Below are 144179 nucleotides of genomic sequence, written 5' to 3'. Positions count from 1 at the left end.
TCCTTTGAATGCATTGTTGTTTCATAATATGGCTAGAAACTAATCATAAAAAATGGCTATCCTAGGCAAGAATCTAAGAAAGATGTGGGGGCGATCTTCACTCTTAATAAAGTTTCAATTATCATTCCCCTTCCCTTTCCTTTAAGGCCAAACTCACTCTTCCAAAAAAAATTCAGTAATCATTAGCTAATTTACCCATCGATAAGATGGTAGTTGGTTTTTATCATTCAGCATAGTCATAATTATGTAATTTCCTTTTCACAATTATCACAGAAAATTTTCAGGTTTCATAAATATAGATAAAGTAGCTTATTCAGTGGTCAGATTTGAAACAACACACCGAGTTGAATCCAGGGCCGGCTCTAGTATGAAAGCAACTGAGACGGTCGCCTAAGGCCCCAAGTAGAAAAAGGCCCCCAAATTTTGGCCAATACAGTAATTTTTTATATTAAAAACTTATTTATTAAGCCCAAAAATATTAGCCAATAAATAAAATAACATTTTTTATCAAATAAAAAACAAGAAAAAAAAGAGAAAAATGCTACGTCCACAACATTTTTCACAACAAATCCTAAGTGGAAGGTTGTTATTAGCTGTTATTGATGGGAAAAAAAGTAATTTCAATGATGGGTTTAAATTAGAACCAATAACAACTTAATATTTAGGATTTGTTGTGAAAATATTGTGAATATAACACTTTTCAAAAAAAAAAAAAAAAGAGCAATATACAAAGAATTTCACAACAGTTGAGCTGGCAAACTTTTACCAGTTTTCATCTAGGTCTACCACTAACATCACATTTTTACTTACCATTACCAATCTGCCACATCAACAACTGTGAAAAGTTTTGTCAATTTTTTTGTGTCTATAGATTTTCTAAAGAAAAAAATATTTTACATGGTTAATTAATAATTTTGCATCTAAAACAAGATAATAGAATTTAAGTAATATTAATTTTTTTATAAAAAAAAATCATATTTAAATATATGAAAAGTCTCAAGTCAATTTTCGCCTAAGGCCCCTAAATGCATCAAGCCGCCCCTGGTTGAATCCCACCCGTTCTTTTAGACTCCTCAGGACCTCAACTAGTGTTAATTCTCTCTCTCACCACCGAGTCACTGAGGTGAAAGGCCAACAATAATGGCTTTTGTGACTCACTAAGTTGTGACTTGCGATGCCAACAAGCCCGATTTCAAAGAGCTTGATTTGGGCTCACCCATTTCATGGCTTTCATCTCTTCGGAAGCACCGCCTAAGACCCACAAGTAGCAACGTGATTAGTTGTTGTCAACGTGGACTAGGCGGCACCATTGGAAGCAGAGAGATTAAAAGAGGGAGAGACATTGAATTTGAGAGTGACTTGAGAGAGGTCAAAATTGTGGTTTTACTGAGGGACATTTAGGTCATTTTAGGGGTTCCACAGTAATATCCGTCCAACTTAACAACTAATTAAATGCAAGAGCGGCTTGATGTATTTGGGAGCCTAAAACAAAAATTGATTATCTTGTTTTAGAAGCAAAATTACTACTAATTAACATGAATTATGTAGAATTTTTTTTTTTATAGAAATTTTATAGACAGAAAAAATTTGACAAAATTTTTCATACTTGTTGATATGGTAGATTGATAATGGTAAGTAAAAGAGTGATGTTAGTAGTAGACTTAGATGAGAACTTGTAAAAGTTTGCCAACTAAACTCTTATTATTATTCTTATTTTTTTTTAGAAGTGCAACATCCACAATATTTTTTTACAACAAATCTTAGGTTTTAAGTTGTTTTTTATTTTCTATTTGAAAATATCACTATAATTATTTTTTTGCCATCAATAACAAGTTGTAACAACCTGCTACTTAGTATTAGTTGTAAAAGTGTTGGGAAAAATATTGTGGACGTTGCATTTTTCTCTATTTTTTTTTTTCATCTAGTAAAAAAATATTATTTTATTTATTGATTATAAATAATTCTATTGGTTAAAATTTGGAGGCCTTTTTTTTACTTAGGGCCTTAGGCGACCGCATCTCTTACTCCACTATTCAGCCGGCCTTAATTAAACGGTGGGGTGCAAAGTGTTACATGGGCAATAGTTTAGGAGGTTAGTGCGCATTCTTAAAGTTTAGGGTGGTAAGTGTAAAATTTGGTATAATTTAGGGTGGTAAAATGTAATTTTTTTTCCCTCTTCTCTTTCTTCTACAAATTTGGACTAAACACTCGACACTTCACTTTCAAATTGACTAGGAAAAGATTATTAGCATCTCAATTGAAATCTACATTTCTCATGTGGTTGGATGACACTCATAATGTGATAAGTATTGTTTTAAAAACCTGCCCTAAACATCTATATACACACACACACAATGCAACATCATGATTCAGAATTTTTTTTTCATAGATTGCACTTTCCCGTTCATTGTTGTGTACACAAAATTGTTTTTGAAGGGTTTATTTAACTTTCAAGAGTAATAAAAAATGTTAAATAGTAGAATTATCATGATGTATGATAAACTAATTAGAAATCGAGATTCTATTGGATTAAAAGGAAACGAACACTAAATAAATTTTAATTGAATTATTTATGGTCTTCTATTAGAATATTCTTATTAAGTTAAATTTGATATTTTTCTATAAATTTTATTTTATTTACTAATACTTATTAATTGAATTTGTTTGGTGTATTATATGGATAAACAACTTATATAAACATATAAACATAGAAGTATAGTTTAAATTCATGAGGCTAACAGCGTATGTAATTGGGTTGTTGTATCTTGGGGGCTTCATGCTAATGTACCATTGTAGCATGAAATGCCTTAAAGAGAGTGAGGGTTTTGTCTTAGCCAAGCCATGTACCACGGTGATATCTATTTTATTATTCTTATTTATTATAATTTTATTTGCACATATTTGTGGTTATTTATTTGAATGATTAAATTAAAGTGAAACTACCAATTATTTGTTGTAAGCTTGTTACATGATTGTGATTCTCAAATTATTTTGTTATTTTTAAAACCACGGAACCAATACCCTTTAATGCAGTAGTCATGGTGTAATTGTCTTCATATGAATAATATGGATCTTCAATGGAGGCTAAAGATGCAACTTGGTACAATACCCTTAGTGCATAGTTGTTGCAACTCCTCTAACTTTCATAATGTTCTCTCTTAAATTATGATGATTAAAATAAAAAAAGAAAAAGATTAAAAAAAGGAAAGGTTTTTGGTACATCATAGAATTAGACATGGCAAAACAGGTTAGAATTTTCTGACCTGACCCCAAAAATACTCGACCTGAACTCGATTTTTTGACCCGAAGCAAAAATAGGTTGACCTAGGACCCGACCTGAACCATTTTTTTAAAACTTTTTTTTTTTTGGGATAATTACAGATTATCCACCTGTGGTTTAGTCCTAATTTAACTTATCCACCCGTGGTTTTAATTTTGACACTTTACCCACCTGTGGTTCATTTTGTCTATGCTCCATAACCCACCTCTAATTTTTCCGTTACTCTAACACATTTCATTAAAAAATCAAACAAGAAATCAGATCAAACACTCCTCTCCCACACGCTTTCTATGCTTGCTCAACCACTTGGGATCTTAGATGCTCCACAAACAGGACTGATCTCTTCACTTGTTACTTCTGTTCAGGCTGAAGAACTTGGATTTAGATGTGATGGTAAGCCACCTTTAATTTTTCTGTCTCTGTCTGTGTTTGTTTGAAGTGTGCGGTGATGAGGCTATTTGTGGACTAGAGTTTCTGATCTAGGTTCTTCTTCCCATATTCTGATTACAAACCCTTGGCTGTCTGAGCACATTACCTCCTCTATTTCTTTTTATTTTTTGGTTTTTAATTTTCTTTTTTTTTTTACTTTTTATATTTGTGTATAAAAGATGCATGATTTTTTGAATTGGGCTAATGATGATAACTTCATTATCTTAGCGGATTTCGGTAAGAGATTTATTTCAATGATCTGAATGTTACACACACTGAAGCCCCCTAATAATATGTATGTTGTCTTTTAAATATTATATAGTTTCACTTCTTCTTCTTCTTCTTTTTTTTTTCTTTTTTTTTTTTTTTTTTTTTTTTAATTTTTAAATTTGGTTTGTGGGACTTGGTTGCTAACTTGCTATGATGAGATTAAACACTTGGATAATGTTTTGGGCAATGGACGAGACCCCAAAGGCCTCACCGTGAGCTCATTTTATTAAAACGACTTCTCCCTCCACTGAGCTCTAGTCCCAACAAATTCATTGCTCAATTTATGCAATTGTGTACTATATATGTGTGTGTGTTTTTAATCGAATCTGTTTGGGTTTTTCCTGATTATGGGGGAAATATTTTGTTTGGGTTTTTCTTGATTATTTTTTTTAGGGTTTGATGTAAAAGTGTTTGTGTTTTTTCAGATTAGGAAATTCAGTTTCCTTTTCCGTTTGGGGTTTTTTGATTGTTGTGGGGTTTATTGCAAGGGGGTTTGTGATTTGGGAAATTCCACGTTGTTACTTCAATTTTGGTGTTTCTGGATTTTTTTTTTTTTTTTTTTTTTTTTTTTGAGCAGGTGCAATATTGGAATTGTCTGGAAAGGTTTCACTTTTAGATTAGGAAATTCAGTTTCCTTGCATGATCAAAACCCAGATGATTCTCTGTCTAATAAATTAAGTGGGTGGCATTGTAGCATCTAAGATCCCAAGTGGGTGAGCAAGCGTAGAGAGTGTGTGGGAGAAGAGTGTTTGATCTGATTTCTTGTTTGATTTTTTGATGAAATGTGTTAGAGTAACGGAAAAATTAGAGGGGGGTTACGAAGTATAGACGGAATGAACCACGACTGGATAAAGTGTCAAAAATAAAACCATAGGTGGGTAAGTTAAATTCGGGTTAAACCACAGGTGGGTAATCTGTAATTATCCTTTTTTTTTGTAAAAAAAATAGTAAAATTAAGTCAATATTGGTTTAATTTTTTATGGTGAGCTTTAAGAAAACAATTGATACATTTACAAGACTGCATGCAAATTAATTGAAAGATAATGCATGTGGTTGAGCATTCTGTAATAAGTAAAGATTTTTAGATATCAAATAGTAAAGTACATGTCAAGATAATTTGTAGAGTTAAAAACATAGATTTAAAATTGTAGACATGGGTGAAAAACATTCACAAGTGTGAAAATAGTGAAGCCAAAGTATCAAATTAGCATAAATTATGAATGCCTATACCTATTTTTTAACAATTTATGTCCAAAATAAATGGTTTTTCTAAATAAATTATGATATTTCCTAGAGTATATGTTGCTTAACAATGATATGATATTTATAAAAAAGACCATGTATAAATAAGTAAGCAATCAAACTTTAATATATATCTCAAATTGAAATAGAGTGTCAACCACAATTGATAATAGATTATAAAATTAATTTTCAAGATTGTAAATTTCTTATATGTTTTTATTCTTTATCAAATGAGTTATCCAATAAGTCATTTGTAATTTTGTTTTATGTTTTGGGATGTTGATATTGTTTAGAAATAAAATTTGTGTATTTGTTTTACTTATTTTTGTGTTATTTTGTTTTAGATAGCAATGTTATGATTTGTATAATTTTAAAATTATTGAATAAGTATTAATAAGTTTAACTGAGTTCATTTTTGATATAAGTAATGAATTCAAAATAATACATTTTACATCAAGTAATTTGTTGCATAACTTTTTAAATGGCAAATACCTGTTGTTTTCTTTTTATATATATATATATATATATATATATATATATATATATATATAATCATGTGAAAAATACGGGTCAACCTGACCTGACCTGACCCGCAACCCAATTGACCCGAACCCCTTTTTGACCCGCTTAAAATGATCCATTTTTAACCTGTAACCCATTTGACCCGCAACCCGATTGACCTGACCCGAACCTGACCTGCCCTGCCCATTTTGCCATGTCTACTTCGAATCTTGGTGCACAAATTTCTAAGTCACTTGATTATCATGGGCTGCATATTGAAAAGACTATGTAAGCAAATCTCGATTGATGGATTTCATTAAACCTAAATCGGTTCAAGTTATGGTCAAGGCCGCAGATTTAGCAGATTTTGTATAGTTTCTTGATCTATTTTCTTGTGTCTTCAATGTTAGTCTTTAAACACATTCTAAGACACTAAAACCTACAATTCAAATACATCAAAATACGATTTTAAAATGTGGTTACCAACACTTGATACAATTGACCCTAACAATCTCTCAAACCTCATTCAAGGGTTTTGGCCAAGCAAGAGAAGAGTCTCCGCCAACTAAGAAAATTTCTCTAAACAAAAATTTGGCCAAAGCAAGGATTTTCTCAAAGTAAAAGAATGCCCAGAGCAGTTGTTGATTAGGTTAAAGAAGAGTTACTGAGAAAGACTCAGAATGTTCACTGCCAGCAAATTACTGAATTACAAGTAGAACAAACCCTTTTTTCAGGTATGGATCATCGGCCAATCCACATGAGACAAACCCATTTTTTAAGGATGGGCCTGGCCTGTCTTGTCTTAAGGGAAAAAAATTAATGTTTGGGCTGGACCTAATGTAATTTCCTAAGTCCAATTTTTATTTATTTATTTATATATTATAGAAAAAACAATAAATAAATCAATCAATTTATCAAACAAAGCAGTCATGGTATTTTTTTTTCGTTAGTCTAGGCTGTCCCTAAGCCAAATATTAATTTATATTTATGTTGGGTCATATTTAATTGGTGTGATTAATTGTCAAAATTTTTATTTTCACACATTTAATTACACAAGTGAATTAACCTTGATTTTTCAGTTTTAATATGAACCTTTACAAGAAAGAAAAAATAGGCCGATTCAAGGTTTTAAAATTGGATTGGGTTCAAGAGGAGGTTCGACGGTGATAACCTCAAAATTAAATTAATAATTAATTAAAAATATGAATAAATGGAATGAATATTAAGAAATTGTAAAAAAAGAACAATTTTGATTAAAAAAATATCTAGGAAATTACAATAATTATCATATTCTCACAACTTATATAAGAAAAAAAAAAGGCATACAAAACTAAAATTAAAATTAAAATTTGAAATATAAAACATAATTATGTAAAAAATATATAATTTCATACTTTTACATTCAATCATTTTGTTCATTAGGCAAAAGCTTATCTGCTTCTTTTTTTTTTTTTTTTTTTTTTTTTTTTTTGTGTTGCATTTTGTCTCTTTTTTCTTGTGTGGAAATAATTTAATTTTTCTTTTTGGGAAATAAACTAAATTTTAGCTTTTTATCAGACTTTTAGTATAAAATTTACCGAAAATTATATATATATTTTTAGTAAGCATTATAACCACAATACACCTTTGGCATGTCCACAAGTATAAGTTCTTGCAGGTGGAGGGGGGCTCAAGTTCCTAAAAGTGAGTTTTACACATATATACACTTAAATTATACTGAGATTTCTATCTCAGATCAAAATAAACATCATGCAAATAAGCTACTCAAAATAAGTTGTTGCAAAATGGACTACAAGTACATATAGTCATAATGGATACATATGATATAACAATAATTGTGTTCATATATATATATATATATATATATATATATATATTTTTTTTTTTTTCCTTTTAAAGAGGAATAATTACTATAAAATGAAAGTTTTAAAAACAATAAATATAATAGTATAACTATCTCAAATCAAAATAAACATCATGCAAATAAGCTACTCAAAATAAGTTGTTGCAAAATGGACTACAAGTACATAAATCAAAATGGATATATATGATTTAAACAATAATTCTGTTCATATATATATATATATATATATATATTCCTTTTAAAGAGAAATAATTACTATTAAATGAAAATTTTAAAAACAATAAATATAATAGTATAACTATCTCATATTAAACACCATGCAAATAAGCTACTCAAAATAAGTTGTTGCAAAATGGACTACAAGTACATAAGTCACAATGGATATATATGATATAAACAATAATTGTGTTCATATATTTTTTTTCCTTTTAAAGAGAAATAATTACTATAAAATGAAAATTTAAAAAAAAAAATATAATAGTATAATAAGTAAAAATATGAAAATTTGTTTATTTTATTGGCATGTGCCATATATTTTTGTTTTTCAAAAAAAAAAAAATCAATTGAATTATATTAGTTTTGCATATAAGAGTATAAGCAAATTTGACTAATTCAGTGATTAACATGGAATTAAGCTAATAAATGGATCTTTTGTACAAGTATAACACAGAACATTTTAAACTCTTTATAATTTGGTCTCTTAAGGATGAGTGTTGAACATAGAACTGGGCATCAAAGTCATTGTGATGTGACTCTGTAACAAAATATCAAAACCAAAGTTTAAAAACAACAACGATAATAGTATAATAATTAAGTAATCAACAGATAGCGTAATTGAAATATCATTGAGGAAAATAAAAGAGAACATACAACAATGTCACATTTCTATCAGTGGATTTCACTATGGGGGGACAAAATTTCAATGTAACAGTGAAATTTCTAAATGATTTTTTTAAAAAAAAAAAAATTAACAAATCAATAAACCAAATACCATACACAAAAAACTATTTACTCACCTTTTCAAGTGAGAACATGTAATAATGCCCTTAAGACTAAATGTGATATTGCTTCATCAAGTCTGCTCATAAATCTCACATTTTGATCTTGAGAACATAAGGTTATTATTAGCAGTGGCTCATCAAACAAATTATATTTTATATTTGAATTGGTTTAGATTGATTTGGTCGAGTTTTGGATAGATTTATTGTTCTTTTATATTTTTTTGAGTTTATCTATTTCAGTTCATCAAAAAAAAAAAAAAAAAGAGTTTATCTATTTCTACTTGAGTAAAGATTTTTTTCCCTTAAATTTTATATTGATTTATAAATATGTTTCTAATTTGTAGACTCTATTATTTCATTATGCTTCCCTCTATTATTAGCAACTATAGATGAACCAAGATCTATTTCTAAAATTATATCTGCTAGGTGTTCGACAAAAGGTCTCTAAGAGCAACTGGTGTTACATGGCATTTTTGCACCTATGTTAGTTTACAAGCCTATATAGGTGTTGGATAATAGTGTAGATGAACTGTCATAAACTATTTAGTGATGACCTACTAAGTTGGTATTTATGTTTATTTCTTTTTATTTATCACAATAATCATTAATATCTTAGACATTGTTACCTGAGGTGTGCATTTTTGCTATATGATTTGCTCATTCCTACACCATTTGATTTTTGTTTGAATTGGGAATTCTTGGTTTTACGCTACATTCTAATGTAGAAATTTTCTTGCAATTGATATTTTTAAGATACTTTTTCTCAATTTGTGGCTTATTGATTTATAAATATTAAATTGATATAAATCATGTCAAATGTCAAAACTCATGTGCAAATGTCTAGAGAGTTATACCTGCTGCAATTTTGATAACTTACACATTTTTTATGTAGTAGATTTACAGAAAATCTAAACTATCAAGAAACATTATTATCCATGTTATGATGTAGATATTATTAATTGCTTTCCACCAAAAATTGTTTAATTCCATGAAAAAAATAAACTTGGTTAATTAATAGCATTTTTTTTTCTCTCCTTATATTAATTAAATTTCCAGCTATGTTAACCAAGAGAGAAAGAAAATAAAAAAGGGTAAAATCTGGGCAGCAGGAAGTTCAACATTTCTATTTTAAAGGAAATTAACCTCCCACAAGTAAATTAATATCCCCAGATACACCTCCACCGACAATATTCGTGCCTTCACAATTAATTAGCTGTGACTGCCTTAAATTCTACGGTTTCTACTTGAGGATCTTAACTTCTACAATTTTTTCCCTCTTTTTATGGTGAATATTTCTTATAGGCTAATTTTACAATTTTGATTTAAGTTGGTTTTCAATTTTTAATTTTGAAAAACTGTTAATAGTAATACTTCTTTTGAAACTAATTAGAATCCATTATCCTATTGGACTAAAGCAACCTAACAAAAATTGAATAAATTCTGATTATCTTACAGTTTGCCTTCTCAAAGCAATTTTTTCTTTAAGTACTCTTTATTCTTTTTTTTTTTTTTTCATAAATAAATTCTCAAATTTAAGTTTGACTATAACCAAGCTAATGGCAAACCATTGTCGTCATTAAAGGTCAGAATTCCTTGAATTCGATCCAGATTGATAATAGCTTCCACAAGAACAATTTAGGCATTTTTATTGTCATTGTCACCTCAACAATTGTGAAAATATTATTATTATTGTTATTGTGGGAGGGTAGGATCCGAACACAACATAGAGCTTGTGGACCCAGTCCGAGGATGGGCAAAGCCCATTTGTGCATCAATTCAGACTCAACATGTGAACAGTTTGAGGAGGGAAGATATAGAGACCATGCTAATCTAGACTTGACATGTGGACTAAGGTCCGAGTAGGGCTGTCCAAACAACCCGCAGATCCGACCCACCCGGTCAAACCGACCGGACCCGAACCGTCCTCCGTCCGATCCGACTCCTCCGGCGGTCGGCGGCGGGTCCTTACTTTCTAAAACCGATTCTGGCGGATCGGGTGCGGGTCTCTTCCCCCAATACCCGAGCCACCCGACCCGACCGCCATATCAATGGGTTTAAAGGTCTGAAGCTTGTTAACGTTTCTCATTCCAGTCCTTGCTTTCCAAAGTCATCCTCTCACTCTCAGTTCTTACCCTTCGCCGATCCAACCGCCGATGTTTACCCTTCGCCGATCGTCGTCGTCGATATATGCCTCTCCATTGTCGATCTCTGCCTCTTCGTCGTTGATCTGTGCTCTTCGTCCGCAACGTCCCAGCTCGTCTTCGCCTCCATCTCTCAGATTCAATCTTTCTATTTCATCTCTTAGGTTCGGTTATCTGTGGATTTGTGGATCTGTTATTTGGGTTTTTGTTCTTTGGATGTGTGGATCTGTTCTTTGGGTTTGTAGATCTTCTCTTTGGGTTTTGTATATCTGTTGATTTTGTTCTTCAGGAATCAAACCACTGAAGTTTGATTTTTGTTCTGTTGATTTTTGTTGATTTTGGTTCTTCAGTGTTTGTTACAATTTATTTCGGTCGAAATCAACTCCGACCGCCGCCCACCCGAGTCCGATCCGACTCGACCGGTGGCTTTTCGCGGTCGGCGGCGGGTCTGGAATTTCTCCACCCGATCTGATCGGGTCGGTTGCGGGTTGGGCACAAACCCGACCCGGACCGACCCGTGGACAGCCCTAGGTCCGAGAATGGAAAACGGATAGACCCATCATTCGAGGAGTCCAAGGAATGAATGCACCTTGGGAAGGCCTCAATTGGCCACCTGTAGCGAAAGGTGGGGCACCATAGAAGACATCAGAGACGTGCAAGTAAAGAAGAGAGGAAATATCTGGAAAATGTAGCCATCACCTCCACATTCAATACTTTGCACCAACTTAGCTAGCCACATTTATGAGGAAAAGACACCTGAATAGTAGTTTCACAACTCACAATACTCACTACCACCTCCAATAGGGTCCTGATAGGACAAGCATCCCAATTGCTACCCAGAGACGTACAGGTGGAAGGCTCAGATGCATTAGAAGGGACTATATATAGGAAAGGAATCCCTCTAGAAAGGGGGGTGGGAACAATAGAACTTGAACAAAAAGAGAAGAGAGTATCAATTTGTACCAAGATTTGAAAAAATAATATATGAACATTGCATCCTTGGACTTGCCCGAGGAAGAGTTTTATACCTGTTTTGTGTTTCTTTTCATCATATTAAGAGTCATGACTTCATTGATTTCATACTTTGATCATACAGAGCATTATAGTTGACTTAGAAAGCTCATTCTCTTATAAATTAATTGTGTTGGGCCAGAAACTCTAGAATCTATATTTAGATAAGTTTGTAATCACGATTTGTCAATTGTTCTAAACTTTTAGAACTTAACAGATAATTTGATATCTTTTCTTTCATGCTTCTATATTCGGTAAACTATTGTAAAATTTCATGAGATCCTAGGTTACCTACTTAAGATAAGAAAAATCAATCAGCAAAACTACTTTTTAGTTTCAAGTAATTAATATCTCCAATTTCAAAAAAAAAAAAAAAATTTCCTAGAATAATATAGATTTTTTGGGATACGATTACCTGTTTAAAAAACTAACTGTATTTATTATTTAAAAAAAAAAAAAAAAAATCTAGATTAGAGAGAGCTGTACTTGACTTTACTATTTTTAAATGCGTAGTCTTACCCAGCGGGAGGAAGACCTCTTGGGCCTTGAAGCTCAGTCCTCAATGTCCGTTTCATATGATTCTAGGCCATAGCCCAACCCACTAATTGTATCACCCAATCAAAGATTTTTTATTTTTTAAAATAAGATAGTTACATATGCTCGATAATGATAATTTCGATAACTTACATATACGTTTTGATTGCCAGGAAGGCTGGCTTAAACTGTTAAAATGTTAAATGCAACTTGAAGTCTACGGCTGTTTGGGCCAATGGGCTTTTTGTGAATACCAAAGCTTCCAACTTCAATTCCCATTTCCATACATGATACATAAAATTATTTGCTAGTAAATTTATGATGTATCACATACGTCACATGTCACATATATGCATATTATCTCTCCTAATATGTAAATTTTATATAAGTATGAGCCCCGATGGTTTCAAATTTTTTTTTTAGGAAGGTCATTAAGAAACTTAAATGAAATAAAATTTGATAAAAAAAGAATTTGAATCATTGAGTTATTGACCCACCAAAAAAAAAAAAAAAAAAAAAAAACCTCAAATACATGAAGTTTTACAATTTACTTCTAGTTCTACGAATTTGATATTTCAAAATTATTATATGATAATTCATTATTAGTTGTAATTATCTATTGCCAACGTGGATAAATGTGACCATTTTATTTTGTTAAATTTGTATAACATTTTTACTTTCATGCAATCGTCATTATCAGTTTGTCATTGTTTTTATAAAAATATTATAAACTAAATAACAAAACTCAATCCATTGTCACTATATTAATTATTGACCCACACAATCACACTCACTCATACATAAATAATACACTAAGTATCTACTTAACCAATCAAATGCTTAAACAATCATTAACTTTACTTTTTTTTTTTTCTCGACTCACTAACATTATTAAAAAAAAAAAGTTTTGATAATATGATAACGATACACACACATGTAACAAAATTTTTTTCCCTCTTCATATGTGTGTATGTGTGTGTGTTAAATACGTCGTATTCTCAAAAGAAAAAACAGTGGGTTAATCTCATATTGAAAAATGAGAGTGAATTAAAGAGGTTTAAAGCTTGTACTGTGTATCCAAGAGTTAAGACATTTTGGATATATACCACTATCAGTTTCTTTAAGATTTGCTCCTCTCTCCTTGTGTGTATGTGTTAAAATACTTAGTATTCTAAAAAAAATGAAACAAACCTTCCTTATTGCTTAATTATTATATTTATACTGCACACACACACATTCACACACAGCACAATTCACACAAATAACATAATAATAATAATAATAATGCACACAATTAATATTAGATATACACTTGCTCACATATAATGTAAATATAATATAAAAAGCGACACTCACAACTTATAAGCGTTCACTCTTTACTTTTAGAGTCAGAAATACCAAGATAGTCAAATAGATAAGAAAGATAGATAAGATTCCTGAGCATTGGATCAGAGATCATATCAGAGAGAGAGGGAGAGATATGTGATCAATGTTGTTGTTTGGTTTTGAGATTGGCTGATTTGTGTTGTTGTTAGATTTTAGGCCGAACTGATGGTGATCAAGGTGTGAAAATTAAATACTTTTAAAGGTAAATTGAACTAATAAAAAATATATTATATATCTATCTATACTATTAATAACAGGACCTGTTTGGTTTTCAACATTTTGCGTACTAAATACCCTCATATAAATTCTTAAACTCTTTAAAATACTCTTATCTTTTAGTTAAATATTTTTAAATTAAAAAACACAAACCAGTTAAAAGAGTAACTTATTATTTCTAAGTTTTAGGATTTTTCTTTTATCTTATCCGTTCGGCCTAAAATTTAGGACACTATCTCTAACTATTTTTAAATATTAATTCACGTTATCTTACCTCTTTCTTAAAAAGGAAAAAAAAATACACATAGTTATTTATATATTATTTATATATCACTTTTAACCATTATGACACTAAACCAATAAAACAAATAAAAAAAATAACATTATTGCACGGACAAAGCACATGTAATAAGTTTAGTATAATTTGATTTTTTTTACCATAAAGTTAGGGGGGGTTTTGAACACTATGTGCTGCTGCCCCCAAGTATAAGATCAATACACTATTAGAGAAATAATGCATATATTAAGTACGTGAGATAATTATTATATTCGATGACATAGTGGAAGTGCAAAGTTCTAAACCGTGGAATGAATTGTTGACATGAGATTGCATCTTTCAAAATGCAATTATGCCAAAATGGTCAGTCACAATGCAACTTGTGATTTGTGAAGTACAAAATATACAAATTGAATGCAACATTGCACCTCAAATGTCTTCATCCACTCCTTTGAATGCATTGTTGTGTCATAATATGGCTAGAAACTAATCATAAAAAATGGCTATCCTAGGCAAGAATCTAAGAAAGATGCGGGCCATCTTTACTGGTTAATTAGATGCAGATATTTGTTCACTCTTCATAAAGTTTCAATAATAATTCCCCTTCCCTTTCCTTTAAGGCCAAACTCACTCCTCCAAAAAAATATCAGTAATCATTAGCTAATTTACCCATCAATAAGATGGTAGTTGGTTTTTTATCATTCCGTATAGTCATAATTATGTGATTTCCTTTTAACTCACAATTATCACAGAAAATTTTCAGGTTTCATATATAGAGAAAGTAGCTTATGCTGGGAGAACTAGTCTACAGACTAGAGGCTTCACTTTTGCTGAACAGCTATGCTTATCACTATCACTAACTATTTGGTTTTGAAATGCTTTGAATCAAAGCAAAAGAATGATTAATGATGGATTACAGACTAAACCCACTGCTAAGTTGAAGCAATGTTTTTGCTTATTGCTTGACAAAGAGTTTACTGACTACTTGAATAGTTGGTGTAACTTCATGACTCCCTATCATTGAAATCTCAACCATTAAAAAGGAAAAGAAAATATACTAGGAGAATAAATATCCAACTCTTACTTGTTGATTTGATTTGAACTGTCAAGATACAAAAGAAAAGTATTTGTCTCTAGGTGATAAATGAACTACATCAATCTCTCAAACCTAAATAAATAGATAACATTATCAATGATTTCCGAAAATTGTGATTAGTACAAGATATAGTAGTGAATGCCATAACTCAAGGCCATTTCCATGTTTTTCTATTTTCCCTTTAAAGGTAACTTCTCCAAGATTTTCTCTCTTCAGGATTAGTGTCATCTCAAGATGGTCTATCTCCACTAATGCACCTAAAAGTGATAGTTAATCACAAACATAATAATAGTAATAAAGATAAAGATAATGATAACAATAATAATAATAACAATCATTATCATCATCCATCACGATTAGTTGATAATTCCTTATTCAATATCCAGATATAGCCTTAGGATATACTCTTTTAAGTTTTTGTAAATAAATAATTGAATCTACGAATTTTGTTAATTTTCATCCTCTTCATCTTTTATTGAATGTAAAATTACACTCCTGACTTTGATTATTTATTTTTTTTTGACAAAAACATTATACATGCTCAATCCAGATAATCTATAAGATAGCGGTTAAACCATACCTGTCTTCTTTTTTATACTGGATAATAGACTTATCAAAAAATAAAATAAAAGAGATAATAGAGTTTGTTAATATAATATTATAATTTGATGTGTGGCCAATGCTACTCATTTGGCCCAGGAAACCCAAAAGAAGAGACAGTGTCCTTTTAAATGTGCTACCAAAGGAAGGGTTGTCCCGTTGGGGGGGAGGGGGGGGGGGGGGGGGGGGGGGAGGATGGGGAGGGAGGGAGGGGGTGTGGGGTGGACAATTAAATTAAATACTACGATAGAATTCCAAAGTTTATCTCCTTGAATCCTTGTAATTAGCTTATTCTTGTACCTCCACAATTAAAATAAAATAAAATAAAAAATCACCAGGCAATAAACTACAACACAAAATTTCGGAATATTGAAGGTACTTTAGGGCAAGAATTATGCCGAGGCGACAAATCCCATCCTAGATTTCTTGCCCAATTTGGTACCAAGATATATAATGAGTGATGTTAACGATCCTACAAATTTTACTACATAAATCTTACAAATTAACATGTCACTAATCACACACAAAAAAGAAAAAAGGAAAAAAAGCAATTCAAACATTTATAGTAACACTAATTGTATTCTTATCAAATCAGCTCGTAGTTTTTTTGTAATAACATTTGCAGTAATTTTAGTATTTTCCAAATATAATTCTTTTATGACATAATCGGATGAGACAATTTTATAGAAACACATACAATTAGTCTTAAGAGATTTCGACATGTATCGTTGTTTTAGCTCAAAAAGGTAAGTAGTCAAACATATAAATTGTACCACCAACTAGGGCTTTCTTCACCAATGAAAAGACATTGTAGGTATCAATATACAAAAAAAAGTAAATAAGTGACACAATTAATTTTTATTTATGGGAAAGAAATTCACGATGGGAGAACTAGAAAGGAAACTAGATCATAAGACTAATATGAATGAAAAAGATAACAATGATCCTTATATCCTTTCTTTTGACCGATGAAGCTGGTTACAAATGAGGATTAACACTCAACACATTTCTATCTCTAATTTTTCTATCCCCCTCTAGTATGGGGGAAGGGTCCTATTCATACAAGTGAGTTATCTCTCTCTCTCTCTTTCTCTCTTTGATTTATTGTGTGGTGGAAGGGAGGGGAGGAAGATACTTGTTCCATCAGAGGTCTCCTCCTTCCTTCTAGGGAGTTAGTGAGTAGATAGGTGGAGAGCATTGTTTTGGCAGGTCATTCAATATTAAATGTGGCCTGATTGGTAGGTATAGTCATGTGATGCGGAGGTAAAGATTGTTGGATTTAGGTGCTACATTCCTTGGTTCGTCCATTGTACTTTTTCATTAGTTTTAAGTGCTTCTCTCCTCCTCCATGGCTTGCCCATCTCCTTGGTTCTAGGTTGAGGATAAGATTGTCATCGGTCATATGTAGAGCAGTGATGAGGCTCCTTGGCAAGTTGGGTCTTGTTATCAACAAGGTCCTTTCATTCTTTCCTGTGTTAGAGCATCCCCAATGAGGTTTCTAAATTGACTAATAAGTCAATTTAGTAACCAATTCCCTAAAACTGTTTCTAAAGCAAAGAAACTAAACTCAAAAAAAAAATTTGAGTTTGTACTACAGTTTGCTACTAGAGATAGTAGTTTACTGTAGCTTAAACTAAAAAAAAATAAAAATAAAAATAAATAAATAAATAAATGTAAAGTGTTAAAAAAATAGTATTTTAATCTGTTGATGATTATGATTATTGTTTATTGTATTGGATGTATTATTTTATTGTATTATTTATATTATTTTTTTTTATTCGGATAAAGTAGTATTTTAAATTGTTAAAAGCTATAATTTTTTTTTAGTAATCTTGCCGTTGAATGCTAGTACCTATCTCATTCCCTGTATAGCTAACCTTAGGCTGGACCCAAGATCCTTTCCTTCCTTGTTATGTTTTTATGGGCTTTGGGTCTGTGGCCTTTTGTATACTTCCCACTCCACCGAAAACACTATTCTGTTACAAAATTATCTAATTATAAAAATAGTATGTTTACCAGCTAAGTCAATAAAAAAGCAATTATGCTTCCAACATATTATTGTTAATATTATTTTTGGCCAACAAGATAACTAATTAATTATACTAATTGTAAATTGGACTTAGATTAGGATTATGTTCTTTAACTGAAGTACAAGCTAGAAGAAGTCTTTTTCTACCATGATGATAATACTAATGCTAATAATTATAATATGATAAAAATAAGAGTCAAATGACATAGTGGGGCACATGACTTAATCAGAAACCACCCAAGTAGATAAAGAATACAAAATATATATACATCTCTGCTATTACATGGATGCATATAAAAATTACTGATTTTATAATACTATATGACCGAGTTCAGTTCTTACATAGCCAATACCAAATAGCAATACATGTTCTTGATATTCATGAATCTAGATCGAAATATGGGTCATATTAGCATTCCACAAGAGTCTGTTTGTTAAACTTGACACTTCTATTAAAGAATCTTCAAATTTGATATATATTATATTTATGTTCTAACTTATACGTCTTAGTATATATGATATATCTTCATACTATTAAACCAACTAATGCAATGAAAAATTGGTTTAAGGATTATGGCAAACATGCAGAATTGCAGACATACACACCACTAAATATAATTTTAATACATTCTAAAACATATATATACACACACACAATAAAATTTTAATAGATTCAAAAGGACCCGATCATTAGGCCAATCTTACTGTACTAGATCCTAAGTTTTAGGGTAGTAGCTGGAGTTGCATCATGAACTTCAAGATAAATAAGGTTTTCTTGGTTGACTCAATTAACAATAACATAACTGATATATAGTTAGACTGAAACAAGATCCATTGAGTTTCAGTACCAAAAAAAGAAAAAAGAAAAAAGAAAAGGGCATAACTAAAAAAAAAATACTAACTTATTTTTAAATTATTTACATTGTTAGTCAATCTTATATGCACCTTCCTTAAATATTATCCCGTTTTAGTGTTTAATTATTTTTTTTATGGGATAATATATATAATTAGAGAAATGAAAGAAAGGTTAGCCCAGAATTGGTTAGTGATAACTATTATAAGAGTTATAATTAGCTTATAATATTTATATTTTGTGTGGAAAAACAACTTGAACCAACCGACAAATAAGGCGAAGCATGGGTTTAGTTTTCTTGGCTTGGAATTGAAGGGATATGAATAGGTACGGCAGTTAGAACCACTCCCTTTTCCTTTCACTCACTTCCTCACTCTGCCTCTCTCTCATAAAACAAAACACAACACACAAACACACGTACAGACACACTATACGTACGGACCCCCTTTACTCTCTCACACTCACACTGAGCGTACGGACCTCCTCTGGTTGCTTTGACCGGCGGCGCCACCACCACAAAATAAGAATAAGTCTTAGAAAAACTCTCTCACCCTCTCACCTTCCCACCACTTGTCACACCACACTCTCTCTAGCTATAAGCTCTTCAAGAACTCTCCATCTCTCTCTCTCATCCACAAATTAACCACAACCAATACTCCAACTAAAAACTAGGACTTAGAGACTCCCTTAATTTTCACCATACAACCCCCCAACAACTTCCACTACAAGAACAAACTCCACCCCTTTTCATCTCTTTCATTCTTATCCAACATTTTTTTTCTCTCTTTCTTTCTTTCTTTCTTTCTTTCTTTCTTACTCTCTCACAATTTTTTTTTTCTTTTTTTTAATTGTTGTATGGCTTTGATTGTGGATCAACAATCAAACTTCAAACACTTTTGTAAAATTTGCAAGAAAGGTTTTGGTTGTGGAAGAGCACTAGGAGGGCACATGAGGGCACATGGAATAGGCGACGAGAGTGTCCACATTGATGATGAAGACCCAGCTAGTGATTGGGAAGACAAGCTTGGTGGCAATGTTCCTGCTAGCAACAAGCGCATGTATGCATTGAGAACCAACCCGAATCGGCTAAAGAGTTGTAGAGTTTGTGAAAATTGTGGTAAGGAGTTCTTGTCATGGAAGTCTTTTCTTGAACATGGTAAATGTACCTCTGAAGATGCTGAGTCCTTAGTTTCATCCCCGGGCTCTGATGGTGATGATGGCAATGGAAAAAGAGGGTGTGGTTGGTCTAAAAGAAAAAGATCAATGAGAGCTAAAGTGGGCAATTTCAATAACTCCAATTGCCCTTCTAGCGAGGAAGAAGACCTTGCAAATTGCTTAATGATGTTATCAAACGCAAATGTTGATAACATGGTTGTTGAGGCTGAGGAGTCTTGTGCATCAGCTAGTAAAGAAGAAGAACGAAGAAACACCCCCATGAATTTCATTCCTCCAATTTCATATAAGGTTCCTCTAGATGACAACGATGACATCCTCGACATCAACATCATCAACGAAAACAACAACAACAACAACAACAAGAACAAAGGTGTGGCTAAAGGTTTGTTTGAGTGCAAAGCATGCAAGAAAGTTTTCAATTCCCACCAAGCATTAGGTGGTCATAGAGCTAGTCACAAAAAAGTTAAAGGTTGTTACGCTGCACGTCTCGACCACATTGAAGATAGTCTAGCCGATGATGATGTGATCTCACACGAAGAATTTTTCCCAACAAAATCGAACTCAACCTTTCAACAACTCGATCATCAAGGTTCTAGCACACCATTGGCATCGACATCCAAGAGAAAATCAAAGGTGCATGAATGTTCAATATGTCACCGTGTTTTCTCATCTGGGCAAGCACTAGGTGGACATAAGAGGTGCCATTGGATCACATCCAATGGACCTGACTCTTCTGCACTATCTAAGTTTCATCAATTTCCAGACCAGTTGGAGCCAATTATTCAAAAGCCCAAGTTCGATAATTCATCAGAGTTGCTCGATCTCAAGCTCGACCTTAACCTTCCTGCACCAGTTGATGATGTTACTGGAGTTCGACATGACCAAATCATTAACCCTACTAGCTTTGGAGTTTCTACAGATATTTTTTTACAGTCTTGGATAGCTGCAAAGGAAAATGAAGATAATAATCACCACCACCACCATCACCACCACCTCCCAAATGTCGACATTGACAACAACGATAACAATAGCATCATCATCATCAACAACAGCAGCAACAACAACAACAACAACAACATCAATAACAACAACAATAATAACAACAATAGTAGTTGTTCAATGCAAAATGTGGAGGATGAAGCAGACAGTAAGGTGAAATTAGCTAAGCTAAGTGAGTTAAAGGACATGAACATGAGTGGAGGTTCCTCACCATGGTTGCAAGTGGGGATTGGTTCAACTACTGATGATGTGGCTGCTAACCCATAAAATTTTTTGAAAGCAAAGTGACCATCATCTTCTCAGTAATTATTTCATTTCCCATTCCTTTTCTTTTTTTGGTTAGTTTTTGTATTTAAGATTTAAGAAACTGTAAGTATATAAACTCAAACAGGCCAGTAATTATTATTTTTTTTTGTTTTTTCCTGTTATTAATTTACTCTTTTCTCATTGTAAATTTTGGTGAGTCCACGGGAACTCACATTTATAATGCATACATTTATTGTCAATAAATTCAAATTTTATGATTCACTTTCTTTTCTCTTCTCCGACACTCTCATAGATATTGGATGGAAAAAGGTGAACAGTTTTTTCACTAGTGACTAGTGAGCTAGCCCTCCCCACTAGAAAACCAGTTTATCTAATTTTTATTTTTTTCTTAATAGAGACATGATGGAATTTGAAATCTGTGAGCATTGGGTTGTTATTATCACGTCAAAATATTAATAAACTTTTTTAATTGTGGGATTTGAATTCAAATCCCTTAATATAGAATATGTAATTTTATCAGTCCAGCTAATATTATTCATGACAAGAATTATGTAACTCAATCGTCACTTACTTCTTCTTTTTATAGTGAAAATGTCTAAGGTTAAAATTCTTCTGTTTCTATTATTAAAACTATCGAAAGTTTAAAAATGGCATCCAAATTAGCATCTAGAATCTAATAGTAGTAGTATGCTAAGTGTAAAAGCTAAGGCAGGTAGTTATGGCAGTTAAAACGTTGACTGACTAATAGTTAAGATGAGCTGTGGATGTGCATAGAAGAAGCCGTGCTTGACAATTGTCCAGTGAAGCTAAGTTGTCTACTCATGTTTCTCGCACAACCATGATTTGTTCTTTAATTAGTTCTTACCATTTGTTTTTTGCAGATTTGTTATTTCTTCGTACAAAACCTTAAGCACAAAACTTTCTAAAAAAAAAAACCTTAAGCACAAAAAGGTTGGCTAATCGTTGACCTAGTGAGAGATAAGAACAGTTTAACCGTACATGTACACACATGAGTATGAGAGAAAGCTAAAGCCAGCAATTTCTACGCTGTCCTTAGTCTCCATCTTGAAAAAATTTTTGTATCAGATTTTTTTGGTTAATTTCCGTCATTTATATCGTATATTAAGGACATGTTTTATGCAGATGTTTTTTATGAATGAATTAACGGTTCTTGTGCACTAAATCCGTTAAGATGCGGACAATTAAAAAATATCATTTTTCACTTTTTTTTTGGAGAATGTTTTTAACGTTCCGGGAAATTTGATTCAAACAGAATTAATAAATAATCAAATTGTAATTGTACTTTATTTCTTGTATCAGATTTTTTTTGGTTAATCTTCGCCATTTAAATCGCTGACAGGACATATTTCAAACGGATGTATCTGAATTTTGTAACGATTTTTGATTAGTTGTGTCATTTTTCCCTTAATTTGAGCGGATGTTTTTAATGTCCAGGAAATATAATTCAATTATAATTAATGAATAATCAAGTGGTTATTGTACTTTATTAATTTGAACCATTCTATTTCGGATTCAAATAGAGAGACCCTATTTTTCTAAGAACATGGGTGAAAGTTATTTGTGACTCTGTGTTCCTTAACACTTAAGAATTATGTAACGGATTCAAATTTTGTACTGAAAGCATGAGAACTCAAATAAAGGTACAGTAATTAGAAATCATTGATGCATGAAGCAAAAGTATTACGTGTAACTCTTTCTTTGGACCATTAAATTATTATTATTTTTTTGAATTGCATGAATATATTACATTATCAATGTAATAAACCTAGGATTTTTAGATGACATGTAAACACACAATATTTTAGTATCAAAACAAATTTGGTGTAATATTCACAATTTACATTGGTTGTATGTGTTTAGTATCTATTTATAACCTCAATCTACAACAACAAATGTTAGACTATTTTGTAGTTGTACTCTGATTATGTAATGTATTATAAACCCGGTTTAAAACACTATTATTATTATTATTATTATTTTTGTGTGTATTCTAATAAGTATTACTGTTTATTTAAAAAAAATATTGATAAATATATATATATATATATAAATAATACAATAAAAAAATTATTAGGCACTTTTTATATTACTCTTGTATAAGGATTGGTCTCACGAGGCTCAAATATGAGATCTATTTTTAAATGTGAGAGATGTATAATAGTGTAGGTGCATTGAATAAATGGGCGAGCACCAATTACTATTATTAGAGTTGTCCTTATAAATTTAGCTGTTATATATAACTCGAGTTAATTTATTGATTGACCAAAACAGTTTTCTTTTAATTAGTTATTATCAAACTATTTAAATCCAATTAATTTATAGATTGACTTTACAAAAATTCAAGGTCATTTTTAATAAATAGATAAGCCAAATTAAAAGAGCCAATACTTAATAATTAAGAATCCTTTTGTTTTAAATTTAATTTATTTAAAAGACCATCTCATCTCATCTCAATCTGAAATTTTAGTTTTCTATATATTCTAGTACAATTTAGGGTTCATGCACCTCGTACTAACAGATTTAGGGTCCGTTTGAATATAGTTGAAAACTGAAAAACACTGTAACAAAATAATTTTTAAATATGTGAATAGTACCGTGGGACCCATTTTAATAAAAAAGTTGCTGAAAAATAAAATTTGTGGGTCCATGAACAGTACACAATGTGCTATGATTGGCTGAAAAAAGTTAGAAAAGTCAAACTTTGCGACTACTGTTCATTGAACCGTACATGAACAGTAGCCGCAAGTCTAAAAAATGAGTGGAAAAAAAAAAAAAAAAAAAAAAAAAACACAGACGCAAACGCGCTGGTTTTCAGCCCAATCCAAACTAAGCCTTAGTCTAGTTTTCTTTGCCCCAAAAAAAAAAAAAAAAAAAAAAAAAATTTCATATCCCAAAAGGGCAGCTTTCTTGGTAATTGTAATGAGCCTATCCTCCACCAGTGCTTTTTATACAAGCACTCATTTAAGGTTGAAATTATCTTTCTCCAAACAGTGTTTGACCAAAGTTATTCATCAGTTATGTTTTAATTAATTTTTTTTATAAAGTTTCACCAAACTGATCCGTATGAAGAACATAAAAATCAATTTTCACAAAAACTAGTATGCTTATATATCTTATAGAAAATATTAAGTGTATAATCTTATTCCATTATTCTTTAATTTTAGTTTTGTAAAATGGATTATTTTATTTTACAAAATGGGAAATATTAACACATGCCCTTAGATTAATGGTTAACAATTCATTTAAAAAAAGTTTTAATTTATGGAAAAAGAACAAAAAAAATTAATATTTTGATAATTTTTTTCATTTTTCATAAAAGTTGTATCAAAATTTTCTTAAAATTAATTATTAACCATTGTACTAAAGGTACTAGTTTGCATTACCCTTACAAAATAGCACAAAATAGCACAACATGCATATTAAGGAAAAAATAATAATCTTACAATTGGTCAAAAAGTGAAAGAGCTCATCATGATGATGACGATGAGATTACTCTCAGTATAGGTTGACAAAAGACAATGAATAAACTACTTCAACTTTGCTTCGTATTGGATTAACCAATGTGGGTGGCTCTAAACAATTTAAGACATTTAAATTTAATTTAGATTTGACTTTATGAAAGTCTGAGACGATATCATTATAAAATGAATATGTCAAATTAATGAGCCAAATTGGAACCACAATCAATCCAGCTCAATTTAGGCAGGGGAGTAATAAATTTAAACTAAATTTAGAGCAATTTTTCATTATTTTAATCAATTTTATTATTCTAAGTGATGCACTTAATGTCCACCCGGTATCAGTAAGTTCAAACCAATTAAAGGAAATAATATGAACCACCAAACTTTGGATTCTTGAGAAAATAGTGAAAATATCCAAGAGTCTTATAACTCAATTGACACCGCATAATGCGTTCAATGGAAATGTCTTAAGTTTAAATATCTCATCTCTTATTGTAACTAATGAATTATCAAATGAATAAATAATATAAATGAGCCCTTAAGTAGGCAAAAAGCCTTTACGATGATAATTTCCTAATTTAAGTATGGTATTGTAAGCAATTTCCCCCCTAGGAGGTCCAATGTAATGGATCCTACTAATAGTCCTTTTGTTTAAAAGATGTGGGTAAGACTGTAAGTTCATTGCATTGCGAGTATACGACAAAATGGAAAAAAGTATCTATTTAAATACTATAAAGTTAAAAAAGTATTTAATGTTATATTATTTAAAATGTTAAATGATGTGTTATTTTGTATATTCTTAAATGTGCAAGATAAAATTTTGTCATGAAATTAAATGGACTTGTAATGCTACTCTTTCAGGGACTTGTACAATTTATAGCTAGTTTTTTTTTTTTTTTGGTACCAACAATTTATAGCTAGTTAATTTATATATCTAGGACTAACTTAATCTTCTTCCAATTGATAGTACTATAATCTTAGGTTTAGTTTAGGGCTAACTTGGGGGGTTATCCTTCATACACATAAACTCTATATTAGGTTTATTGTGATGAGTACAATTCAATTAATACAATATAAAGACATTCACATCTTAATTTGCAAGCAAAAAAAAATGTCCCCCAAAAAAACAATTTGCATAAAATATAAAATTTTATAAAAGAATATTCACCCGTAATATCGTTGACCTAGTTCGATTTGCAACACACACTATTTAAAAGTTTGCTACATTGCTTCCAATTTGCTAGTATCACCTTTTGACAAAGACCATACGTTCTATATCTGTGCACCGACTAAACTCATCGAATGCTTTTTCACCGACTAAACTCAAAATGCTTTGTAAATTAAAAGATCAGCCAACCAGTCTTAGCTATATGTATCATCTTGGATGATTCAACTTTCATTTCTTGGGCTTTATCATTTTTTTTTCAGAGAGAGAGAGAGAGAAGAGTCAAAGGATTCTTAATTAGTGCTTTACATATTCAAGAACATGCAAAGAAAATATCATGCACAATCCTTATCTTCAAGTGGAATCTTCCTATATGATTTGCCTGCCATTAGAACTATGACTTTAGAACCATATATGTACAAGAGTTTTCCACCTAACGTATAAAGTAAAAAACTTTAGGCATTTGGGTCTGTAAAGTAAGAACTTTAGGCTTTTGGATCTACCTCTGTTTCAGTAAATCCATATGGAAGACTTAAAAAGGTGCCATGCGCCTAAAGCTCAGTGCATGTTTCATGTTGGCACCAGACAATGAACATAATGGTTATAAGAAAGTACTTCTTTTTGGGTCATAATATGGAGATCATTTATTTTATATTATATATGTAGATTTTGTAATCATTTTTCTATTACCTAATTTATAAAAACATAGACTAAATTTGATTAAATTCTTTAGCTGCTCCGCCGTGTTCTTTAAATAAGTTGGGACTATCTATCACGATTATGTTAGGTTGAAAAATATAATGTAACATTAACCTAACTTTCACATGAACAATCTTTACATAGTCTCAAAGCAATGCTTCAGGACCGAGCTATCACTTAGTGAGTGGGCCCCATACATGGGATCCACTCTCTATGTGAGAGCCCATAACAATATGAATTTAGTGCCCTCATGAGTTGGGATACAATTATGGCTCTACCCGTTTCCCTGTTTGCAAAGCCCAGTCCGAACGGAAAAAGATGCAATTATGGTTATATTAAATTGAGAATTCTCTTTAGTGGCCCCTTCTTACCTTTTTCTTATTATCAGAAAGAAAAAAAAATTTAAAAATTCACAATACATGATATTGTTTCCACGTTGTGACACCAAAGATGGGATTTGCGGCCACTAATTGACCACATATTTCTTTTCCCGTTGAAAAACTCCACTTCTAAAGTGAAAATAATGGCCATAACACGTTTTCGAATATGGCCTAGCACTTGCTTGGTAAACTCCTACGCAATGAAATAAAAAAATAAAAAAAAATAAAAATAGTTTTCACATTTTTTACAACAAATTAAGTAAGTTTCAAATAATGAAAGCTTATGCTAATTACTATGTCATTGAAAATAAGACTTGACTTTGGCATTCTACATAGACATCTTACTTAGCATGAGAGCCAAAATAATACAGCGTATACTCTATGATTACAATTCTTAATTTTGTACATTAATTTTCCAGACAGCTGTTTATGATACCTCATGTTACATTTACCTTATAATTAGAAGAAAACCATTGAAATATATATACATATTTATTTAGAGAAATGATATGTCTACAACATTTTTACAATATTTTTACAACAAATCCTAAGTGGCAAGTTGTTACTAGTTATTATTGTTCGAGCAAAAAAGTAATCTTAGCGTTAGTTTGAAATTTGAACCAATAAAAACTAACCATCTATGATTTGTTGTAAAAATGTTATAAAAATGTTCTAAACGTAACATCTCTCATTTATTTATTTATTTACACACACGCATATATATATATATATATATATATATATATATATATTTCACATACTTCCAAATTCCAACCCTAGTATTTATTTGTCTTCAAAAATGGGTATAATAATATTCCATTTGTTTCAATCTAAAGTTCCTCATTATTAAAAAAAAATTTAAAAAAAAAATCTGTCAGTTTGGGGAAAAAATGATTTAATGATTAATTGTCATAAAGTGATTGTACACAATACAAACCATTTTTTCATCCAAGATTTCTTACAAGGTGGTAGACTAATTTGGTAATTAAAATTGTCGTGAATTTTTTTATTTTTTTTTATTTTATGTCCCTTAGAAGAACACTTTTACATTTTGATTGACCTAAATAGCTAATTCAATTTTATGGTTTCACTGTCGAAAATATGTCCTTTTAAGCTTCTTTCTAATAAATTGATTGTCCAAATCAAAATTAAAAAGTTAATAAAAATGTCAAAAAGCTTCATTAGAAAAAATGGGGTCTATAGCCACGTTTCAAAAACACGGCTATAGACCCCAAAAACACAACTATAATCCTTTGTCCTATCCATTTGAATATAACTTATTTAATTTGCTAAAACTAAAAACTAAAAACACTGTAGTAAAATAATTTTTAAATGTGTGAATAGTTCCGTGGGATCCATTTTTAATAAAAAAGTTGCTAAAAAATGAAGTTTATGGGACCCATGAACAGTACACGAGTGCATTGTTCGTTGCTGACTTGGTCAACAATTGCGGCTGAAGCAAAAAAAAAAAAAAAAAAAGGAAAATGCAAACTTAAGACGTAGACTTGGATCCAAACCCACACTAAATGGCAAAATCTAAGCTCAGGTCTTATCATGTAATCAAAATGTATTGGCCTAAACATGATTGATTAAAAGCATGGCCCCAAAACTCACTCAAGTTCTATAACTTGGATTGCAGAATTAAGACTATAATGGTTCGTTTGGATTGTGGGGAAGGGAGGAGAGTAAAGTAGATTTAGTACAAAATTAGTTTATTTTTAACCAACTCTATTGTACTTCCCTCCACTCCCCCTTCTTTCCCCCTCCATCCAAATCAAATCATAAATGTCTTACAGGTAATAAGTATACATTGAATGTGGTATCCTTTTAATCACTAAGTGTGAAAGTGGTTCTAACCCCTAAGCTTTTATTATTCTTATGAGAGAGAGAGAGAGAGAGAGAGAGAGAGAGAGAGAGAGAGAGAGAGAGAGACTGTCATACACCAAATTAAAATTCATAAGATTATTTTAGAAACAATGATACAAGATATAAATGAAATGATACATATATACATACATAATTTTTTTTATAAACATATATTATATATTATATATAAATGTATAGCTAAATTACAATATATAAGGTTTTTTTTTTTTTTTGGAAGAATGTTAAGACATGCTAGAGATCGGAATTAAGCATATAGTTGCCGTTCTTTTAGATGCATATGGTTTCAGTTTTGCTATCATTTGTTATAATGACAGCTGCCTATACAATGCTTGCATTTTTCTCATTTAATTTTTCTTTTCCCTTCTTCTATCTTTTTTTAATAAAAAAAAGTACTCCATCCATAACATTTTTATAACATTAATTTTTACAACAATTTCTAAGTCATAAGTTGTTACTAATTCTAATTTAAACTCATTGTTAAAACTATTTTTTTGTTCACCAATAACAACTTGTCATTTATGGTTTATTGTAAAAATACTGCAGACATAGCATTTCTCATAAGAAAAACTTAATTTTCTTTAAAAATAAAAATTGATAGTTACAACAAGTCAACAATGAAATGGGGGATTTGAATCTTAATCCTCCTAATAAAGAATAGTTTTATACTATTAAGCTACAAGATGCTTGATGAAAAGAGTGGGTGATAATCTTTTTAATTAATAGAAAAGCAGGGAAAAAAAAAGGGAGGGAAAGAGCAAAATATTCTTTAGAAACTCATGGATATATTTAATTTACATCTAGTGTAACTCTAAGTAATATTATATCACTTAATAACTTGTTATTGAATTCATATTTTGAAAATCACATCGTAGATTACATGTTTTATATGTTTTTAACATGTATCCCATTTTTCATGCCAATCAAATGTTATTTACCATTAAACCCATAAACTCATTTTTTTTTATGCATTATTTTAAGCTACAAAAATATGAATTTAAACGATTGATTGAAGGCATAGTTATTAACCTTTGATCTCCTTAAAATTTTGCAAGCATGAAGAATATACAAAGATAATATAATTCAATGGTAGATTTGTCAAAAAATGCAAGTGGTATAACTTTAAACAATATTACACCACTCAATATTTTTTAATTATATATATGTGAATTTTGACAAATCCACCATTAAATTACATTATTTTCGTATATTCTCCACACTTGCAAAATTTCAAAGTGATCAAAGATTAATAGTCATGTCATTAATCAATTGTTTGAATTCAAATTTTTGTAGCTTAAAATAATGTATAAAAGATGAGTTTATGGATTAAATAGTAAATAATATCCAATTAATATAAAAATTGGCATGAATACTAAGAACATATAGAACATGTAATTCAATGGTAAAATTTTCAAAATATGAATTCTATAAAAAGTTATTGGATGACGTAACATTACTTAGAGTTACACCAAGTATAACTTGAAACTAACCCATATATATTGTAGGGACACGATTTTTAACGACCCAAAGATGACGTTGGGCTCGTATGTAAAGGGCCCGAACAATATGATTTGTAGAGAATGGGTTTGAAAGGCTAGCCCTTAGTTGCCGGGCAGCGGTCTGGTCCTGATTGTATGGGAACTCATACAAAAGTGGGTTTGGCCGGAATAGCCAGGCTTTACATCGATATAACTTGAAGGGTTTGGTTCCTCGGATTTAGTTCGAGGAGCATTATACTCTTTCTCCCTTTTTTTGTAGGGTCTCCCCCCTTCTTGTCTCAACTCTCTTTCCCTTTTATACTAGTATTTCCTTCCCGTTCTTCACCTATGTGTCCGTTTTTTCTTGTTTGGGGTAGTTACTCGTCTTATCAATCCATACGTCAGAGTGGTTGGGAAAAGCTGGATAACATGGTATGAGTATGGGCTTGTCAGGCGCTGGGCTTCGCATTATGGTGTTGGCAGCTTTCTCCCTTGTACTACTCTTATATTGAATTTGTCCTTTTCTTCAGGCGTTTTTATGAGATGTTGGACGTGAGGTCGTCCTTGGCCACATCCTTGGGCCTTCAAGGAGCTTTCATTGAGCGTCCTCAGCAGCAGGGCTTATCGGACTGGGCTTTGGGCCCTTAACACCAAGTGGGCTGGGACCTCAGATTTTGGGCCCCACATATATATATATATTGAATTGTTTAAAATTTTAAACAAGTTCCTAAAATATCAAATTATTATTTTTAATTTATTTATGCTATAATTCTATAAATAATCCATTTTTGTAGTAGAAGTTATATATAATTTTTAACAATATAAGTTTGAAGAATCTAATTTTTATCTATTCATAAATGAAATTATTTATGTAATTAACTCAAATAATATAGTTTCAACAACAATATAGTTATTATTAATTATCAGCATAAATTTCCTGAACATGTAAAATTAAAAATGCTAATCGTGGTAATTACTATATATAATTCAATCAATTAAATATTTCTCCAAAAAAAAAAAGTCAATCAATTAAGTAGTTCATACACAAGCTAAAGCTTATTCAACTTAAAAATAAATCAAGTTGAATATATAATTAAACTTGGCGATAATATCGTACTCAACCCGCATTCAAAATAAAGATAACTGAAACTTGCATGATTTTTCTTCTTTTTTTTAATCTTCAATTGTGGACTGAACCTTTTAGGCATTGTACAGCGACACACTCTTGGGCCAGTGATAGACGGCACGGCCCAGTTTTTTAGCAATCTCCGTATCGCATATGTTGAGAAGGATATATAGCCTCTTATATACTCCATATAAGGAGAATTCAAAGGTAGAGAGATTTATTATTGAAATTTCTCTATTCAATTATATCATTGAAGTTTGACATCTCTAACTCAATGGACTTAGATAAATCTAATCTTGTTATATTGAAGTTTGATGTCTCTGTCTGAGTCACATTGGACATAGATGATATTGTTGAACCACTTAGATCTTTATTTTCGGTGTGATTTTTGTTTTGTTTTGTATATATGATAACCTAACACCAAACAGTAGAAGAATCATTGGAACATTTTTTTTTCCTGGTATAAAAAAGATAAGAACAAAATTAGGTGATAGGGACAAAATCAGGATTTTGGCTTTTGGGGCCCAAATATGAGAGAAAAAATTTATCATTTAGGATGAGAATTGTGTAAATATTCAAGAATAAATAGTTAAATACATACGTTAAAATTAAAACTAATATATATATATATATATATATATGTAAGCTATAATAAATGTTTCTTAACACAATTTAACTTATTAATACATGAAAACATATATTGACACTTTTTTAAATTCTAAATCTAAAAATCATCTATGATTGATTTTGGAATAATTTCTGTGGGGCCCAACGATTTATGGGCCGAGCCCATTTATTCATGGGGAGCCCTAAGGCCCAAGCCGAAGAGGGTTACAATCCAAACTCAATAACATGAAGCACAAATTGGCCCGGAGGAGCAGCCGAGGACAGTACAGTCCTCGGCTGACCCAAAGCTCCACCAAGAAAAAGGGTATAGGGACAAACTTTAAAGAAAATCTAAAATATCTAGGAAAGGCTGCCCTTGCTACCTTCCCCATACCTAGCTCTGCACCTAACAGAGCCGTATGCTTTAGCTTTATCAACCACTCCCTACGACTTTTGTCTTGGACTGACGGGACAAGTATCAGTGTCGGAAAGGTTGACCCTACACGTGGACAAAGGAAAGTGAATGCAGGCTAGTATAAAAGAAAAAATAAGTAATCTAGAGAGGGGGGCTGGGAAGACTGGCCAAAAAGGAAGGGCTTCCAGTCCACCTTCAGGAGAAAGATTCCAAGGATGAAGGCACTTTAATCACATATGAACACCACAAAACCCACCGCTGGGTGACCAAGGCCTAGCCTTTCGAACTCACTCTCTACAAATGATATTGTATGGGCACATTCATGCGCGAACCCAACACTATTACGGTTCGTCGCGGGATGTGACCCTACAATTGGCGCCGTCTGTGGGGATGGCTTGCGCGTTGGCTCAGGCGGCGGTGGAGTTAAGCTTTTGTCGAGCGGAGGTCTATGAGGATGCCTTTATGACTGGCAACACATTGTTGTTATTCCAACATAAGTTCCCACTAGGGGCTATGCCTCGCAGTGTCAATGGCATGGACAAGTCCAGGGGCTTCAAACATCAAGCTAGATTCCCCCACCTTGTTCGAAGAGCTAACCTTCGGAAAATAAAAAATAAAGAGAATACAAGTTTTGGACAGAATCAAGGCCTTGTATGGTCTTCGGACCCAAGCCTCTGGGGAAACCAACTACTTACAAAGAGAATAAAAGTTTTGGACAGAACCAAGGCCTTGTATGGTCCTCGGACCCAAGCCTCTGGGGAAACCAACTACTTACAAAGAGAATACAAGTTTTGGACAGAACCAAGGCCTTGTATGGTCCTCGGACCCAAGCCTCTGGGGAAACCAACTACTTACAAAGAGAATACAAGTTTTGGACAGAACCAAGGCCTTGTATGGTCTTCGGACCCAAGCCTCTGGGGAAACCAACTACTTACAAAGAGAATACAAGTTTTGGACAGAACCAAGACCTTGTATGGTCCTCGGACCCAAGCCTCTGGGGAAACCAACTACTTACAAAGAGAATACAAGTTTTGGACAGAACCAAGGCCTTGTATGGTCCTCGGACCCAAGCCTCTGGGGAAACCAACTACTTACAAAGAGAATACAAGTTTTGGATAGAACCAAGGCCTTGTATGGTCCTCGGACCCAAGCCTCTGGGGAAACCAACTACTTACAAAGAGAATACAAGTTTTGGACAAAACCAAGGCCTTGTATAGTCCTCGGACCCAAGCCTTTGGGGAAACCAACTACTTACAAAGAAAATACAAGTTTTGGATAGAACCAAGACCTTGTATGGTCCTCGGACCCAAGCCTCTGGGGAAACCAACTACTTACAAAGGAAAAACTACAAAGGAAAAACTACGTTACGTAGACCTTAGAACCTCCCCGAGGAAAACTCTCCATTAACAACGGGTTAATTCCTGAACTGCATTGATTCTCTAGTTTGCCCTCGGATCCTCGACACCAAAGGGACCAGTACGGAATGGAGCAACATGTTTCCAAAAGCATAAGCGAAGTCATTCAATGCTCGGTCACCCCCTCGGATGAATTATTTAGAATTTGTCGTTCTCAAACAGTATTCTCGCACTTACTACAGAATGTTCAACCATTATCTCGGTTAGTTTCCTAAGTTCAACTTACTATGGATTGTTATTATTATGCCTGGTAGCGTCGGCAAATTAGAATTAGTTGGATTGTGTTTCAAGGGTTCTTGCTTTAAATATCGCCGAGGAGAAACAAACACATGGAGCACACCTATTCACAAAGTGGTGTTGCCAAAAGAATAGTATTCAAAACAAGTAAATAAATTTTCATTTTTACTGAAACAAAGAAACAGTACAGCGTACAATGAAAAGCTGAAATCAGCTTATGTCAGAGCTCACTCCGTAACCAAAAAGAAAGAAAGATACAAGAGAATAAGATAAAGCCGAGGAAGTGGATCAGAGGAGAGGTTGGCTACTGCTCCAAGACCTTGTTCTTCCTCAATACTTTTACATGCCCATAACTCAGGCAGCAAAAGAAACCCAACTTGAGCCTCACACCGCTGAAGGAAAGGTGCAGGGAGCCGGAAGTTGAGAAGCCTTCACCAAAAATTTGCCTGCGACAGGGCAGAGACGATGATGGCGGAGAATCTTTCTTCTGACACACCAAAATTCTGGCATGAACAGAACCTACTTCGGATTTTGACTAGAAGAGGGAGAAACACCCTTTCCCCTCTGTCAAAGCGGAGTATTCTCTTGAATTTATGCTTCCTTTGCCCATACCTCACTATTCTGAGTCTCAGGAGGACACGACGCCTCTGAGGCGGAGAGAGTTTCTTCTCCCCAACCCTCGCCTCAAACATGTTATGCTAAGGGGGGATAGCACTGGATATGGGAGTTGTGATTTGGGAGGAAACTGAAGAATTGGTTCGTAAGTGAAGCAACTTTCTCTCCTATTTATTTAAAGAGATAAGGTGGTGGCATTTAATTCACGCAGCGTCCCAAGGAACGCTACAGACAAGATGGCTCTGGCTCAATCTCCAACGCTACCTGCAACCATGGGATTAAAGGAGTCTCGGGAAGGTCCACCTCGAGCATTGGGATGCCAAAAAGTATTGCGTGACCAAAAACTAAATAAATACTCTTTAAGTTGTGGGCCTAGTGAATTCGCGGCCCAGGCCCGTTCTGCATGGGGGCCCAGGGACAATGGCCCACGCCGAGGAATAGCCGTTGCCGAGGACAACCTCCTGCTTGGCACCTCGCGAAATACCTGAGGAAAGGGAGAAACTGAACTACAGCCTTCGGACTCAAGCCTACGAGGAAACCAACTACCTGGGTTACAAAACTAGGTTTTGGACAGAACCAAGGCGTTGTGAAGTCCTCGGACTCAAACCTGTTGGGACGCCTACTGCTCAAATGGGAAAGGCCCTCGGCTCAAATACTTTAAAATGTTGAGGCCGATAAAAGTGTTAGGATGATGGCGAGACGCCCCACTATTTGGTAGCCTACGGGGGTTGTTCATTCTTGCGGGAAATATGTCTTCGGGTGATTACTTCCTACACCGCATAGAGCATCCAGTTCTAATGTCGGCATTGTTTTGGGTAAGTATCGTTATTCACAGATAGGCATTGCTGTGTCAAATAATTCTATTAAAGTTATGGTGACATCTTTTTATTAGCAAGTATTTCGGCCTTAGTTGTCATTGATTCAAATGCTATATTATTGTGCCGAGCAGCGCTTGTAAACTTGTAAAAACATAGAAACAGAACATGCGAAGTAAAATAACAACAACTTTTATTAATATGAAAATTTATTACAACGTACAAAGAGGGGCTTAAACAAGCCTATACAAAAGGTAAACTGCCGAAGTAGCAATAATATTCGCAATACCGATAAGTAAACAGTCAGGTGTCTTTTAAACTCGTCTTCAAAGTCTCTCCGATCTTTGCCTCAGTATTTCTCATGTTGAGAGAAGAACTTTCTTTAGAAAAAGTTGAAGGAGAAGGAAGAAGAAAATGAAGGACAAGGAAGAAGAGGATGGAGGAGATGAATGAGGAAGATGGAGGAGATGAATGAAGAAGATGGAGGACATGAGTAAAAAAAGGAGGAGGAGAAGAAGAGGAAAAAGATGAGAAGGAAGAAAGAGAGGCGGAAGGAGGCGCCAGTGAACGAAGAGAGGAAGAAGCAGGGGCACTTAGTTCCTGCCCCAGTCCTGACTCCTAACACACTGGCGCCATATTAGATATGCTCATGAGAGGGCAGGTAGTACTGACGATGTGTGTCCTCGGCTCAGTCACGCCAAAAATGTGATGTGACGAGTCCCTGTTTCGGATTTTGGCTGAAAGAAAGGCGAGACAAATCTTGAGTCTCTGCCATCCTTGCCCTGATCGAGCCATTTCGAGCTTCGTTAGAACATAGTGTTTCTGGGAGGGGAATAGTTTTTTTATTGCTTATTACTACGGTGAGTATGTTTCAGGTTAAGATATAACCGGAGAATGAGAGTAAACTCCGGAAGGAATCTAAGGGTTTCAAATTTTGGTGGGATTAAAGGAATTCATCTGTAGGAGAAACAATTCTTGTTTCTTCTCTTTATATAGGGGACGAAGAAAAGAGTACTTAATGAGTTCAGATCTCCAAGGAAATCTGCAAAGATGAATACGCCCGTTTCATTCCCCCACATCATCAAAAACCGTTGAACCTGGGAGGTCTCGTAAAGGGAAGATATTAAAGGCGCGCCTCAGATAACCAAACGGCATAAACGCATCGTGCGCAAATCAAGGGGAATATCTTGTAGACCGGTACATTCCCTGGGCAGGTGAGGAGTCGCCAGCGTCAGTCAAGGGCTGAAATAAATGAGCTATAATAAAGGCTCGGTATTATCAAAACCCCCCTCTCCAACCAGGAAGTCGGACAGCAGGGTTTTGAGGGGCTATTGTGGGGCCCAACGATTTATGGGCCGAGCCCATTTATTCATGGAGAGCCCTAAGGCCCAAGCCGAAGAGGGTTACAATCCAAACTCAATAACATGAAGCACAAATTGGCCCGGAGGAGCAGCCTGACCTAAAGCTCCACCAAGAAAAAGGGTATAGGGACAAACTTGAAAGAAAATCTCAAATATCCAGGAAAGGTTGCCCTTGCTACCTTCCCCATACCTAGCTTTGCACCTAACAGAGCCGTATGCTTTAGCTTTATCAACCACTCCCTACGACTTTTGTCTTGGACTGACGGGACAAGTATCAGTGTTGGAAAGGTTGACCCTACACGTGGACGAAGGAAAGTGAATGCAGGCTAGTATAAAAGAAAAAATAAGTAATCTAGAGAGGGGGGCTAGGAAGACTGGCCAAAAAGGAAGGGCTTCCAGTCCACCTCCAGGAGAAAGATTCCAAGGATGAAGGCACTTTAATCACATATGAACACCACAAAACCCACCGCTGGGTGACCAAGGCCTAGCCTTTCGAACCCACTCTCTATAAATGATATTGTATGGGCCCATTCATGCGCGAACCCAACACAATTGCGGTTCGTCGCGGGACGTGACCCTACAATTTCAAAGCAATTTCCTTAAACTTTAGAGTCAAAGACTACCATAAATTCTCTTATATTTACTCAAAAAAATAAATAAATTCTCTTATAGAAAAATAATTATGTTTTCGTATCTCAAAGTCTAAGCATTTTGTAGTAAAAAAAAACAATATTATTAATAAAATATTCTTTTCAAAACTAATTCCAAAGATAAAGGTTAGAGACCACATATGTTAATTCATGGATGAGTTTTTAATTTTTAATTTTTTTTTTATCTCAGATAAAAATCCTATTATAATATTGTAGGGTCACAATTTGGAACCCAAGCCCAAAAATGTATGGAGTCTTGATCCAAGGTGCCCAATACAATGAATTTGTAGAGAATGAGTTGGAAACCTAGACTTATGCGAATTAGATGATCGACCAATAGATTTTGATGATAAAAAAAGAAAGATAACAAAAGTTTACTAGGGAAAGATGTCCTCGGATTTTACCCGAGGAGGTTGATTCTTAAATATTGTTCTTAAGATTTTGTTACAAGTCTGGTACCCAGATTGCTCCTAGGGCCTTCTTTTTTCCTTTCTCCTCTATTTTATACTATCTTCTTCTCATTTCCATCGTCCACGTGTAGATTTAGATTGATAGTACTGATACTTGTCCTGTTAGCCCCTCCCTAAAGTCTTTGGGGGTGGTTGTAAAGGCTGAAAAACATGGTTCAATTAGTTGCAGAGTATTTAATGCAATAGTAGCAGCTTTTTCTTAGATATTTCCATGTCTTCCTTTGTCCTGTTCTTTCTCAATACTTATCCTCTTCCATGGAATGGTCCGGAGTGTCGCTCTTAATGGCAGACCATTCCCTTTGTCCTCGGCCTTGCCTAGCCGAGGAGGAGTTCTTCCTCAGATTGGGCCCTTGGACCAACATATACATAGATATGGGCTTCCTGGCCTTTCACCCCCACAAATATAATCTAAATGTATATGTGTGAAGCTCATTTCCGGAAATTTGAATTCCAATCCTTGCCCCCTCCCTACTCTACAAGAAATTATACTTGTAAAGTGATCATCACATCAAAAGTGTGCAGTGATAATTCATGAATGAGTTAACAACATTTCTTGAGATTATTGATGTATTTAATACAATTGTATAACTTGAGCATCTTAATTTATTAACCTTTTTTTTTCAAGAGGGCACATAAGTGTGGGTTAGTTGGTCATCATTTGACTCATCTCTCTCTCTCTCTCTCTCTCTCTCTCTCTGTGTTTTTCTTGTCTTTTTGGACTAATTTAATTCTTGAGAGGTGGGTTTTTAAGTGTAACTTTTTGAAATCTAAAGTTTTAATTTAAATGCATATACTATATATATATATATATATATATATATATATATATATATAACAATAATAACTAAAAACAATTGTACTGTTGGTTGCTTTTCCTTTCTCCTTAGTTATCTTTGGGGTTTGCTAGCTAGAGCTTCCTTCGTCTTCGTGTTTGATTCTAAATTGCAAAGAAAAGCAAAGGAAAGAAGAAAAGAAAGAAATGTGAATGGATTGCATTAAAAAATAAGGACCTCTAGAAGACATATATCTAATTTCCTGAAACTACCAATGACTAGAAAGTTGGCACGGTTTGTCTCTACAATCTCCATATGTCGAGATGGACAATCAAATTTATATAAAGTTCCCTTTGTCCAAATATGGCTTAGTCCTTGTTTTGGGAGATTTAAGTGGCAAATCCACGAGCACTCTCTTAAGAAACATAACCTAAACTCAACCCTAGATAGAGTTCAATAATTTCAGCCGATGGGTAGTAATTAATACCCATACCAAACCCTAATCAGTAAGGGTCTGTTTGGATAAAACTTATTTTGCTGAAATTGAAAATTGAAAATACTGTAGCAAAATAATTTTTAAATGTGTGAATAGTACCATAAGACCTATTTTTAATAAAAAAAGTTGCTAAAAAGTGAAGTTTGTGAGTCCATGAACAGTGCACGGGTATACTGTTCACGGAAGACTTGGTCAACAACTGCGGCTACGGGAAAAAAAAAAAAAGAAGAGAAAACGCGCGCTTGAAGAACGCAGACGCCAATTAAGTTGGATCCAAACGGGCATTAAGAGTCATGATTTTTTTTTTTTTTTTTTTTAAAGAGTTTCAATTTATAGTGTCCGTTTCTGATGATAGTTCTTTATCATCAGACTAAGACACCAATCGGTGTTTGGTATAGACAAGTATTGAACTTCAAATTTCTTATTCAACCATCAAAGACTTTACCAGTAAGAGTCATGATCTTGGGTGGTATATAAAAACAGTAAGCCAAAAATCAAATGAACAATACTCATGCAAATATCCAAGGATGTATTTATATATGACAAATTTTATACTATAAACTCCAAAAAGAGGCCTTGAGATAAGTGGGAAAGTTTTGCAGTATTTATAAGTTAATAAGAAAGGAGACAATACTACAATGGCAAAACCCATTTCAAATTAAAAATTGTGTCTTCAATTCACAATTTCAGTTTTTTTTCACTTGTATATATAGACGTGTGTGAAAGTTGGTGTGTTTAATTAACACTACGTACTACAAATATCTCCATCTAGTAAAAGAAGAGTGCCATGAGATTTTACTTTCAAACCACTTTAAAATTGGAGTCACAATGAAATCTTGATTTATTTAATTACTAATTATCAAGAAATTTCTTCAAACAAAAATAAATAACTTTGACTTATAGACCTCCTTACAAATTTCAAAAGGAAGAAAGAAAAAATAAATAAAAGAACAAAAAACAAAAAGTCAAAAAATCCTAAAAAGGGCCTAATAAAAGAAGAGCAAAGTTGACGATACTTTTAGGAACATCTTATAAGAAATTTTTTTATTTTTTATTTTTTTATATCTTTTTATATTTCTCATTAAAGTTGTATCAAAATTTCTATAAAATAATCTATTAACAAATATTTTAAATCACTCGGACCCAATGAGTTTTAATTAGCTCAACTGATAAAGTCTTTGATGGTTGAATAAGAGATTTGGAGTTCAATTCCCACCTACACAAAAAACCGATTGGTATCTTGGTTTAATAATAATGAGTTATAATCAAGAAAGAACGCCATAAATTGAAACTCTAAAAAAAAAAAAAATCACTCAGACCCATAAAAGAAAAATAAATGAATTACAGTACATTCCAATATGCATCCCGTGTTCTTTCTTCAAAATGTTTGACTACTTCTTTTCTTTTTTTTTTCTGAAGAAAAAATGTTTGACTACTTAATTGGTCTTTGTGGTGTCATACGTTACTTTAACCCTTCAATATGAACATTTATTGCGTCTCCTGCACGTTCATTGCACGAAATGGGCCAGAATGCTCTTCCTACTTTTGTGAACTTGCAAAGAAAGGGTGTTAATCTTTGTGATATTTGTCCGGGAAGGAGCTTGAATCGAATTTCCATGTTTTTGTTAAGTGTGAAGTGGCTAGGAGAGAGTTGTTGGGTAGATAGTCCAGTTAATTTGCTGAATGTAAATATGGATATTATAGATATTGCTATGAAAATTGTTGAATCGGGTACATTCTATGACTAGAGGTTTTCTTTGGGTTTGCATGGGCAATATGGTATAATAGGAATAAAATAGTGCATGAGGCCTCAAGTCAGTATCTTGATCAGATTTGGTGTTTTGCTAAAAAATATATTCTTGAGTTCAAAAGCGCCTTAATAGCTTGCTCTCAAGGCTTGGCTCGGACAGAAGGGAAGTGGACAGCGCCACCTCCAGGATTTTTCAAGATCAATGTTGATGGTGCCATATCTGAAAATGAAAGGAACTCAAGTGTGGGAGTAGTTATAAGGGATGTAGCTGGTACTGTTCATGTTGCTTGCTATAAATATCTTCAGGGTCAATATTCGGTGGAGGAAGTTGAAGCGTTGGCTATGGAGTGTGGTCTAATTCTTGCCAAAGAGCAAAAGTTATCTCATATCATCTTGGAATCTGATGCATTAACAGCTGTTACTAATGTCACAGCAGCAGAAACAAATGACTGTCTTGGTTATGTGTATCAGGGGATTCGTAGTTCGTTGTCTTCGTTTAGTAGCTGGAATATCAAGCATGTGAAAAGAGATTACAACATGGTAGCTCATGAGCTTGCACAGTATGTGAGGCAAAAGGGAGTTTGTCCTCCTATGGTGGTTCACATTATTCAGGAAGATGGTGTGTAGTTTGTTCTGTGTTGAGCTTTTCTTTTGGCTTTGTTGTACTCTCTTTTCTATTTGACAATGAGATTCCAATTATTTTGCTATCAAAAAAAAAAGAAATGGGCCATCCATTCTCCATAATAAAATGATATTATAATTAATTTTATTTTTGTGAGAGTTTTAATCATTGTTCTTGATAATAACTCTTTTGCTATCAAACCAAGATATCAATCGATTTAGTAAGCGAGAATTAAACTTCAAATCATTTATTTAACTATTAGAGATTTTACCAATTGAGCTAATTAGAATCCATTATTATAATTAATTAATTATTATAAAATTTACTACACAAATTTTATATACAGATATATTAAATTTTAATGCAAATCTTCTCCAAAAAAAAAAAAGAGGTAATTTAGGATTTATTTATTATATTATAATTATACTACATCATCATTTTGTAAGATTTGGAAATTAGAGTTTCATTGTGTCATCAGACACAGGATTCAATTCTCAGATAAACAAACTAGGTCCTCAAACTTCCTTCCCCAGTTAGGGGTTTCTAATATAATTCCTGTTTCCCAAAAAAAAAAAAAAAAAAAAAAAAGGACCCACATAAGAATAGTACAAAAAGCTCAACAAAAGGTCATGGGGTTTATAGTATTCCACTATTCCGTCAAAACACGCACAGACAAAGGGTCTTCTCTTCTCCTTGAAGTCTTACTATTATTGCCTGGAAAACCGGCACTAATTGTATTTGGCTATTTGCTAGGAAAAACCGGCCTTACAAAACAAAACAAAACAATTATGACGAGTTATGGGGCCACAATGCAATGATATTGTGAGACCAAAGCAGCATAGCCAAAATGGAACCAGTTCCATCATGTGATCACTTGGGAAAAGGGTTCACAGAATTATAGGTGTTCAACAATAAAAAGAAACTCAGTTCCAATCTTTGTTTATATTGATTGAGGGGTGTTGGGTAGTAATTTAGGAAGCATACATACGGATACAGGTGCAGGTACAACACGACGGTAACTCGATCAATTTCAAAAAAATTATAACATTAAAACAGGAACGACACAAATTAAAACACGAATATGACACCTTAAATAAAATATTCATATTTCCTAGGTAGTAATTAACCAAAGAAATAAGTACAATAACTCAGATATAACCCTGCAAAATTATACGGTCTGTACAAGCAACAAAAGACTATAGTCAGGTTGGGGACAATAAGGAAAACCAGCACTGAAACCAACCCAATATGACATGGAACAGTAGTAATCTGAACACAGTTTTCTAGCACAACAAAAATCCAAAATCAGATTTGATCCATGGCCTCGTAGGTCTCTCACATCCTAGCATCCTTATGCATCCAAAAATGTAGTCAACAAAAGCAGCTGAAATGGATTTCTAACTGTTCTATCGTACCTGTTGGTGTGGAAGAAAAGTAGGCACAGAAACATTTTATGATGTTAAGGCAGAAAGAAAAGAGCATATGGAAATTCTATATGTCTATACGTGAATACTAAAATGGTAGAAGCCTAAATTTATAGGTGCATAAATGATTGATTTTATAAATAAAACGAGTTCTGCATAAGTAATGATGACCGGCCTTAACCCAGCTTGACTTTTGGGTCAACGAGACTAAATATTTTGTAATAGCTCCCTCAAATTCACGTTGGGTTGTAGTTGACCAACTTGAATTTGGAATTTTGGATACAAGAGATCACCAACGTGTTTTGGTGAAGGAGGTTTGGTAAGGATATCAGTTAACTAATGTATGAAGGTAAGAGTGTAATATATCAGTTTTCTTTTCTTTTTTAAAAGGAAAAAAGATGATAAATACATGATCTAAAATGCTCCTATAAATATAAAGGATACTTTTTTTACTCAAAAAAGAAAGAATATATATATATATATATATATATATATATATATATAGATATATATATATATATATATATATATAGAGCATTACGTAAAAATTAGAGCAGTGATTGGGTGGATTTTTTGCGATTTGTTTATAAGAAGGGTTTTATTTATTTATTTATTTTTTTGTGAGATTAACTATAGTGTTATCAATTTTAAAGGAAAAAAAGGTATTTTAAAAGTATGGATAATATCAAACAGTTAACTCACTGTGCAATTTAGTTTAGAAACAAAGAATAATGGCAAAGAGGAAAAGAGACATGAAGAACAAGAATTATCTAGCATTTTTACCATGTTATCTCTATGATTAGTTTAATTAGCCTTGGCATTAAGAGTTGCGTAGCATTTAGTTTAATCAATTTAATTGACAGATCGATCAAGAATTCTCACCAAAGCTTGTTTTGCTTGAATTGCTTTGACACAAGTACATTTTCATTGCTCCAAATGTGTGGATTCCCTTCCTTGACATTTTATAGATTTTTTTGCTAAAATGCAAAATTTTTCTTCCAAGTTTCATTAGAATTCATTTCAGTTTTTTAACTTTACTATCATTTATTTCAATTCTGTAAGTTTCAAGTTTATTCAATTAAGATTTCTCCATTAACTCTCGTTAATTTTTTTTTTTTTTTAAATCTAGAAAATATTTTTCAATCATTAGTTAGATTTTTTTTAATTTAAAAATTTTGAAATAAAAATAAAAATTTGGACAATCAACATTTAACAAAAGTTAATGGAGATATCTTAATTGTATAAACTTGACACTTAGTGCCCGTTTGCTTTGGATGTTTTGTTGCTGAAGTGCGTCTGCGTTTTGGGCATGGGACCCATGCTACAGTAACACAGTAAACGCGTCCCCTTTTTTTTTTTTTTTTTTTTGTTTTCTCGCGTTTCACTACTGTTCAGCCGTATATGTTGACTTTTCAACTGTGAACAGTGCATTTGTGCACTGTTCACGGACCCACAAATTCCACTTTTCACAATTTTTTTTATTAAAAATGGGTCCCACGGTACTATTCACACATTTAAAAAATATTTTGCTACAGTGTTTTCAGTTTCAGTTTTCAGTTTCAGCAAAAATAAGTTCAATCCAAACGGACCCTTAGTGCCCGTTTGGGAAGCGCATTTCCCAGTGGTGCTTTTTTCATTGTGGGTCTCGTGCATTATTCATGGGACCCACAAGTACTTTTTTCAACAAAATTTTTATTAAAACTAGGTCCCATAGCACTGGGATCCAGTTTTGAGTAATAAATCCAAACAGACTCTTAAAGGATTGAAATGAACAAATTAAAGTGAAATTAGGGAACTGAAATGAATTTTAATAAAACATAGAAGATGAGTTTTGCATTTTAACCTAGATTATTTTGTATTAATAGGCAATTGCAAATCACATAACAGAAATTATAAAACTAGGTAAACTATATATAATAACAGTGCAATACGTACTTTAAATTAATTATAGATCATAGAGATGATTTTTATCAAAATGCACGATTGTATGGTTAAGATATTGCAAAATATAGCCCCACTAGGCCAGAAGCAGTACATGCTTGTATTTTTCTAATCAAACTTAAAAGTTTGTTGTTCTCACTTATAAATTATAAAAAAAGAACCCACTCTGACTTGTCTCCGACGATGTTGAATCCGAAGCACACTTGTACCAAAATACATACTTTTGTACATAGATCACCATGCACACAGACAAATTTGAAGAGAGAGAGAAAGAGAGAGGTTTGTCATTCTTATCCTTATCACCATGCATAGACAAATAAGAGAAAGAGAGAGAGAGTAAGGGAAGCTCAAAACGTAGGAGTGGGATTGTCCCTTCATTTTGAAGCTACCAACTAATTAAGCCAACATTTATGATTTATTTGCTATCTATTTTGTTTGCTTTCCTTTTCTTGCTAAATCTCCATCATCTCTCACTTATAAAACTAGCACTTATGCTCACATGATTTAATATCTTACGGTAATACCTAAGCCAAATTAAGACAATTATCAATCAAATATTAATTAAGAGGGTAGTTGGGGTCAATTCATGCTTTCATCAGGACTTAAGATTTAATGAATGAGGGTTGGATGATTTGTGGACAAAGGAAGAGAAGGGTAAAACAACGATGAAATTATAGAAAGAACATCAAATTTTATTAATTACATTAGCAACACGTAATTAAGGCCAACATGTACATGGTGGAACTTGCAAAATATCAAGAGGGGCAAAGTCCACTCAACCCATGACATTGAGGAAAAGTTAGGGACACTCTTATTTTGTTTGGAAAAAGGATCCACTAGAAGAAAAAAAAAAATCAAAAAACAAAACAAAACAAAACAAAGTATGTGGCATATCTGATTCCATTATTATTTTAGGAATATATATATATATATATATATATATATATATATATATTTGGTTTACTTTGTCTAATACTGTCATGTAAACTTTTGAAATTCGATATTTTTCCATGACAATAATTTAGTATAATATATACTAGTTTTTAGGCTAAAATGCAAACTAGTAAAACTTCACCCCTAAAATTTGGGAGTGTTTAGATTTACACTTTGAAATTTCAAAATTTAGATTTTACCCTTTAAAATTATATTTTGTTTGCATCAACATCTCTCCATTCATACTTCCCACTAAGTGCTACATTAGTTTGCCCCGCGTGTTTAGTTTATTCAATAAAATGATATCACATAATTTTTTATTAATTATGCAACATCATTTCTAATTATTTAAAGATTTTTTATGCTACGAAAATGTTGTGGCATTATTTTATTGGATAAACTAAACACATGTAGAAGTTTATATAGCACTTACAAAAATATGGACGAAGGGTCTACTGATGCATACAAAATATAACTTAATGGGGTAAAATTCAAATTATGAAACTTTAGAATCTAAAATTCAAACACCCCCAAGATTTAGGGGTTTAATTTGCACTTTAGCCTAGTTTTTAATTTGAGGTATACATAGTAGTTTAAGATAGAGGTATATAATGGGGAGTGAAAGGTGAGATTTGAATCACAAATATAAAATACTACAAAAGATGCAATTGCCATCATTGCAACCTAACAGGCTAACACCATACAAATTTGATTAAATTCTGTTTTTCTCTAAAAATAATAATTAAATTATGTGTAAAATCTTTTGTGAAAATTCTCTAATTTGACTTTTATTCAATGAGATTATCTTTAATTCAATTGGTATTGTATATAAATATTTGTTTGTTGAACTTTTTGGTGCATCACACAACTTAGCAACTAGTTTTTATTAGTCATTTAATAAAAATTGAACGTTCATATTAGAATTATGTGTTGTTATGTGTATTAAAAAAAACTTCTCTTCAGTGCATTACACAAGTTAGCAACTAGTTTTTATTAATCATTTAAAAAAATTGAATGTTCCTATTAGAATTATACATGTTGTCATGTGTATTAAAAAAGATATCTTTTCAATGCATCACACAAGTAAGCAACTAGTTTAAATTAATCATTTAATAAAAAATGTACGTTCCTATTAAAATTATGTGTTTTCTTTTTTTCTTTTTCTTTTTTTTTTTAGTAATGGAAGATATTTGCATTAAAACTAAAACAATCTATTACAAAAGGCCCCTTCAATGTCCAGGGTGCAAAGCCGATCCACCACAGGCGGTGGATGGGCAAACAAAATGAAAGGGACATCACTAATACTACCAATACGGGCTAAGGCGTCCACACATTGATTTGCTTCCCTGTAGGCGTGCTCAACTCGCAAATTTGGGAACTTCCTCAAGAGGAGCCTGCAATCAGTAAGCAAGGGTTCAAGAGATAAATTAACAATAGAGTTTTTCATCAATTGAACAACAGCAAGAGCATCAAGTTCAACAATTAGATTATGTATATTTTTCATTGCTGCCATTTGTAACCCATCCCGAAGAGCCCAAAGTTTAGCCATGATACTATTCACCTTCCCACAATTTCTGGCGAAACCATTAATCCAGTTGCCATGTTCATTTCTCAGTATTCCTCCCCCCCCCCCCCAGCGTTGTCATGAGATGATCCATCGGTATTTAGTTTCGCCCAACCAGCTGGTGGCTTTTGCCACGAGATGGGCTGTAAGTGTTTCTCGGCCTGCACCTTACCCGTTACTGCAATGGCAAAGAATTCAGCTACTTTTCGTCTGCACTGCATATGGAAATCCTCATCCACAACTCCTTTCCTGAAGATGTACGCATTTCTGTGCAGCCATAAATGCCAAACACCCATGGGAAAGGTGATCTTCCAAGGTATACCATGCTGAGAGTTCACGGAAGTGCAATTCAAATGAAGCCAACCCCCAAATTCTTCCATAAAATACTTTCTGCATTCAGTCGACACTCCTAGCTTATTCCAGAACTTCCTTGCATATTGACAGTCCCTAACGATATGCTGAAGCGTTTCAGTTTCCTTTTGACAAATGGGGCAGATTGTATCAAGCGTAAAACCCCTAGAACCCAGTACTTTGCAAGTAGGCACACTATTATGCATGCTCAACCATAAAAAGAACATTATCCTGGGCGTTGTTGCAACCTTCCAAATCCATTCACAAGCGATAGACGAAGGGTTCAAGGGGTTTAACCCTTTAGCTAATAAATAGACAGATTTTAATGTAAAAGAACCATCCTTTGAATAGGCCCAACAAGAGACATTCTCTGTGTTCTGATCCAAGGAGAATGGAACTTCTTGAATCTGTTTGCACAACTCTACCAGAAGTTCAAAGGATAACACACTTTGAAACCAATTACTACCTTGGTCTCTAATATCCGCTACCACCAATTCGGCTTCCTCCCTAGTAATTATGTGTTTTCATGTATATTAAAAAAGACTCTTTTCTTCATAATATAATCAAAATGATGTACTCTAATCAATATTATGTGTCTTATGAGTATTTTGATTTTCTTAGCAAAATCATAAAATAATCAAAATGATGTACTCTAATCAACATTGTAATAATACAATTATATAATGAAAATGAATTCTTAGGCTGAAAAGGCTTGAGCTTCTATAAATGTTGGCAACATTAATATTTATACATAGCAAAATCATAACGATTTCTTTCTGTTTTGTTACTACCATAACCTGACTTATGATATTTTCCTTTCCATTTTTTTTTTAAATTCACTAATTACGATAATTTGCTGTAGATGAAAATCAATTACTAAAATTTCCAAGAAATTTAAAAATCTATTTCAATCAATTAAAACTCTATTACTGAAATTTATAAGAGATTTTAATAGAAATTTATTTATTTATTTTAGTCTTTTATTAATTCAACATGTGCATTGCATAGATATATTTATAATATTATAAAAATAATAATATTTTCAACTAGGAAAGCTTTTGAGAATCCTTAAAATACATATTCAATTTAAGTAAGATGATCATGACTCAGAATTTAAAAATAGAAATTTTATGTTGATAATACCATGTTAAACTTACAAGAGGATAAACCGAAAACAAATCTCTCTCTCTCTCTCTCTCTCTCTCTCTCTCTCTCTCAAGTAATAATAATAATAATAAATCATGTGGGGGAAGGATCAAGTGGAGTTTTCAAGGAGATGCTTTCCCTTGTCAATAGTAATGCTTAATCAGTGTAACACATAAACCTAAAAAAAATACCACCTTGCTTGATGGTAAAGCCTGATTGTTATAAAGACTATAGATGGTTGGAGACTTTTTTTTCTTTTTCTTTTTTAATAGGTAGATGGCGGAGAAGAGGGAGGTTGATTCAAACCAAAGGCATGAGACACTGCAAAGAATGTCGTTACCAATGGATTATCAATTTTAACCTCAATGTTGGAGAATTTGCAAGTAGTCAATAAAACTTTTAAGTACTTAGGCAATCAAATGGATATTTAGCTTCAATTAAAGGAAATTTTTTGAAAAATAAATTAGCTGAAAAAGAAACAAAAAAAAAAAAATAGTATAATATAAAATGTATATTAATTGATATATGTTAGATCTCACACCATAGTTGCTGAAATGTGAATCATATTGTGAATCTTTTTTCTTTTCTTTTTTTTCTTTTTTTGGATTGTATATTATATTATATAATATGATCTATCGTAATTAGTAAGATACACAAACATTTTCTAATATTCATAATATCTATATAATATGTTTTTTATTATAAAATTGGAATATATTCAACTAAAGACTACTATATTCATAATTTATGCAATAATATTAAAATAAACTAACTAAATAAAAAAATGAAAATATTGTATAAAATCCACATTTAAATTTGTCAAACTCAAAAAGTGATAATACATGATACAAGACAAAATAATACTTATTTATTTTCTCGTTATATTCATCATATTGCCTAATCAACTTCATCTCCATATACCAAGCCAATATTACAAAGTCATACCATCGTTGAATCTTTTTATTATCAATTTTCTTCTTCATTGTCTCCAACATATACAGACTATCCTTTTTATTCTATTTCAATGACTTTTTTTTTCTTTACTATTTTTTGGCATTCAAGTTTCTTGAACCTAAAACAACAAAATATATATATATATATATATATATTATTTATTGTTTCATTTAGTGCTCTCTTTTCTGGAGAGAGAGAGAGAGAGAGGTAAAATTGTACAAGCACAAATTTGAACAAAAATCCAGTTTAAATCCTCATATCTATGTATCGTGTGATTCATACTATACATATTTATTTATCAATGATTCATGAGTATAGTCAATGCACACCTATGATACAATACTTTTTCTTTTTTTAATTTCGTTTGATACATATCATGTATTGTACAATGCTAATAACTATCCTCATATCATCTAGATAATTTCTTTAGAAGATATCGCTTAGATTTACTGTAAAACTCATATTAATGTACAAAACTTAGTAATCCATCTCTTACATGTAACAATATTTACTCAATAAAATACGTACGAATAAAAAAAATCAGTCTGTTTATAATATGTAAGCATGATAAGATTTTAATGCTTCTATAGTATAATGAAAATGAAAATTAAACCTAAATATATATACATACACACATACTCATTGATCCGAGCTGCCACATTATCAACCTTATCTAATGCTAAGTTTTAAAGAGAAATTATGTCCCGTCAAGTCAGCTTAGCTTTAGATAAAGTTATTGACGTGGTAGCTCGGATCAATGGGGTGTTAGCTTGGCCAAAGCACCCAAAAAACTTGCAAAATTCACCAAAGGTCAAATTCCACGTATATGGGAAGTGCTCTATGTCCTATTATCCCTTCGATTTTGTGCTACCAACCCTTTTATGGCTAAAGGATGATCCCTAAATCAAAGGGAAGAGATTGGGTTAGATAAAATCCCCATAATCTATAGTAATTCATGCTTCAACAGTCATACAAATAATACCCATCACCAACCCTAAGAGGTATGAAATATAATAGTAACCTTCATAGATCTTTTACTTCACTCTCTTATAGTCTGATATGTTGATAATTTAAGTGTTAGTGGATCTTCCCCATGGGTGCTCTAGCAAGGTTCTTGGTATTCTTCGTAAGTATCTATGAATTGAGAGTCGTACCCTTGATCAAAATGCATCATCACATTTGATTTTGAATGGAGAAAAAAGAGTAATTGGCAAAATTACAATGATTTTTGCTTCAACTAAAGGAATCAACATTCTCCCCTGCCAAAAAAGAAGAAATCAAATATATATTCATTTTATCATTCAACATCACATGAACACATGATCAGGTGAAATATGGTACCTTAATTAGGCTAATTGTCTAGCTACAAAGCCAATTTGGGATAATAGGAATAAACCATTCTATAAACCTAATGTCATACAAACTCTGCAAGTGCAACAATAAATCAATAAAGGAGTTTGATACTTTGTACTTAACCTATCAAATGAGCAAACTCTTTACTCTGCAAGTGCAACAATAAATCAATGAAGGAGTTTGATACTTTGTACTTAACCTATCAAATGAGCCCAATAAGTGTTATTGTTGTTTTAATTCAAGCGTAATGGCATTTAAGAAAGAGAGCGATCTTGAGGTTGAATTTTTAATGGGTGTTAATCACAATGATAAAGTTCATGACTATTCAAAAGCCTTGTAATTTGATTGGTACTTCTTAGTGTATCCAACCCAAACGTCCAAAGTTCATATCCCTCTGTTTCTCAAAAAAAAAAAAAAAAAAAGTTCATATCCCTCTCTCCTCATTATCATAATTATTAAATTTTCAAATAAAAACAAAAACTCAGTGACTAAAAGATTACACTTGTTCTAAGACTTTCAGTTTATTTATTTATTTATTTTATTTTTATTTTTATTATTTTTTTGCTTCCAACAAATGAGAAGAAGAGAAATTTAAACTTAGGTTCTCTTCAATCTTCTATAGGAGAACTAGGCAATGGCATGAAGCCATAGTGCTCTTAATTAAAATCCTATTCAATTTAAGAGAATTGGAGATTATCCATTTGTTATGGTCAAGATTTTGGTTTTTGTATCTAAAGGTGTAAATGGTATCATAATTTCAAATTTTAAACAATGTAGTACTTTGTACACTTTAATATTTATACCATTTAATTTGGATCATGAAATGAGCAAAAGACACTTGGTTTGTAAAACTTTAAGGGTTTTTTTTTTTTTTTTTTAGGAGTTAAAGGTAAGTGATTGTAAGACTTTAATTAGTTAATTAGTAAATCTCATTGATTTTATATTTTACCCTAACAGATATAGACACAAAGTGAGTTTCTTCTAATATTATACACAATATACTCTAAATATATTGATGGACAACCTGATTCTTACTGGATTTGCAACTTCCTTTGGTATTTCTCTTGATTATTTATATACATTAAAGTGGGTTCGAATCAACCATTTGCTTGAAAAATACTTATTATTTTATTTGCTAAAAGTTAACGAGTGTACAATTGTACTTCAAATTAACGAGACTAAAAAATTGTACATAAGCTAATAAGGTAATGAAAAAAAAAATAAAGAAAGAAAAGAACTGGTCCAAATGCACATTAAAGTTTTCTTTCGTTATAACTTACAGGAAAAGGATTCACTCTAATTTCCTATCAGATGTGCAACATGTGGTATTTACAAGATTTTTAAATATCTCACACCTTACGCTTGACTTTAAAAGATTATAAATTTTCTTTTAAGATGAAAAGAGAACATGTGATAAAGAAATGAAAAGGGGGGGAGGGGGGGGAAGAGGAGGAGAAAGAGAAAGAAGAAGACACAAAGCAAAGTGAAGACCAATTAGATATTAGATGCTGTTGTTGATATGGCACTCTCAAGAAAATGTAGTGGTTAGAGGTTTAGTCTAAGAGATGTGTAATTTATTAACCCACATGGACTTTGCTCATTTTGAAGAATCAAATAGGGGTTGGGGGGGTAAGGAAGCACTATAGGACTGTAGGACTGGGTCTACCAGCCCCTAACAAAACGGCATTTACTTCCGCATTAGAATAGAAAACTCCATTCTCAAAGGGAAGAGGTTAGTTTCTCACTCGTTTCCCACCCTTCATTTCCTTCTCACATTTCAACTAAAGATCCAAAATTAAAGGGGACAAAAAAAACAAATAATAGTAATAACCCCAAATTAAGCAAATTGCAAAAAAAAAAAAAAAAAAAAAAAAAGGTTACCAATTTAATTACAATTTTAGTAACTTAATTTACTAATTATCACTATTAAAAACTTGTAGATAAAAATTTTAAAAAAAAAAGTAAGGACAAGCCGGCATGCTAAAGCTACCAGCACTGACAGTTGGCTGTAATATCACCGGCATAAAGGTAACAGAATCTGTGAAATAAATAAATAAGCAAAAAAAACTGATTCAGGTTTTATTGATGTGAATAATTTTTTTTTTTTTTTTTATATATAAAAGTAACTGTACCAAAGTGTACTGTTTACAAAACTATTGGCTGAGGAGATGCCAGGTGGAAATGAGGGTAAGGTGCACTGATGTAATTGGGTAATGATTGCCTGTTATTAATGCCAAAGTCACAATGCTGTGAGGTTAGCTCAAGTGGGGTCGTTTCTTTGATATACATACCCATTTGTGGGGTTTTCATTCTGCTTCGTCGTTACAACAAACCCAGCAGTTTCCTTGACTTGTACAAGCAAACCACCGGTTTATTCTGGCACCCTTTGGAATTTCCCAAAATACCCTTGTAAAAATTTCACAAATATATATTTACAAATTAATAAATGTTTACTACTACATTTACTTACCCCAAAACTTTTTTTTTTCTTTTACTACATTTAAAAACTAAAACTAAATTTAAAAAAAAAAAAAATTGGACAGCCCATTTGTTTCTAGAGCACAATCATACTAAAGTATGCATTTTGATTGGTTTATTTGTCAATTTATTGCCGATTATTTTGTTTACTAAAAGTAACCAGAAAGTATAGTTGTATCCAGAAAAAATTGAACATGAACAAGTAAAATAAATAAGTTTGGATAAAGTTGAAACCAAAGTACTTATTAATTTTGATTCATTTGAAGAGTGTGGGAGGAAGGGTAATTTGGGAAATTAGAAAAAAAAAGAGATAGAAAAATAAAAAAGAGAGAGAGAAAGAGATGGGATTGGGAATAAATACCAGAAACGGGCAAGGCCCGCATGTTACATGTCTTTCATTTCTCTCTTTCATGCATTAAGCTTTAAATTAATGTAAATATTTTTTTATAATTTGTTTTTCCGTTTTAATGAAAAAAAAAATCACTCCCAAATCAGAAGAAAATCCAATTTTAGATTTTTCCTTTTTGTTTTTTTATTTTTAGTTTGGAATTAATTTTTTTGTATCTTTGTATATATCACTTGGTGGAGGAATGCTTGTCACCTACTCCTTTTTAAGTTTCTACTCTCTCTCTCTCTCACACACACACATAGGAAAATAAAAAGAGAGAGAGGCAGGGAGAGTTTTCAGTTTTCACAAGACAAGCTTTTCAGAGAGACAAACAGGCCTATGATAATATAAACTCTCTGTTTTTGCTCTGTTTTCTTGCTCTGTTTTTTTGGGGTTTGGTGCTTTATTTTTAATTCTTAAAAACACATATGGAGAAGCACAAGTGTAAACTATGCTTGAGGAGCTTCTCTAATGGTAGAGCTTTGGGAGGTCACATGAGGTCTCACATGTTGAATCTTCCAATTGTTCAAAAGCCAGAATCATCACCACCACCACCACCACCACTACCACTACCACTACAACCACAACCACAACCACAACATCCACCACAGAACCAACTCAGTGGGACTGTGTCAGCTTCTTTATCATCTTCCTCTTCTTCAGAAGATGATGGTGATGATGATGATGATGATGAGAAGGGTATCTATGGGCTAAGAGAGAACCCAAAGAGAAGCATTCGTATGGTAGATCCTGAATTCTCTTTTGCTGTGGATGCTGGGTCTGTGGTTCTTCAAGACAGAGAGAGCGAGACAGAGTCTTCGAAGAACCCAACTCGGAAACGATCCAAGAGGACTCGGACTTTGGACCAAAGCTTCCACCATCAGTACCATCACCAGAGAATTCAAGAACAAGCTGAGGCCATGAAGAAGCAGCTGAAATTCAAGTACAAAGCTGTCGCTGCTGATCAATCATCGTGGGCTGAGCCTGAGCCTGAGCCAGTGAGTTCGATCTCCGATGCCACCACAGAAGAAGCTGTTGCCTTTTGCCTCATGATGCTTTCAAGAGACAAATGGAAGAAACAAGAACAACAACATCAACAACCACAGGATAAAAACGAAGAAGACAACGAAGATGATGATGTTGAAGAAGACGAAGAAGAAGATGAAGAAGAAGAAGAACAAGAGCAAGAACAAGAAGAAGACGAAGCTGTGGAAAGCGATGAGTCCGAGGAGCCGATCAAATTGTCAAAGACAACTACTCGAACGCGTGGCAAATTCAAGTGCGAGACATGTAAGAAAACTTTTCGATCTTATCAAGCACTAGGTGGGCACAGAGCGAGTCACAAGAAGATCAAGTTGAATTCTAGTACTACAACTCCAGCTAATAATTATGAGCCCAAATTGGAGCACCAAAATGTGGGTACTCCAGAGAAAAAGATTCACGAATGCCCAGTTTGTTTTAGAGTGTTCTCGTCAGGACAAGCTCTTGGTGGACACAAGAGAACCCATGTAACTGGTTCAACTTCAACACCAGCTTCTGCTAGAGCTTCAAGCAAGCTTGGACAAGCTTTGATAGATCTTAATCTTCCAGCTCCAATGGACGATGATGACATTAGTCAAATCGAGCACTCAGCGGTTTCTGATGCAGAATTTGTGAACCCCATTAGGCGATGAAGATGAATGAAGTTCAGCATTGAAAAAAAAAAATTTCTGCACAACAAAATAGATTGATTCCAAGGTAAAGTTTTGGTCTTTTTTTCTCGGGTATCCTTGGATCTAGTACTATGTCAAACTGTCTTGAAAATTGGGTTAAAAAAAAGAATGAAAGTTCTACTTAATTATATAGCATATTACTTGTTATTCTTCTTTGGTCTAACTGTAATTCTTTTCTCGGAATTATGTTCTGTTTCTGTAACAACTGATTTTTAGAGCATCTGTTAATGGAGGAAACCACATATTTATTTACAATTTGCTTCATTTTTGTTGTTGTTGTTTATCTTTTGTTAGTATTTTTTTTTTTTTCTTTTTTGATTATTATGGTTTTGTACTAGAATGTGTTTTTTTGCTAGAAGAAAAAAAGCTTTGATGTTAATAGGTGGTTTTAGTAACCTGTTCCACCATTCACTTTTGCTTAATAGTATATTAGAAAGTCGCTTCTCAAAAAAAAAAAAAAAACGTATATTAGAAAGTCATTGTCAAAAGAAGTTGATCAACCTGTGCATTTTACTAATAGAAAAGTAACTTCCACCTCTCATTGCTAGAATTGTAAGTTGTACGGTTCGTGTAGAAAATTAAAAAAAAAAAAAAAAAAAAAAAAAAAAAAAAAAACAACTCTCTTATATCTGCCACTGTCCCATTTTTCTTTTTTCTTTTTTCTTTTTTGTGATAGATAGAAGTGAGAATGTCATATAGCTTCACTAATATAGATCTGCATAAACTGTACAGATTAAAAAATAATTTTTATTTAAAAAAAAAAGGCATTTAATGACTATAATTTCATAGCTTTTAAAGGTGTATCCAATTTTCATGATGATTTTTCCATTTCTGTGTGTTGGAAATCTAGAAAAGGTCATTGTGAGAAAAAGTAGAATCACTGCTTTTGCTGAGAGAGCAAAGTTTTTGTTTGGTTTAAGCGTGACCCAAGGTATCCTTCTCAGGCAGGCCTGGTGAAAAATATATGGAGACTTTTGGTCAAATTCATTAAATTTTGTAGTAAATGACATAAGTCTCATTTTTTTTGCATATATATATATATATATATATTTTTTTTTTTTTCTTTTCCTTTATTGAACATTTGAGGGTGTTTTAGTCATTTACTCAAAGTTCTGATTTTATTAAAATTAATTGAGCTAGAATGCTAAATTTCATTAATGTGTGATCTCATTAACTACTACAAAATATGAACATCAAAAGAGTGAATTTCATTAATGCTGAATTGTTAAGTATAGTACAATTTTTTTTCCTACATAAAGTTTATAAATTAAGATGTAAACATTCAAACATGAAATAAATAAAATTTAAAACTGCATTTATTGTATATGTTATTAATGTAATATCAATTATTAATTGTCATGTTTATTTATAAGTATTTTATAATGTCCATAAAAATAAGATATTTTATAATAAATTTAATATTTTTTGTATGAAAAAAAAAAAAAAAAAAAAAAGGAAAAAGTAGACAATTTGGTGCTCAATCCTCAAATGGAAAAGAATGAGTACATCCCTTTTTAAGGAGCAAGGCTAGCATGATGGTCTGTTGGTATCCAGGTAGAGCTGGCATAAGGGGTGGTTGTCATCCTGACAATCTGGTTTGGACTTCTATTAAGAAATTATCTTACCAAAAACAAATAGTATCAAATACTATTTTTTATTTATGAATAGTACTAAATACCTTTTTTTTTTTCTTTTTGCTGAAGTACTAAATACTAGTTATGTTAAAAAGAAGAGTAATAAATTATTATTAAAGATGCAAGATCTTAGTTTTTGCTACTACTACATCTTCTCTGTTGCATATCCTATGTATCACTCTATATTTTACAAATCACAATTTGTTATGTACTTGTGGGAAGGTTTCTCGTCTCGGTTCCCAATTAGTAGGTATTGTTCACTTTGGCTCATACCTCACGGTTTTGCTCAATCCCACATCAGGGAGAGACGCCTCCAACATGTACTTTATAAGCTTGTGCCCAAGACACATGTGTAGTAGTAGCGGACAATACCTACTAATTGGGGGCTGAGACGAGAAACCCTCCCATAGTACTGATTTTACCTTTTTTTTTTTTTTTTTTTTTTTTTTTTTTTAATAAATAACTAAAGTTTAAAATGGGAAAAAAATACATGACAAGTTTTGATTGATGAAACATAAAGTGATACAAAAAAATGGTACAGAGGATTTGTATTCTATTCCCCTCCTTTATATTAGTACATTCATTAGTATACCAATCTATATTGTCTGACATTACAATAGAAATTACCCATATTTATGTTTCTTTAAAAAAAAAAAAATGTACACATACTTATAAGAGTCCAAATTCAGTAAAGATCGGGTATAAAACTCATATTTTACACTATTCAATAAGAAATTGTTACATCAACATTTTACCACTAATATCTTAAAATCCTAATAACATCTCAATAAACTCTCAATTTAGTTAGATTTATATATAGGTATTAGAATTGACTGAGTGTGGTTATACTTATTTTTAAATATGTGCTAATATGATATGGCATATTAGGATTGGAAGGGTAAAACGTGAGTTTTGCATCACATCCTTACAGAATTTAATCTCTATTTATAATATGTGATTTAATTTTAGGCCAAAATACAAAAAGAGGGTTTGGGTAAGTTGTAAATTGACTTCCTAAGGTGTTTTTTTTTTTTTTTTTTAATATAAAACTAATTTAAGAATAAAATTTGTACCATTTTTTTGAGATGAAATTAGCGGGACTCCGATTTAAGAATCTATTACGAAGTAGGAAGGAAAATTTTTTTTAAAAAAAAGGCTAGAGATTGAAGAGAATTTGAAAAAAGAAAAGAAGAAGGATATAGAGAGAGAGTTGTGGGATTAAACGAGAATAGATGTGAGAAAGTGATAAAGACGGAGAGAGGTTGCCTGCTTGCAACGAAACATGATTGGGAAGGTCAGTTGTATTGGTCCTAGCTCGGCTGGCTTTAACAAGCTAATGATATTTAAGATGCAGGCTCGAAGATGGTGATCAACGACATTCGACGGAGAAGACACAGCTTGGGACTTAGCCATAGGGATTATAATACATAGTGATTAATTTTATTTTTAAAATAATTTTTTTATAATACATAGGGATTAATTTGTGAATATAAAAACCTTAAGGTGTTTTTCCTTAAAAAAAATTTATTTAAAAAAAAAAAAAAAAAAAAAAACCTGAAGGTGTTATAAGAAAGAATTGAAACCCTAAGGAGTCAATTTGCAACTAACTCCAAAACCCAGGGGGTTGTTTTTGCATTTTGGGTCTTTGAATCAATGTTAGGTATAAAGCCATTACAATTCACCTCCTTTTATTGCATTTGAAATCATTGATGCAAAATAAAATTTTCAAACCTAGCATTCAATGAGTAATAAAAGATTAAAATAATAATAACACATACTAGTATCTTCACACAAATCGTGCGCATGTTTAGAGACACTTCTTTTTTTAATAAAAAATTAATATTTTTTAAATTGTAATTGCAAGTAGTTATAGTTTTGTATAAATTGGTAATGTATCTTGTTATTGAATAAATAATTTCAAGTTCAAACTCCACCTAAAGCAAAATCAATTGGTGTATTAGTGTGATAATGATGAACAATTATCAATGAGTGGATGCCATAAGTTAAAATTCTATTGTATAGTTATTCTTTAATATATATATATATATATATATATATATATATATATTTATATTTATATATATAACATGTATTATAGTTTTGATGGAATTTTAATTTTTTTATTTATACTTTTATTTATCCCTTTTTAATTAAATATTTTATTTTGAGTATATGACTTTTTTACATGTTTAGAGTTCTTAGTGGAGTCAAATTGATGGAAATTTTTAAAATTTTAAATTTCTCTTCTTATCCTTAATTTGTCTTATTATTAAATCATTCTTACTTAGTAATAAGGTTGTTTTTGGAAGAATCACTTTCAATTCCTCATGCACATGCTATATGCATGATTAAGGTTTTTTTATTTATTAATTCCTTTGTGTAATCCGCTTTTGTTCAAAATAAGTAACTGTTAGATGTAAAATATTTTTGAAATTTTTGGTAGGGATAAAATGTGGTGTAGGGAGTTAGATATATTTAATTTTTACTTTTTTCAGTTTGAGTATTTTTACCATTTTTCTTTTATTTTATTCCAATTTTTCTTTTAACCATTTGTCAAACTAAAATTTTTTCTTTAATTTGTATTTTTTGGACAATTTAATTTAAACTAAAAAAGATGTGTAGTTTTAAAATAGTAAATAAATGACACCAAAAGTCCTATTGCAACTATATATAAATATGACATCAGCACAAGTTGTACAACCACTACTATGAAGCTACAAATCCTCCCTGTGAGAAGCCTCTCCCACCCTTTTTATTTGTTTTATTTTTATTTTTGGTTTTCTTTTTTACTTTCTACATTTTTATATGTCTTTTTTATTTCACTTTTATATTATTATTATTATTATTATTATTATTATTATTATTGTTGTTGTTGTTGTTGTTGTTGTTGTTGTTATTAGATACTAATACTATCTCTTTATATTTCAAATTAAGGTTAAAAACTATAAAAGAAAATGAGGGTAGAAAAAAAATGAAAATAACACTAATTAGATTTTTAATTGAAGAGAAAGAAGGAAAAAAAATGACAGTCACCTTTTGAAAGTGACATGCTAATGATAAAATGAGCTAAACCTTTTTATGTAATAATCTTTTAATTTCTATAAAAATTAGTGTATGAGTAATTATTATCTCCAAAATTTGAGCTTGTTTTCGTATAAAAAAGCAATGTTCCAGCCTTTGGTTAGACTATTCTACTACCTATCCATGAGATGTTAGAAAAACTTATAGATTGATAGTGTGGTGGATTAAGCATGAGACAAGGGGTGTTTATCCAACCTACCAAGCTGATGAAATTGACCCAACCTAAACCATGTAGGTTGGGTTAGGTTGGTTTCTACATATATGATGGGTTGAGTTGGATTGTGTTAGGAATTTCTTAATGAAAAAACCCTACAGCTTGACTCATGCACACCCATACTTGAGACCTTCGAGTTTATAATTACGTCACGTCCTAAACTAATGAGCCAATCACCCAGGCAACCCTGTGAGGGTCAATTTAATATTATTTTCAAGTTTAACTCTACAATGTTACGTGCATAAAATTTTTACAATATTATTTCAGAATTGTGACAATCTGATCATTTTATGAGTTTAACAAAAAAGAGTTATATAATCTACTTAAAAAATATCATTCCTTTTCAAAAAAAAAAAAAAAAAAATCATTCCATGAGAATCACCGTTTTTTTTTTAATAAATAAATTGCAAAACATATTTTAGTAAGGGAGACCAAGTCATATCATGTCCTTCATTTACGAGGCTCTTGCCAATCAAAGTCAATTTTAATTAACACATATCATTTAAAATTAGATTTTATGAAAATATGCAAAGGAAAAAATATCACATATTGAGAAACTTATTTTTTAGACAATGGCAGAAAATTTTATTACTAAAATAAAATAATTTCATGTATAATTAGAAAACTATATATATATATATATATATATATATATATATAGACACGCACAATGCAGTATAGATGGGGAGAGATCTAAACCCTTAGAGACAAAGTTACAAACCAAATTTGTTCAAACCGTGAAAAGATTTTCTTCTCACACACACAAAAAAAAATAAAAATAAAAATAAAAATAAAAATAAAAATAAAAAAAGAGAAGAGGAAAGGGTCGATTCATTCCATCATTAATTAAGAAGAAAGCACGTATTTATTTTCATTTCTTAAAAACACAAACACATACACACATAGAGAGCATAATAATTAAAAACATACATTTGTTTTCTTTTCTTGCCTTCTCTTCTATCATGAATTCCTAAACATTTCTTCTCAAAAAAAAAAAAAAAAAATTCCTAAACACATTAGAGAAAAATATGCATTAATTCTTCTTCCTTTATAATTTATTCATTATATATATAGGCCTATGTTGACCAATAACCATATAGGATGCACTGCAAGTGTTTCAATGGGCACAAGAAGAAAGATAATTAAAAAAAAAAAAGATGTTATTTGGCTTCTTTTTTTTTTTTTTAGAAACAAACACACACACAATAGAGAGAGAAATTTAACTTACTATATTGATCTTATAAAATATGTGAAATTTAACTTAAATGTTTAAATAAATAAATTACACACACATATATAAACTCAAAACGATATATTAGTATTAATTGGTATCAAAATATTTCCTTCTCTTGATTAAAGCAAAGCAATCATTGTATAGTATTGACAACTTTAATTTCATCCCTTTAAGTTCATTACTCCCATAATTTTGCTTTTATCTAATTTCCTCACTCCAAACTTATTGGTTCGAACCCAAATCCTTCGTTCTCTTTTATATAAATTTTTTAGATTTATACATATACAAGAAAGTCATCTCAACATTTGAATAGATTATTTTACTCTTTACTTACGAGACATTCAGAAAACTTTATGATCCGATGCTGTGGTGAATGAAACTTAACACTTCCAAATATTCGGCACTTCCTTTAAATCTATTGATCCCAACACCCGGGTGTGTCCAAAGAATCGAGCCTTATGTGGAAGACTACTATCTCAAAGGCCAATGGACTGTCAAAATGACAAGTGGACAACCACCTGTCATGCTAGCTCTACCCTTTAATCCTTTATAGGAGACCGTTATGCTTTGCCCCACTTCTTATACAAGCGATGACTTATACTTTTGCCATTTGGACACAGTGTCAATTGACATCATCCATAGAAAATAAAAAACAAATACACTGAATTACTGATTATGACTTCATTTTCTAATTCTATCTTTATCCATTACTTACTTTTTCTTATTTTCCTGTTTGTAAGAACCAAGAATTGTACCGAAAGAACCAAATTTCTCGACCCAATAAAAACATATGTCAAGGCGTGATTTAATAGTATGATTTCTCGTATCGCTTTACATGATATTTGAGGTGTGTTTAGATACCGTTTATTTTGTTGAAATTGAAAAATTATTACTGAAAGTACTGTAAATAAAGATAAAAGTGAATTGAAATAGTACAGTGGGACCCATGAATAGTACCAAAAAAGTGCACTGGGACACATAAATAGTAGCAAAAATAAACTGAATAGTGAAATAATTTTAATTTTTTATTTCAATCCAAATGCACACTTGATAGGAGTTAAGCGGTTCAAGTAGTGGCATTTCAATAAATGTGTTATGTCCACAACAATAGCTCTATAAAAACCTCAGTGGTACATGTAATATTTTGCCCATATCAACACATGGCGTAGGGTCAATAAGTCCATATTAGAGATCCCTTTTTATCCAGCAAAAAAAATAAAAAATAAAACATATAAATATGAATTTTTTTTTTTTATCACTTTGTATGGAAGTTTATTTTGATAGTTTAATTTATCTTTGGCATTCGTAGTATTTTCATACTCCAACTGTTGGGTTAAAAATTAAAATGCAACAATTAGAACTTTTTTATGTGCTAACACAGAGAATGTTAAATATTCTATCTTTTCTACAAGTATAAGAGGCATATACCTTTTCTGGATTAGATTGAATATATACAAATGAAATTGTAGCAAAATGGAAATAGCTAGTTGAAAATCATTAGCATTATTCCTTTCATCTGACCCATAGCCGTGCATAAAATTTATACCGCTATGAGTCTTTTTTTTTAAAAACAACTTAAGAGTATCTTGCGTTAAGTCAAAGTTTCACACTAATATTCAGTGCATAATGGCAATATATATTCCCTTGTCAGTCCAACTTTATTAAACACCCTACTACCTCCTCCTAGTTCATCTTTAAAAAAAAATTAATAAATAAAAAAAAAACAGAGGAACAAGAACAAGCAAGACTAATAAGTTGTAGTAACTATTAAAACTGTCCAAGTGGTGGAATATATTTCTGTTTTTTTTTTCTCCCTTCAATTCCTTCTTAGTTCTTTCCTTTCTTTTTCCATTATGTAAGTTGATCATGATCTTTCAATTATAAAATCCCCCTAAGATTCCTTTTCTATTTGATAATGCCCTCCTCAAGAAAAGCTTTTTCATTGGGTGTTTCAATGCCATCTTTAGAAGAAAAAAAAAAATATATATATATATATATTATTCAATATGTTTGGAATAACGTTCTTTTCTACGTTCTTCCCTTTTGCGTGAATAATGGATCTCATCATTAATTTAATTATCAACTCACTATTACATTAGAAGAAAGCGTATTATTTCTGAAGTACTGAGTAATTACTCAGTGTATTAGAAAATGACAAAGATAATGATAATAATCTCCTATGATTCACCATTTTTTTGTTGCTTATCTTTAATGCTTGACCAAATCAGCCATACACATCACAAACAAAACCGTAAGATAATGGCAATGGGCCATTGGCAGGACAGCTTGGGTTGGCTGGCCTCATTAGTTGAGTATTTGAGAAACCCTTATCAGTCGGTGGGTCGGTTCTTGTTCCATTCAAAAGATATTAAAAAGAAGAAGACGAAAAAAGTTGGGAAACAAAAAAGCTAGGGAGAATTATAGAAGGTAAAGGTTAAGGTTTTGTGAATTGTGAGAGTGAGTGGCACTTCATATTGTCACACTCTAAGTGGTGGGGGTCAGGGGTTTGAATGACAAGAAACAAACAAACAAAACCACCTTTAAATTCCCATCTTATGACTTTCAAAAGCCACAAAAAGAAAGAGTCAACAATGTGAAACCTTTCCACTTCTTTTTATCTTTAGAGTTCCCAACATAAATCTCATCATCATCATGGAAGAGAAACCTTTTTGGTTGAACTTCTAGTGTGAATTCTAGAGTGATTCACATCATGTACATAATTGGTACTAACAACAAAATCATAAAAACAGTTTTTTTATTTCACAATGGACTCAACTATATATGGGGAACTCAAAGCATGTAAAGATGCTAGTTGAAGATGTAGTGTTGAACTTGGATTTATTCTTTGGAAGTCATGTATTTTAGGATTTATGGCTATAGCCAAAGGGTGAAAAGAATGTATTTTATGCATTCGGCAAAATTATGAGATCTATATGTTTCATAAAATGAGGTATCTAATGTAGTTATATAATAGGTCTACATATTGTGAGAAAAATAAAATATATGGAATATATAAGATAATTCTTGGTTAAAGTATGGAGGCTTCAAACCCCTCGCATGTCCATGTCGGACATGTGTTTGCTTTTGACATGCCCGAGACACTTTTGAATTTGTGTTCTCATTATGTTGGAAGAAAAAAATTTATTTAAAAAAATCCTTTAATTTTAATTTTGAAAACTTATAAATAACCACAAAGTATGCTTATAAATAAATACAACTACCTAAAAATATATATTAAATACATAATTAATTATGGTATCTCTGCTATGCCATTTCCTTTTTTTTTCAAGATTTGTTATGTCATGCCTATATCTATGTTTGTGCTTCATAGATTATTAGAAAGAGATTTCAAACTGTCATGCTATAAGTATAATCCCCAATAAATACAATATTGGGGTGAAATGTAAACATATTAATGAGCATCCATGGCTCCTAACTATAATGTAGTTGGGAGGCTTTCACATCAAACTTTTAATACCATACCCCAAACTGATAAGATTATTTCCTGCACACTGATCCTTCACTCATGCCAATCGTTGTATCATGAACAGATTAAGAGTACAGACAAAATGAGCCAGATTTAGTTTAAGGTCAAGGATCATCCCCACCCTCTTAATAACACTTAATTTTTTGGTGTAAAGAGTTAAAATTTCTACTAGCAAAATGAGTGCTTCAAGGGAAACTAAAAAGATATAAAGGTTTACCCTATGAATCAATGAAAGCTAATTACTTGATGTTTACGGTATTCCTACAGGAGCATTGACTGCTACTTGGTGAAATATAAGATAGCTAAAGAAAATGTTGCTCATGACAAGCTATAGCCGAACCACCACATCCTCTAAACAAGCCTTAAGTTTAATATTTTGCTTTATTGATCTAATTAATACAAGCCTCGCATATGGAACATAAGGGTAAATAGATTAGGCATGTGAGTGTTGGATTCATCTTAACCATAAAATTGTTTTCATCTATTTCATAGTTGATGATGCAAAAATTGTCAGTAAGTTGTGCAGTCCTCACGTACTCTAGACAAAACCTGTGAAATAGAAACAAAGAAAACCTTACAAAGAGTATTGGTGTGGTATCGGCCAAATACCCTCCGAAGTTTAAGTTAGAGAGAATTTCTACAACTCTAGAGTGCCAGAGCTGGAAAAATTACGCATACCTCGGTTTGTGAGGGATTTGGGGTTTTTATAGTGGTATAGAGCTAACCTTCGTTTCTTGATGGAGAAGGTATTTCCTTGTAAAAAAGATCCGCTTCAATGCTTCATATATCGTGGAATTTTTTCCTTGTAGGTATTCCTTTGATTACGGTTTAGCATGAGATGCAAGACATTTCCATATTAGGTTTCTTAGAGAACACTTGGGCCACGTAGGTGCCACGTGGCTTTACTACCAGTCTCCCTTGCATTCGTACGTCTCATTGGAATCCCTCCACTACAAAGAATCCGTCCGTCTTACTTGAGTCCGTCCACTTCAAAGAGTCTATCCGTCTCTCTGCCTTTCTGTCCGAGACACGATTCCCTCTACCAGTTCACTGACTGTTAGGCCATCTAGACCGTCTTTTTTGGCAATACTGTCGCTTATGACTAACTCTGCTGATTGGATCCGTTTGCCTTCGGATTTATCCCTATCATTAGTGAAATGGAGATGATTAGTCTCTTTAAACTGCTTCATGACTGTCATATTACTGTTGTTAGAATAATAGTTAAGTGATAAATTTATCATTTTCTAATTGTTTAATCTTTTGTGACAATTAGAAAATAAGTCCGGTTAATGGACATTCTTAGGTTATTTGTTAATAAATTATTTTAGAAAAGTTAGTTATCAAAAAAAAAAAAAATTCCATAAAAACTTTTTCTAAAATGATTCACTTAACAAATTAACATTTCTTTTGATAAATTAACATAGTATCAAAGCATGTGTTTCTACATTTGAAACTTATCTCTACACTACTAAAATAAATTATAAATAACATAGAAACGAGTGTTAAAATAATAATTAAATTCACTATTTTTTAACATGAGACAGAACTTTTTATCTTGCAATGTGTACATGTGCGTGAGTGCATGAAAAGATTTGAGCAGCTCATGGGTCCAGGATACCACAATTTTCCGAGTTAACATTGGAAAGATATACATTTGGACCACAATACCAAGTTCCCGTTCACATTAGCAATCAGTATTCTCAAAACCGTATCAGTTTCCTTAAAGAATAAGAGATTGCAGTCATTAATAAATTTTAATTGATTTAATTAGTACAAAATCTTGAAATAAATTTTGATGCTGTCACTTTTCGCCATTAACATTTGGTACAGCAAGTTGGGGAAAAAAGTCAAAAAGGTTCACTTGCATTTATAATGGTTGTTTATAACCCTAGATTCTACTGAAAATGTCCATTATATATAAAATATTAATTAAATCCTTATTTTTGGCTAGATAATTAACTAATTACCACTTAAAATGATATCTATTTTCATTGCAAGCAAATGCCTATTACCTAACAATTAACATGATCACTCCATAACCACACAAAAAAATGAGAGAAATAATAGTTTAGACCCCCAAATTTAGGGCTTTTCTTTTTTCGATACAATATAATTTAAACTTATGGCGTCTGTTTTATAATCATTACACTTTATCTTCATATCAATAAATCAAACAATTTATTTGTTTTTATAGGCAGGATTGGAACCAAGTCTCTTTCAAATAGTATAAGATGCTCATTTCGTTTACAAAAACTGACCAATATTTATTTTCTTGCTCTAGTTTCTCACCAAGCAAACAAACAAGGGGTTGGAGTTTCAATGCTTAACTTGTGACTTAACCATATGATGGCCCCCGCACCCAATTTTGGCATTGAAGACAGCTTATCTAACCTTTTTCGTGGGTTGCATTCTTCGTCCCACAGTTTATTGTTTCCTTTCCTTCTTTTTGAACCTTCAATTGTAAACTATTTTATTGTCATATGGGTATATTCTTTTTATGCAATATGTATGTAGGCGTTGCCTTTGGTTCACGCTACAAACACCATGATTCCATGCCCCTTCTCCTAAGTCATGCACACTCAAAAGCCTCACACACACACACTAGCTACCATACTAAGTAGCGTTTGTGTCTCACATGTGATCTCCAACCCAATTTATAAAAAAAAAAAAAAAAAGATGCTTTCAACTTCCATACTCTTCTTTGTCTTTTACCCACTTATAAATTCACCTAGTTCCCATTGAATGTCCATGAATGAACCCCATCAACATGTGTAAAGCATATGGCACAAAAGACTTAGAAAGTTGTGAAACAAGTAACTTCATTGGTATTTTCTGGCCTTTACAAAATCCTTGATATATGTTAAGAATATAAAGTGAGAGAAAAAGAGAAAATGAGTAGTCTGTTTATATTGATATATTATGTGTGTTTAACACTGTAAAATAAAGTCTTATATAGGCACAGTATATGCAAAGTAAAAGTAAAAGTACCACAAGTACAATATATTAGGCCAAGTCCAGTGTGGTAGACTAACATATATACTAACAGAATCTGATTTTGAGGCTCTAATTCAGTTCCACAATTTCAAATGTTGCCACTTTCATGGAAATTTCTAGGATATGTATTTGAACTTGGCCGTGGAAATTTCTAACTTATTTACTGGGACATTCTGAAGGAGTCAAATTCAGGCTTCCCCAAGATAAAAAATCTGGTATGACTTTTGAAGTCTGTTTTAATCAATCTTCCTATAATGTTTCCAAAAGTTCTATTCACAAATTAAGGAGAAGATAAGGAGTGTTTTGGACCCAGGAGAGAGTTAAAGTATATACTTGGCTTTTCCTGGTTTGTGAATTTTCCAAGTGGTCATCTTTGAAAAAATTGACAAGCAATCCTGGGGGGCTCAAGCGTGTTCAACACTTTTTATGCTCATAATTTGCCCTTAGGTGGACTAAACTTATTTGTCTCTTAGATGATTAACTGGCCCAAGATTGTGTTGAAATTCATGGCTGTGAAGAAATTTTAAGAGATTGAAGGTGTGAAATATGAATATTTCAATATTTGTACGTTCTAATTTGACCAAAATAATTTGACTATTTTGGTCATAAGTAATGGTAAATTCTGATTTCTTACCATTAGAAGTTAGAACCAAAAAGTGTGTAATTTTCCTCCTTTTTTTCTCTTTGGCACATGAAAAGAAATTCTTATTCAAAGATCATAGTGTTTTTGTTAATCAAAAGAAGACCCTACACCTTGAATTTTACTCAAGCCAAAAAGATGCATATAATATATATAGTCTTTGTTCATGTAGTAACGCGGTTTATCCTTGAATTAAGCCTTACTTTTTTTTATTTTTATTTTTTTTTGTTTTCTTGGTCATGTGTCATGCCAGAATTATAGTAAGTTTCCTGCCCCCAAATTGATTGGATATTTGACTTCCCTTTCAGAATGATACAAAGAAGAAATTTCATTGACTGATGACCCTCTTGCAGCTAATCTTGTCATTTTCTTTTTAAGTTTTTAAACATGTTCTTTAATACTAATTTAGACCCTTGTTATTTTAAGTTTACGTATTTGTTGGGTGTTGCGAAATTTAAGGTTCATCACACACTATTTAGATGAAAGTTGGGTCCTTTTATTAATATTGTTTTCCAAATATTGGAAAATTTAAAATAAGTAAAAATGACTAAAACACTAACAAGCAACACCAAGAATGTCATTGCCTCGTTGGTAATGATTTTCTATTCTTTTTTTTCTTTTTTTAACCTACAATTCTTCTCTACAAAATGTCCTTTTTGGCTTTTCCTTCACCGCAACCCCTTCCAATCTTCAAATCTCAATGATGATTTCATCCTATGAGTACTTAGGATGTGGAAAGGGTCACTAAAAGGTCAAAGGGCAGATGCAATTTGAGAAATTAAAGACATTCTTCACAATAGAAAGAGAAAGCTCGAAGATGACAACCTTAAATGACGCATTATCAAAACTACCCTCTAATTAGATTAAGATAGGGATTCTTGGATGCAATGGTATAACAAATGGCTCGAGCAGTGACAGTATTCAATATAGTATAATGTTTGAATAATAGTTAAATGGTTAAATGATTACATTCACATTGTTTTATTAGTTTAACCTTGTAAGAGAAGTAGAAATTTATTATGGTATTAAAGCAGGTGATTTTAAATTTGAATCTTATATAAACTTTTGAGAGAATTGATAACTGGAGACTAGCAAAACATATAATGAACTAACCAAACTAAGCTTAGCTCATATTATTTTAACATATGCATTGAAGGCAAATTTAGGACTTTTAGAAATTCACTTGCTAGTTCTACCTTTTTCAAGATGGACTATTGGACTTCAAGTTAGGCTACCAACTTGCCTTTTTTTGAAAAGCTCTCCTTGTTTAGTGGCTTGGCACTAGCCAACTTGCCCCTATTAGAAAAAGCTTCTGTTGGTAGTGTTGTCCTCTCTATGGGTCAGCATATTAACCAAATAGACTGTGCCCACTGCTTACTACCAATGGATTAGATGTTAAAAATTGAAGCCCATTGCTTGCATAAAAGTCATCATGATAAGATTGTTTTACTACTAATTAGGCTTTACATAGCAAGAAAAGGAAAAAGGTATTGCTGTTATTGCTTGGGAATTTGAGGTACACCCATTTGCTATATTGGTTACAGTAGGAATATTGTTCTTGCTAAAAGCCATTTGTGTTTGCTTTTAAAAGCAATTTCAATAATGTAGAGCATCTCGTTAACTGTAAAGAAGTGATGAAAAACCCATTTCATCAGCAAACAAATAATTGTGGTTGACAAAATCGCAATTGCTATGAGTCACAAAGCAATTACAAATTTACAATCACAATTTTTATGACTCTTTCTGTTTTTTTTTACTCTTTTTATTTGGTTTCTTTTCTCTCTTTCCATTGGTGTTTATATTGTATAATTCTATATGCAGGTCAAAGCCACCGGCACCAAGTGCCAACAACCATTATGACTAGTAGAAAATGTTACCGCAAAAGTTTAGTGCTATGGATGTTTGATTCTTGTGAGAGTAGTTAGGCTTAGGTACGTATTTATTATAATGATTTTGCTCAACCACAAATATTTAGTGCCAGTCCAAGTGTCTAATTATACTTTGACCGACTGAGTTATTAGCAATCTCATTCCAATATCATTGCAGTGTGGAACACTAATACGGCTACAGAACTTCAATGCCCATCCTGTCGGTGTAAGTCAATAAAATTTAGATGCAGTTTCTTAAGTGTTGTATATTAGTTTTTTCAATACAAATTGTGTTATATATCTTTAAAAAAATTAAATTTAATGCAGTTATGTATTTGAATTTAATTTAAAAACCTAAAGTGTAACACCTAATAAATTGTACCTAAATTTTATCCGTCTAAAATATCTCAAATCTGTAACTTACCAATATCACCATATTGTATCAAATGCTTCTTTGGGCATTCAATTACTTGTTTCTTGAGCACAGACCAAAGTAGATTTGGATTTTGAAAGTATGAAACACCTCCAATGTTGCTGTCCATGATTATATTCTGATTTTGTACACCAACATGTAACACATGAGCACCTCACAGGCATCCACTATATAATAATGCAAAAGTTTAAAATAATTGTGTCACAAAATATATGATTATTATGACTATTGTATTTCCTGGTAACAATTATCGAAAGCGAAATTTCATGGGATCTTGCTTATGTACATATAGTCCAATTCTTGGCTCCGGTTGAATTTGGAAGTTGGGCCATTGACTTGATTACAAGTTCCAAAAGGGTCACTTTCTCTTCCTCCATATTTCTAAGTCATGTTTGGTTGTCTGGCATTAAGAACCAGTTATGAGTGTTGTCACTTTAGGCCACTTAGCAATATTCAGCAATTATTATTGTATAAGACCTTTCTTTGAATTCTCTAATGCATTCAAAAGGAGAAGGTAAAGATATGAATAAAAAGTATGAAACACTTGGGCCTCAAAAGTTTGAAAGGCCTACCAAAGCCTTGTTTGTCTTTTAAAGTTTCTGTTTGTATGTCTCTGGGCCTTTGGCTTTGAATGAGTGGGGGAATAAATAGTACTAGGCGATGTGAGCCACTCTGCAGACAAACAAGTCCAGTGATTGTGACAAATCTTGCGAGGCCATTTTCAACTAGACAGCTCTCTGTCTCTTCAGCCTCCATTCCATTTCAGGCAAACAAAGTTACAATGAACAGAAATAAGCTAATAACTGGTTTTCTTTTTTCATCCAAACTTAGGAGAATATAATACTATGCTCTTTTTCTGGTTGTCCTCCGTATACTTGGAACAAAGAAATGTGAGTTCCACCCCTTGTAAGCGTAGGGCACACTTAAGTGCAAAGGCCTCTTAGAGCCTAAGCACAAGGTGCAGATGCACACCTAATTGAAGTGAAGTGCAAATTTCTAAAATAATAAATAAATAATGTAATAAATTTGAAAATAATTAATAAATAGTACAACAATCAAGTGATCAATTAATTATAAAAATTGAAAATATTATATTTTATATACACAACCATGATTTGGGAGCCATGATTAAAACAGAAACATGAAGCTCATGCTTGAATCAAAATATACCCAAAATGCATAGGTCAAAAGGCACTAAAAGGATTAGAACTTTTCTTTGGAAGTGTGCCCATAACATCATTGGAGTTAAGGTTTGCCTTGAGAAGAGGGGTGTTAGTCTTGATACTACTTGCCCTTTATGCCAGGAAGGAGCTGAAAGCATTTTACATGCCCTGAGAGATTGCCCTCTTTTAAAAGGCCTGTGGAATCAGTTGGGGGTGTTACCCTCTAATCAAGCCTTTTGGAGGAGCAACCTTCAAGATTGGCTGATGTTAAATAGTAAATTTAAGCACAGTTTAGGTGCTACTCAACCTCCTTGGAATGTTGTTTTTCCTTTTGCTATGTGAAATGTCTGGAAGAGTAGAAATAATGCGGTCTTCAATGACAAATGTAGGAATCTGAAGCTTGATTTGGTGATTGTAAACCAAGTAGTGGAATTCTTTCATTGCCTCTCTTCTCCAAGGCTATTGACCCGGAAAGTTTTAAGGAGGATTAGGTGGGAGAAGCCGCTTCAAGGATGGTGGAAGCTTAACACAGATGGCTCTTATTGTGGTAGCACAGGTTTGGCAGGCTGTGGAGGGGTGATTAGAGATGATGCAGGTAGGTGGGTTATGGGTTTTAGTAGGAGTATTGGCATGACCAACAGTTTTGCCGCTGAGCTATGGGGTTTAACGGAGGGTCTTCTTTTATGCAGCAACCTTAACATTAATGCTCTTGAAATTGAACTTGATGCCAAATCTATTGTGGATGCCTTAGATAATCCTTCTTATGTGAATAATGTCATATCGCCTCTGTTGGATGATTGCAAGTTATTGATTTCTCGCACTTCGCAGTTTTGTATTAAGCATTGCTTCCGTCAGGCGAATAGGTGTGCGGATAGTCTTGCTAGATTGAGCTTTTGTCTTGATGTTGATTTTTCTACCTTTGTTAGTCTGCCTGTGGACCTTATAGATGTTTTTGAGGATGACCTCAATGGGTTGTTTTGTAATAGGGTCTGTTCTGTTTGTATTGTTGCTGCTTAGTTTGTAATGAAGCTCTTTTTTCACCAAAAAAAAAAAAAAAAAAGGCACTAAAAGTTTAAGTAATGATTTATTTGCTTGACAAAACCAATGCAATGCAATACTAAAGTATATAGATATCATCCTCATCAAGCACAATACCATCATCCTTGTCATTGTGAGAATTCTAACTTTAGTAATTCTCCTCATTTATTTCTATCTCTATCACGAGGAATATGTTATGAGCTAGAACTTGAACCTGTTGCCTTTCCTAGTGGCCTCACTCCTGTTGTCATGTTGAATCTTTCTTCTTCAATGCCAATAGCTTTGGAATTTTATGGAATATATACCAAATCATCCATGCAAGAATGTGCTAACTAATTTATCTTCTTGCCATGCACCTACATAATTCCCAAAAAAAAAAAAAAAAAAAAAAAAAAATTAATATGCATGCATAAATACATCAGAACATGAAGTTATAAATTTCACACTTCACACTGAAACTTTTTAGTCAATTATTAAAGCATACTTCAATTCTGCTCACACCCTGATAAACTATGTGCTAGATGAGAACTTTTACAACAAATTTCTATAAATTTGGAGTTAAAGATTCGTAAACAGGCCACCATTCGTCTGTTGATGAAAATAAGAAATGGTTTAAGTAAAACTTCGTAAAGATTAAATAACTTTTTGTTTTTGTTTTTTGAGAAGCAAGATTAAATAACTTTTTATTTAATTAAATGAACAAGAGATCCAGGTAGTCCTATTTTGGGAGAAGGCTTTATTTGCAATTAGAAGAGCAAAATTATAGTGGAAGGGAATGCTTGGAATTAATGTAATTGAGCCCCTAATTAACTCAGCGCAACAGGCCCACTAGAGCATAGCAACGATTCTTGCAGATATAAAGGAGCTTATTAACACTTTTGATTCTTGTTCTCTTTCTTGTGTATAAAGAGGGTAAATTCCCTTTCCCTGCCCAACTTTTGGCCCATTGGGCAGCTTGTTCAATTGGACAGGGCTAGTTCTTCTTTTTGGTCTTCCTAGCTTGGGCGTTAGACAAAGATGGTAACAGATCTTCTCCCTTTTTGTAATCCTGTCTTTGTTTTGAAAAAAGTGATTATTTAGCAAAAAAAAAGAAAAAAAAGAAGGAAATAACAAAATGAACAATTAGTATTTTTCTCTTTTTATACCTAATAAACACAAGCATCCCAAAGAGGCAACTCATCTATGATTTTATTTTTTTTTCTCAATGCTTAGAAAATTTTACCTTTGTATGAACTTTTATAAACTACTCATCACATTTTCATCTTATACTCAACTATCAGGTTATTGTAATATGCACAATATGAAATAAAACAAATATGTTTAAGTTTTATTTCCAAAGCTAAAATAATTATTTTTCTATGATTCCCCATCTAACAGTAGGCAACCTAAAGGATATATAATCTGATATTCATACTTGCTAGTATGAGAAATCCTAGAGCTCATTTTTCCTCTCAAGAATGTTGTCACTAGAGAATCTCCAAAAAGAGACAATTTTTCCTCAAAAAAATTTCTTGGACAACCAAAACACCAAAATTTTTTTTTTTTAAATTAAGCCTTCCCCCCCAATCCCTTATGTTGGCTTTGTCGAATTCTATTAAATCTTGTAAAAAAAAAATTTTAAATTCATATTTTTAACCTATTTTGGATCTTTCGCATATTTCTTTCAATCAAACACTCCTTAGTAAGTAATGAAACCAATTATTTTGAGATTTGAAGTTAATTTTGCTTAAATCCTATTGCTTTTGGCTAGAATTAGAAAATTCCTAAAGGTTTTTTTTTTTTTTTTGGATAAGTCCTAAAGTTAGAGTTAGGTTTAGGGCATGAATTAGGGATTGCTATGCTACAATTATATTTTATTTCCATTGTTCATGAAGACTCAAATTGAAGATTATTTAAACCTCTAATTGATCAAAGTAGTAATTGGTTTATTGGTTAACAAATTACTAGAGAACTAGGATATTAGGATTAGGGTTTTATGTCTAAATTCGAGATTTTAAAAAAAAAAATTTATATATAGATATATATATATATATATTTTTTTTTTGGCTATCAATCAATTAAATTTATTTATCAAGAATGCAATTAAGGGTCTCAATTGAAGATTTAAACTCCCAATTTGGTCAAAAGTTGGCATAAGTGATGGGATTTAATGAAAGGTGGGTTTTTGGTTTTAGGTTTATTATGAAAATTAGGGGTTTTCAATCCAGTAAGGATTTAACCAAATTAAATATAATTGGGGCATTTGATCATGGTTGGGTAACACCACTTCGGAGAAATAATCATATATTTGGGATTAATCAAAGAATTAAAATTGTTAAGATTAGGACATAGGCCAAATTTAGGGCTTTTATGTTTTAAATGCTTTTATATCAAATTGAATGTGCATTTGTCAAATTAAGATATCTAATTACAAGTTTGAACATCTAATTGGTAAGGCGACCAAGGGTTAGGATTAATTTAAATATATCTTAGGTTTAAAATAAGAATCTCTCTAATTAGTATAAGATAAAATGAATATTTGGAATTTCAGGGTTAATAGTATTTCTTTGTTAAGTGATAGTGTAGGTGTGAAATTATTTGTCCACATTAGAAATACTGCTTTTTTTTTTTTAAATAACTTAGGCTCCAATGATCGCTGTGATGAAATTAGTGCGAAGTAAACTTTCTTATTTAGTTTGTGTATTGAGGTAAGTAGGACTTCATTCATACTTCACCTTCCCATATTCATTGATCAAACCACTTGAATATCCTTTCTTGATAAATTTTTGTCCCTTGAGTATTCTCAACTCATTGGCATTATCTTTGTATTGTTAATGCATGTAACATTTTCATCTAGCATTGCATTCTTATATCTTTTGAGCTACTGCATTTGTGTGAAACTGATTTGATCTTGGTTGTATGCAACTTTGATTTTACTATTTGCCATGAAATAATTTCAGTGGCTGCACCATGTGTGCAATACATGGGCCATGACCCGAATTATGTAATTGGTGTTGTGAATGTTCGGATTGTGATTATCAATTTTCAGTGATCCTACCCATGGTAACAATACATGCATGTGACCCTTTTGAGGAACAATACATTGGACATTGTCAATATTCTTACAATTCATATAAAAAGGAACAATACCCTTTTGATTGTTTTTTGTCCGAATTTTTACATTGAGATTTTGAGTTTTAATTTAAAAAGATTGCTTTTGTGAGGAGTTATTATATGATATTTAGTTTATGTTGCAATCTTGTGGAGTTGAGATCATTTGGTTATTTTGAAGATTAGATGGACTACCATGTGCTCTTATTTTGAAATTGAAAATATTTTCTTTTGAAACCTTCTATGGTGGATTAAATATAGACCTTTTGAATTGAAAATTTTTGGGTGTTATAGGCATCATAAAAATATTCGATAAGTACTCATATGCATGCAAAGAGAGATGGAGTTAACATTCCCACCTTTAATCTATTACAGTATTTTAAATACTTAAATGTATTTATCTTTCATTTATTTAAATGAAGAGACAATGAATTATTTAGCTTGATCCATATATATACATGACTGGTTCTTTTTGTTGTTATCTACTAATCAAAGCACATGAACAAGAGGACATGACACTTTATGATTATAGACTACACTATTCTAAAATGAAGGCATTAGAATAATTTGAATCAATCTTTTTCATTATTTATCCCTTACCCATTTACTACATGTCCAATTCTAAAAAGTAAACATCTTTCTCAAGTTATCTTTTTGACTCATGACCACTTGATAATGTGAGAAAGGAAGTAGCAAATCAGGTTTTAGCATGCCTAAAGCAAATTCTTTTGTCCCATAAAGCATCTTATCATGTTTATTGTTCTCATGATTGTAGGAAGCTTTGCAATGTCTTCCAAAATTAAATTCAGTCAATGGGTAGCAAATATTATCCAATATAAATGAGGTTATTTTGCCTCCAATAATCGTTATGGTAATATAAAAATGTGAAAGAATGATAATCAGTAACAAATTATATAAAGAAAATGAAAATATAAAAGGAATAATATTTCTTAACTTCGTTAGATTAAGAAGTGAAAATAACTTCTTGTACCGACCATCGCATTATTAATTATAACTTCTACAACATTAGATGCTCCAATTTTCTCCACAATGCTATCAAGTAGTTGAGACATCCTCTCTTTGATCTTTATAATTTTATATAGGGGAATGTTAACCAATGCCCTGAAGGTTTAAGAGCTTTTTTTAGAATCATTTTATTAAGAGAATGATAAAACAATAAATATTATTGACAGTTTTTTATATTTCTCATGAAAATGATATTAAAACTTTTCTATTATGATTTATTAATAATTGTCCTAAGAGCATCTGTTAACATGACCATTTTATACATAAAAACGAATTAATAGACTTAATAAGCATGTTTTCATTAGAATAATTCACCAATTATTATTAAGGTTATGCTAACTGATGTCCTTAGGACAATAGTTAACAATCCATTTTAGAAAAGTTTTGATACCACTCTTATGGGAAATGAAAAAAAAAAAAAAAAAAAAAACGGTTAAAACATTAATTGTTTTTTTTTTTTTTTTTTCCTTTTCACCTTACAAACTTTCTTTAAATGGATTATTAACAAAACTTTCTTTGAATGAATTATTAACAATTGTTCTAAGGTCATTTGTTAGCATTTTCCTTATTATTAGGCGAAAACATCATTTTGGTCCCTACATTTTGGGGTCACAATTAATTTGGTTCCTACATTTTGGTAACAGTCAATTTGGTCCTTGTTATTTTCAACTTGCGGTCAATTTAGTCTCTATCGTTAACTTAGTAACGAAAAATGCATACGTGGCTAACGGTGTGCACAGTTGACACATTTGATACTGATGTGGCAAATAAATTAATAAAAATAATGTTTAATAAATATTTTAAAATTCCTCACTGGCATTTTCCCCCAATTTTAATTTCACAGTTTTAAAGATGAAAAATAAAAATACAAATCTCAGATTTTCTTTGCATCTTCGTGTACTTTCTGGGCAACCAAACACAAAAAACACAAATATTAGATTAGTACATCAACACAGACCCATTTCATTTGAGACCACCTTTAAACCCGTGGTTTACCCCCTCACAATCTCAATCACAAATGTAAACAACCAAGACTACAGACCCACTCTCCGACTCTGATATCACCAAACCAATTTTGAGACCAGAAAACCCCACACGCCAACTAGAGCCAAGGTTACCAGATTAAAGAGAGATATAGCAAGAGCTTAGGGATGCGGGTTTAGGGTTCTGGGTTTGTGCCGAGCCGCCACCAGCCACGCCGTGACACCAACCGAAGCTCCACTCGTGCTCCATCCCGAGATGATTCGATCATCACAGCCACCCAATGATCAAGTTTGTTTCCTTTGTAATGGATTTTCTTTTGGTTGTTAGGGTTTGGAAAATGGGGTTTTGAGGTTGATTTTAGATTCCCTGAGTTTGGTGTTTTGATTTGGTTTTTTGAGGTTTCAAAGGGATACTTGGCTACTAGATTATCTGGATTTTTTGTAACCAAATTTAGCTAGACTTGTCCCCATCAAAGCCACAGGATTGGACTCAACACAAAGATACCAACCCGAAATGAGAGGGTTTCCATCTGAGTTTGTTCTTGTTCTTTTTCTTTTTCTTTTTTGGTTTCTGTTTGGTTACCGAGAAAGTTTGCTGGGAATAATTTGTTGAAATTTTTTGTATTCTAAAATTCCAATTTCTTATTAGCTATTTCTAATTAGGATGTTTCTCAATTGTATAGAGGTGAGATGTTGTGGAATATATTCATGAATTCAAGGATTTAAGATAGAAAAATAAAGAAGGTAATTTTGTGTTTGGGAGCCATGAAAATCAAAGAAAATCTGAGATTCCTAATTTTGTTTTCTACCGCAAAATTAAAATAAAAATTATTTTTATTTCTATTAAAATTGGGAAAAATGCCAACGTGGAATTTTAAAATATTTATTAAACATTATTCTTATTAATTTATTTGTCACGTCAGTATTAAATGTGTCAATTATGTGCACCGTTAGACATGTATGTATTTTTTGTTACTAAGTTAATGATGAGGACTAAATTGATCGCAAATTGAAAATAGTAAAGGCTAAATTAATTGTTATCAAAATATAGAGACCAAGTTAATTATAACCCTAAAGTATAAGGACCCAAATGATATTTTTACCTTATTATTATCAAAGATGGATTACTTTTGTCTTGTTATTTATTAGACATAATATGGAACATCCCATTCTTATTTATTGCTCTTTATTATATCACCTCCTTTTTCAATAAAGGAACTTACTTCATAGTAACTTGGTGACTTCATGCCAATTAAATGTATCACTCATGGATTCAATTGCAACTTTTTTGAAACTATCATAATTGACAGCATTAAATGAAATTGTTGCTTCACACATTCACCTTGCTATGTTGCCCTGTGCCTTTTCTCTCAACTCCTACTTGTAAGTATCATAAAGTATTGATTCTTCATTAAAACTCTTTACTCCTACTTGTAAAGTATCATTAATAGTTGATTCTTCATAAAAAAAAAAGAAAAAAAAAGAAAAGAGTGTTTTATTGTATCCCTTTCCATTCTTTGCAATTTGTGATGTTGTTATATGAGAATGAGTGACAAATGTAACCATAGCTTGAATGTAGGACTCGTAAAACATGTTGGGACAAGGTATAACTTGATTGAATTGGTTAACTAATTGAAAACCATAACACACACACACAGATATATGTGTGTGTATATATATATATATATATATATATATATATTTTTTTTTTTTTTTAATATATGAACCCCTGTCCTACAAGCGATAGTGACAACTTCCCTTAGACCTGAGAAAATAGGCAAATAATTGAAATGGGCATCACACATGCTGGTGCAATGCAGCGGTGTGATTTTGGTTGAGAATCTTGAGATTACAAAGTAAGGTCTACATATAAAAAGAAAATGTGAACTTTCAGTTGAATTTTGAAAACTTAAAGTGTACATTTTTCCGATTTTTGTTTATTCTTAATTTATCGTATAATATAAATCAATGAAGGGGATATATAGTGGCAAAACCAGATAATGGGAGGCCTGTAGATACTAGATACCAGTCACCAATCTACCATCACTCATTGATGTCCTCACTATCCCCATCTTCCTTTCAAAAGATTTAAAACTAACCATCATCAGTTCATCACAAAGATCTTGAGTTTCTATATATAGTAATGACTAACGATGTATATATAGCTTAATTGTCTTGAATTGGTTGTAGTTTATGGCAATTATAGTAAAGATATTCAAACTAAAATCTCTCTCTTCTTATTTTTTTATTTTTTTTCTAAGATAAAGATTTAGGATTCCATACAACTAGGACAAATTCTAGAACCATAGCTTATTCCACACCGAATTTCACAACTATTTGATGTCGTTGTCTAGAGTGATGAAAAATATGATGAATTTATGTGAAAGTAATAGGCAGTCAATCGTAATTTTAGAATGTTTATATGAAGATTAAAGATTTAAAATGACAAGCAACCAGTCATAATCACAATCTAATGTGTGAAGATTTAAGATAAAATTTGTGAAAAAATTCGAGAATTTGGAATGTTTATTTTTGGCAAGTATAATAAATGAAAGGATAGGTATAGTTTCTAAGGTGTACTATAATTAAATCTAAACACATTATAAAAAAAAAAAAAAAAAGAGAATTTTATCGATATTAGAATATTTATTTATTTATTTTATATATATAAGGAAGTAGTGTCCTAACTTTTGACAAGACAATTTAACTTATTATATTCAAGAAATATTTAGAAATCTCATGTATCGATAATGTAATAAATCTAACTTGGAACTTTTGGATTAACGTCACACCGCACCACACAAGTACATGCTCAAGGTTATAATTAGATTAAATTTAATTCATATAGTAATCTAATATAATGTCAATTATATCTAAACTATATCTTGAATGAAACAAAAAAGAAAAGAAAAGTCAACCAAGTAAAATCTATAAATCAACATACCTACCCATCATTTTTCCACTAAGAGACCCATGATCACGTGTACCTAAAAAACCCATACACCAGTGGCACGTGGAGCAACATATATTATATAATATTAAAATAAAAAAATTAAAAAAAAAACCCAAAATTTATAAACTTTTTGGTGGGTGCGGTGTTTTCTCTTGTTTTCCCATTTTCCCACTACTGCTATTGCTATGCCAAATCCATGTTTTGTCTCAGTTGCCCATTTCTCTCTCTTTCTCTGTGTTTCTCTCTGTACCCTTTAATCTGACAGGTAAGCAATTCTCATTCTCTCATCATTTGAAGTTTTATCACTCAATCAAATGCTTTAATTGCAAGTTGCAAGTACTTTTTCTTGTGGGTTTTGGCTGAAAATTTTCCATGCCAAAACCAAAGTCAAAATAGAGTTTTTTTTTTTTTTTTTAAGAGATTGTATAAACTATAAACCCCTAGATCTTTTGTATTTTGGGTTTGTTTAAGATGGGTCAATGGTAATTTGTTTATTTATTTTGTGACAAATTTGGATTGCCCAGAAATTCATAGCTCAAAATTTGTCAATGTGTTTGTGTTTTGTGAAGGAATTGTGAATAGTAGGGATTGATTGGAGTTGATTCTGTTGTGGGGTTTTTTGTTTGAGGCTTAGGGGTGTTGCTGTATATATATAGATAATAGATGGCTTCTTCTCCTCCATTTGAGGTGGAGGATCAGACGGATGAGGATTTTTTTGATAAACTTGTTAATGATGAAATTGAATTTACTGGATCTGTGCCTAGTGTTGTAAAGAATGATGCTTTAGATGAGGCAAAAGCGGTTTCTAATCTAAGGATTAGCGAAGTGGGGGCTGCCGGAGTTGACTCCGGTGGCAATGATGGTCTTGAGGTCAATGATGAAATGGGCCATGAAGATTTGGTTGTGTCTGCTGCATCATTGGATGCCAATGAGGAAAATGTGGTTGGTGAAGTGGGCAATTCGTTGGTACCCGGTAATACTGATGAGTCTAATAGTGTGGTTGGCGAAGAGAGCGTTCCATCAGTAGTGATACCCAATGAAACAAATGAGGGTAGCGAAGTGGGGAAAGGGGAGGAAGGTGCATTGCATAGTTCAGTGGGTGAGAGTAGCGTGTCTGTGGGAACGGGTCTGAAAGTTGTTCAGTGGAGTTCATTTGAGTCGGAGGTGGATGATAATGGTGGTGAATTTGGGACGTACTCGGAATTCTTTAGTGAATTGAAAGATAACTCACAAGACCCATTTGAGAATGTGACGAATATGGGCAAGTTGGGGACAGAATCTAATTTTGTGGATGGTGTTTCGGAAAACCCAGTTGCTGATTTGGGGGCCTCCAATTATGGGCAACATCAAGAAGGTCAATACTATGGGGCAGTTACGGGGCAGAATATAGATGGTCAGGATTTGAGTAGTAGTCAGAATTGGGAAAATCTTTATCCAGGGTGGAAGTACGACACAAACACTGGGCAATGGTATCAGTTGGAGGGTTATGATGCAAATGCAAGTTCAAGTGCTGATATTAATGTGGATGCAAATGATCATGCAAATGCAGATGCAGTTCTTTCAGACCACACAGTAGGTGGTTATTATCAGCAGCAAACAGCTCAGGCTCAGTCTGTTGTTGGAACTGTGGATGACGGATGTACAACTGGCAGTGTCTCTCACTGGAATCAGATTTCCCAAGGAAATATGCAATACCCAGCTCATATGGTATTTGATCCCAATTATCCTGATTGGTACTATGACAGCATCACTAAAGAATGGAAATTGTTGGAAACATACACTCCAGCTTCAAATCAGTTAACAAGTGTACATTATAATCAGCAATATCAAAATCAGAATGTGGAGAATCATCAGTCACAAAGTCTAGTTAGTCAAGAACATGTTGCAAACTGGGATGGATCTGCGAGCAATTACAATAACCAAACTGTGAATATGTGGCAAACTCAACATGTTGCAAAGAGTGACACAATTGGGTTTACTGAAAACCAGAAATTAGGGAACCATTACAGTTCCACTGGTCATTTAACTGATTCTGTGGATCAACAGTTGGGATTCGTTCCTCGTGGATCACTTGCTCAGTATGAACAGCCAAATCAAAGTGTTGACGGCGGCCGTAGGGTTGCTGAGTTTCAAAGCTTTATTCCTGATGAAAATTTTTATCAGCACCAAAATCAGGCCAAGGACCTAAATCAACACATGCATTTCTCACCTGCTCACTTGGGTAATCAGAAACCAGTGAATTTTTCACAACAGCTGCCACAGAGTGGAACTCAGTTCTCTTATGCGCCAAGTGAGGGGAGGTCATCTGCAGGACGGCCTCCACATGCTCTAGTCACTTTTGGTTTTGGTGGGAAACTTATAGTCATGAAAGATAATAGTTCTTTTATCAGAAACTCATATGAAAGCCAGGTTAGATCTTATTTTCTTCTGATTTCAATATCTACTTTTACTTTTCTTTTCTTACTACAAAATTATTTAACACTTATTGTTAGTGTTGCTACTGCCTATAATCGGTGTTGGTGTTTTCTCATGTGAAGGACTCTGTAGGAGGTGTGCTTAATGTTCTCAACTTGATGGAAGTTGTCATGGACAAAAATGATTCTTCAAGCTTTGGATTGGGTGCTTGTGATTATTTTTATTCATTGTGCCAACAATCTTTTCCTGGTCCCTTGGTTGGTGGGAGTGTTGGAAGTAAGGAGTTAAACAAATGGATTGATGAAAAGATTGCTACCTGTGAATCTCCAATCGTGGATTATAGGAAAAGTGAAGATCTTAGGTTGCTTTTTTCTTTGCTGAAAATATCATGTCAGTATTATGGAAAACTTCGATCACCTTTTGGCACTGACCAAGCCTTGAAGGTAAGATCGGAAATTAATTGTTCCTAATAGTTCTATTTACACACAACCTATCTGGATATCTGATCGAGAAAAAATAAAAATAAAAAAAACCTTCCATTATGAATGGAACATTTCAAGAGTGGCAGCCATCTTTAGGAAAGTATAGTGCAATAGATTTTCAAGGATTATTAAAATTAAGCCCCTCCCATAAATTATGGTAAGGGAGTTTTTGCTGGCCTCATTAAAGATGATGTATTTTTTATTAAACTAAGGAGAGACTGTTCAAATTTCATGGGACAATGAAATATCCTATCACAAATTTTTTTATTCACCCATTACCAGCTGTTTATATTTAAATAAATATCAACGAGTGTACTTGTATTTATTGTTGTTTTGAATGCTTTGAAGTGTCTGGCTAGTTAGTATTTCATTGAACACTTCATTTAAATTGGATGTGTTTTGTATGCTACAGGTTACTTTTAAAATAAAACATATTTCTAATCTTAATTTCTTAATATGTATCGTAAAATGTAAGTGTGAAGCCCATAAATTTTCTCCTAAAGACTCAAAGACATCAATTCAAATTTTTTTCTCATGAGTTTGATTACTGGCCATTGATCTTTCCTGGCTTTTTAAATTTAATTAGGAAAGTGATTGTCCTGAGTCAGCTATTGCTAAGCTCTTTACAACTTCCAAGAGAAAGAGTGCGTATGGTGCACTTGCACACTGCTTGCAGAGCTTGCCTTCTGAAGCCCAAATTCAGGTATCCATATTTTTTTTTCTCCCAGTTTTATGTAGTTAATGCCTTTTGCAACATTGAATATTTTAATGCCATTTAAAACTAGGGAAATGTTAACCAATGCTCTTTAGGAACTATTTTTAGAAACATTTTATTGGGAGAATGATACAATAAATGTTGTTGACAACTTTTTATATTTCCCATGAAAGTGGTGTCAAAACATTCTTATTATGGTTTATTAACAATATCCCTAAGAGCATCCGTTAACATGACTCTTAAAACTAACATTACTAATTGATCTGTTCAAGGCTACCGCACTTGAGGTGCAGAGTCTTCTTGTCTCTGGTAGGAAGAAAGAGGCTTTGCAATGTGCACAGGGAGGTCAACTGTGGGGACCGGCACTTGTTCTTGCATCTCAACTTGGGGATCAGGTTCTTGCCATCAGATTTTAGCTTTCTTCACACGTCTTCCCTGCATATTAAAAATCCTTACTAGAAGTGTACATGTAGTTGATGCTGATAATGTCTTCTTTCATTTTGAAATGCTGGCAGTTTTATGTTGATACTGTGAAGCAAATGGCACTTAACCAATTCATAGCTGGATCACCTTTGCGGACTTTATGCCTGCTTATTGCTGGGCAGCCTGCAGAAGTGTTTTCTAGTGCCACTACTAGTGGCACCTTACCCGGTTCTGTAGATTTTTTTCAACAGCCTGTCAAGGTGATATATTAACTCAATGACTTGTGCTGAAAAGGTTTTATGTTTTTTGTTCTTGATGAATTTATTTGCCTTTGCTATTTTTGATTACTTTGATTATTATTATTATTATTATTATTTATTTATTTTTTTTCTGAATGTGTTTTTTGTCATGAAAATGTTGCTACAGACAAGAAATACTTGGGCTTGCTATTTTTGCTGAATGTGTTTTTTTGTCATGAAACCTTTCTTTAGATGTGAAATACTTAGGTCTCATTCCTGATCCTGCCTGCTAGTTTCCTGTTTCCTATAAGCTGATACTATTCTGATGCTTATGATCTGATTTTTTTTAAAAAAAAAAAATAGTTATATGTATTTATTGGGGGTGTGGAGGAGTAGGTCTGAAGCTTGATATAGTGAATAAGGAATTGTTCCTTGAATGCATATGTTTTCAAGATCATAAAGTGAAAGATACTTTGGGTTTATAAAGCAAAATTTAAGGACATAATCCATTAAACCCCTCTCTCTCTCTCTCTCTCTCTCACACGCACACACACACACACCCTAAAGTATTTTGAATTTCCAGTGAGCTTTGAACCTTGGTATAATGGCAAGTGTCATTCGTTCAAGGAAAGTGTCACAAGTTTGAATGCGAGAATTAGCTTCTCCAAAAATTGAGGTTAAAGCTATCTACCAACAACCTCTACTAGGCCCTACAATACAGGAGCCTTGTGCACTAGGTACAATCTTGTTACTGAGTTTTGAACCCACAACTCACTGTATCTGTTCTCATGGAAGAAGGAAGTGCCATTTGATTTAGAGCTAATTGAAAAATTATTTTAAAAAGATGAAAAATCTAAAACAGGGAGAATAAGGTTTTATAGGCTTCATGCAATCAATTGGAAAACTTTGAGCCTGTGTTTTTTTTTTTTTTTTTTTTGATTGGTAAAAATGTTCTATTTTAAAATTCATAAAAACATAAAACAATGTAAAAATGCGCTACCAAACTTAATTCTAGAAGCTGTTTCTGGTGAAGTACCCGTTTGGTAATGTTGTTTTAGTAACGTTGTTTGTATTTTTTGGAAATACGTGTGGTTGAAAAAGTGTGTGAAAATGCATATAATGTTGTTTAAAAACTGAAAACATGTCGTTAAACTACTATACCAAATGGGGCCTATTTTTCAAAACACCATGTTCTCATAGAAAATCAAATGATGGATCCTAATTGTTTAAGGGAAAACAGGACCTTTGTAATCATGATAGTTGTAACCTTTTTTAGGAGGTTTTTAGGTAAAATTAAAATGTATGTGAACATCCATATACATGCTCATGGTACTAAATGCACACAAGTTCAGCAACAATTAGAAAAGGTGAGACCATTTTAACAAGAAAGCATCATGCAATGAGGGGAAAAATTAGTAGATTACCCCATGGCCAATATTCTTATTGATATGGCATGGTAGGTTGTGATGTGATAATATGAGTACTAATACTATCAGAAAAAAAAAAAAAAAAAAAAAAACCTTTTTGAATATAATAATGTCTATATGGTGAGCAGAATTGAAGCTGAAGTTGTGGGTAGTGGGAGAAAACAATGTACAGGGTTCTAATGGATGTGAGACCTTTTGATCTATTGTTTTGAATCTCTCATCTATTCTTAGCATTGAGGTGTACAAATAGTAAGTTATGGTATTGTTGGGGGAGGATTATGAATGTTAAGGGTGGGAACTCTTGCTTCCTCTGTGACATATGTTTTTTATCCATGGAAATAAGGCATGAAGTAAGCTCAAACTGGATTTAAATTGAACTATGTATGTCAAATCAATACATTGTGAAGCTTGGGGAAACAAAATCGAATTGCTTTGCATCAAATGTATATTAAATGTATGAGATCCTAGTCCTTAGCTACAAGTAGTGCCGATAACATGTAATACTCAAATTTATTTATTTTTTTCTAACATTTTTCCCAGCCCTAAAAATATGATGAAAATAAGAACCCTTGAACACGTCTATTAGTTGATTTATATCTTTCTAGTTCTTCAAAATAATTTTGCTTCAGCTAGGGTTTTTTTTTTTGGTTATAATTTTGATTTATTTATTTGTTTTTATGAAACAGCTTCATCTAGTTTAATGATCTTATATTGTGTACTACAGAGTGGGGCTAACTGCATGTTAGAGGAATGGGAAGAGAATTTAGCTGTCATAACTGCAAATAGAACAAAAGATGATGAGCTTGTCATCATTCATCTAGGAGATTGCCTATGGAAGGAGCATGGGGAGGTACGTAACATGTGCTTTCATTTATATTGAGTCTTTTGCTGTTTGTTTTTTCTCTGGTAGATCTATGTTTTTCTTTGCTCTCTCCCTGACTCTGATGTAATTGTACAGACTACTGCTGCACACATATGTTATTTGGTTGCAGAAGCCAGCATTGAACCATATTCGGATGCTGCAAGACTCTGTCTTATTGGTGCAGATCATTTGAAATTTCCACGAACATTTGCCAGCCCTGAGGCAATACAGGTGTTCTAGATTACCCTTTGTCTCATATATCAATTCTAAACTAGGATTTTTCAAAGCTGATGCAGTATTTTATCATCTAGAATGTGTGATTTTGATTCTTATTGGCAGCTTGTATTTAGCTTGTAAAGTTTGAATTTCAGTCTGTTCAAGAAGCAGCATCTTTGGTAGCTCATGGATTATGTTGTGGATCGTGACCATTGTTACCAAGTTATTTGGAAATACATTTGCACTCCTTTATTTTCCTCTCAACTATTTTTCTGAATAATGTAAATGAACAAGCTTTATGAATATGTGGGCAGAGGACAGAATTACATGAGTACTCAAAGGTGCTTGGGAATTCTCAGTTTCTCCTCCTACCTTTTCAGCCATATAAGCTTATATATGCCCACATGCTGGCTGAAGTTGGAAAAGTTGCAGATGCTTTGAAGTAAGAATGATTGCTTTATATTGAAGTATGGTAATTTACTTTGTAAAAAAAATGAATAAGTTAATTATGGTTTCTGCAAAATGGCCTTTGGTCTTTTCACACAATATATTGGCATAGGTACTGCCATGCAATTTTGAAGTTTCTCAAGACTGGTAGAGCACCAGAAGTGGACACATGGAGACAATTAGTGTTGTCTCTTGAGGAGCGGATTAGAACCCACCAGCAGGTTTCTCTCGAACGTTTATTCTTTTCATCAATGAAGCTAGAGGTTTGATTTCTTATATGTGAAGATATATCATGTACAGGGTGGTTATGGATCAAATTTGGCTCCAACCAAACTGGTTGGTAAATTGCTTACCTTCATTGACAGTACTGCTCATCGTGTTGTTGGAGGCCTACCTCCACCTGTACCTTCAACATCACATAGTGGTGCTCAACATAATGAATATGCTTCTCAACCAGGAGGCCTTAAAGTATCGAACAGTCAATCAACAATGGCAATGTCTTCATTAATGCCATCAGCTTCAGTGGAACCCATAAATGAGCGGGCTGCTGAGAACAAAATGCCTAATAGAAGTGTCTCGGAGCCAATCTTTGGTAGTGCTCCTAAGAAGGTAGAAATTTTTGCTGGCTGGTGTTCTGTTTTTTGTCCATTGCTTCATTTCTCGGGATGGCATTTCTTCCTGACATTGCTTACAAAAATTTTTAAAAAATTGAGTTATAATTTGGTCGATTAAGATAATTTAAAGTTCCTGGGCTAACTCTACCTAGGTTATCTCTACCATGGAGTTCTTGATATCCTATCCATCCATTGTGAAATGAGACGATTGAATTTTGTCACATCATTAAAAATTATATGCATGTCAAAATAGTACTAGTCAATGTTTGTTTGAGGCAAAAGTGCAAAGTGCACCCTCTAAGTTTGACCACAATTCATTTTTGCCCTCTGACTTTACTTTCGTTCAATTGAAATCTCTAAGTTTTAAGTTTATTCAATCAAGGCCTGTTTGTCAACTTCTGTTATTAATTTAATTTAATTATTTTAAATTTCTGGAAAATGTTTTTCAATAATTAATTGATTTTTTTTTTTTTTTAATTTAAAAATTTTGAAGAAACAATAAATAAAAATAAAAATTTGGACACTTAACCACAACATTTAACAAAATTTGATGGAAATGCTATACTTAGAGAACTCAATTGAATGAAATTAAAGTTAGACAATTGAAATGAATTTTGTTCAAACTTAGAGGGTGGAATTTGCATTTTTTTCTTTGTTTAATTGCTAGTGAAGTGGTGAAATTCAATTCACTCATTTCGCATTGGTTGTATTGGATTTTAGGAAGTCCGCAGTGGATTTACCCTTTGAACTCTTAGAGGATTCTTATCCTAATTGATTAGGGTGGCACTGTACGGGTTTACTGAATTAAAGAAAGGTGCGTGAATGTCACATATGCATACACACAAAGCTCATACAGTTGTCTAGCCTTACTTATGGTATATTGAAGATACATAAAATTATGTATGGGAATGGCTGGGGTGGACAAAACATCCCTGTTCCATAAGTGAGATGATTAGAGTTCTTAACCAACCCCCATATGCATCCTGATTATGGTTATGGCCTTTCCATCCCTACTCTTTAAAGCAGAGGGCAGCACTCATCACCATCCCTACAAATTGCTTATTATAATTTCTTACCGTTGTAAACACTTACATGAAAATTGGGATGGCGTTTGTGGAGATATCATATGTGAATAATGAAGAGATGTGTTATGCTTAAGGAGGAGGGTTGTGAATTATTATCCTATTGTGAGGTGAAGCTTAGGCATTGTGGCATGGGTAAAGAATTATTGAATTAGTAACTAGTAAACACTAGGAGGCTCTGTTGGATGTAATGTGAACCTAGATTTAAATGAGAGATGAGGGGTAGGGATAAACTTCTTACGTCAGATTTTTTTTTTTCTTCAATCAGGTTGATTCATCTAAGGAAACAAACTCTTCTGATACGCAAGGAAAGGCATCAGCATCAGGTGGGTCATCTCGTTTTGGTCGTTTTGGCTCACAGCTATTCCAAAAGACTGTGGGATTGGTCTTGAGATCCAGACCAGACCGGCAGGTATGTGAAGTAACTTCCCCCTTTAAGATCATTTTCTTGCACCACCCTGAGAACTTACTTTTCCCAATATTCTTCTGAAGGCTAAATTGGGTGAGAAGAATAGATTCTATTATGATGAAAAGCTTAAGAGATGGGTTGAAGAAGGCGCTGAACTTCCTCCACCTGAGGAGGCCGCCCTACCACCTCCACCAACGACTGCAGCTTTTCAGAATGGAATGCCAGATTACAACGTGAAAGATGCACCAAAAACTGGAGGATTTCCCTTGGAATTGGGGCTTGAAACCAAAAGCCCAATCTCTTCTGAACGAAGTTCAGGGATCCCACCTATTCCACCTGGTTCAAACCAGTTCTCTGCACGTGGACGGATGGGTGTTCGCTCAAGGTATAGGCTTTGGAAAACTACTCTGCTCTCTCTCTCTCTCTGTGTTTGTGTGTGTGCGCGTGTTTCAGTGTTGTAATAGGGTGGCCACCAGGAAGTCCATTTGTTTTGCATTTTTTCACAACCATTCCTGATTATATATGTAAAACTTACTTTAATTTCTTCAGGTATGTTGACACATTCAATAAGGGTGGTGGGACCCCATCAAATTTGTTCCAGACACCTTCTATTCCAGCTGCTAAACCTGGGGGTGGTTCCAATCCTAAATTTTTCATCCCTGCTCCAGTAGCTTCTGTTGTGGAGACAGTTCAGACACCTGGAGAAAGCATGCAAGAGGCTACTCTGAACAATGCCAATCCACCTACTTCATTTAAGGAGGATTCCATCTCTTCCACACAAAAATCAACATTGCCATCAATGAGTCTGCAGCGGTTTCCTAGCATGGATAATATTGTACAAAGGAAAACAGGGCCAATGGCACATGGAACTAGCTTAGTTCCCCCTCCCTCACGGCGTACAGCATCATGGAGTGGAAACCTTAGTGATGGATGGAATCCTTCAATGATGAATGAAGTAAAACCTTTAGGAGAAGTCCTCGGTATATCTCCATCTTTGTACAGGCCAGGTGACCCTTTATCAGTGCAGTTTCCATCGAGTCGTAATAGTTCTAGAGATGATCTTCATGAAGTTGAACTTTGAGGCTTAACGAACAGTTCTCTGTAGTTTTGCTTCTCCCGATAAAGCTTGTCAAAGAGCATACTTGTCTCCTCATCTTGCTGTAAGGATTGAAGATGGAGGATGGCAGTTATGGGGGAGTTCAGATTTTTGGTGAAGTCCCTTAGCCACATTGGAAATTCTTATACATCTTAGACCAACATATGATGTTCACTGTTCTAGTTGCTGCCCTTTGAGAAGCCCATTGCCATTGAAGCAATTAGGGCTTGTGATGGTGCACTGCTCTGTGGCCCTTTGCTGATTTATTAGAGCTAGATTGCCTTGAGGAAGACGAGGATCAGAAGAAAGCATCCCTTCTTTCTATTATCAAGGCTAAAACTGCTTACCGAAAATTGCAAAAGGAAAAGAAAAAAAGATATACAAATTCTGCTAATGAATGATTGTTATCAAAACTTGTCAAAATATGAAAATACAATTAAATGTTGAAAATGGAGGCATACAGTTCGTGTCCAACGTTCTATTAAAGTTGAGGCTGGCTGTTGATTAAGGGAATATCTTGTAGCTCAATTGGCATTTACTGATGATTATCGAATTTTCAACGGAGTTGTGTAGAGTCTAAATCCCCACTCAATTGTCAAATTATTAAAAAGCGAAGAATTATTTCCAGTTTTTTATGTTAGTCTCTGTCTCATCTTGGCGAAATTTAACACATCAAAGCTGTAAATGGATCAATTCTGAGAATCTCTACTCTACTTTACCTCTCTTTTTTTTTTTTTCTTTTTTTTTTCTTTTTTTTTTTTTTAATTATAAATTTAATCTTACCTTGAATTGCTTCCTCTTAGCCTCCTTATTTTGCATCTCTTTATAGTGGAGAAAATCGAAAGTCAATAGACTCAATACCCTCTATAAACTCTCAGAAAAGTAGTAACTAAAAAATCCCTAGGGACCTAACGTCAACCAGAAGCCAGAACATTTGATCGCCACACTAACCCTTTCTGATCACTGGACGAACATTGAAGCCTTCCCTGTCTCCCACCACTTGTTTGTTACTAGTTCTCCTAGACTCATATAGTGCTCAGATCGTGAGCCAGACTAAAACTCATCATTTTGTGCTTCATAAGGCAGAGAGCTTCCTAGAAGGGTATGGAGTTTTGAATTTCCTCTATTATGCGCAAAGGTGATAGCTAGATAGTGGGGTGGGGGAGGTAATTTTACTGCTATAGAAGTAGAGTTAGATGCTACTAGATCTATTGTTGATGTTTTAGGTAACTCTTCGTATGTGACAATGACATTGTGTCGCCTATTCCGAATGATTGCAGGCAGATGCTGTTTAGTTAGGATGAGAACTAATCAACTTATTTGCCCATCCATGATAACTTATTACTTAGGATTTGTTCTGAAAATATTGTAGACATAACATTTCTCTTTTGTATTAAGAGAATTTTTTTTAATCCAAGTACATGTAGTTCCTTTTTTATTATATATATAAAAAAAATATTTGTAAAATTAATCCAAGTTCACGTGATTCTAGTCTTGAATTTTATTTTGTATGACAGTCTGTCTATGGACTTAACTATTTTATATGAGGATGACCTCAATGAGATGTTTCTTAATAGGTATTGCTTGAGACATCTCATGTTCCTTAGTTTTGTTGAATGAATCTAATTTTTACCCCAAAAAATAGAGAAAAAAAAATACTTGTACCCCTAAAAATTCTATGCATTTCACAAAATCTCATTTACACTTTGTTTTCACATAAAACATTTTTGTATTTCCTGATATGTGGAATGGTACTTATACCCCATAAAATTGTATTATACAAATCTCATTTTCACGTAGTTTATTTTGACAGAAAATATTTTTCACATTTTCTAATGTTTGGTATGGTGAAAAAATGCAAATAAATGGAAGATATTTTCTATGGTCAATGAAAAATAAGCTAAGTAGAATAGAAAATGTTTTCGTTCTTAAAAGAGCATAGAATGTTTCCCTAAACATTACATACTCACCAAATCACCACAAACATTCCATATACACTTCAAACTTTTTTTTTCCTTTTTGATGAAAAAAAAAGGGTTAAGGAGGATGACCGAGTAACACTTCAACCTTTTATTGTGCCAGTAGCATAGCTCATTATATATAAATAATTCCAGACAAACCAAAAAAAAAAAAAAAAACTAGTTAAAAATTTATCAAAAAGGTCAAAGTTTGGGTCTAAGCTCCAAACTTCAATTAGCTCAACTAACAACGTATTTTGTGGATTTAAGCTTAAAAAAAAAAAAAAAAGATAAAATTTAGCTACAAAATTGGTTGTAGCCTTACTCAATATATTTTTATTGGAGGTAAATTTTGACAAATCCACAATTGGATTACATATTCTTTTTATATTCTCTATACTTGCAAAATTTGTAGAAAATTAAAAATAAATGGCTATGTTATCAATAAAATGTTTAAATTGTAAATTTTTGTAGTTTAAAATTATGCAAAAAATATAAACTTATAGATCATATAATAATTAATATATGATTAATACAAAATTTAATATGTGTATTAAAATATGTAAATAACATACAATTCAACGATTAAATTTTCAAAATATGTAATAATATTTATTTTGTAGCTAAAATTTGTCATTAAAAAAAAAAATCATTATATAGTGGATCCATAAATTAAAATTCTATTGAATTTGTGTCTAGATTTAAAAAAAAAAAAGAAAAAAAAAAAAAGAAAGAAGGGTCCAAAGTAATAGGAGCCCAATGGTCTCCAAGACTCTAACCCCATTCAAATGGTCCAAAATCTATTCTCTTTCCTCTCTCTCTCTCCATCGATCCTAGCTGTTCTCGGTCCCTAAACCCTCCCCTGTCTCCACCGCCGGCCCATCCAGTCTCCGCCGCTCCTCCTCCACCACGTCTACGCCACTCCGCCGTTCAAACCCACCTCTTCTTTTCCTTTCAAAACCACAACCCTTCACGGACGAAGACAGAGAGATCAACCTGTAGTTTGGGAGTACAAAGTGCTAAGTACCCCCAAAATCAAATAGGTGGTTGTTTTTTCTAGTTTCTACTATAAAAACCCAACATAAATATATATATAACCTCAAGCATAGTCTAGCTCTAGCCCCCTATTGGAACATGACCAAATTGCAAAGCTGACAAGGTTGTAAGAAAAGCCGACCAAGCTCAACTTTTGACGACCACCTTCGAGTGAGGAAACGGTATCTGGGACTGTGAAGTCTAAGTAAAGTGAACTATCATTCAATACTCAGGTAATCTCTCACTCAAATCTTCATATTATATTATGAATTCTATATAAAGTTTGAGACTTGATGTGTTTGATTAGACTGTTGGGTTATGATTTATTTAGTGTGCTATTGCTATATGAGAAATGAGAAAATGTTGGGTATGATAATATTTTTTTATGGTGCTGAGAAACCCCAGAAAGTGAATTCCTTATTTTTATGTTTATGAGTACATTAATTTATTATGTGATTTGGTTCATTTGGTAGGATTCTGGGTTGTGATCTGTGCATTGTGTTTGTGCTGTTTGAAGAGAATAATCAAATTATGTTCTATTTTTTATTTTTCCTGTATTTTCAATGACATGGGTTACTCATAGAATTTGGTTCTATTCTCATACTATTTTTCCCTGTTAGGAAAAAAGAGATGGGATTGGAAAGGACTGTTGAGATTTACTGTTGTTTGGTTTTCTAAAATGCTAGGTACACAACATTTTTCATAATTTTTTTTCACAACTCGCTGAGATGTCAAGTTGTGAATAGTGCAACATCACACTTTCAAATGGTTCCACCACTTACATCACTTTACAAAGCATGTCATCAACTACAATATGTCACTTTGGTAGTTGTGAAAATTTGTGTCACTGGGCTTATAGTTTCTAAATTCATTGTTTCATGTTTTTTGGGATACAAACAGGGCCGGCCTAAGCGTTTCGGAGGCAAAATTTTCAAATGGAGCCTTTATGTTATCATTTAAATAATATTTAACTAATATTTTATATAATAATTTTTTTAAAATCTGTTCTTTTTACTCTTTTTTATTTTTTTTTTATTTGAGAAAATGCTAAAGTTATAACAAATTTTACTACAAACTGGTGTTGTAATGAATGTAATCAATAACATGAGGCTTACAAAAATACTAGAAATATTATAAAATTTACAACATGAGAATTACAAAGATATATCACCAATCACAAATATTCATTCAAAAATGCATTCAATAGTTTGTTGAAATCTACTATCATATTCATTGTCATATCAAATTATAAAAGTTATGGAGACCACCATGCACCCTCGGTGCAGTGATCACTCCACAAGTTTGTTGAAATCTACCTATCATATTCATTATCACATCAAATTATAAAAGTTATGGAGACCACCACACACCTTTGGTGTAGTGATTACTCCACAAATATAAGTTCTTGTGGGGTGTGGGGGGCAATGGCCGAGATTTAAGTCTGTAGAATAGAGTTACACACATATATACTTAGATTAGGTTAGAGTATAATTTTTATTTTGTATAAAATTAATTAAATAAATAAAAGTTATGTAAAAAAATTTATAGTATTTTTAACATTTTTCTATTTGAATTACTTGTGATTAGTAACACGTCTATTTGTAAGACCTATTTATTTAAATTTGTCTTATCTCTATCTCTATCATTACTTAATTCTTTAAGCTTTCTTAATGGTGAAAAAAAAATGTAAACTAAAATGTTTTAATATCTCCCAAAAATATTTATATATAAAAATAAATAAATAAATAATTTGCCCCCGAATTCGGGGCCTTCTCTAGTAAGGGGGCCCTAGGCAATGGCCTAATTGGCCTAAGCCTAGGGTCGGCCCTGGATACGAATAATATGATGTATTGATATATTGTGGCAGTATGAAACAGTGATGATAAGATTACTAAGGGTACTTGAAAATGCTACTCTGTATTAGAATAAAGAATTAAAGATGTGGAGATAATTTCTATGTTATGGAAAGGGAGGGCTTTTTTAGGTTGCTACTCACTTTCTCACTTCTGAGGAGGTGAACAGAGGATCAATTCTGGTTCCTGAGCCTGTTTTGAATCTGTAGGGACCCAATTTCACATATGATCAGATTACTGGGAAATTTTTTTAAGTAGGTCTCATTTTTCGGAGCTGCTCATAACTCATGCTATGGTGTTTGGGGTGCCAAGACGATCTAGGACTATGAGTAGTACAAATTGAAAGGCTCCAAAACTGTTTGGACAGGACCAAAAAGAGAAAAGAAAGAAAAGGATGTCCTAAGGAGAATAGAGTAAGAGTCAAGAGCCAAACAGAAGGGCTGAAAATTATGCATCTTGAGTTTCGAGTTTCAATTTGTTTGTGGGAATAATTGATTTGATAATGGATACTGTAGAACAATAGTCATCCTGAAGGTCAGATTCTACAACTAATAGATAGGGTTCAGCTTTCAAGAATTAAAAAAAAAAAAAAAAAAAAATCAATGGATGACTGTGAATGATATATTTTAATAATTCCGTTTTTGTCACAGATTGGGTGACAAAGAAAAGTAACTCCCTACATCTTCCCAACAATTCCAATTAGGAAAAAGCACTTCCCCCCCTTATCTATGGGTTAGTTTCTTATTGGTGACTTTTATAATATTGCCTTGGCAATTTGAAGGTTTGTTAGCTGGGTTTGAAATGGACCTTAGTATTGCTTTTTTGTGGCAGTTGTGGAATATAAAAATTTTACTCTATGTTCATGCTGTTCCATTTTCTCACAGAGAGTGGTGATGGGGAGTGGAATGAATCTAATCCAAACTGACTGGAGCTATTTATGGAGTCAATATTTGTATAGATCTTTTTTATTTTATTTTTTTAGTCAAACCAGAATTTCTTGTAGTGCAATGAGGAGGTTCTCTTGGTTGGAATCTGGGCCTTTTCCTCCCAATATTGCTACCCATGCTTTGGGTTCCATGATGTCTTTTGTATTCTTTCAATGGGCATTTAAATTTAATGAAGGTCCTTTAAGATTATATTTAGTGGCTGAATGACCAGTTCGATTTATGCTTTCCCCAAATTTATAGTGAACACAGTTCAATTTTTTAGCCTTCTCACTAGTGATATTTGTAGTTAATGGATGTGCCATATGGACAACATGAACACTTGAATTAAATCATGAATTTATTAGTTTTTTCCTATGTAGGAATGGTTTCTCCTTGATCTGATTTAGGACAGGTTTTGCATGGATGGTAAAGACATGAACTTCTAATTGTGTAAATGTAATCATTAACCCATTACTTAGTAAGAGCAGTCATACTTATCAAAAAAAATAGTAAGAGCAGTCATACATCTAGTGTTGCTTTGTAAGGGACAATATTTTCAACTAGGGAATCATGAATTAACAATTCACACCCACTCTTTAATCATGCTAGTCTCTCTTTATCCTCTAGAATATTATTTGGTGCTAGTCTCATTTCAGCGATTGAAGTAGCTCTTCTCAATTAGGTTGTTATTCTTCTTCATTACTCCACTCTACTGCTTTGTTAGTAACTTGTCTTGTTTTTCTAGCCTTTGTTATTCATGTCTATCTATTTCTGTTTTTACTTTTTCAGTTTCTAAATTTGGTTTCTGTGTCAATAATATGGACTTGTTTCTGATTCATCCTATTGTGCCATGAACTATGGTTGATTACGAAATTGTTTTTTTATTAGGCAGGGATTTTTCTGGAACAGTCTTCTACTATGTCTTCACTTTACTCTTCAGTGAGAAACATTCTGATAGATGATCCAAGATAGCTGAAATATTTGCTTTTAGGTTCCTTGATGTCCACTATTCCCATTTTTCAACTCTAACTTTTACACGAATGTCTCATTTATTTCAAATCCTTAACCTGTAGTATTTCTGAAGTTTTTTCTGCATTATTTTTACTTAAACAATCTAGGATTTCTCTTAGTTTTGCTGAGGTTATGAGCAATTCCTCCATTGGTTCATATCAATTCTATCCCGTTCTCTCTTCTTCTTCTTCTTCTTCCCTTTTTTTTTTTTTTTTTTTTTTCAGTAGTTATATGCGAGACCCCTAATACCACTTGATGCCTTAACAAGTAAGCTACCTCTATTCAATTTACCTGAAAAGTATTCTGCTTACTTGCAGATACCATGTTTCTTTTTAAGGGGCGTCGCGTTGGAAGTTGGAAAAATGTGTCCTTATAGTTTTTACTCAGGTCTCTAAATTCTAGTTATGATCATTGTTCTTTTTGGCAGGAGATGTCTTTCTTGAAGCATCTTTGGGGTGATTTGGAGGTTCAGATTTCCATATTAACGATGTATTGCTCTGCATCTTTTTCAGGTCTGAAGCTTACACCAAAAAGTTCCTGTTTATTCATCCTAGTCCTTTATTGAGAGAGCTATATGCTATAGTTCTCACTACATTGCATCTGAGACAAAAATTGACTTCATTTATTTACCAAAAATGACAGAAATCTTCAGTTACACGGCTTACAGACAGTTATCTCAGATGTTCCTCTCGATAATTTTCTTTCACAGTTCTGAATACATTTTAGCACTCGCCGTTCATGGGAAATCAAATGTTAATCTTAAGTCTCTTCTGATTAGCCCAAGTTATCTTGCAGCAATGTTCTTTTCTTTGCTGGAGTACTTAATTGAAATTGTGTTATTTCCTGGGATGAAGGAATACTGGTGGATTAGTAACTTGGGCCTTGTAATGGTTATAGTTGGCGAAATAATAAGGAAAGCAGCAATTATTACTGCTGGTTATTCATTCACACATCTTATTAGGACCAATCGTGAGGAGAATCACAGATTGATTACTCATGGAATCTATAGATTTATCCGACATCCTGCATATTGTGGTTTCTTCATTTGGTCGGTTGGTACTCAGATAATGCTTTGTAATCCCATATCGACGATTGGATTTGCAATTGTTGTTTGGCGCTTCTTTGCACAACGGATTCCATATGAAGAGTATTTCTTGAGGCAATTTTTTGGTTCGAGTTATGACGAATATGCCCGAGGTGTTCCTTCCGGGGTGCCATTTGTAAAGTGAGGATCTGATGTTCTGTGGGCTGGGTTTGCCAGGGTGCCATTTAGAAAGTGAGGATCTGTAGATTCTGTGATCTGGGTTGCATTTAGCTTCTTGTTTCATGGAAGCACTTGAAATTTCCTTGAAGCTGAACTTATCAATGGTTTGCAAGAGTGACCAAGTTATTTACTTCCTTTATTGCAGCTTTATGCTTGGTAGTAATTCTGAAGCTAGATTCTTGTAATTATTGTTCATGTTGGGAGAGAGACACAAGACTTGTCTTCAGGAATTAGGAGTTAGGAATATTAAATTTTTTATTTTGTTCCCATCAATCATGCCTCTAAGTATGCATAATATATCATACAGTTAAAAGTTTAGTAAACTTTTGATTGACTAACAAGTTTCTAATACTTTTTAGAATGACTATTAAGCGGGGTTGTATCCCTCTTATTGTTCCAAATACTTTGGGGTGGACCACTCATAATGTTTAGTCAATTGCTATTGCAACACCACCTCCTTTTTTATAGATCCAACACCACCTCCTTAAAAGTGAAAAAAAAAAACCCGCACTGGTTGATTTGAATAATGCAATGAAATCCAATTGATGTTATTCTAAAATATCTTCATTTTATGCAGGGCCAATATTCGCCTTTCCATCTACGCTCGTACACAGTCGAAATTGTAAAGCATTGTTGCCATTATGAATTTATGACAAAATCAAAAGAAAACAAGCACAGGCCCAAAGATCCAAGGCTGAAAAGTTACGTGCGACACAGAAAATCCTATTGCCCGTGATGTTTAAAAGGCAAACCTCTTTCAAAAGGTCACATATACACTACCTTTTCAGTCAAAAAAAAAAAAAAAAAAGGTCACATATACTCCAACTCAGTAGCGGAGCTAGGATTTGAGTTGGAGGAGGGAATTTATATATACTATATGCATTTACACATATTATGTGAATATATAATATTTGAGACCAATTTGAAAAATTAAAAGTTATTCATTTAAATACTAAGTGATATTTAATGTAATTATACAAAAAAAAAAAAAAAAACAAAAAATCTCTACAAAAAAAGCTTATTCATAATATTGTATTTATCTATTGAGATATTTCTCACATGAGTGATCTATTTTTTAATTTTTTAAATCCAAAACTCAAGTTATGAATCAAACTATTAGTAGTTAGATAAATACTGAGTGGAATATGTGTGAATTTTTATTATTTTGGTTAATACTCATAAAAGGTTCAAATTATAATATGCTAGGGATAGACTAAAAAATTCAATGCAAGGCATGCTAATGGAGGACTTGAGGTTCCTCAATGGTTTGTTTAGAAGTCATGCTCTGTTTCAAGACCAAAGAAACAGAGTGACATTTTATAAACCCAATGCTCTGTTTCAAGACCAAAGAAACAGAGTGACATTTTATAAACCCAAAAACAAAAAGTAGGCAGTGGTATTTAATAAGTATTAGGGTGTTTTTGGGGTGGGCCAAGGGGCAAACTGCCCACCCCCCCCCCCCTGCCGCCCCCCGACCCCCTGGCTCCGCTTCTGCTCCAATTGAAAAAAAAATGGAAAAAATAAATTTATCACATCAAAAACTTGATCTAGAAAAAAAAAATTTACTTGCAAGAAAATAGATGTTTAATTAATAATAATAATAATAATAATTGTAGGGACACGATTCTCAAACGGCCCAACAATGACGTTGGGCTCGCACGTGAAGGATCCCTCACAATAAGATTTGTAGAGAGTGGGCTTGAAAGGCTAGCGTTTGGTCACAGGGCGTTGGTCCAAACCGGATTTTAGGGAAACTCAGATAAGAAAAGGCTTCAGCCTGGATATCCAAGCTTTACAGCTTTGTAACTTGAGGGATTGGATTCCTCGGATCATGTCCGAGGAGCACTAATGTCTTTCTCCGGTTACCCGGCGGTGAGTTTTTCGTGGTGGTGTACATATATTGTCCGGACATTCTCATCCCTGGAGTTTTTCCTAGGAAGTGAGATGGGGATCTTTTTCTGATTAGTTTATCTTCTCTTTTATACTAGCCTACGTTCGCTGTCCCTCGTCCACGTGTAGGGTCAACTTTTTTAGGACTGCTATTTGTCCCGTCAGTCTAATCCCGGAATTGTTGGGGATGGTTAATAAAGCCTAAGAATCAGGTTCTGTTAGGTGTAGAGTCTTATCAGTGAAGGGTATTAAGGACAACTTCCCTGAGATATTTTATGATCTTTAAAGTTTACTTGTATACCATTTTCATCAATGAGACTTTGGGTCTGCCGAGGACTAAGCTGTCCTTGGCTGTATCTCCGGGCCATTTTGCGCTTCTTATTTTGAGTTTGGGCCATAGCCTTCTTCGGCTTGGGCCTGTGGACTCCCCATGAGCGAGCGGGCCGGGCCCATAAATTATTGGACCCCACAATAGCCCCTCAAAACCCTGCTGTCCAACATCTTGGTTGGAAAGGTGGGTTTTGGTAATACCGAGCCTTTATTGTGGCTCATTTATTTCAACCCTTGACTGACGCTGGCGACTCTTCACCTGCCCAGGGAGTGTACCGGTCCACGAGATGTTCCCCTTAATTTGCGCACGATGCCCTTATGCCGTTTGGTTATCCGAAGCGCGTTTTTAATATTTTCCCTTTACGAGATTTCCCAGATCTAACGGTTATTGATGGCGTGGGGGAACGAAACGGGTGTACTCTTACTTGCAGATTTCCCTAGAGATCTGAACGCATTATGCACCCTTTTCCTCGTCCCCTATATAAAGAGAGAAGACAAAGGCTGATTTTCTCATACCTGAGTCCCTCAGATTCCTCCCAGAGTCCACTTCTTCTCTCTGGTTATACCTTATCCGATAATACGTTCTCCACAGTAGTCAGCCATGAGTAAACCATTTCATTCCCAAAAACACAATGTCCTAATAAAGCTCGAGATGGCTCGGTCAGGGAAAGGATGGCGGAGACTCAAGATTTGTCTCCCATTCCTTTCAGCCAAAATCCGAAGCAGGGACTGCTCACGTCACATTTTTGGCGTGACTGAGCCGAGGACACACATCGTCAGTACTACCCACTCTCTCATGAGCATATCTAATATGGCGCCAGTGTGTTAGGAGTCAGGATTGAGGCAGGGACTAAGTGCCCCTGCTTCTTCCTCTCTTCGTTCACTGGCGCCTCCTTCCGCCTCTCTTTCTTCCTTCTCACCTTTTCCCTCTTCTTCTCCTCCTTCTCCCTCATATCCTCCATCTTCTTCATTCATCTCCTCCATCTTCCTCATTCATCTCCTCCATCTTCTTCTTCTTCGTCCTTCAAATTCTTCTTCCTTCTCCTTCATCTTTTTCTTAAGAAGGTTCTTCTCTCTATATAAGCAATACTGAGGCAGAGATTGGAGAGACTTTGAAGACGAGTTTAAAAGACACCTGATTGTTTACTCATCTGCATTGCGGATGTTATAGTTGCTTCAACAGTTCATCTTTTGTATAGGCTTGTTTAAGCTCCTTTTTGTACGTTGTAATAATTTTTCATATTAATAAAAGTTGCTGTTACTTTACTTCGCATGTTCTGTTTTTATGTTTTTATAAGTTTACAAGCGCTGCTCGGCACAATAATATAGCATTTGAATCAATGACAACTATGGCTAAAATATTTGCTAATAAAAAAATGTCATCATAACTTTAATACAATTATTCGACATAGCAATGCCGACCAGTGAGGGACGAAACTCACCTTAAAATTAGCCGAGATGAGGACTAAGTGCTCGATACGGTATAGGAAGTAACTATCCGAGGACATGTCACCCGCTAAATGAACAGTTTCCTTAAGCTAATGAACATTGGGTCATTTCGCCATCTTCTTAACACACTGGCCTTAACCTTTTACAATATTTGAGCCGAGAACCTTCTCCATCCGAGTAGTTGGTTTCCCCATAGGTTTGAGTCCGAGGATCATGCAAGTCCTAGGTTCTGTCCAAAACTTATGTTTTTCTCAGTACTTGGTTTCCCCATAGGCTTGAGTCCGAGGACCATGCAAGTCCTAGGTTCTGTCCAAAACTTATGTTTTTTCTTTTGTGTACTTGGTTCCCCATAGGCTTGAGTCCGAGGACCATGCAAGTCCTAGGTTCTGTCCAAAACTTATGTTTTTCTCAGTACTTGGTTTCCCCATAGGCTTGAGTCCGAGGACCATGCAAGTCCTAGGTTCTGTCCAAAACTTTTTGAGTTCAGATTCTCCCTTTCTTCAGGTATTTCACGAGGCGCCGAGCAGGGGTTGTCCTCGGCAACGGCTATTCTTCGGCATGGGCCACAGTCCCTGGGCCCTCATGCAGAGCGGGCCTGGGCCGCGAAGTCACTAAGCCCATGAATTAAGAGGTATCTCTACAGCCTTTGGCCACGCGGTACTCTTTGACGTCCCAATGTTCGAGGGGCGCCTTTACGAGGCTTCTTTAATCTTGTGGTTGCAGTTGATGTTGGAAGTTGAGCCAGAGTCATTTTGTCTGTAGCGTTCCTTGGGACGCTGCGAGAATTAAATGCCACCACCTTACCTTTTAAATAAATAGGAGAGAAAGGTGTTTTACCTTCGCACAAGTCCTTCAGTTTCCTCCCTTAGTATATCATGTCTGAGGCGAGGGTTGAGGAAAAAGAACTCTTTCCGCCACGGAGGCGCCGTGTCCTCCTAAGACTCAAAGTAGTGAGGTACGGGCACAGGAAGCATAAGTTCAAGAGAATACTTCATTTCGATCGAGGGGAAAGGGTGTCTCTCCCTCTTTTAGTCAAAATCCGAAGCAGGTTCTGTTCATGCCAGAATTTTGGTGTGTCAGAAGAAAGATTCTCCGCCATCATCGCCTCTGCCTTGTGGCAGGCAAATATTTAGAGAAAGCCCCTCAACTTCCAGCTCCCTGCACCTTTCCTTCAGCGGTGTCAGGCTAAAGTTGGGTTCTCTCTGCACTTTTTCTTCGAGGTTGCGGGTCCCAGGCTGGGTTCTTTTGCTGCCTGAGTTATGGGCATGTAAAAGCACTGAGGAAGAACGAGGTCTTGAAGCAGTAGCCAACCTCTCTTCTGTGCCACCTCCTCGGCTTTGTTTTATTTTCTTTTATATTTCTTTTTGATTATGTGGTTAGCTTCAGTAGCCAACCTCTCGTCTGTACTGCTCCTCGGCTTTATTTTATATATTTTTTCTTGTATCTTCCTACTCAATTATGTAGTGAGTTCTAACATAAGCTGATTCCAGCTTTTCATTGTACGCTGTACTACTTCTTTGTTTTAGTAAAAATAGAAATTTATTTACATGTTTTGAGTACTGATCTTTTGGCAACACTACTTTGTGAATGGGTGTGCTCCATGTGTGTGTTTCTTCAAGAATATTTAGAGCAAGCTGCCTTGAAACATAATCTAACTAACTCTAATTTACCAATACTACCAGGCATTATATCGATAATTCATAGTAAATCAAACTTAGGAAACTAACCGGGGTAACAGTTGAATGTTCTGTAATAAGCGTGTGAATACCGTCCAAGACTGATAATCTCTAAATAATCCATCCGAGCAGCTGACTGAGAAGTAGGGAACTCTGATTGTGCTTCTAGCGACTTACATTTTTGTGTGTACTTGGTTTCCCCATAGGCTCGAGTCCGAGGACCATGCAAAACCTTGGTTCTGTCCAAAACTTTATTTGTGTACTTGGTTTCCCCATAGGCTTGAGTCCGAGGACCATGCAAGGCCTTGGTTCTGTCCAAAACTTTATTTGTGTACTTGGTTTCCCCATAGGCTTGAGTTCGAGGACCATGCAAGGCCTTGGTTCTGTCCAAAACTTTTTTTTTTTGTGTACTTGGTTTCCCCATAGGCTTGAGTCCGAGGACCATGCAAGGCTTTGGTTCTGTCCAAAACTTTTTTGAGAGTACTTGGTTTCCCCATAGGCTTGAGTCCGAGGACCATGCAAGGCCTTGGTTCTGTCCAAAACTTTTTTGAGATTACTTGGTTTCCCCATAGGCTTGAGTCCGAGGACCATGCAAAGCCTTGGTTCTGTCCAAAACTTTTTTGAGTGTACTTGGTTTCCCCATAGGCTTGAGTCCGAGGACCATGTAAGGCCTTGGTTCTGTCCAAAACTTTTTTGAGTACTTGGTTTCCCCATAGGCTTGAGTTCGAGGACCATGCAAGGCCTTGGTTCTGTCCAAAACTTTTTTGAGAGTACTTGGTTTCCCCATAGGCTTGAGTCCGAGGACCATGCAAGGCCTTGGTTCTGTCCAAAACTTTTTTGAGTGTACTTGGTTTCCCCATAGGCTTGAGTCCGAGGACCATGCAAGGCCTTGGTTCTGTCCAAAACTTTTTTGAGTACTTGGTTTCCCCATAGGCTTGAGTCCGAGGACCATGCAAGGCCTTGGTTCTGTCCAAAACTTTTTTGAGAGTACTTGGTTTCCCCATAGGCTTGAGTCCGAGGACCATGCAAGGCCTTGGTTCTGTCCAAAACTTTTTTGAGTGTACTTGGTTTCCCCATAGGCTTGAGTCCGAGGACCATGCAAGGCCTTGGTTCTGTCCAAAACTTTTTTGAGTACTTGGTTTCCCCATAGGCTTGAGTCCAAGGACCATGCAAGGCCTTGGTTCTGTCCAAAACTTTTTTGAGTACTTGGTTTCCCCATAAGCTTGAGTCCGAGGACCATGCAAGGCCTTGGTTCTGTCCAAAACTTTTTTGAGTACTTTTTTGTACTTATTTTCTTTTTTCGCAGGTCAGCCCCTTGACCATGGCGGGGAGAGCTGACTTGAGGTCGGAAGCCCCTAGAGCTGCCCGTGCCGTTGGCGCTACAGGACGTAAGCCCTGGCATAAGTTCATGTCGGAGCAACAACTGCATGTCACCGGAGATGGGGGAAAACCCGCGAATCTCTGCTTGCTAGAGAGTTGACTCAAACGCCACCTGTGCCAACGCGCAAGCCTTCCCACAGACGGCACCAATTGTAGGGACACGATTCTCAAACGGCCCAACAATGACGTTGGGCTCGCACGTGAAGGATCCCTCACAATAAGATTTGTAGAGAGTGGGCTTGAAAGGCTAGCGTTTGGTCATAGGGCGTTGGTCCAAACCGGATTTTAGGGAAACTCAGATAAGAAAAGGCTTCAGCCTGGATATCCAAGCTTTACAGCTTTGTAACTTGAGGGATTGGACTCCTCGGATCATGTCCGAGGAGCACTAATGTCTTTCTCCGGTTACCCGGCGGTGGGTTTTTCGTGGTGGTGTACATATATTGTCCGGGCATTCTCATCCCTGGAGTTTTTCCTAGGAAGTGAGATGGGGATCTTTTTCTGATTAGTTTATCTTCTCTTTTATACTAGCCTACGTTCGCTGTCCCTCGTCCACGTGTAGGGTCAACTTTTTTAGGACTGCTATTTGTCCCGTCAGTCTAATCCCGGAATTGTTGGGGATGGTTAATAAAGCCTAAGAATCAGGTTCTGTTAGGTGTAGAGTCTTATCAGTGAAGGGTATTAAGGACAACTTCCTTGAGATATTTTATGATCTTTAAAGTTTACTTGTATACCACTTTCATCAATGAGACTTTGGGTCTGTCGAGGACTAAGCTGTCCTTGGCTGTATCTCTGGGCCATTTTGCGCTTCTTATTTTGAGTTTGGGCCATGGCCTTCTTCGGCTTGGGCCTGTGGACTCCCCATGAGCGAGCGGGCCGGGCCTATAAATTATTGGGCCCCACAATAATAATAATAATAATATTATTATTATTATTATTTAATATTTAAATATAAAATTGCTCCAAATTAATAGTTTTCGCATTAGCCCCGAAATATATTGAGCCAACCATAGCCTAACCAAATCTCACAACAATATTATTTTGATTTGTGATGAGTCCAAGTGTAATCTTAGTTTATTTTATTTTGCCAAGAGTAGTATCCATAGTTCAAGCACTATTGTAACTATCAAATTATTAAAAAAGGAAAAAAAAAAAAAAAAAAACATCATTTGTTATAAAAATACTGTAAAATTTTGAAAAATGAGGTTAAAAAAAACTTTTTTTTTTTCATAGAAAAGAAGTAAAAAAAAAAACACAAAAAAAAAAAAAAAAATCTTTTTCAAATATGGATGATACACAAATTTTCCTTCTCTTAATACTTTCACAGTTTCCCTTTCTATTTAATTAGTAAAATGTTTTCAATCTGTACGAAAGCTAATGTGCCTCACTTTTACTTGTGCAGAATTTTCCCATCTCAAAAAAGAGGGCAAGACGAAAGTAGAACATCCATAATCCTCTTTCCCCAGTGTCAGTGTCACCCCTAATTTTAAAGAGTTTCAAGAAAAAAAAAAGATAAGTATAAACAAAATTATTTATAAAAAAAAAAATATGTAATTTCGACTATAAAAAGAAAAAAGAGAAGAGTACAGACGTGCCCTAACTCTCTTCTGTGCTCTATCTCCTCCGCCGAAACATGTCGCAAAGGAAACACGTCCCATACGACATCATCATCGTCAGCATCCTGCCAAAGCTACCGATCAAATCAATAGTAAGGTTCAGATGTGTCAGCAAGTTATGGGACTCCACAATCACCAGCTCTGATTTCATCTCCACCCACCTTAGTAACAACAACAATAACAACGTTTCTGATCATAGTTATCTCATACACATGCCTAGTGTTATCACAAAGGAAGCCACGCATTCTTCTTCTTCATCTTCTTCTCTTTCTAACCCAGTTTGTATGGTTGCTTGTGATCCTAAGTTTAACAAGATTTCTGAGTATAAAATTTCCTCAGATTTCTCTATAGAGTTTTCCAATATAGTAGGTTCATGCAATGGCGTATTGTGTCTCGCTGATTCTTCATGGAACCCCACGTATTTGTGGAACCCCAGCATTAGAAAGTTCAAGAGTTTGCCTTGCTTAAGCAAATACCAATGGGTTTCCGCTGGATTTGCTTATCAGTCTGAAACCAATGACTACAAGGTCATAAAGATATATTCTACGTCTGAACCCTACATCAAAAGACATGCTGAGCTCCAGGCCGAGGTTTACACGTTAAGTTCGGATGAATGGAGAAGGGTTGGAATCTCATTGAACTTAATAAGATTAAAGGAATCTCATTCATCTGATACATTTGTTAGTGGGGCTTTGCATTGGGTGGCATGGATTAAAGAGGATTTCGGAATTAGTAGAAAAAAGATTTTGTCATTTGATGTCAACAATGAGAAATTTGGAGAGATAGCAATCCCTTATGGTGGGAAAATACACCCAGAAATTCTAGTGGTGATCAAGGGGAATCTGGCCTTCATTTCATCAGAATTTTGTTATGCCCCTGGAATACGCTACGGCGTTTGGGTGATGGGGGAGTATGGTGTATGTGAATCATGGAATAAACTTTTTACCTTGCGGTTGGGAGGTTTTGAATCCATAATTGGTTGCACGAGGCATGGTGAAGTTATAGTAAAGACCGCCAAGACTAAATATGATGCTGAATTACAGGGGGGAATTCATTTTGTTGTTGTTATAATTGACCCTGTAACTCTAAATGAGAAGGAGCTTATTGTTCCACATTTTCCAACTAAAGCTACTACTTTTGTGGAAAGCCTTGTGTTGCTTGATGAAAATCCGGATAAGAAGATTTCATAGAATCTTGTTATATGCAAGCTCTAATAGAAATAATGAGACCATTATCATGTTGTTTCCTTTGAAGTATTGGTGTGATTTAGAGGGTTGGATTTTGTCCATGATTTATAACATCCCTTAATGTTTGTGGAATGGGGTATCAAATACCGGAGAGGATCAAGTTTGATTGCTGTTATCTGCAGATTAGCTTGAGGTTGTGCAGTTTGCCATCGTTTGTCGCCGAGAATAGAGCATTCATGGAGGTCTGATTAGCTTTGAGGAAGGTATTGTGCATTCAAATTCATGAGTTTGCTAGAGAGACTTTTGTCAACAAAACCATGTTTGTAATAGGGATTTATGTTTTGCCTGAGAAGTCCCTTGCTCTGTTTTGAGGGGAAATTCCCCATCATGTGTTTGCTTAACTGTCTTTTAATAACAGGTTTTTAGTGATAAGAGTACTAGTCATAAATTTTATGAGCAAGGTCATGAATTTTACAATGAAAGGAACTAATTACTTATTTCATATGCAGATTGTGAGGCAAATGACCAATAAATAAATTACACAAGCATCTTACCAAAATATCAACGGGATTTCGAATCAATATAAGGTGCTTTCCTTTCTTCATCAAATCATTCGGTAAACCAAAGAGCGGTTCTTTTGCAATATGTTGTAAACAGTGAAAATGTTGATAATTTTATAAAAATCATGAATTTGAAATTGAACCATAAGCATGGTAAAATTTTGCTGATTTTTTGTTGACGTCTTCTGTTGATTTTTCAGTTTCTCTATTTTTCTGATTTGTATTCTTTGAAATGGACTTCACACATCCTGTGTGTTAGCCTATTTTCCTTTCTCATTAAAAGTTTTGCTTACAAGAAAAAAAAAATTATGGAAAAGCTTGTTGTTTACCTTACAAAACCGGTTCTTCTTCCTTCCTGGGCCAAAAACGACATCTTTGATTATCTTATTTCCATCAGATTTGTACTCCAATCGAACTATATGAATTCAACTTTCATGTATGGATGAGAGCACAATATATAATGAGAATAAATGACAATGTCTAAAATATAGAGAAAATTGAAGACATTTTAGCACTTCGTTTGTTCCGTTTTACAAAATTTAACAAAAATGTTTTCAATTTGATCAATAGAGTGGATATACTCTTAAGCTATCCTAGAATACCCTTCCCAAGTACCAAATGGCACCCAAAGCTCAGGAGACATCCCACATCAAGTCAATCTGTAGATGGTTTTGACACTATAGTCAATTTGGAACTTAAGATAACATGTACTTCACTCCAGTGACTAGGCAATTAACCTCAACAAAATAATAAGTAATTTGGAGTACATAATCAGGGAACAGACTTGTATTTTTCAATAGCCTTTGAAGCAAAACCAAAAGATTGCTAACCGATGGCAGTGCCTTCCATCAGGCATGATCAAATTAAATGTAGCTGCTGCTGTTTCTGTCAAATGTACCTCATTAATAGTGGTTGCAAGAAATGATATAGGTGAATTACTAGAGGCCTAGGCCAAAAAGTATATTTCCTTGTGATCCTTTATTAGCAGAGGCCTCTGCCATTTTTTGGGCACTACAGCTAGCCATATCAGAGAATTTCCTTTGAATCCTAGTGGAAGAAGACTCAAAGATATGCATTGATGCCATAAACAATAATGGTGTAGAGAGCTGCTGGTATATTTATAATATTATTTGTAATATCCTAGAACTTAGGAATATATTTTCTATATGTTCTTTTAGTTTAGTTAAGAGGGAGTTGAATTATGTAGCCTATGCTATGGTAAAATGCTCCTTAGGTGTTAATAATCTTTTTTTCTGTAATATTTCTTCCATCCTAGCTCCTGTCAGGGAAGTTTGGATGAAAAATTTTGTTGCTTGTTCCTGTTAATGAAATTCAGCTTTTAGCCTCCCAAAAAAAGATATATATATATATATATATATATATATATTTGTTTTGTGGCTACAATGTCAGCAACCAAAAGAAAAAACATATACAGCAAAATTCCAACATTGCATCACATAAATTTGAGTGTTTATCCACAATAAAATATCAATAGATTTCAAATTTTAAATTAAAACATCAAATGGTCATGACAGGTCTCACGAGGGAGGGGGAGTGCTTGTGTTGTTCTGCAGTGGACGGGAGACAAAATAATTTGTGGCTTAGAGGATTCTTTTTTTACTGTCAAGCCAACCACCTAAAATGGAGAAAATAATTTCCAAAAAATATTTTCGTCAAAACAAACACAACTTTCAAAACACTGGTCACTCTCTCTTACTATTCTCACTGGTCACTACCACCCTTCCCTCTTCCCTTCCATCTCTTACTTTCAATACAGTTCAAATCATTTTTATTAGGGGTGACAAAATACCTTTTCTTTGATTTATTCTTTCCTATCGACAATGTATTCTCCAATATTAATGGTCATAATTGAAATTATGCAAGAAACATGACTGTCAACTAATTTTCCTTTTGACATATTTAGTTCATTTTTCACCATATTTTACAAAATGAAGTCGAAAAAATGTACAAGGATAGACTTCCTCTTTTGTCAGTTCAAAAACCCAAGGGCCCGGTCCCAACCTTCAAATCATCTTCCTAACTAACGAGCTTACACAAAAATAATATATATATATATATATATATATTTTTTTTTTTTCTTCTTTTGAGCAGAATTGATTCTAGACTTTATTTATATAGAATCTTGTAGTAAAATAGGAAAGAGAAAATAGGGGTATTTTTCTAACCAAACAATGACATTCTCTTTTTCTTTTGCAGCACTAGCCATAGTTAGAGCAGCACTATTACATTGTAAAGGAATACTAGCAATAATAATAATAAAATCAAAACTATCTCTAATGATAGTAATATTTTCAAGGATCCAAGCCACCTCAAGTGAGCAAATTCTGTCAAAATTCAAAAGATCAACAAGTTCAGCAAAGTTGCACTCCACTTCCACTTTTGAAAAACAGTGCTTAGACAGAATTGCAAGTTGTCCTCATCACATAAGCCACATCATTAGATTCTCTGGTTAAATTTAAATATAAGATTGCATGATCAATAAGACCTAATGCATTTCATCTATGTTTTAAAAATAATAGACTAAAATATAATTATATATGCCAGTTTAATTTAAAAACCTAATGCATTTCATCTATGTTTTACCGATCATCTTATTTTAGTGAAAATAACGAGAACAAGAAGACCTCTAGGATGACAATATGTAATTATATATAAGAAAAATGTTATATCCATAATATTTTCATAAAATTTAGATGGTAGATAAAAGGATTTTACCAGTATATTTCTTTAAATCTTAACCACTCTTTTATGATTTAAGTGTCTAAATTTTGCCGTGTTAGTATTCCACTAACAATACTCTTAAAATAATAAAATAATGTTGCAAACAAAATAATTAAGAGTATTGTTAGTGGAATGATGACATGACAGAATTTAGATCCTTAAATCATAAAAGAGTAGTTAGGATTTTAAAGAAATCTTATGGTGGAGTACCCTATGAAATCTAGAGGATTTGAATCCTAGATAAAAGAGTAATTTAAATAACATGTTCAAATTATAATCAATAACAACTAATTATTAAGAATTTGTTGTGAAAGTATTGTGAAGGTAGTACTTTTTTTATGCATAAAGTGTAATTATTGAAAATTGTGTGCCGCATAAGACAATTCAGAAAAGCCGCAGGACACCTACGCAATTTCTGCAAAAAACACACAAACACAATTCACAAAAAACTCTCCCACGGAGACATTCACACAACTATGTTAAACCCACCAACAAAAATTTCAGAACAACCTCTCATTCAGGTTTTCATACCCATAGGCCATAGCTATCAATCAATCATCAAATTCCTCCAAATCCCATAAAAAACCATAACCCCCCAATAACTCCTTAACACAAAAGAAAGCAATTCTTTCACCAATGGATTACTCCTCTTATGACTACAACCAATACCAACATCAACAACAACAAGAAGCTTCTTCCTATGACCCATCTCAAATTCAACCAACCTATGATCACTCATCCCAATCCTACTATTCCTACACTCACCAATATGACCAAAACTACCAATATTACCAATCCCATGATTACAACAACAACAACACCACCACCACCAATTCATATGCCCAACAGTCCCAATCAGCAGAACCCACGAGTTCCATTCACCCTCCAGGGGTCCCACCAGATCAGACACCCCATTTGCAGAACCAGCAGAATGAGTATTACCCACCACAATCACAATCACAAGGGTCTTTGGAGAATCAGCAGCAGCTGAATCCGGCCGCCGCCACAGCTGCCATCGCCGCTTTATCACAGTTCACCGGGAACCCTCCGGTAATGGGTTTTCTTTATTACTACAGCTTTGTCTATTTAGTAGATGTTTTATGTGCATTTTTAGCTACTTGTATTGTATATCTACTTTGATAAAGTTTGTTTCTTTTTTTTTTTTTTTTATGGTGAATTTTTTTTGAGAATCTGGGATAGTTTGGTTTAAATTGTTAGGAAAGTGGTAAACCGAGAATTGAATGCTTGTTTTGTTTTATATCATGTGGACTTTTGTAGGTGGCAACTTGTGGAGTATTTGGTCTCAGTTGGTTTTTGTAGAAATTTGTATGAATTGTGAATGTTATTGGTAGAAGTATTAGAAATGATAATGAAAGTCAATCATCTAAGTATATATATAGGCAATTTGAACGAAATAAAATAAAATATGAACTCTATATTAGGCTCGTGTATTTGCAATCTGTAAATTGGAGTTCTTAAAATTGCTGAAGCTTTCTTACTAAAACAAATGTCTTTTCAAGCCTTTCGAGAATAAATCTTAAATGAAGAGGATATTTCTGAATTCCTTGGGGTAATATGATTGTAGTGTCTCTTTACAGGACTTAGTGTCCATTGCTTTTGATTCTTGGTAGTGGACCTAGTGGTGCAGGAGTGCAATAGCAACTTCTTACAGTGTGGTTTGATGTCTGCTATATTCTAAAATATTAGTGCTGGGAATCAGAGTCACTGTAGCATAGCATATTCTACCAATATCTTATGATACCTATGTTAGCATAATTCTCCCGATATATATTTATGTGGCTGTGTTTTTGTGTGTGTGCAAATGGAAACCAAAGAGCATTCAAGGGAAATTGTGAACATCTAAATGAGACAAAGATATTGACAAGATATGAACTTATCAAAAAAATAAAATTGACAAGGTATGTTAGGCTATAGAAATTGAGGGCATCTAAATAACAGACAAAATATTGACAAGGTATGTGCAGGAAAAATGTGAGATTTAGATAAATAGATTTACAAATAAGGCCCAGGGGAGGGATTGAGGTGTCATCAGACATCTTTTTCTGAATACTTTAAGAAGCCTTATTTGCTTATATTTGTATCAAAATTCTAAAGTAACTAAATCTAACAGAGAATAAAGGCCTGCTTTCTAGATAATATAGATAACCCTATCTCCAAGGGCCTTTGGATTATGAATTTTTCCCGACCAATGACAAAGTCACAAAGATGCCATGCTTCTACTACCAAGCTTAAATATACGATCCAAAAATACCCTGCCTCATTTATTCTCTGCTTCATTTGTTTCCCAAAGAAGATGGCATAAGCCATTAATTGACCCCTGGAGGTTTTGAAACAAACACTGGTCAAAGGTAAAGCTTAATTCTCAATGAGAGGAGCATCACTTTTCTGACTTTAGTGGTGGTACAAGGCTGAAAGTACAAACTTAGGGGTGTTCACAAATTGGCTGAAACTGATAAAACTGGCCATTACTGAGCCAAACCGTTTCCACACTGCATTGGCACATGCAACACCAACCAACTAAAGTGAAACCTAGTTTGATGAGATTATCACAGGTTTGAATCTTCCCTCAAGCTGCTTTCCAAAATAATAAATGAAACCCTTTTTGGGAACACTAAATACTCTTCCAAGGAAAAGAAATATTTGGAGGACCTTGGATAGCCACATAATAAGACCAAAAGTAAAGCCTCCATTCGCTCTCAATCTCCATCGCATCTGATTACACCCATCTGACCTATGAATATTGGAGTATTGAATAGCTAGAAAAGAAGAGATTGACTCTAATTCCCAATCATGAAAATCTATTCCCACCTTCCCCATCTGACTGGCAATCCATAAATCATATGTAACTTCACCATGTTGTTGCATAAGCTTTCTCATCCTTTCTCATTGTTGTGAATTCTGATGGACTATCCATCCATACTAGCTCCTCCAAGGTTTTCATGAGCCAAATTACACTTCTTCTACAAAAATTGAGCCCAGGAAGGAAGTCTCTGCCTCTTTGGAAAATCTCTATGGTGAATTTGTTGCCTCCTTCCGCTACCACATCCTCATAGGATTTGAATTCAATGTTGAGACATCTTGAAACCACAAACAGTTTCACCTAATTTTGAGCAAGTAGAAAGCTTCTTTTTTAACAAAACTCATTAAAACAAGAAAGGCTAGGTAAATAAATGAATCTGAGAGACTACTGCCTCTCCACCAGGGGATCTCCAAATTGTGCCGTTCCTGACAGTGAGTGAGATTTGGTGGAGTGTCTGGTGTTTTCCTGATCATTACTTGGTTTAAGAACATGGAATTGTTTAATTGGTTCATTGATGAACAAGTTAGCTAGAGTGCTGAATCAGTTTATGATTATCAACTTCTCTGTTTGCTTTGGCTTTATGGGTTTTCCAGTTCTTTTCTTCCTCTCTCACTCTCTCTCTCTCTCATACACACACACACACACACACACACACACTAAATCCAATTATTAGCCTGCTGGGGAGAATGTTGTGACTAATAGTATCCTAAAATTAAATTTTGAGGGGATTCTGAATGTATCAAAGCATGTTTCACATTATTTATATGGGTAGTTTTACATAGGTGACCATAATTAAAATTTTAAAGATTTCATAAAGAGAATTTCAGGGTATTATGGTCCATCCAAAAAATTGAGTCCAAAGCAGGGAATCCTCTTTACAAACAGTATAGATGTTTTAGGATTTTTTATATGCTTTACAATATAATTTTATAATTTATACACACTTGAGATCCTATAAGATGTATGCTACTAAGCGTAGACACATTGACGCAAGATAACCAGAACAAAATAAAACAATAGTAAAATAAAGGGATATGAACTAGGAGTTAGCACCTAGGTCTAGCTTAGAGTTAGCACTAAGTAGGAAAACCATTAGGAGTGAGCACCTAGGGTGGAACTAGAGTCAAAACCTAACCAAAGAGACCAAAAGGCCATTTTTTTTTTTTTTTTTTTTCATTCATCAAAATATCAACTATCTCCACAAGGAGTACAATAGATTGCTTATAAGGATTGCTAAACCCTAGTTCTAATTGGTGTAGGAAACCCTAATTGCCTTGTTACAAAAATAACCTTGCTTCCAAATTGAAATACTAATAGCCTAATAAACTACTAGGACCTAGAACATAAAAATACATTTGACTTGCAAATATAGATAATACTGAATAAAAATCTTCTTGCATCTCCCGCCTCATTCTCCTCTGGTTGGAGAAAACTCGACCTTGAGTTTTAAAGCATTGAAGGATTAGGATGCTGACAAGGAACACTTGCTTCAAGTCCGGAATCACCTTAGGGAGTATAGAGAAAAGAAAAACCTTAAATTCCATCAAATCAAACTCATTTGGAATCACAAAATCAATATGTGGAATCAACATAATCTCATCTTAAACCTTATGAACCATAGTAAGCATTGTGGTTTTAACCTCTTCAACTTCACCAAGATTTAGATCTTCAAGCACTATGGAGGGTTGATCAGAAGCACATTCAAGCTCTGATACCAAAACTGACGTAGGACAATCAGAACAAAATAAAACAACAATGAAATACTCCCTCCATCCCAAATTGTTTGGCCTAGTTAGAAAAACCCAATTATTTAGGAAAACATCATTAGCTGCTCTATCTTTTTAAAAACAGTTAAAAATTTCCTAAATTACCCTTAAACAAATTTATCAAAAAATTAATTTAAAACTTTTTTTTTAATAATTTGAATAAAGATGACATGTATAGTGGATTTCAAATTTTAGTTTTTTATTTTTTTTTAAATTAAAAAAAATGCTCCCACAAATAAATTAGGGCATAAAGGGAAAGTTAATAAATTAATAGTGTTTGACTTTTCAAACGGGACATCCCAAAATAGAATACAGACCAAAAGAATTTGGGACATAGAGAGTAATATGACCTAGGAGTCAGTACCTAAAAGAATTTGGGACATAGAGAGTAATATGACCTAGGAGTCAGTACCTAAGCCTGGCTTGGAGTTAACACCAAGCAAGAAAAGCACTTAGGAGTCAGCACCCAGGGTGAAACTAGAGTTAGCACCAGACTAAAGAGACTAAAGGCTTTTTTTTTTTTTTTTTTTTTTTTTCATTCATTAAAATATCAACTATCTCCACAAGTAGTATAATAGGTTAGTTATTTGCTAAACCCTAGTTCTAATTGGCGTAAGTAACCCTAATTGCCTTATTACAAAAATAACCTTGCTTCCAAATTAAAATACTAATAGCTTAATAAACTACTAGGACCTAAAACATAGAAATACAATTGATTTGCAAACATAAATAATACTAAATAAAAATCTTATCTTCTTGCGTCTCCTGCATCACACGTACCTGGCAGGACATGGGACACAACAACACAGAAATTCTTAAAAAACTAGGGCACAACACAGCGGAGACACAACAATTAATTAATATATATTTTATGGTTATTTTATACATTTCTAGATAGATTTCATATTTATCTTAGGTTTTTGTTAAATAAGTAGGACCAAAAATTTAAAAGTAATAAAAAATAGCAAAGAAATAGATTCATATTCATAAAGTAATATATTTGTGGGCCCTGGGGGCAATGGTGTTTAATAATAAAGCTGACAAGAGGATGTTATAAGAGAGTTGACCATAGTCCAAAGATTTTAGACTGTGAAATTACTGATTGTCCCACAAGCTTAATCTATTGGATATGGTATATTTAATTATCTAACCACACAATTCTAACATAGACCAAAGCAGAGCATTTGAGAAATGAAGAAGATAGTAAATTAGTATCCAGAGTACCAGCTAACAGAGATGAAACCTTATCTGATGAGTGATCAAATGTTATATTCTAAGCGCTTATAAAGATGATCTAATAGCTGGCCTGTTGATCAATTAAGAGAGGGCCGATCAAGAGGGTTTGAGAGAGAATGAGAACGGATTTTTGTGTCAACTATTGAGCCTTGAGAGTCAACATGTCTATCTGATTTCAGAGGTGACAAAAATTGATTTTTTTTTTTCCCTTCATTGTGTTGTGATTGTGTCTCTGACAACACACCTAGACATGCATGCAAGCGTGTGTTTGGCATATCTGTCCGACACGGACACACCATGGATTTAGTCATGTTTATGCTTGTTAGAATATTTGTATCACCCAGTTTTAGTGAAACCTATTTGATTGGGTCTTTGAGCCAAATCACCAAAAAGTATTAGTGGGTAGCTTGTTGCCATGGTGTAAAGAATATAGGCTATTGAACAAAGCTTGGTTCCTTCAATGTACAAGGGTGTTATGCCAACCTAAAATAGCTGAGTTTACAACTATGTTCTGGCCCTGTCTTATATTATGGTCTGAAAAGGGGTGTAATGTGATGTATTATTATGCAAAGTGCGCACCCCCTTTGGACCCTCTTTCTATTCTGATGAAGCTTCACTTGCAATGGATCTCAGCCAAGCTCAGTCAAGTTTATCTAAAGCAGGACGCCTTAGAGCTAAAAATTTTTATTGGTTCATGGTTGTGGTTTCCCTTGAGCTCTATTGTCCTGCTGATTGGCTTGGCTTGGCTAGTTTTTCTGCCAGATTTAAAATGCTGGTTTCTTTCTTGGTTGCTATTATATTGATGGTGATGACTCTACAATTGTTTAACATGGTTTTGACATTTTTCATTCTGTTAGAGTGAATATATTGCTGTGCTGCCTCTGGCTCTTATGGGAATATCATTGGGACGACAGGCTGATAGCCGATAGGTATTAAATTCTCAGCTTTGACATTAAAAACTTCCAAATCATATAGTTATGAAACTTGGCCACAAAACCCTAGAGTGACCAGATAAAGACAATTGGGTCCATCAATTAGCTTACTAAGCAATTATGGCTATAGCTTTCAGTGCCATATTATTGAAGCATATTGGCGGGTCTTTGCTGGTTGCTTTAGAGCTCGTGTGGACAAGTCATCCTTTGCTGATGTGCTTTTCTAGTCAAGTGATCTTTCTTTCCCATATTCATGTGTTGTCATTTTGTTGACTCACACTGTTGGGTTCGATTGTTATCATTTGATTTAGTTTGTGGCTCATAAATGAAATTTTATTGGGCCACTTTTGTGCTTGTTCCTCAGCTTAACTGTCTGGTATTTTCAACTGAATTACATGTTGCATCTTACAGTTAAGCAAGGGAGGGATAGTTTCATCTTAATGGTCCTTGTGTCTGATATGATTCTTTACTGCAGTTCTGTTTTGAACCAGGTGTTTCATTATCTGTTTGGAACTTAAGTACCCTGTTTTCAGGGCCCTTAATAAGGATTAGCAAGAATTTTTTTAGATCAACTTGCATCTTGGTAATGCTAAAAATGTTGATCTCAATGGATGAAATAATTGTCTGGTGAAGAGTTTCTGGTGGGTCTTTTATTCATTAAAATTCTAGTTTTTGAAGAAACAAACCGTACAACAAGGAACTTGTATCAATTGTAAGATTGAATATCTTTTTGTCAATAAATGCCCTTTCCCTCAATCCTATCTAAAAATTCAAAAGAAATAAGGTTTCTTTTGTGTGTGTGTGAGAGAGAGAGATAGAGTTAAATATAGATGAATGCTTGTATATATACATCCAGTGTTTGTGTCTGTGTGTGTGTATAGTTCCATATTTCTCCTTTTAACTCAACAAAGATGTCATGTCAAACATAGGGATCTATGGTAGGTAAGGACCATATGGGCATTTAAAAAAGCCAGTGTTTGCAAACACAAAATAAGAATATTTTATTTTATTTTTTATATCTGTTTTTAGCTGTGGTTTGAAAGGCAGTTCTAGGTGCTTAGTTTCCTGGAAATTAGAGCTTAAGGTCTCTTAGAGGATGGCAATCCTGTTTATTTTTCATATTAGATATTTTGCTTATCAGACGTTATCTGCATGTATATGTTTCTGTAATTGTCATTGCATTGCAAAATACTTATAGGAGTGACCTTAAAGATACTGCCTTAAAAAGCTTCATGGCTGCTTTGCATGAATGCCCGCATGTTTCTCATAATTTTGAAAAGATTTTGTTGTTAATTATTTTATTATTTTTATTTCTCAAGAACAATGCCAACTGTCATTACCTGGTTGAACCAATTCTCAGTTTTCCAGGTCAGTGCCTGCTCAAGGTTGTTGCTTGTTGAAACAAACTTCATTTTAGTTTAGTCATAATATATTTCTTATTTGTGCTCTAGTGAACTTGAGTGCATGAAGTTTGCAGCCTCTTTTCCAATTTATATATCATGAATTCACATTTTTGGTCTGCTTTAGCAGGTTATTTACTTTTCTGATGTCTCACACAATCACACCTCAAGTCACTTATTCAGTCTGGTTGTTTATAACCTATTTTGTGTTTTGACATTTTATTGTCACTCCATTTATGTATATAAGCTACATGTGATGTACTTTTTGTTGTCTTGCTTTCTTGATGCTTAATTTTCTATTCTTGCCTATTTATCTTTAAACTTTTTTTTAATAAGCTCGTCAGTTGGTTTTCTCTCTGATCATAAAAGAATCTAGCAAATACATTATTACATAGTCCACTTGATCCTCAAATACTATTCTGCAGATTGGGCAATCTCCATATAGAGGTGGAGGTAGAAGGGGTGGTAGGCCCTTCAGAGGGGGTGGTCGGGGCCATTTTCGTGGTAGGGGACGTGGCCAGGGTGGTGGCAGGCACTTTCCACCACATGGTGCTGCAATAACTACAGCTACTGCATCTGCACCAGTTGAAGGTGGAGCTGCTATAATGCCACCACCTTCAGCATCAGTTTCTGGGCAGGCGCAATTACCTGTAGCAGCACAAGTGCCTGGTGCTCCATTCTGGCCACCTCCCCGAATGGCATGGTGTGAACTTTGTAGGGTTGACTGCAACACTCTGGAAATCCTAGAGCAGCATAAGAATGGTAAGCGACATAAAAAGAATTTGCAAGTACATGAGGAGTTGCAGAAACTCAACAAAGTCATAACCGGACAGCAGAATGTGCAAATGCCCAATTCTGAATTGAAACAAGAAACTGTTCAGCAGGAAAAAGTTGAGGAATTTGAAAACCAAACCCCTTCAGAAAATCTAAACTCTGAAACTGTTTCTGATGACAATATAAAGGAAACTGAGCAGCAGAAAGAGGCAGTAGGGAATTCTGAAGTTTTAGCTGTTGAACCTGAGGGTAAGCCTCAGGATCACTTTGCAGCTCGAGGTCGTGGATTGAAGCGAAAGATGAGAGGGGGCCGAGGGGGTAAGTATATGAGAACTTATGAAGGATCAAGAAGGCCGGTTGAGCCCCCCAAACCAAAACAGGTGGTTCCTTTAATATGCGAGTTGTGCAATGTCAAGTGTGACTCACAGATTGTTTTTAATAGTCATTTGACTGGTAAAAAGCACCAGGGAAATCTAAAGCGGTTTCATGGCCACCGTGCCTTGTATGGAGAAGCAGGACTTCAAGCACTTTACCCACCTAACTTTAACGCTCCATCAGAGCTTCAAGTAGTATACCAACCTAACGTCAATTCTCCATCAACTTCCTTAACTCCTCAAGTTCAACCAGGTGTTAATGACCCCCAAATCCTTTTGGCCCAGCTGTTGATGTCTTATGTTCTCTCTCAAGCCCAAGCACCAGGAATGATTCCTGCAGCAGGCACATTGGCTTCAGTGCCAATACCAGCAGCAGCAGCATCACAATCAATTCTTGAAACTGAGAATCAACAAGGCTCAGAGAGTCAAGGGTCAAGAGATGTACCTGAAGCTGGGACCCAAAAAGCTGGTATGACCGAAGTCAAAGTTCAGCTGCAACATGTCATAACAGAGTCTGAAGCCCCAGCAACTGTTAGTACCGACACCAAAACCAAGGATGGAAATTCAGAGTCTGTAAAGGAGGCAAGTCTACCCTCAGATATCTCAGTCACGGCAACATTAGATAATCCAACAGTGTTGGCTGAGCAATTTGTATCTGCAACAGTGACCAATGGAGTTGCACCCATTCCAGTTAGTGAAGCTGCCCCCTAGGATAAAGTTGTGATGTGGAAACCAAAATGCATATGTAGGAGCAGAGTCCAAAAATATAGAAACACAACTAATAAGATAATTTTCTTTTTGTCCCCCCAGAAAAAGAAGAAAAAGAAATCCAACAGTAATAAAGGAATATTTTCTTGAGGTTCGCACTGTGATATGTTAAAACTCCTGTCTTCTTATTGTGAACATCTGTAAAATAATCTCTGCTGATTACATTATTTTCAGAAGTTTCCATTAATCTATTTTTTGTTTAAAGTTCACTTTGAAATATCAAGCTTTCAACAAAGCATCCTTGAAAGTTTGCCCTTCATCAATGAATCTTTCCATATATATGAAATTTATTTGTTAAATTAAAATTCCAAGTCAATTCTGGAGTAAATTGTTTGTCTTATGGCCCTAGCTCATGGGATTTACAAATTTACTATAATGTAACTTGGCTTGCTTTTTGGTGGAGTCGGTCGGTACCATATTATTCAACTGCTTAGTATTTGACCCTCTTCTTCACTTGCTTGCTCTATTGCCTTAACATTGTCCAGGAAAAATTGTGCCCGGTCATAATTTATATTATTCTAAATTTCTAATTTCATTGTTTCTAAGAATAGATTTTTGTTTTTTTTGGTTGCCGACTTGGGGTGTCGAAGACTAATTTCTTGTCAATTTTGGGCTATTGAGGACAGGTTAGTAGTGAAGTGAAACTTTTGGTTCGAAAAGGCCCGCTTGTGAATCATGTAATTTGGATAAGAGACATAATGACAAGACGTAATATCCAACTTAAATAAATAGAAAAAAAAAAAATGTTAAACTACAGCTCTTATTCTGTGATTTGGGCTAAAGCTGAAGACCGGGAAGAGATGAAACAAGATAAAGTTCTAGAGCTACTATACATGAATCTTTAGCGATCAAGAGTATAAAGTTGATTTGGAAGAACCATTACTACTCTCTTAAGATCAATTAATGTACATGTGATTTGTAAAATGTATAAATGTTTTAGTAACTCAACATAATGAAGTGATTCCATGGTATATAAAAACAAATATGGATATGTATAAGCAATTCTATCATGAATATGATTTGTCTCCCCACCCCCCCCCCCCCCCCCCCCCCCGCGTTCTTGCTATTTATGATTGACTAGATCTACCACACATTTAGATTTTCCTCAATTTTTCACATTTTTAAAATTGTGTAGAAAGGAAAAAAAGAAAAAAGAAATCAATATATGTTTTGGGGAGGAAAAATTGTAATGGTTGCTTCTCATATACAAGTTTAGTGATTATCAAAATATAAATCGTTATAGCTTTGTTTAATAGTGTTCTTTTGTGATAAAATGGAAGAAAAAGCTTTTATAAATTGCTCATTAATTTCTCCAAAAATGCAAAATAATGTTAGCCTTCATATGAAATAATCAAGATTCATTTTCATGTTCTAATAAAAATTATACTTTCTCCAATTTTTTATTGTTTTTTGTTTTGATGCATATCTCACTATATTATAACATATTAAAAATATCTTGCCATATGTAATAAATTAAAAGTAAAATGCAATATGTTTCCTTGCACCAAAAAAAAAAAAAAAAAAAAATTACAAAAAATCAAGATGTGGAATTCTTTACTTACATAATATATATTATATATTCCAATATAATCACATTATTTTGAGATGGGTTTAAGACTATTACTTATAAGATACAAATTATGTCAAAATTTTCACTTAACAAAAAAAAAAAAAAAATATGTCAAATCTTTTTGCGCATTGAGCCGGTTTGCGACTAGTGATGTTAATATTAGGCTTATTAGCATCATTCTTCGCAGTTAGTTCCCTATTGTTTCACTGTTAACATCAGCTCCTATTTAGTTCAGGTATTCATATGAATCTTCACACAAAGATAGAGAAAACAAGATACAAAAATGAAGGTTTATAGTATACTCTAGCCCATGTGTCAAAAAAGATACAAATAAAGGTACGGCATTGTAAGTGAAGAAAAATTTCCTAGACAGCTAAAGCTTGATCAGATTCATTATCTGAAGTTCTGAACTATACGATGTCAACAATAGGATTTCTTGAAACAACCTGTAAATAAATCGACAAGATAATTGGGGACTTTTGGTGGGGAAGAAAGAAGACATAGAGGATTCTACATAAAAGCTTGGGATAGCATTTTAAAGCCTAAACTTGTTATGGGACATGGGCTTAGACATATGGAGTACATCAACAGAACAATGATAGAAAAATTGAATGGAGCATACTGACAAAGATAGAAATGGGGTAAGAACTATAACCTTAATGTTGGCTCGCTCTTATAGTATGGGATCATGGGTGTGGAAGTCAATCCTGGGCGGTAGAGAGACCTTTCGGAATTTGTTGAAAAATTGGAGTAGGAGTGGATGTTTGGAACTCCTCGTGGATTCTTTACATACCTGGATTTAAACTGCCTCAACCTTAAACACATGAGCCAGGCGATTAAGTGGGTGTTCGAGCTCATCTTGACAAAACCATGAAGATGGAATAGACAAGAAGTGTACTAGCTATTTGAATCAGTAACTACAAAAAAAACATGCTGAAGATTCAACTAGCTCAAGCACTACAAGACCCCTAATTAGAGTGCAGACTTCTCAACAAGAACTGTATATCGGACTGGCCAACACAACTATTGAGAGTGGTCCTATGCCTAAAGTAAAATGGAAGAAGTCGTGGAGACTCAAAATTCATGACAATTAAAATTCTGGAAAATTCCCATCACAAAAGTGATGCTAAACCTGATATTTTCAATGGAAGACCTGAACTGCATGATGTGCAATGCAGCCCAGGAGTCCATAGAGCACCTATTCTCAAAGTGCGTAGTGACTCGAAATTTGTGGTCATCCCCAACGACCTTTTAGAATTGAAGAGCTCAACCTGTCATCTATGGAGGAATGGATCCGAATAGTGTTCAATTCAAAAGCTCCATCAAGGTCCCACTACTACTAGAAGAGTTAAGAAATTAATCAAAGTATGCTACCATATGTTGTGATGTAATCTGGATGCAAAGGAGTAGACAGATGGTACATAGGATTACAACTGATCCAAGGCAGGGAGCACATCTCAAACTACAAAAACTCATTTGCAAGCTTGGAAATCCACTACTGTGGTACAAATGTACCAGAACATGAACACCTCTTCCTCCCTGTTTTGTCAAAGTTAATTTTGATGTAGCATTAACAAACAATCAAACATGTGTTGCGACAGATGGCCATGACCAATAAGAATGATATTATTTGGTTTGTATTAAGCTAATAAGGACAGATGGATGGTCCTCTTATTGCAGAAGCAAGAGCAGCACTCAAAGCTCTGCTTTAGAAAGGTTTTGATGGAGGGAAATGAACTAAATGAAATTCAACGAATTCAAAGTTCTCTATGCAGATCTCACTAGTCCATTGAACCACTAATAGTGGATACTAGTTTAGCATCAAATTTATGCTATTGTTGGCAAGCTTTACATGTAGTTAGAAAGTGTAATTCCTAAACCCACACTACTGCTCATTGGACTCTGCTTTGTAACATTGAGGAAATTATTCCCATCTCAAAAATTTTGAGCATGGTGTTCCATACTCTCATTATCAGGATTCAAGACTGAGACTTGGAGTGGGTAGCCAAGTGAATAGGCTGTAATGTTCCTAGTATACTGATTTTTGTCATAAATATAGTCGAGGGGCCTTAAATATCTTCCAAGTCAAAAAGTTTTTGGTAGAACAAAATTAACCCAAAAACTATAATTGGATAATTTATTGGATGTGAACTCAACACTTCTAGTTTTGATGGAATCAATAAATAACAAAATCTAATGTTGAAAATGAAGATCAGTTCTTAAGGTGGCCCCAAAACTAAAGTGATTGCACAATCAAAGAGGGAATAGTGTTCCATTGCAACTTTCAAAGAAAGGATAGTGAATCAAAGAAAATTTGCTTTCTCCACGAAGAAGACTATTTACCAAGGCTTTGAAAAGAAAAAATGGAAAATTAGGACAAACTAACTTTATTTATATTAGTAGTGCCAAGAAGCTACACATTTGATGAGGGAGAAGAGATTCAATTCATGAGGGAGAGCTTTGAAAAGAATAAGTGACAACTGGATTTCATAGTACACACATGCCTTATCAAATCTCCAAATTAACATATCTTTGGAATTATGAATAAGATGATGTACATAATCTAGTAATTTAATTAAATTTACTCCTTTTTGGGGGAATAAGAACATGTTGGTAGAGGAGAAACTTTTGGTTCCAAAAGGCAGGCCATTGTGGATGATGTAATTTGGATTAAGAGGGATGATATCAAGAGAGTATCCCACCAAAAGAAATAAAAAGTTCTTAAACTACAATTATTATTAAAAACAGATAAAAAATCTGCTATCCAGAAACTACAAATTTTCAATTTTACTTAAAAACCATTCACTGTTTGAATGAAAATTAGCAGTAACAATGTTGAAATGTCATAGGTATACAGTGATTAGACAGTAACAAGTGAAAACCACTCCAAGACAGAGGTGCATCTCATTGTTTACCAACTTGTTTAACTGTACAAATACAAACTGCAACTTTATCTGAGGCCCTTCAAAAAAAGAAAAAAGAAAACCTTCCAATTTATCAAAGATTATTTAAAAAGACCTTACAAAACATGACTAATAGAAGGTGGCCTGCACTAGCACAGACCTGTTTGGTTTAAAAGCACAACCAACCAAATTTGTGCTTTGATTGGCGAGGAACACAACAAACAACCATCTGTTACAAGAATCTAAGCCCAAAGGCAAGCAAATTGCAGCAAACTTATGACTGCCAAAACAAAGACTATCACTAAGAATTAAGAACCTTTTATCCAAAAAAAAGAGAGTCAAGTAAACACAACATAAAGCTCTTTAAAGAACAATAGTTCTTGAACCTCCCTCTAGCAACCACACAAGTCTTGATTCTTGACTTACAATTTGATAGAGTGCACAATATCTTCTTCTCAACTTATTAGACCTCCAAGAATGTCCTATTAATCTGCAATAAAGATGGAAAATTTCACAACCCCAAACTAATCTGCACATAACAGTATTCAAAATCAAACTTCTTCTCCTTCAGTATTTGATACCCATTCCACAAGCATTAAGGGATGTTAAAAATCATGAATAAAAATTTATCACTCTACATCATACCCATGCTTTTATGCATACATCAATAGCAACTCTACCCCTATGCTAAAAATATCATACCCGGCCACCATTCCCACAAGTAGCTACCATTTCAACTTTTCCACTCTCTACCACAAGGTACTGCTAAGCTATGTGGAGAAAGGGCAGGACTGCTCAATTTGATTTAGCCTCTCCTGTAGGGGAACATGTATGATACAAAGTACCAATCGGCTAGCAAGTTATTGGCACTAAACATTGAACATCAAGATTCCCTTAACTTTGGTTATATATAGAAATTCAAATTCTACATGGAAGAGAGGCATGGCAATCTCTATCAGGGTTTGTTATATTTGACCATGGGAATAAAATTTTTCCTTTGAATGGTAGTATAAAATGGTAAAGGACCCCTTGTGACTGGTTCTATCACTCTTTCTCTTCTATCCGATATGTTTATCCATCAATTATAAACATAAGAATATACATTCATGTCAGTCATCAACAATAACAATTTTAAAGGACAATATATAATGGAATAAAGATGATATCTACTTTATTCTTGAAATATAAGAATAAACAATGCAATTTTGGTATAATTTGTTAATATCTCATAAAATTTTCTTTCACTTTGACCAAAGTGCCTTCCGCTTACTTCATTTCACACAAATGGGAAGGAAAAGTTCAAAAACTTAAGAAAGAAAATTTAAAAATATAATATACCAAACTCAAATACTTTATAATCCTCACCAAGTCCTCCTAGGGAAACACAATTAAATACATAAAGGGAGAGACATAAAAAATTACAACAATCTTAAATACTTTACAATCTTCTTCCCATGTATAGACCATAAAGGAAAAGAAAAAACATGAAACACCAAAATTAAATACATCATAATCCTTTCAAAAAAAGAAAAAGAAAAGAAAAATCAACCAACATGGTAAACATTACTTTGCCATCAGGATGCCAAATGAAGGTCATAGACAGGATTACCCAAAGAAAGTTGAAATGATTTTTTGTGTTAGAATTGGATGAAATTGAAAGATCTACACCACCAATCTAGCTATAAATCAGCTAAGAAACTTGCTTGAACTGCTAAAATCAGATCCTTTACTTCCATTTTTTTTCCTTGATACCTGAAACATTAAAATCAAACACTCAAATAGATTCCATGCCATTAAATAAGGCAAACCCATCATGGTCCCATTAATAAATAGTTGATCCATGATATTCCTTTAAAAAAAATAAATGTGCAAAGGATCAAGAGAAGATAAATGGCCCATATAGAATTTGTAAGACAAGCTAGAAAGATCATCTGAATGATGATGAGAAAATCAGTCATTTATGAGGATCAACTATAATTTCCACCATCTAAACAAGAATTATGAAAAAGTTAAGAGTCATTCAAATGAAATAAATTGTAATCCAAATTATAAAGCACCTATTGCTTACAACTTCTATTGCACAATCAAATGCTAATTCTTGGTGTGTACTTTTGCTTTGCTTTTAAAGCAGTCACAAATGCATCTGCATTAGGTAGCCTTAAGCACCATGTCTCAACATGAGAACGCCTGAGCCAGCCATATTGATTCAACTAGTGGCTAGGGATCAACCCCTCCTATGGGAATTCATTGTGCGTTTTATACAGCTAAAAGAATACTAGGCTGTACAAATCATTTAAACTACAGCCCTTCCCCTGCCCTCTATATAAAAATAAGAACATGATTATTCAAGACAATCTTCTTTTCTAAAAACTAGACAAATGGTTTTAAATATATCTTTGAATGAATTGGCTTAAAAGCATTCCTATTAAAATTTTTTTAAAGAAGACACCCAAGGATCATTTACGCAATATAACACGTGTCTTGAACCCACTATCTATATTTATTAAAGTTCAAAGATTGAAGCTTATAATTAAATGGCAGAAAGTTTAGTTTGACATGGTGACAAAAACATAAACATTTTTTCTTTATTGAAAAATAATACAAAAACAACTACACAGTCCATGCAAACGCATTGGATGATGGGGGCAAATGCAAACCAATATGACCAAAGCACTACGATAATCTCAAGAAATTGCCCATTTTTCCCCAAAATATTGACTGAAGAAATGGCCCCCAACATGGGTATCCAATTACAACATATTTGGTGGAATCATCCCTTATTTTTTTTCATCTTCAATCATACCTCATGTATTACACATACAACTATATGAACCATCCAACAATAATTATATTTACCAAATTCTCTACAAGTTTTACAATATCATATAGACATATCACGAAAAGAGAGAGAGGAATCCATACCATCAACATCTGATCATGTGCTATACTGCCAAGAAATTGCTGTGAAGTACATTAGGTGTTGTAATAGGAGTGTCCACTTCCCATGTGTTTGTTGCATCCCTACAAATAGTATAAAGGTAAGCACTACGACTTAGGACTTCAAAATCTATCATTAACACTTATTCTTTCCTGCGCTATTTTATTTCAATGTATCCAAATAGTCCAAAGATTGTTGAAAGAATATAGTGAAGTGATTACACCAGCCTTATGCTTTATTCACTCTTTCCAGCCAAGCAGCAACACAATTATGACTTGACTTTGACTCAAGTACCTTCTAATGGTGAGTGGTGATCTAAACCACATCACACAAGTTAAGTTTTAGGTAATAAATTAGTGATCCAGCCATCCAGGCATACCTCTTTTATAGCACATGAAGGGCAAGAAGCATCAGTGATGTCTGATGAGATTCATATTTGCTAACTCCCTAATCACTGGCAGACAATCATTTTGTAGTTTCCAAAGGAAATAAGGAATTTAAAGAAGTTCAAGCTTGCACAGGGCAGCCCACATCTGAGAGCCATATCTCTAAGTTCTACTCTTCCATCTGAGCATTAGCTATGGAGAAGCGAGGCTCTTTTGACTGTATAAAGACATGACCGATCATGGGACCAAATAAGTTTATTTGTACTTCCAAATCAGTTACTGATTGTCTTGTTTTTCAATGGCAACAACATGACTTGAAAGTACTTTGAAAATTTAATTTAAGCTTTAGAGAATCATTTTTAAGCACAAAAATTTAAGAGATAAAGATGTTTTATCAGTAGGTACAATTGTTATCTCAACAATGACAAAGCTAAGGTGTTGGCATCATCATTAATTCAAATATTCCTAATTAACAAAGAAAGAAACAAGCAAACAAGAACATGTTCTTAAATAATTCCTCAACCTCAACCAATTAAATATGAATAATATGAAGAAGTGAGCCCCATTCTCAAGGCAGGTTTTGCAGAAGAAAAGGTTTCTGGGGCCATAGCTTATTGCAAATTTTAATTTACACTTCTCCAGGTAATCAGTTCAATGCATCCTTGTCCAATGTCATTTATCTTTCAATAAATTTATGAATATCCAAGTTATATTATTCAGTGAATCAACAAAAGCAAAGAAACATCTATGATAGTTAACAATATTAAAATTTAAAAACCCAGGAGAAAAGCATAAGTAAATAAGTAATCAAACAGAAATATTTTTGTAGAAATTTAAAATAAAACCTTAACAATTAGTTCTATGTGTAGCATAGGTCATCTAAGCAAATAGGTTCAATATCCCAAAGAAGCATTTCATCGAATAGTTGTGTGCTTGACTTGACTTTTAGTTTCGAATAATCAGCAAGCATACTCATTATTTGGTAAAATTGTAGATTAGAAAATCTTACAAGAAGAAATTGTGCACCAGAAGCAGACAAAATGACAAATATTATAATAAATGAAAATCAAATTGCAAGGTGAAAAGGGATCTTAGGCCTACCAATTACTTCAATAGCAACAGGGCATCATCTGCATTGAAAAAGAAATAAAGAAATTAAATGCTTCTTGTATAAATAATAATTACATAGCCCAACAGTTTGATTTTGCAATTATTTACTTGAAACACAATGTATACTTGAGCAACGATCCTATGAATAAGCCTTTAAATTTAGAGAAATAGAAAGAGGCAAACCTTCTCTTCAAAGTTGGATCAACACGTTTTTGTCTTCTTTGATGGTGGATGCAGATTGGCATTGGTATCATCATTGAGAAAGGTATTGGGGATTGTAGATGAACCCTGATCATGAAACCCATTGGTAATTTGTCGTCTCCAGGGTTTGGAGCTTCGTTTCCAGAGTTGGAATCGGATTCGAAGCCATCCAAAGCGGGACAGGTAGTGTTTTTGGGGACGTCTAGCATGGGTTGGTCGATGGTTTCTTCCTCGCAGTCGGCGTCGGATTCCAACACGGCCTGAATCTTCTTCCCCATTGTTGAAAGCACATTGATCCATAGATGAGGCAGGAGATATATTGGGTTTTTGAGGACAACAGATGCATTCTACATAAATCCTTATCCTACGTCGGTAAATGTATGGACCTGTAACCTTAACCTTAATGCGATTCTCTTCAGATGGATTTGATATATTCACTTTCCCATAAATTAACCATACATGGTCAGATTTATAATTCGACCACCAGTTGTCCGCTGCTATGCATTGTCTTTTACCATTGATAAAAATGTCAACTCCCCAACTGAAACTACCTTTTTCCCTATCCTTCGATGGAACAGCAATACAAACAACGAAATTTGAAAATTTGGGACCGACCAAGAATGATACGGACTTTCCAACACTCTCATGATGGTTGAATTTCAACCACTTTGGAATCTCAATTACTGGTAGTATAAGATAATGATACTTGCTAAATTGAAACCCGTCGAAATCAAAGCTTGTTACAGCTTCAACGACTATATTTGATAGATCCTCTAGAATTTCTCGAAACTGCAAGAAATTGAAGTTTAACATAAATTGTTTCTTTATAACTTAGACTTCAGAGAGAAAGAGAAAGAGAGAGATACCTGATTCAATAATCTGCTTGATGATTGTGTATTCAACTGACTGCAACCCATTGCATCCACAGTTCTTATAGATTGTGGAAGTCTCGGAATTTCCTCAAGCTTTTTGCAATTATGAATTATAAGACATAGTAATCTAGTAAATCTACTAATACTTTCTGGGATGGTAACAATACTAGTAGAAGCAAGAGACAAATCTGTCAATACTGGGAAGTAATCGGGCTGCATCCAAGAATCTAATTCAACTTCAATTGGACACCAGGTAAGATCCAGTTGTGTCAAGCACAGAAACCCAGTAGGTCCCGAAAAGTTATTAAAGGAATTGCACGCCAGTCTCAATTTGGCAGAAGGAATATCTCCTTCCTCCTGCATTTCTGATTTATTGGCCCTAACTGGAATTTTCGTAAGTAAGCAGCAACCAACTTCTAACGTGGCAAGTCCAGTCAGATACAGCAGTGACAAAGGCAATTCTCTAATACCACCACCAAAAAAATTCAATTTCTTTAGACATTTCATTTCTGGGTGAATATCGGGGAACTTCTCAAGCCTTGAGCAGGATCTTAGTTCAAAATGTTCAAGAGATTTCAACATGAGCATACTTGGAAGAAATTGAAGTTTTTCACAGCATCTGAGATCCCACTTTTTAAGCCTCTCAAGAAATCCAATAGACTCGTCAACCTCAATTAAATTTTTACAAAAGGAAAGGTCCAGTTCCTCTAAGTTTGGGGAGTACAAGTCAGGTAATTTTGTAATAGATTGACATGCTTGAAACTTCATAATTTTCAAATTTTGGCACTGGATCCCCTATGAAAAATTAAAAAAACAAAAAAGAAAACGAAAACAAAATTTATCTTCAACAACTTTTAAAAATTACATTTAAAGAAATTAAAATTTATAAATACTAATACTTATACCTGCTTGAATACGTTCTCCAATATAATGTTTGTGTTAGACATATTGAGTACAACAAGTTGTTGAGGAAGAGAACATTTGGACGATAAGGATAGAGAAAATTCACTCCATTTAAGAAACTTTAACTCATCTGGGAGATATTTAAGTTCTTCAACAATATGTACATTGCCAATGAGAAATTTGAGATTTTTCATCCTCTTGAAAACTTTAGCTTTCAATGGCACCTCTGTTCGTTCAGGTGAGAGCAACATTATACCTCGAATTTTATTTGATCCCTGCTTAAGACAAAGAATTAGTCACACTTCATAATAGAATTCGACAAAAGTATAAAGATTTTGAAACCTTAAACAAAACATATATTGAGAAAATTATATTTTGTTCAATATTGTAAAGGGAAAATCCAATAAAGAAATAATAGGAAAAAAATAGAGAAGCAAAGAATGTATACCATATTTCTAGTTAGTAACTTATAAGCATCCTTATAGTGCCATATCCTACTACGTTGTTCAAGCTCTTCTGATTCTTGCTGAACAATTTCTCTACCCATTTGTTGTACCAAGTCATGCATTGACAAAGAGTTATACCGTGACATATGGTCATATTTCAAGGTTATGAGACACTTATCTATAAGCTTTTTAATACCATAGTCTGGATATAAAATGCAAGAATCTAATATATTTACAACATCATCCTTCTTGTAACCCTTAAAAAAACATGCAATATCAAGAAAAATTTCCTTTTCAAATTTTTCCAATCCATCATAACTTATTTTGAGTATTTCCTGAATATCTTCATGTGGAATGTTTTTATACTTTTCTAATGCACTTTTCCATTCATGTATATTTTTTCCACACAAATCAGAACCAATTATTTTTAAAGCTAATGGTAGGCCATTGGCATAACATATAATCTGTTCTGCAAGTTCTGAATAATCTTCCCCATATTTACTTGCTTGGAAGGCATGCCGGTTGAAAAGTTCAACAGCTTCACATTGACTCAATTTTGTAACCTCATATAATTGAGGATCTCTTCCCAAAGTGGTTTTGTCTCTTGTTGTTATAATTACTCTACTTCCGGAAGCAAACCAATCACATTCTCCAAGCAAATTTTCTACCTCTTTTGAATCTTTCACATCATCGAGAACTAAAAGAACTTTTTTACTACAAAGTCTTTTCTTTATCAAATTGATACCTTCAGATACATTATGCACCTTCAAATCTCTATCTCGTAAGATCTTAGAAAGAAGTGTCTCTTGTAGTTGGGTTATGCCACCAATTATTTTTGACTTTTCTCTAACATTCTCTAAAAAACAGCTTCCTTCAAAACGGTGAGCAATTCTATTATAAATAGCTTTTGAGATCGTAGTCTTTCCTATTCCCCCAATACCACAAATTCCTACCATGCAAACATCATTTGACTCCATATCTAAAAGCAATTCTACGGCCTTTGCTCGAATGTCTATTCCAACGGGATGTTTAGCAACAAATAATGGCTCATGATTTGATTTAGTACTTGATATCTCTTTTATAACTCTTTGGATAAACTCAGATTCAGATTCAGTGTAACTGCAAAGCATAGAGCATAAGAAAGATATAATGAGTTGGATTAGTTGTAAATATAAATATGAAGATGAGCTAAATTCAATATGTCTAGTTTTGTGCATTGCAATTAACATATTGCTATTTAAATTAAATGGCATTGAAATTCAAAAGATTAGGAAATATCATTAATTTTGGCACATTATTCTTCTTCTTTTGGCTAGAAAATTTGATCTAGGCTTTTAGCAAATGATTGGATAGAAACTCCCTTTTTGTGATGAGGATTAAGGAGACCCACTAATTGGAAGCTCATTTCTAATACTTGAACAAAATGAGATTAAGAAATTTTGTAAAAAATTGTCTAAAAATTAAATGGGAGAAACTCCTGAATTGTAACATTAATATTAAATTATTTTATTTCTACAATTTAATAGTAGAATATATGGTAAATAATTTTTTTCAAAGTATACTTTCAAAATTGGACATTTAGTGGTCACAAAACCATTTAAAAGTTTCTAACTAATGAAAGAAGAAGAGTTGTTAGAATTATTTTTATTTTTTCAAAGAAAAGTTGTCTGAATATATAACATCATTTGAGTTAAAATTATTCTATTTCTAGAATCTATCCATCTATACATAATATATAATATAAAATTTGGGTCCTTACAATTGGTAGATACACATGATAGTGACACATGTCTCTTTGACAATGCATAAAACAACAACACATATCATCTTCTGTAACTTCCTCCATCTATTATATATGATACTAGTAATTAACCAATGCGATGTACAGAAAAACTTTTAAGTTTTAAATTTATACATTCAAATATCATATGAAATTATATTCTATATTACAAATATAAGTCCTCTATCCATTTGAATTGCCACGTGTTAGTTTTTTTTCATTTTTAATTGTATGAATATATAACATCATGTGAATTAAAATTATTCTATTTCTAGCACCTATCTATCTATACATAATATATGATATAAAATTTGGGTCTCGATCTACAATTGGTGGATACACATAATAGTGACACGTGTCTCTTTGACAATGCATAAAACAATGACACATATCATCTTTTGTAACCTCCTCCATCTATTATATATGATACTAGTGATTAACTAATGCGATTCACGGAAAACTTTTTAAGTTTTAAATTTATACATTCAAATGTCATATGAAATTATATTCTATATTACAGATACAAATCCTCTATTCATTTGAATTGCCAAGTGTTAGATTTTTTTTTTTCATTTTTAACTTTGTTTATTTTATAAGGAAAGTTAAGTGAAAACATGGCCAATTGTGATTGTTGGAACAAAAAATGGAAAAAAAAGAAAAAAAGAAAAAAAAAAAAGAGTCAGTTAGAGGATTTATATTCCAATGTTGCATGCATAACTGCTTGGATTGCATTTGTCTCGTACACCCCAAAGGAAAGTAAAATAATTCTTTGTAATAACAATTTGACATTTAAATAGCAGATTTTACAGCCAAAATAAGTTGATTTGTTTTCCATATTTTTTTATTTAGTTAAAGCTCCTAAGAAGATAGTCCATCAAAGATATACAACACTCCAAATAATACTAAGGAGTAACATAAAATACTTAGATATGCAGACATTTAAGCAATTGTACCGAAAATCAGTACTTTATCCATGACTACCAAATACCCACTTTAGGAGCTTATGCTAAGTATATCACCATAGGTTCTTTATCAGTGACTATCAAATACCTATTACAGGAGCACATGTGCTAAGTATTTCACCTTAGCTTACCAAGAAAGCTAAGAGAAGCAAGAAATCTGATGGAGGGTTTTGAGACTGGGATGCAACAATAACAAAATTGCAAGTTGTAACACTAAAGATTTAGAGACTACTATGATATCAATATTGCTCTACAAATATTTATAAATCCACCATTTTGGTCAAAACAAAAAGAAACACCCAAGCTTATTTTTTTATCAAATCTAAGTCAGTTAACAATGAGAAATTCAACAACAATGATGGCCAAATAAAGCAGCTCTAACAATCAAAAGTTAGTTAACAATTACACAAGTCAATACATTGGAAAATTAGAGAAAGAAAACAACAGAAACAACATGCAAATTCTAGATGCACGAATTCAAAAAAGAAAAAGAAAAAAGATCTAAAGAAAAAAAGATTGGATCATCATATTGCCAACTTAACTTCAAAATTCTTTGAAAAACACAATCCATGTCTTCTCAAAATGGTGATTGTAATTTTGTGGAGAAAAGCCAATACCAAACCAAAATGATTTGTTGTGGATGATGGGGTGGATTGTAATTAGAATGTTCATGGGTAGGTACAACATTGAAAAGCTTAAATGAATAATCGATGTGTGATAGAAAAAGAGAGATAAAGTTGTGAAAATTTGAAAATTGGGATGGAAACAGTATAATTAATGGTGGATAAGATAAAGAAGTATAGAAGGCATCTCTGGGTTGGAGATTTGAGGGCAACAGTTTTGTTTTATTTTTTATTTTTTATTTGTAGTGTTAACAATAGTATAGTTGAGGAAGAGAAAGTGAACCGTAATGAAAGCGAATTTAAAGAAAAGGTGCAACCGAAATCATAAAAGAAAATCAAGACCAATAGTCTGTACTAAAGCACAAAAAAAAAAACTCTCAGCCTATTCACCACAAATGCATAAGGCTTCCTGTAATTATATTATAGGACAGATAATTGTAATTTGTAAAGAATTATACACTCCTTTTAAATTTTGTATTCATTAAGGCAATTAATAGGTCATCTTAAAAATTAAAAGGTAAAACTAAAAGCAATTTGACGAGGGGTGTCATATTGGTGGAATTTTTGGTGCTCATTTTAGGATTTATTTATTTATTTTTTTTTTATTTTTAGTGCTTATATTGATTAATGGCTGTCACCTCTTAATTCTAAGCAAACTGCTAAAAGGTCTGAATAGCTTTTTAGGCAAAAGACGTTTTCCTTTAGTAGAGAAGCAAAAAGACCTTAATAGTTAATCCACCTTATTGGTTTGTTTATTTGCTTCATTATTGTTTTTTCATTTCTTATTAAATCACAGGATGAAAAATATTTTCTGGGCATAATATTTATTTAGCATCAAATAGTAAATTATAAAACAGTTACATATCAAGTAATTATAGACCATATACATGCACTTTTGGATTTTAACCCATTTTCAATTTAGTTACCAGATGACTATAAAATATTACCTATTATTAAGTACAATAACTATAAATCTAATCTAATATCATACAATTCAAGCGGATAGGACATAAGAGCACTGAAGGAGTTTGGCATGAAGTTCACTGATGTGGTGGAATGGTTTGAAAGAAGATGTAGTTAGGATTGGACATAAGAGTAGATGTGGCAGTAAGGTAGATTTATAAATTTTAAACAAAGGAATTTTTTTTTTTTTTTGAGAGAGATTTTTTGGGTGGAAGAATTTTTTTTAGTACGTATAATTTTTTTTTTTTTTAAATACTAAGTATTTTAACACACATGCATAAGGGGAGAGGAGAGAAGGTTTTAAAGAAACTAACGGAGGTGTATATCCAAAAAGGCCTTTAGTACGTATAATATGATTGTTGATTATTTTATCTGTTTAATTTTCTATTGTTAATATATATATATATATATATATATATATATATATATATATATATATAAACTTGTATTCTTATATTGATGAGTGAACATAAAAGTGATGACCAATTTCTGCCTTCTGGTGCTGAAAGGAAGTGTACTTAGTGATTTATTGTTGGTATATGACATCGCAACCATAGTGATGGGTTAATGGGGTGGGAACGGTAAATGCAAATGCCAAAGTTCGGCAAGAAAGGGAGGTGCATGTGATAATAATTATACTTTCTCAAAAACTAATGAAATATGATAGAAACAATACTTTCGTAATTTATTAGCAGTCATAACAAAACCATTAAAAGCTTATAACCAATATAACAACACAGAGTTGTCACAATTGAAAAGATTTTTATCCAAGTTAAAATTATTCTAATTCTACTATTGACCTTTGTATTTAGAATATAAAGAAATTATTCAGTCCTCTTGAAAGACCTCATCAACAATACCTAGTGGTCTTCTCGTCTAATAGTATTATGCCATATGATAATTTATTGACTAAGATCCTTGGCATCAACCCAGTTTAAAAAAAAAAAAAATGGAAAAGAAAAAGAAAAAAGAAAACCTTCCCCTTCACCTTCATCGTCCCTACACTCTCACTCCACTACCACCACCATTAGCCCCATCTTCAACGCCGGCAATGATAACATAATTTATAAATAGAAAAACAATAAAAGTATGTAACTAATGAAAGACACTAAAATAGTCATTGATTAAATACATACCCATCATTGTAATGAAATCCAGACAAATTAGCTGCTTCAGTTAAAGTTTTCCTCCACCTCTGAACCTTTTGTCTATCATCTTTAAATTTTTCTTCATGTTCAGCTAGTGCAATTCCAAACTCTCCATCTTGTTTACGTATTTCTGATGGGCTCACCTTGTAAAAAATTGGATAAACCAATTGGCCATTACTTCTACACTCAAAAATCTTGACGAGTTCATTCAAGCACCAAGTAGAAGATGCAAATTTTTTAGAGAATACAACAATCGAAATCATTGACGATTCAATGGCTTTAACAAGTTCCATTGAAATTTCTTCTCCCTTCTGAAGACTATCATCGATGAAGGTGTTAAAACCCTGGTCACGCAAAGCCTTATATAAATGGCCTGTAAAATTTTTACGAGTATCTTCACCTCGAAAGCTCAAGAAGACATCATAGTCCCATCGGTGGGTAGAAGAAGAAGAGGCTCCTTCGTTGGTCAAGAAAACCATTGATATGATCTGTTGACTAAAGATTGAGAAGATGAAAAAAGAAGAGCAAAATGTAAGAAAGATCAAAGATGTGACGAAATTAACAAGAATGATAAGAGATGAATGAAAGCTTGCAATTTGAGTGGAGGTTCACGGATGAGCTGAGGGCACTAAATTTGAATGGTTTTGAGTACGTACGTTTGATTGGGAAATTTGACAAAAGAATGATGATTTACACCAAGTGTACTAGAATTGAATCTCAGAGAGAAAAAATCAAACTGGAAATATGGAATTGATAGGGAAAAAGAGAAGTAGTGCTCACAACAATATGAAATAAGAAATGGGTCTAGATGCTTGTGAATCGGTGTTGGCGGCAGAGATCGGTGCTTGTGGGTTGATGGGAATGGGTTTTGATGCTTGTGGATCGGTGCTGGCAGTGGAGATCGGTGCTTGTGGGTCAATAGAGTCCGTGCTTGTGGGTTTTGATTCTTGTGGTTCTTATGGTGGAGATTGGTGCTTGTGGTGGATAAATTATTTGACCATGAGAGGTAAAGGAAGAAGAAGATGCCAGTGGAGGGAGGTGATTTGACTGTGAGGAAAGGAAGAAGGAGGAGTTTATTGTGAAAGGAAGAAGAAAGAAGTTGAAGAAGGACAATGCTTGATCTAAGTCTCTGAGAAATGAGATAAGAACAAAGATAGAGAGGATTATAAAATAGATAAGTACAAAAGAAAAGACAAAAAGATAGGGACAAAATAAAAAAATAAAATATTAATTAAAAATTAAAAAAATTATTATTTAAATAGAGAGGATTATAAAATAGATGAACTGATGTAGATATTGTGAAAAAATGGTAGTATAAAATAGAAAAAATAGGTTTTTAACGTAAAATAGAAGGGGAAATTTTGCAAGATGGATGCAATTGCTCTAATAGTGGCTCCTTTCCACAATATATATATATATATATATATATATATATATATATATTCTATTCAAAAGTTAGTGACTCCTTTTTTTTAATTTTTTTGGGTAAATTTCATTATCCTCCCCTGAGGTCTGGGCAAATACTACTCAAGTCCAAAATATTTTAAAATTGACCCATTAAGTCCCTAAAAGACATATTAGTCCCTAACACCCTTAACACCATCACCCCTCCGTCATTTTTCTTTCACTCACTCAGAACTCTCTCTAGTCTCTTCTCTCTGGTTCCTCTCCCTCTTTAAATCCCAGCCAAAGACATAACAAAAAAACCCAAATCTTACCGCAAAACTCAAAGCCAAAACTATGCAAATCCAAATTCCAACCGGATCAAGCTGGGGTCACACACATGGGGTTTCCAGTGGGATCCACCGTGCGTGACCCCAGCTTGATCCAACTGGAATTTGGATTTGGATAGTTTTGGCTTTGAGTTTTGCAGTAAGATTTGGATTTTTTGTTATGGCTTTGGCTAAGATTGAAAGAGGGAGAGGAACTAGAGAGAAGAGACTAAAGAGAGTTCTAAGTGAGGGAAAGAAAAATGACGGAGGAGTAACGGTGTTAAGGGGATGAGGTCCTAATATGTATTTTAGAGACCTAATTGGCCAATTTTAAAATGTTTTAAACCTGAGTGATATTTGCCTAATCCTCAGGAGAGGTAATAGAGTGTCCTACGCGTTTTGCAATTTCGACAAAGAGAGAAAGTGGGAATCTTTTTCTTTCTTTTTTTTTCTTTGGCAACGCGCATTCACATGCTAACATCTTTATCATTGTGCATTAGGTGGGAGTAGTTGGAAAATATAGGGAAAACTAAAGAAAAGTATTATTTTAATAAAAAAGTGTGTGTAATAAATAAAATAGCGTGGATGCTTTGTAAAAGTGATGGAATTTTAATAAAAATATTACTTTAATAAAAAAGTGTGTGTAATAAATAAATTAGCGTGGATGTTTTGTAAGACTAATGGAATCAATTGCAATTGCTATCAACACGATGGGGAACTTTGTCAAGGTAAAGTAATGGGATAAGGATGCGCATTCCAGTGGGATCCACTGCGTGTGACCCCAGCTTGATCTGATAGGAATTTGGATAGTTTTCGTCTTGAGTTTTGTGGTAAGATTTGGGTTTTTTTTGGTTCTGGCTTTGGCTAGGATTGAAAGAGGGAAAGGAACCAGAGAGAAGAGACTAGAGAGAGTTCTGAGTGAGGGAAAGAAAAATGACGGAGGGGTAACAGTGTTAAGGGGGTTAGGTCCTAATATGCATTTTAGAGACCTAATTGGCCAATTTTAAAATGTTTTAGACCTGAGGGATATTTGCCCTATCCTTAGGAGAGGTAATAGAGTGTCCTACACGTTTTGCAATTTTCACAAAGAGAGAAATTGGGAATCTTTTTTCTTTTCTTTTTTTGACAACACGCATTCACATGCAAACATCTTTATCACTGTGGGTTAGGTGGGAGTAGGTGGAAAATATTAGGAAAATTGAAGAAAAATATTATTTTAATAAAAAAGTGTGTGTAATAAGTAAATTAGCGTGGATGTTTTGTAAAAGTGATGGTATCAACTGCTATTGCTATGAACGCAATGGGGAACTTTGTCAAGGTTAAGTAATGGGATGGGGATGGGCTTTCCAGGGGGATCCTTCGTATGTGACCCTAGCTTGATCCGGTTGGAATTTGGATAGTTTTGGCTTTGAGTTTTGTGGTAAGATTTGGGTTTTTTTGTTATGGCTTTGATTGGGATTGAAAGAGGGAGAGGAACCAGAGAGAAGAGACTAGAGAGAGTTCCAAGTGAGGTAAAGAAAAACGACGGAATGGTAACGATATTAAGGGGGTTAGGTCTTAATATGCATTTTAGAGACCTAATTGGCCAATTTTAAAATGTTTTGGACTTGAGTGATATTTGCCCAATCCTTAGGAGAGGTAATAGAGTGTCCTACGCATTTTGCAATTTTCACAAAGAGAGAAAGTGGAAAATTTTTTTTTTTGACAACGCGGATTCACATGCAAACATCTTTATCACTGTGGGTTAGGTAGGAGTAGGGGGAAAATATTAGGCAACTAAAGAAAAATATTATTTTTATAAAAAAGTGTGTAATAAATAAATTAGCGTGGATGTTTTGTAAAAGTGATTGTATTTTAATAAAAGAATGATTTTAATAAAAAAGTGTGTGTAATAAATAAGTTAGCGTGGATGTTTTGTAAAAGTAATTGAATTTTAATAAAAGTATGATTTTAATAAAAAAGTGTGCGTAATAAATAAATTAGCATGGATGTTTTGTAAAAGTGATGATATCAACTGCTATTGCTATCAACGCGATGGGGAACTTTTTCAAGGTAAAGTAATGGGATGGGGATGGGCTTTCTAGTGGGATCCACCGTGTGTAACCCTAGCTTGATCCGGTTGGAGTTTCGATTTGGACAATTTTGGCTTTCAGTTTTGAGGTAAGATTTGGGTTTTTTTTGTTATGGCTTTGGCTAGGATTGAAAAAGGGAGAGGAACAAGAGAGAAGAGACTAGAGAGAATTTTGAGCGAGGGAAAGAAAAATGACGGAGGGGTAACGGTGTTAAGGGGGTTAGGTCCTCAAATGCATTTTAGAGAACTAATTGGCCAATTTTTAAATGTTTTAGACTAGAATGATATTTGCCCAATCCTCAGGAGAGATAATAGAGTGTCTTACGCGTTTTACAATTTTCACAAAGAGAGAAATTGGGAATCTTTTTTTTTTTTTTTTTTTTGACAACGCGCATTCACATGCAAACATCTTTATCACTGTGGGTTAGGTGGGAGTAGGTGGAAAATATTAGGAAAACTGAAGAAAAATATTATTTTAATAAAAAAGTGTGTGTAATAAGTAAATCAGCGTGGATGTTTTGTAAAA

At 33.5% G+C, this 144179-nt stretch overlaps 7 protein-coding genes and 3 non-coding genes across 18 annotated transcripts; 9 read left to right on the top strand and 1 right to left on the bottom strand.

Annotated features, from left to right (window-relative positions):
* Nucleotides 1-3716: 3716 nt before the first annotated feature.
* On the top strand, nucleotides 3717-3814 carry LOC126724658 (small nucleolar RNA Z157/R69/R10). Its single transcript, XR_007655094.1, has one exon. It is a non-coding gene; the product is annotated as a small nucleolar RNA Z157/R69/R10 (small nucleolar RNA).
* Nucleotides 3815-3907: 93 nt separating this feature from the next.
* LOC126724660 (small nucleolar RNA R11/Z151) lies at nucleotides 3908-3993 on the top strand. Its single transcript, XR_007655095.1, has one exon. It is a non-coding gene; the product is annotated as a small nucleolar RNA R11/Z151 (small nucleolar RNA).
* A 130-nt stretch (nucleotides 3994-4123) lies between these two features.
* Nucleotides 4124-4235, top strand: LOC126724661 (small nucleolar RNA Z152/R70/R12). Its single transcript, XR_007655096.1, has one exon. It is a non-coding gene; the product is annotated as a small nucleolar RNA Z152/R70/R12 (small nucleolar RNA).
* Nucleotides 4236-19521: 15286 nt separating this feature from the next.
* Nucleotides 19522-21292, top strand: LOC126723053 (zinc finger protein ZAT4-like). The gene has a single exon (XM_050426280.1). It carries the CDS (start codon nucleotides 19586-19588, stop codon nucleotides 21170-21172), a length of 1587 nt encoding a protein of 528 aa, XP_050282237.1. The 5' UTR covers nucleotides 19522-19585; the 3' UTR covers nucleotides 21173-21292.
* Nucleotides 21293-54338: 33046 nt separating this feature from the next.
* On the top strand, nucleotides 54339-56119 carry LOC126723052 (zinc finger protein ZAT9-like). Its single transcript, XM_050426279.1, has one exon. The coding sequence runs from the start codon at nucleotides 54572-54574 to the stop codon at nucleotides 55814-55816; it is 1245 nt and encodes a 414-aa protein (XP_050282236.1). The 5' UTR covers nucleotides 54339-54571; the 3' UTR covers nucleotides 55817-56119.
* Nucleotides 56120-81817: 25698 nt separating this feature from the next.
* LOC126723050 (protein transport protein SEC16B homolog) lies at nucleotides 81818-92680 on the top strand. Of its 2 annotated transcripts, none has more exons than XM_050426277.1 (14): nucleotides 81818-81958; nucleotides 82263-84102; nucleotides 84231-84551; nucleotides 85177-85293; nucleotides 85578-85700; nucleotides 85821-85988; nucleotides 88119-88244; nucleotides 88353-88487; nucleotides 88787-88914; nucleotides 89032-89140; nucleotides 89220-89528; nucleotides 90884-91027; nucleotides 91108-91409; nucleotides 91574-92680. In XM_050426277.1, exons 2-14 carry the CDS (start codon nucleotides 82357-82359, stop codon nucleotides 92103-92105), a joined length of 4260 nt encoding a protein of 1419 aa, XP_050282234.1. In that variant the 5' UTR covers nucleotides 81818-81958; nucleotides 82263-82356; the 3' UTR covers nucleotides 92106-92680. The 2 variants fall into 2 exon arrangements, with proteins under 2 accessions (XP_050282234.1, XP_050282235.1); XM_050426278.1 differs by having other exon boundaries at nucleotides 81846-81958; nucleotides 82218-84102.
* Nucleotides 92681-94841: 2161 nt separating this feature from the next.
* LOC126723049 (protein-S-isoprenylcysteine O-methyltransferase A) lies at nucleotides 94842-100477 on the top strand. Of its 4 annotated transcripts, none has more exons than XM_050426273.1 (3): nucleotides 94842-95346; nucleotides 99331-99415; nucleotides 99546-100477. In XM_050426273.1, the coding sequence occupies exons 2-3, from the start codon at nucleotides 99334-99336 to the stop codon at nucleotides 100130-100132; spliced, it is 669 nt and encodes a 222-aa protein (XP_050282230.1). In that variant the 5' UTR covers nucleotides 94842-95346; nucleotides 99331-99333; the 3' UTR covers nucleotides 100133-100477. The 4 variants fall into 4 exon arrangements, with proteins under 4 accessions (XP_050282230.1, XP_050282232.1, XP_050282231.1 ...); XM_050426275.1 differs by lacking the exon at nucleotides 99331-99415 and adding an exon at nucleotides 99221-99290 and having other exon boundaries at nucleotides 94843-95346; nucleotides 99416-100477; XM_050426274.1 differs by lacking the exon at nucleotides 99331-99415 and having other exon boundaries at nucleotides 94843-95346; nucleotides 99416-100477.
* An 8020-nt stretch (nucleotides 100478-108497) lies between these two features.
* On the top strand, nucleotides 108498-110232 carry LOC126724493 (F-box/kelch-repeat protein At3g06240-like). The gene has a single exon (XM_050429006.1). It carries the CDS (start codon nucleotides 108523-108525, stop codon nucleotides 109693-109695), a length of 1173 nt encoding a protein of 390 aa, XP_050284963.1. The 5' UTR covers nucleotides 108498-108522; the 3' UTR covers nucleotides 109696-110232.
* A 3206-nt stretch (nucleotides 110233-113438) lies between these two features.
* Nucleotides 113439-123274, top strand: LOC126723048 (uncharacterized). Its single transcript, XM_050426272.1, has 2 exons — nucleotides 113439-114044; nucleotides 121575-123274. Exons 1-2 carry the CDS (start codon nucleotides 113631-113633, stop codon nucleotides 123006-123008), a joined length of 1848 nt encoding a protein of 615 aa, XP_050282229.1. The 5' UTR covers nucleotides 113439-113630; the 3' UTR covers nucleotides 123009-123274.
* A 4330-nt stretch (nucleotides 123275-127604) lies between these two features.
* On the bottom strand, nucleotides 127605-141031 carry LOC126723047 (disease resistance protein Roq1-like). Of its 5 annotated transcripts, none has more exons than XR_007654131.1 (9): nucleotides 139859-141031; nucleotides 134397-135513; nucleotides 133951-134223; nucleotides 133040-133840; nucleotides 132156-132962; nucleotides 131964-131992; nucleotides 130461-130559; nucleotides 129148-129290; nucleotides 127605-128028 (listed from the first exon to the last, which is right to left on the bottom strand). XR_007654131.1 is itself a non-coding variant. In XM_050426271.1 (7 exons), the coding sequence occupies exons 1-5, from the start codon at nucleotides 140347-140349 to the stop codon at nucleotides 132174-132176; spliced, it is 3471 nt and encodes a 1156-aa protein (XP_050282228.1). In that variant the 5' UTR covers nucleotides 140350-141031; the 3' UTR covers nucleotides 130457-130559; nucleotides 131964-131992; nucleotides 132156-132173. The 5 variants fall into 5 exon arrangements, 1 of the variants encoding a protein (XP_050282228.1); XR_007654133.1 differs by lacking the exon at nucleotides 127605-128028 and adding an exon at nucleotides 130856-131079 and having other exon boundaries at nucleotides 128874-129290; XR_007654132.1 differs by lacking the exon at nucleotides 129148-129290.
* Between the last annotated feature and the right edge of the window lie 3148 nt (nucleotides 141032-144179).

Source organism: Quercus robur, chromosome 4 (assembly GCF_932294415.1).
Source record: "Quercus robur chromosome 4, dhQueRobu3.1, whole genome shotgun sequence".
NCBI classification, from domain to species: domain Eukaryota; kingdom Viridiplantae; phylum Streptophyta; class Magnoliopsida; order Fagales; family Fagaceae; genus Quercus; species Quercus robur.
This window is presented reverse-complemented; position numbering and strand designations above follow the sequence as displayed.

What these genes read in the sequence shown, in the direction of transcription:
- LOC126723047 (XM_050426271.1), bottom strand. Translation starts at nt 140,349, where the DNA reads ATGGTTTTCTTGACCAACGAAGGAGCCTCTTCTTCTTCTACCCACCGA. An exon ending in GGATTTCATTACAATGATGG is followed by an intron (nt 135,514 to 139,858) that starts GTATGTATTTAA and finishes TATGCTTTGCAG; the next exon opens with TTACACTGAATCTGAATCTG. An exon ending in CAAGCAGATTATTGAATCAG is followed by an intron (nt 132,963 to 133,039) that starts GTATCTCTCTCT and finishes AATTTCTTGCAG; the next exon opens with TTTCGAGAAATTCTAGAGGA.
- LOC126723053 (XM_050426280.1), top strand. Translation starts at nt 19,586, where the DNA reads ATGGCTTTGATTGTGGATCAACAATCAAACTTCAAACACTTTTGTAAA.
- LOC126723052 (XM_050426279.1), top strand. Translation starts at nt 54,572, where the DNA reads ATGGAGAAGCACAAGTGTAAACTATGCTTGAGGAGCTTCTCTAATGGT.
- LOC126724493 (XM_050429006.1), top strand. Translation starts at nt 108,523, where the DNA reads ATGTCGCAAAGGAAACACGTCCCATACGACATCATCATCGTCAGCATC.
- LOC126723050 (XM_050426277.1), top strand. Translation starts at nt 82,357, where the DNA reads ATGGCTTCTTCTCCTCCATTTGAGGTGGAGGATCAGACGGATGAGGAT. An exon ending in GAAACTCATATGAAAGCCAG is followed by an intron (nt 84,103 to 84,230) that starts GTTAGATCTTAT and finishes TCTCATGTGAAG; the next exon opens with GACTCTGTAGGAGGTGTGCT. An exon ending in CGGATGGGTGTTCGCTCAAG is followed by an intron (nt 91,410 to 91,573) that starts GTATAGGCTTTG and finishes TAATTTCTTCAG; the next exon opens with GTATGTTGACACATTCAATA.
- LOC126723049 (XM_050426273.1), top strand. Translation starts at nt 99,334, where the DNA reads ATGTCTTTCTTGAAGCATCTTTGGGGTGATTTGGAGGTTCAGATTTCC. An exon ending in TTGCTCTGCATCTTTTTCAG is followed by an intron (nt 99,416 to 99,545) that starts GTCTGAAGCTTA and finishes CAAAAATGACAG; the next exon opens with AAATCTTCAGTTACACGGCT.
- LOC126723048 (XM_050426272.1), top strand. Translation starts at nt 113,631, where the DNA reads ATGGATTACTCCTCTTATGACTACAACCAATACCAACATCAACAACAA. An exon ending in AGTTCACCGGGAACCCTCCG is followed by an intron (nt 114,045 to 121,574) that starts GTAATGGGTTTT and finishes ACTATTCTGCAG; the next exon opens with ATTGGGCAATCTCCATATAG.